General features: G+C 59.0%; 6 protein-coding genes across 9 annotated transcripts; 5 read left to right on the top strand and 1 right to left on the bottom strand.

Annotated features, from left to right (window-relative positions):
* The first annotated feature begins 28,191 nt into the window (after window positions 1-28,191).
* CDC37 (cell division cycle 37, HSP90 cochaperone) lies at window positions 28,192-37,256 on the top strand. Its single transcript, XM_074979648.1, has 8 exons — window positions 28,192-28,377; window positions 32,414-32,695; window positions 32,856-32,961; window positions 33,906-34,021; window positions 34,616-34,738; window positions 35,724-35,906; window positions 36,343-36,414; window positions 36,727-37,256. Exons 1-8 carry the CDS (start codon window positions 28,276-28,278, stop codon window positions 36,880-36,882), a joined length of 1,140 nt encoding a protein of 379 aa, XP_074835749.1. The 5' UTR covers window positions 28,192-28,275; the 3' UTR covers window positions 36,883-37,256.
* Window positions 37,257-41,945: 4,689 nt separating this feature from the next.
* Window positions 41,946-67,661, top strand: TYK2 (tyrosine kinase 2). Of its 2 annotated transcripts, XM_074979599.1 has the most exons (24): window positions 41,946-42,011; window positions 47,372-47,566; window positions 48,531-48,654; window positions 51,032-51,176; window positions 51,737-51,900; window positions 52,295-52,679; window positions 53,621-53,815; window positions 54,213-54,370; window positions 54,449-54,569; window positions 56,167-56,344; window positions 56,504-56,610; window positions 56,842-57,018; window positions 57,303-57,390; window positions 57,594-57,721; window positions 58,353-58,488; window positions 59,512-59,663; window positions 60,176-60,326; window positions 60,687-60,784; window positions 61,319-61,511; window positions 61,982-62,100; window positions 62,477-62,649; window positions 63,192-63,309; window positions 63,417-63,527; window positions 64,175-67,661. In XM_074979599.1, exons 2-24 carry the CDS (start codon window positions 47,386-47,388, stop codon window positions 64,307-64,309), a joined length of 3,537 nt encoding a protein of 1,178 aa, XP_074835700.1. In that variant the 5' UTR covers window positions 41,946-42,011; window positions 47,372-47,385; the 3' UTR covers window positions 64,310-67,661. The 2 variants fall into 2 exon arrangements, 1 of the variants encoding a protein (XP_074835700.1); XR_012642778.1 differs by lacking the exons at window positions 63,417-63,527; window positions 64,175-67,661 and having other exon boundaries at window positions 62,515-62,649.
* A 2,802-nt stretch (window positions 67,662-70,463) lies between these two features.
* Window positions 70,464-98,410, top strand: RAVER1 (ribonucleoprotein, PTB binding 1). 3 transcript variants are annotated; one of them, XM_074979990.1, is made up of 15 exons: window positions 70,464-70,755; window positions 74,400-74,466; window positions 75,636-76,105; window positions 78,319-78,510; window positions 79,994-80,123; window positions 80,760-80,860; window positions 81,580-81,663; window positions 83,705-83,816; window positions 84,264-84,511; window positions 84,687-84,780; window positions 94,250-94,392; window positions 94,573-94,653; window positions 95,407-95,535; window positions 96,669-96,752; window positions 96,835-98,410. In XM_074979990.1, exons 1-15 carry the CDS (start codon window positions 70,540-70,542, stop codon window positions 96,979-96,981), a joined length of 2,298 nt encoding a protein of 765 aa, XP_074836091.1. In that variant the 5' UTR covers window positions 70,464-70,539; the 3' UTR covers window positions 96,982-98,410. The 3 variants fall into 3 exon arrangements, with proteins under 3 accessions (XP_074836091.1, XP_074836090.1, XP_074836092.1); XM_074979989.1 differs by having other exon boundaries at window positions 81,577-81,663; XM_074979991.1 differs by lacking the exon at window positions 81,580-81,663 and having other exon boundaries at window positions 70,494-70,755.
* A 2,177-nt stretch (window positions 98,411-100,587) lies between these two features.
* On the top strand, window positions 100,588-104,503 carry FDX2 (ferredoxin 2). Its single transcript, XM_074979954.1, has 5 exons — window positions 100,588-100,693; window positions 101,599-101,650; window positions 102,442-102,548; window positions 103,118-103,205; window positions 103,742-104,503. The coding sequence occupies exons 1-5, from the start codon at window positions 100,588-100,590 to the stop codon at window positions 103,896-103,898; spliced, it is 510 nt and encodes a 169-aa protein (XP_074836055.1). The 3' UTR covers window positions 103,899-104,503.
* A 2,914-nt stretch (window positions 104,504-107,417) lies between these two features.
* On the top strand, window positions 107,418-115,534 carry ZGLP1 (zinc finger GATA like protein 1). Its single transcript, XM_074980383.1, has 7 exons — window positions 107,418-107,638; window positions 108,019-108,039; window positions 108,072-108,523; window positions 111,598-111,710; window positions 112,985-113,078; window positions 113,864-113,995; window positions 115,486-115,534. Exons 1-7 carry the CDS (start codon window positions 107,501-107,503, stop codon window positions 115,532-115,534), a joined length of 999 nt encoding a protein of 332 aa, XP_074836484.1. The 5' UTR covers window positions 107,418-107,500.
* Window positions 115,535-120,945: 5,411 nt separating this feature from the next.
* Window positions 120,946-130,866, bottom strand: LOC142003423 (intercellular adhesion molecule 5-like). The gene is made up of 10 exons (XM_074980382.1): window positions 130,806-130,866; window positions 130,020-130,292; window positions 129,166-129,483; window positions 127,428-127,709; window positions 126,006-126,281; window positions 124,690-124,932; window positions 123,677-123,916; window positions 122,369-122,611; window positions 121,399-121,662; window positions 120,946-121,148 (listed from the first exon to the last, which is right to left on the bottom strand). Exons 1-10 carry the CDS (start codon window positions 130,864-130,866, stop codon window positions 120,946-120,948), a joined length of 2,403 nt encoding a protein of 800 aa, XP_074836483.1.
* Window positions 130,867-135,481: the final 4,615 nt, after the last annotated feature.

Raw genomic sequence — 135,481 nt, 5'->3', positions numbered from 1 at the left:
CCGCTGCTGAGGCTCCTGCACTAAGCTCCAGAGGTGCCAGGTACACGTCCGCCTGTGAGCAGTAACGCGTGCACGCTTCCAACACTCATGCAAGCTTCCAGCAACACCAGCCATTAGAGCATCCCCCCTTCAGCAGAGGTGGCAGGGAAGAGAGGCCAGTGCGCTGGGGGCCCCGCTCAGCAACCCCAGAGCTGCCTTCTCAGGGGTAAGAGACCCCAGGCCCAGCTGGCTGCAGTGTTAACTGGCTCCTGGTACCCTTGCTGCTCCAAGGATGCTGGGAGTCCCTCCCTGCAGGGGGTCACAGACAGCCTCCCTGAGTGCCTCAGGCCGTCCCTACACCCTCCCTGCTAGCAGGAGAGCCCTGGGAGGCTGCAGCTACTGCCATTTACCTCCCCAGGGGTACCCAGCCCATGGAAGTGCCCACAGCCTGGCCCTTGCACCAGTGGGTTGCTCACTCGCTGGGATGGGGCGGTTCCCTCTAGGGGGTGCCAGCTCCTGGCCAGGGTCTGCAGCCCTGTTCAGGGCCATGGGCTCGTGGGGTCTCAGCCCTGACTTTAGGGGGCAGCTCCCTGCCAGGCTGCACCACCCCATTATAGAGGCCCAGGCCTGAGTGGCCCCCAAAGCTGACCCCCTCCAATGGGGGGCACGTCCCCCAGCAGCAGGGGGGTGAGCGTACCAGCTCTGTAGGACCCTCCGCGCCTCCCAGCCCCAGTTCTCACAACACACAAACAAAAATAAACAGCAAGGAGAGCGCCAGGGATGGCCCACCAGCCTCGCCAGCCCGGGCTCTACGACCACGGCCAACATAGCCCAAAAGAGTAGGTCACGGCCAGTACGGCGGGGGGCGGATGGTGAAGTCGGGGCAGTGGGGCAACGTGGGTGATGAGGTTGTGCTGGAACCGCAGCTGCAGCTCCAGGCGATGGATACGCGGATGCAGCTGTCTGACGAAGGAGGCGCAGGCTTCTTCGCGGCCGCGCTTGATTAGCTCCTTCTCTGTCTCCTCATCGCTGATGGAGCCAGCCGATCCCACGGACTTGCACCGGGTCTCGCCCCTCGTGGCGCGGTACTTGTCAGCCTCGTCGAGGACCAGCTTGTGCCCTTCATCGCTAAGAGAGCAGCCTGCTGGTGCCTTCGAGATGTGGCTGTGGACAGAGTTGAGCTCGCTGCTGGCCAGAACACGGACAGCCTCGTGTTTTGCAGCTTTGGCTGAACAGCGTCGGCTGACGGCAACACCACCAATATCGAGGATTCCGGCAAGCGCGGTCCTACCTTCTAGCACAAGGCCAGGAACCAGCCCGGCGCCAGTAGCTAGGAGAGCAGCCCCGCCTACACCCATGGCTAGGCTGGCCCTGGCAAGACCAGCACACATGCCGTCCAGTGCGTTGACAGCTCTGCAGTAGTTTTTCCGGAGGCGGCTGCGGCCCTCGACCTCAGAGCGAAGGAAGGCTTCGAGCTCGCCGATCTTCTGAAGTCGGAACTGTCGCCCGGCGCTTGTCGTAGTCATTGTTTCAAGTGTAGGACAGAGAGCCACGTCAAAGCCCTCAGTGATGAGTGGCGCGTTCAAATTACTGTCCTTACAGTCGTTCGATGACCAGAGAGAGCTCTACACTCAAATCGATTTTCCGTTCAATCTTTAGAATCAACTCAGTTTCTCTAAATACCCATCTTACTGAAGAGAAGTCAAACTCCGGGGTTGTGGCCGTGCATTGTCTAATGTCTTCCTCGACGGGTGCAGTGGTGGAGAGATAGACATTGAGCGAAGTGCCGTGCCGTTACTGCTAGCTGGAACGCTATGTGCGGCTCTAATTCCGTTGGAGCTACTGCTAGACGCCGGCATAACAGAGCGCTTACCGACCACGAGACATCTACACAGACCAGGCTGTATTGAGACAGATCCAGCAGCCCCCACCGCAGTTACACATGGATTACGCACCTGATGGGGCACTAAGATTGATAGGGCATCTCTGTCTCCTTCAGACAGTGACGTTGCTCTGGAGACGCCGCACGATCTCGGTCAGTTGTTTCAATGCAGGTTTCACACGATTATAGTCCCACTGCGCGATAGTGACTCCCACGTCTTTTTCCCACTGTATTCGAAACTTGCTTGGGTTATCTTCGCCGCGCTGCCGCAGACAGGCTCGTACCCTGTGGCATATATCTGGGTCCATTGTGGTGTATACAACTAAGTATATCGGCCTTTAATTCAGGGTAGCTCAATGTACTGGACAAAATAACTTCTTGTCCACCTGGAGGAAAGATATGACGTGTAGTAGGATATTAACGACATGCCATGATCGCGCGTAAACTTGTGGAAGCCGCCCCAGCTAGCGTTAAAGGTTCCGCAAGATGACGCAAACCATTCGCTGGCCGCACGCTCAACCCGGAGTTCAAGGACAAGCATTTTACCATTTTTGATGGTTTTGCCAGATGGAAACGTAACTAGCCCAGCGTCTGAGTTGACGAGAGCTGGAAGGGTCCCACTGGCTGATTTGAGCGCACCTTTTAATAAGGCCATTGTATCCATGTAGTTCTTGGAGGCAGTGTCCTGGGGATTGGCTGGGTCGGCGAGATTGTTAATATAGTGGGTTCCCATATTAATATTGCCCGTCATTGTACCACCAGCGAGCTGTAGGTTGTCTAGGTCAGTGGTGTCAGCATAGCCCTTCATTGCCGCATCTGTGCTTGCCGTGGGAGCGCCGACGTTCATAAGTCGAAAGCCTCCCATCGACAAGATTCCTAACACAGTATCACCAGTTTTGTGAACGAGGCCGGCTGCCTCCAGCCGTAGCCCCACTGCTTCCGCCAAACTTATCGACAGGCATAGTGAGTATTGCCAAAAAGGGGGAGTGCTCTAATTGTCCTGTTCAGGCAAGTGCGAGGATTATATCTTCAAACCTTCTGCCCGCAGCAAGTTCTCAAAGCACATGGAGGCACAGGTGGCTGCAAATCTCATCATCTTCGCTCTGCAGCTGAAACGTCTGTGTCTGTATGTTTGCAGAGCCACTAGCTAAGTACTCTGCAAGCTCTCTAGGTGGGTCTAGCCCGTAGCTGTCAAGGTATATGGCAGTTGGGTCATCCTTGTAATAGGCGACCCAGTGAGTGCCCCCACCATAGCCACTATCCCGGTTTACCACGCCACACTCCTTATTCCACAGCGTGATCGGCAAACCAGCGCGCATAAACACACCGCGGAAATGCGGAAGCGCCCTGGCTGCCCTCTCGATGGCCAAGTCGCTCAACGGCTCTAGTGTTTTGAAAGGGATAGGCCGCTGCCCTTGCGCATTGGGCAACAGCCACCACGAGCCTCATGTCCAAGGTACAACCCAGAGCCAGAGGTTTCCGCCATTGAATGCCCGCACCTTGCCAGCCATCAGCGCCACAGGGTCCCTTGGCCTGGTCCTGGCACTTATAGGCTATGAGCTTTCTCTGGATGGCCTTGCGGAGCTGCTGCTCGGTGGGTTGCCTGACCTCCTCAGTACCCTCCACTGGTGGACAGGTCACCCGTTCGAGCTGGCGCGTGTACTCGACCCTAGAGACCGCGAGGTAGGTGAGGTTCGACCACTGGAGGTAGTCGTCAATGATCCAGACCTTCTGCGGGTCACTGATTGTGAGGCCCTGGGAGGAGTGGACTGTGAGCGCATAGCCGAGACGCCAGTCGCTGGTTTGCGGGGAAGTAATAGCCTGCTCTGTGGCCTCGATGGTGACCTCAACGATATCATTAAGAACCAGTTCTTCCTTCCGGTCAGTGCCACGGATGGGCACCATGATGTTTTGTTTCCAGCTGTCCTTTGGGTGGTAGAGGAGTGGGACCGCGGTGTCTGGAAACTGCTCCTTGTGCCTCTGGAACAGCAACTCCTGTGCTTTATCCCGGACCTTCTGGCGGCTGGTGAGGATTAGGTCACCAGGACTCCACTGTGCTACAAACTGTTCCCAGACTAGGCATCCTGGCAGCGCCTTTCTCATCTCTTGGCACTGGACCGTATCGGGTTGCAGGTGAATTCGGCACTTGAGGGCCCTCAGCTCTTCCTCCTTGGCTCTACGGTCGACCTCAACCTCTTCGTAGTAGTCGACATGCTCCCAGAGCCAATCGTGGGGCATCTCACCTGCTATTGGTGGGGGCTGGCCTTGGTCGCCGCAGCAGATAACTTGGACCCCACGCTGCTCCAGCCAGGCTAGGAAGGTTTCCAGGATGGGCTTTGGAACGGTGCAAACCTCGTCCCAGATAATGACGTGGGGGAAGAACTTCTGGCCCATTTGGTCTGGCGTCCACTCACTCTAACCACTCCATCGGAAGAAGCTGTGGTAAGTCTGGGCCTTGATGCCTCTGGTCCGCATCTCCTTGGCCAGCCGGTGCGTCGGGGTGAACGCTAGAGGGTCTCTCACCCTGAAGAGCTCGCTCACTCTCGTCGTCTTGCCCGAGCCTCCAACGCCATTCAGGTAGCTCAGCTGGTGGTGGGTGAGGGGGTCATTATAGTGGGGCGCTGTGGAGGGTGGAACGTCTTTTGCCTGTTTTGAGTATTCCGGCCTGGGGAGGTAGGCGGCGTGCTCCTGAGGCAGGTACAGCCGTTCCCCCTTGTTGCACCACTGGGCTGGAGCTACCGGTGGGAGGTACTCTCTGCCAGTGAAACAATAGGCACACCGTTCCTCCTTGCACTCGCAGGCCTTGGGGGCTACGTAAGCCGTGACTCCTTCAAGCTTGTGCGAGGCCGTTTGCTGGACGTAAATGCTGTCGGTGGCCACCCGAACGGCCTCCTCAGGGTCGAAACGCAGCAGCATGGCGCTGAGGTTGATGTGGGCGTAGGCCAGCATACTTGCTCTCAGGTGAGTGTTCTGGGGCTGAGAGCCATCGTAGTATGTAAGTATGTGGCCAAGAGGGCACTTCTGGGGCGCACCAACAAGAGTGCCACTCTGACGTGTGTCCCCCACCAGGAAATCGAGCTCACCTTGGTCTGTGACGAGCCTTCTGGTAAGCCGCTTCCCATCAGCCTTTGATCCTTGACTGAACTTGCCGATGACGCTGCATCCCTGGTCACGGTCCTCGGGAATCCAGACTTCTTTTGGTCTGTCGAAGCCAATGAGGGCCTCTCTGATTTTCAGATGTGTCAGAAAGCCCGACTCTATGAGGAAAGCTAGGAGAGGTGTTGGGGCCCAGCCTTGATCCTCGAAGTGCTTCCCAAACCAAGCGGGGATCACGGGATGGATGCCTGGTTTGAATGTCCACCGTGTTACTTCAGCAAAGCCAGTTGGGTTGTCTTTGGGCAGAGGCCCGTTGATAGCCACTCGGGTCATCCGGTGGGTGGGGTGCCCAAATCTCTAGAAATAGGGTTGAGCCTCACCTTGGCCTTGGAAACTGGCTGGGTAACATGCTTTCATGTCGATGCTGATGACATCTCTCGTGTTGTAGGCCATGGAGTTCCAGAGACCGCCGTGACCGTGCTCCACGCGAGCCTTCTGGATGTCATCTGAGAGAGAGGCAGGCGTAGGCTCCCAGCCGTTGTGCTCTCTGGCAACTATGCTGGCCACGTGGTTCACCCCAACGGCCCTTTCAGCCAATGTTTCATCTCCCAGGGCTTCGCAGGCCTCTCGGAGGGTGGCAAGCTTCTCCTGTGTCCTGTAGGTGCGGCCACTTTGCAATACAAATTGGTTGACGCTGAGCTGCTTGTCTTGCCCACCTAGGAGCCAGACAGCAACTGGTTCACCCTGCGTGGCCTCTCTGATGGCTTCCCAGACGTCACCCTCATATACGTGGACCTGCCCGGAATGGGGGAAGTGGAGGTCTTTGGGCCAGGCGTGGCCGTTGTGGACGATGAGCTCGATAGGTTTCCATCTGCTTGCCTGGTAGTTGGCACTGGTGTAAATGTCCTCGCCAGCAATGTCTTTCAGGATGATCGCCCGCTTAAGGACCTTCTCAAGACCTGCCACGTCGTCGAGCGTGGCGCCCGTGTCATGGACCCGCTCCTCCCACTCCTGGATTTTCTGTCGCCTAGTGGGGGTGAGGCCCTGTCCCCTTAGGGCACCCTCGAAGTGCTCCACTACTCTCTGGCCCACGCAGTTGAGGTCGCCGTCCCTGAGCAGGGCCAGGTTTGCAAGACCTGGGTCTCTGAGAGGGTAGAGGCCGTAGACGACAGTGGTGACAGGATATGCATTTTGGTAGAAGACTTTGTCGATGCCGGTAAAGACCCCTGGGCTGGTCTGTTTTGTAATTTCGATGACGTTCTGGCCCTTCTTTCTCTCAGTCTGGACCGGGTCAAACTTGTCTTCAACTACCCAGTCACCTTCATCCTGCTCACGCAGGAACTTGATTTTTAGGATATATCCATCCTCTGGAAGCGCTTGGAGGAGCTGCGCTGCCCTCTCATCCGTCATATGGGCATCCAGAGCCATGCGGCCCGCCCGGGCTTCAGTGCCATTGGCAATCTCAATGTTGCCAATGTCAAGCGGGTCTTCTGCTTCTACCCTCCACGTAGAGAAGACCGCGGCGGCGCCGTCGACTTTGAACTCATCTTTGGCGTCGTTCAAGATCTCAACCCACGGTTCATTGGGTATCTGGACTGGGGGAGGGGCCTGGATGTCCAGGTCGATAAATTGCTGTCCCTCAGGGACAGGGTCTGGCATTTCGATATATTCCTCCGTCGTCGCCGTGTTGTATGGGTGGGTATAACCGTTATCGTACCTGTCTTTAAACGGGAGTTCAAACCTGCTGTAGCTCAACTAAGACTTTGGCAAAGTTTTTTCTGGCTCTTTTCTCCATGTGAATAAGCCTTTGGGCCACTCGATGACCACCACAGCCTTGACAAAGCCCTGGAGCTGATCTAACGCCAACCCCAGACTTCCGACAGGGTCCAGGCTCAACTCCACCCTTTCTTATTTGGGCACGATGTTGCTCAAACACACCAGACTTTCCACAGACAGTTGCCTGCCCATGCATAAGCCACTTGCGCTGGTTTTCGCCCTTCATCTTGCTCAATGGTGACCTCAGGTACGCCCCTGTCAGACTCAGCTCTAACAGGCAGTTTGTAGCGGAGGGCCCGGGCCGGCGAGGGTGGTGGCAGAATAGATTCACAATTCCTGCAATTCACATGGCCGCGAGGGTGTCCAGCATCTAACCGCAGCAATCGCACTTCGTGTCCGCCTGTTGACGCAGCAATCACGACCTCATTGATGTCGGTGACACCCCATTCTTTGCACAGGTGCACGATCCTAATGTGGCCGCTTTCGGCCGCTCCCTCCATAGCCCAGTTGTAATAGGTGGCGCCCCAGTCTTTGCACAGGTGCACGATCCCAATGTGGCCGCTTTCGGCTGCTCCCTCCATAGCCCAGTTGTAATAGGTGGCGCCCCAGTCTTTGCACAGGTGCACGATCCCAACGTGGCCGCCTTTGGCCGCTCCCTCCATAGCCCGGTCGTAATCAGTGGCGCCCTGTTCTTTGCACACACGCACAACAGCCTCAACACCATCTTTAGTGGCCAACGCAAACGTGGCGTCTCGGTCGAGCGCTCTATCCGAGCAACTGAGGCCGTTCGGGGCCATCTCAAACGCTGCATCTATGCTCGGTTTCGAGCCTCGGATACCTACATATCGTTTCTGTGTGCCCGAGGGCTCTGCTAGATAAGGAACCCGCCCACCCCGCTGTTCCCAATAAAGTTCCAGGGTACGTAGGTGATGCACCTCAAGGTTGTTGAAAGAACCGACTTGCTGTCCCTGGGGCAACAGCACCGCGGTCGCTGCCAACAGCTTAATGAAGGAAGTGCTTTAGTGGCCATTTTGTATTGTACACAGTAATTACCTCAGGTATACCCCTGTCAGGCTTGTCTCTAATGGGTAGTTTGTAGCAGAGGGCCCGGGCCGGCGAGGCTGGTGGGCCGTCCCTGGGGCTCTCCTTGCTCTTTATTTTTGTTTATGTGTTGTGAGAACTGGGGCTGGGAGGCGCAGTGGGTCCTAAAGAGCTGGTGTGCTCCCCACTGCTGCTCCCCCCGTCCCTCTCACCTCGTCCACCGTCACAGCCAGCACGCTCCGGCTCTTCTTCATGTCCTCGTTCAGCCTGGCCGCTGCGGGGCCTCCTCTGCGCTCAGCCGCTCACCGGCCTTGTGGGGCCAGAGCCCGAGCTGGACGGCTGCGACCTGCCTGTGGCCACTCCCCTGTGCCTGAAAGACAGAGACCGGGGCAGGAGGTGTCAGCTCCAGCCTGCTCCGTCCCCCAAGCTCCCCCAGACGGAACCCCCAGGGACCAGTCCCGCAGGGCAGTGCGTTGGCCCATCCCCTCCAATTCCCCAGCCTCACCCACCCCTGGCTAGACCCCCTCCCCTCCCCGCGCTGGGGACAGAGCTCATGAGTCCTGGCCCCCAGCCCCAGCTCAGGGCACAGCCTGCTCTGTCCCCCCTGGTCGAGGTGAGGAGGGCAGAGAGGCTGGGCTGTAAAATTCACCCTAGGACTGCCGTGCGCAGAAAGGGGGGTGTTCACCCTGGGGCGGTGGGGGCTGAATATGAATAACCCCAACCCTGATGCAGAGGATCCAGGGGACGCGCTGTGCAACCCACATGTGGCTGTGTAAGGTGCACACACTGGCCATGTGAACACTGCAGGGCCCCAGCCATGTGCGCACAGGCACAGACCGTGCACGCCTGCCGGGCTCAGGGAACTGCCAGCCCACCTCTGCACCTGGGAACAGCTGCCCACAGGGATCAAGGACCTCCAGCCAGGGAGAGCTGGTGAGGCCACAGCCGCTGAGCTGCCTTTACTGAGCCGGGGTCCCCCAAACCCACCAGAGCCCCAGGGGCCATCGCAGCTAGAGAAACCCTCACCTGCTCCTCCCAGGCCTTCGGAGGAAGGGACAGCCCCTTGGCCTGCCCAGGGATACGGGGCACCAGCTCAGGGGGTCCCTGGGAGTAGCCAGACAGGGCCCAGGAGTGACCCTGGGAGAGCACTGGTGCCCCCAGCTTGTTTCTCCCCCTCCATGGGTGGCCGAGGCCAGGCCTGCACAAGGCCTACGAGCCTGGGGCTAAGGGGGACCAGCCCAGGCCCCTCACTGGGCCAGGTGGGCATCGGTGGCAGGGATACCACGTAGAACAGAGGCCAGGCCTGCCAGGGAGCGCGTCTGCATCCATATCTGCCAGCTCACCTCCAATTCAAGTACCAGAGATAACGGGACGAGCTGGGGCACCTCACAGACCCATTGGCGCCTGAGCTCTCGTGGGCACACTTGGGCAGATGCAATTCGACACGATCTGCGTTTTTAGTGGCCTGCATCTGCCCAAGCGGGTCTCTGCCCGCGAGAGCTCAGGCACCAATGGGTCTGTGAGGTGCCCCAGGACCTCTCGTTGCTGGGGCGGATGCAGACGAACTCGGTGACCCCTCTGGGACTTGTCCTATAGACAGACCTGTTCCGGCATTTGGTCATTTATACTGCAGCACAGTAACGCAGTGTGTTGCTCGACGCCGATACAGGCCCACGCCCTCTCGGGGGTGTCCTCTCTTACGAATGGTCAAACACGGTAACCCCAGTTCAGTGGGGGCACCGCAGTGGGGCAGGGAGCGCCCCCAAGGGACGGGCGGGCGTGCTGGAGCGAGAAAGGTGGGGCAGGGCCTCGGGCAGAAGGGGGCTCAGGCCAGGCCTGCCCAGAGCAGAGCTCCCTTCTCCCTGTGGTCCCCGGTAGCTGCCCCTCTAGCCCCCACCCAGCAGGATACCTGGGAAATCAGCAGGTTTGAGCTGTCAGGCCAGGGCCCCCAAGGTTCCCTGCTGAGCCCCCACCCCTCTGGGATGTCCTGGCTGCCTGCCACCCTGGGGCTGTTGTGCCGTGCCCGAGGGCACGGGGTGGGCAACAGTGTTCCCGGTAAGCTGAGCGCGTGGGCGGTGGCCCAGGAGAGATTCAGGTGCCAGCCAGCTGGTTAGCAGAGCGCCCCCGGCCAGCAGCGCGTGGGTCTGTATCCGTGGTGCTCAGCCGCACACGCCTCGCTGCACAGAACACCAATTATTCTGCACACGGCCAGGAAAAGTTAGAGGAACCCTGGTGGGCAGAAGCCCAGAGAACAAACTTGTCCCCCCACGGCCACGTCTGCGGGAGAAGGGGGCGGGCGGCGCGGAACCCAAACACACCCATACACACGCTCACCCCCCCAACGTACACATGGGAGCGCACACACACACACGCACACCCCCTACTCATCGTCCAGCCATGCAGCTCTCAGCGGCAACCCAAGAGGTAGGGAAGCGGCCCCGGGCCAGGTCCAGGCCAAGGCACCTGCCGGCCCCGGCGCAGCCCCTGCGTTACGCAGCAGCCGACGGCATTCTTTTCTGAATTATTAATTGCTTAATAAGATTGCACAGGTGGTGGAATAAGGGCGGCTCAGCGCAATGGGGCGGCTGTCCCAAGCTGCAGCGGGGGCTCGGAGACGCCGGCGGGGTCTGAGCTTGCACAGAGCACAGCGGGGCAGGGGAGCACCAGGAGGGTCTGAATGCAGGACCTGCCACACCGGGCACCGAGCCGGGGAGCTCAGGAGTCACTCGGCTGGCAGCAGTAGGAGGCTGTTATCCTGCAGTAGCTCAGGAATGCCACAGCACACAGGCGCCCCAGGACCGCCCCGCACACACAGAGCTCTTCCCTTTGAGTCCCCCCGGGGACTGGCAGCAGCGGCAGGAGGTAGTTATCCTGCCCGGGGCCCGGGCTGGAAGGTGACATGGCACAGGAGATGCGCACAACCACGGGTGCACTCTGCTGGGGCCGGCAGCGACACTGACTAATGGAGCCAGAGGCTGAGCGGACCCTGGAGAGCAGAGAGCTCCTCCGAGCACAGCTGGGCCAGGCCAGACACGGCTGCACCCCTCTGCTCCCCAGGACTGGGGCAGGCACCCCCCCAGCCAGCCTGCCCCTGCCGTGGGGCTGGATCAGAGCCAGTGCCCTGTGGAGACGCCCACGGCCCATGCCCTGCCCCCGCCCAGCTTGCCCCCTGCTGTTGTGTGCCCCCTCCGAGGCAGTCCCCTCCCTCTGGGGACCCATTCGTGCCACCCTGCGTCTGGGGGACATCTCCCCACTTGCTGGGAACTAGGCAGAGACCCCATGCAGGTCGCCACGCAGCTGTTGGCTGGGATGGGGTCCTGCCCTGGGGACACCTTCCTGCTGGTGCACTGGGGGGTCCCTCTGCCCCTGCCCCGAGCCGGCCCCTCTGCTCCAGCCGAGTCTCTTACTTCCCCAGCTCCTCCCCTCGCCCACAGTGCCCCATAAATCTGCTGCTGCCTAAATATTTACACTGTGCATGGCAGAACCAGGCTGGGAGGGGCGCAGACTCAGGGGCCTCTGAGACCCAGGTGCGGGGCCCCCTCCCCTGCAAGCTGGGGGTCCACCCTATGGCTCCCCCCATCTGCACCAGTGTAGGCCCAGCCCTGCCTACCTCCACCCCCTCTGCTCTCACAGGGTGGGGCTAACTGGGCTGGGGGTAGACCCTTGGGCACAAACAGGGGTTCCCCTCTCCTCCCACAGCTGAGGCAAGGCTCGGCGCTGAGGCCAGCCCAGCTGCTGCAGAGGACAGGCAGGGGTGCGATCACTTGCCCCACACCTTTGCTCTTAAGCCAGCGCCAGGGAGAGGGCCCAGCCTGCTGGCAGGAGGTCACAGAGCCCTGCCAACCTGCACTGGCAGGAGCTGCTGTCCCACCCGGTGCCTCGTGGCTGGGAGTTCCCCTGTCCTGACCACAGCTCCTGCTCTCCCTTCTCCGTCCAGCCAGGCCACAGCCACAGAGACCAGCGCTCGCCTGCTGTGATGGGGTTCAGGGGTCCCCCTGCACTGCACCCCGTCCGCTGGCAGGAGAGACTCTCACTCAGCAGGTACAACAGAAGGTTTATTAGGCAACAGATGCCCAGTTTCTCACAGAAGCATCAGTACAGCAGTCAGAGACAGTCCTTCCAGCCTGTCCTGGGGAGAAGACCCCGAGGGGTGCCCCTCTGGGGTGTAGCTTCCCCCTCCTCAGGCTGGCTGCCTTCCAGCTCTCCCTTTTCCTAGCCTCTAACTGCCGCCCCCGATTCAAAACCCAGCTCAGCTCCTCCCTCCTCTTTGTTCAGGCAGAGGTGTCACCTGCCAGTTGTAGCCCCAGGGTCATCCTTAGCCACTGGGAGCTGCTGCTTGCCTCAGACGTCCAGCCTGACTCACACATGCACCCCCCCCACTCCATCACACCTGCCCCAGGTGCACGGACTCGAGGCAAGTGGCTCCCTGTACCTCCTGCGCAGACCACCCCTGCGCCGGCCCGCTGGCCTCTGCTCTACCCCGCAGGGACTGGAGAGCCAGCATGGGGGGCCCCTTCTGCTGCGCTGGGCCTGGGGCCAGGCAGGAGAAGGATTGCCAGGGGCAGTGACAGGGGCTGGCACATAGGAAGAGCGCACTCCCCACCAGCCCTAGAAACATCCGCCTGGGGTGCAGCTCAGCTCCTGAGGCCAGGTGGCTGCAAGTCCCTGGGGCGCTGCATGCCCAGTTCCGAAATGCCTGCCTGGCTGTTTCACGGGACAGATCCCCGCCCAAGCGTGGCACAGAGCAGAGGGGAAGGCCCAGTCGCCCCTCCCCACCCCCGCTAGTGTGGTGAGGGCGGGAGACCAGCCAGCTGGGATGGGGGGATGTGAGCTCCACTCCCGGCACTGCCTTGTATATGTCCCTGGGGGGGGCACCCCATCCCTGCAGCTCTCAGCAAGCCAGCACGCGAACAGTGCAGCAGGACAGTCGCACTGAGCGTGGTCCCAGGGCTCACACTTGACGAGGACTGCCTGGGTCAGACCTTGTGGGGCTGTGCCCCATTGGCTGGGAATTACAGCCCTTACGCTCGCTGCCCCAGGCCCTCAAAGGCACGTTGGCGCCACCAAAATCAATAGAAGTGAGCAGCCTAAGCACCATAGGTGGTCTGTGCCTCAGTTTCCCCATCATTACAGTGAGGCTAATAGTACTGCCTGGCCTCCCTGGGGCACTGCAGGGTTCAGTGCATCTGAGCAGTGCCCAGAACATATGGTGATGGGAGCCAGCTCAGTACCAGGGCTTCCCTGGGTAGAGCTACCCAGGAAAATTGCAAGAGGATTAATTAACTCACGTTAGGCCAATGCATGGACACGCTCACTGAGAATTAACGTGGCCTTAATTTGCGTGAGCTTCCAAAGCGACGTGCACCACACCAAGTTCAGACCACGCCAAGGCTGAACGAAAGTGTCCACACAGGATTTCATGGAGCTGCACGAATCCACCTGAAAACCTCCCGGGGGTTAATTTGCCTGCGTGTCGCTGTGTTGGCAAACCCTGAAGCCGGAGAGGAGACATGCCAGAGAGATAGGGAATAATCAAAGCTCAACAGTTTCCACCTGTCCTCATCTACTGCCCTGGGCCCGACATGAGGAGTTCCTACCTGGCATGGGGGCTGGGGCCAGGGAACAGCCGAGGGCGGGAGGGCAGGAGGAGCCGGTGCTGAGGGAATGCAGCGTTTTCTGTGCTGTAAACAGACCGAGATGGGGAGTAATCAATCCACAAACCCTCCTGGGCGCTGGCACTAGCTCTGCCTGGCTGGCATCGTTAGGGAAGGCAACGGATGGTTTCACGTTGCACAGGCCCTCCCCCTCAGTACAAACACAAGGTGGGGGGTTAACAAATTGCCATATAAAGACCTGTGCAGCGTCTCCTGTCCGGCTGCTTGTGCAGATCTGGCTGGCTGCAGAATGCTGTTCCTGGGGGGCTTTCTTCTCTCCTCTAGTGCCCCACAGCCAGCGAGGTGTGTGGCCGGGATGGCACCTGCCTGGGGACAGGGGAGCTGAAAGCTGGGCTCCCCTGGGGTGTGGCCGGGGAGCTCGGCTGCTCCCTCTAGACAACCCAGCCAGGCTGGCCCTGCTGATAGGAAATCCAGCTACGCCTGGATGCAGACGGGCTCTGAAATTCTCCCTGAGGCACAGGCAGCTGCCCAAGACCTAGGCATCCCTTGTGCCCTGTCCACAGGGATGATGCAAGACTTCAGGGAGGCCTAGGCCTCCTGGGGGGAATTCAACCCTTCCATGCACAGAACGACTTGCTCTCATACGACTGCACTTTTCCAAGCATGCGGCTTGTGCGGAGAGATCCCAGAGCTGCCTGCACCAGCACCCCACAAGCGCAGCCTCTTCCAGAGAGTGAGCAGCGACCTGGCACCCCTGCCTGGGCATCAGAGCCTGCCGAAGCCCCATCTCTTTGGCATGCGGTTACGCCCCTTCCATTCGGGGGCGGGGAAGTTTCACACCAGACCCTTCCATGCGACAGACAAAGCGCCGAACGGGACCCGGGGCCGGACGCGGAAGCTGGAGAGGTTCGGGCTGCAAATGAGAGGTTTGATTTTAAGGAAGCGACCCCAGGGACAGCCAGGCTGCCCTGCTGGGCTGATGTAGGCTGCCTTGTGTCATCCCGTGTGGGTGGGCCTCTGCCCTCGGGCGGAGACAAGCAACGCAGTAAAACCTCCTCCCTGAGGACTGACCTCCAGAGGCCAACGTTGTGGTCGCACCAAGGTTGCCATGGCCTGCCCTGCATGGACCCTGAGAGTCCTCCAGCTGCTTTCCCACAATGCCACATTTCCCTGCAGCTGCGAGTGTCTCACTCCTCATTTTAAAGTCCATTGCCCACGGGTCACTGCCAAAACCAGAAGCCCTGTCAAGCCACCCGGGAGTTGTGGACTCTCTTTTTCCCGGCGATGCCCCTCAGCCCCGTGTCACATGCAGCTCCAAGCACTAGACACTCCTCTTGGGGCAGACGGGGCAGGCTGGCTCACCTGGGCCTGGAGGGACGGAGGCGGCACAGTTCCGCTCCAAGCAGATCACCCGGGGACGCTGGCAAAGGGCCAGGGCCGCAAGCAGCAGCAATAGCGTGGGAAGGAACTGAGGCCGGGGAGGGCAACAATGCGTCTGGAGCTGCCTCATCCACGTGCCACTTTTCCAGTGAGCTGCTTGCCGGGCCCTTCCCGCCCCCCGGCATGCTGCCCCCTGGAAGGAGCCCGAAACAGGGACCAGGATCCCGCTCAGTTTTCCCACCCGGGGCAGAATACGTTTTGGTACATGCTGGCACACGTGCAGAAACGCAGGCACTCTGCTGATCGGCTGGGTGACACCCGAGCCTCTCCCAGGCAGCCATCCAGGTGCTCAGCTTGCAGAGAACGCCAACCGGGACCTTGTCCTGAACCCCCAGGAGGAAGGAAAGGAAGAGGCCGGGCAGGGCAGCCGTGTCATGAGCTGAAGACTCGTTGGAGGCTCTGCCAGCCCTGCCAGGTGAGGTGGGTGAGCCTCTGCTGGAGAAGGGGCCCAGCCCAGCCCCACCTTACCCAGCCAACAATGCCGATGACGGCCCAGGGCTTGACCTGTGGCGACGAGGCGCAGGTGCTACAGTTGCCATCTGCTTCTCGTGGTCCTGTGCGACTTGCTGGGGTGGGTGTGTGCTGAGGTGCTCAGGGCGGTCTCTTTTCAGCCCCTGGGATCTCCGGCGTGCTCTCCGGGAGCTACTCTGCACCCCAGAAGTTTCCAGGTAGGGCTGTCTTCCTTACTGCTCCCTCTGCAGTAGGGCACTGCCCCATGCCCCTCTGAGGATGACCCTGGTTGGCTCCCTCACAGCACACTAGCCAGTGGCATCCAGACCTGGGTGCCTTTGGGACTGTCTGTGCCTTTCAGAAGTCAGCTGTGGAAAACAGGCCAATATTCAGTGCCAGGGCAGGGACAGAAACTGAATTACTTCACGCAATAGCAAATCCTTCCCCTGTTGATCCTGGCAAGCCAGACCCCACCGCTGGCTGATGCTGGCTGGCAGGACTGGGTCCGGAAGCGTGTCGTATCACGTGTGCATGGCACGAAGGGACAGGAGTTTGGAAACTTCTCCTCCTTCCAGTTGGTCTTTTTTTACCCCCAGTTTCTGTCACTGTATCCATGCCCGCAGCACGCCTGACCCGGATGAGCAAGGGCAAGGAGAGGATGAGAGGGACAAGCCCAGTCTGCCTCACACCATGAACAAAGGGCCTGGAGCGCCAGTGTCACCAGCAGCCTGGAGAAAGAACAAGAGTGGCCAGAAGAAATGCCCAGGACCTCATGGAGAGGGAGATGCACCAGGACATCCTGTGTCTTCTCAAGCAGCACACACAAAAACTGCAGCACTTGGTTGACTCACAGGTCCAAAACTCCCAGGCTCCCCAGCCTTTGCACTTCTTGAAGAACTCCATGGTCACTGCTCCTACGCCACTCCACAGGGCATCACAGGCCACACCCCTACCCTGTGCCCCACCAATCCACCCAGCGAGAAAAGCCACAGCTTCACGTACACCAGCCATGGTTCCCACAGGCCAGTGCGCATGAAACATGACACTCGTGCATTCAAATGGACAAAAACTCCGGCTTCCTTTCCTGTTTTGAGGTGTCACACCATTGTTTTAGGTTAAAAGACATATAAACATTGCCTGCGGGATTTTGCCCATTGATTTCCTATACTGATTTTCCATTGCTCAATCAAGCTCTATTTTTGGAGAACTGAATTGTCTCTCTTAGTTGACAGCAAATATTGCAGATTACATAGTGGTAGTCAAAGCAAACTGTGCTTTTAAATATATAACAAGCACCTCAGAATGCACGACTTCAAGAAAATACCCTGCTACCCCTATAAACATACAGCTGACACTGCACAAATCTCAACACCACCCAGTATGCCAAGGCCAGAGAACAGCCCCGCTCAAAACATTGCCGTGGCTGACAGCCGAAATGCTCTTTCCAAGCCTCTGTCTCCTGCGCAGCTCCATGCTGGGCTCTCTCATCAGCCCTCCTATCAGGTGCCAGCTTTTCTTCCCTTGCTTCACAGATATTTTGCAGTGTACGCGATGCAGGTACAACTATAGGGATGTCATTCTCATTGAGATCCAAGCCCATGAGTACACATAATCAGCATCCTTTCAGGCTACCAGAAGCACGGTCAACTGCTGTTCTATCCCACTGAGTGAGAAGCTGGATCGTTCCTTGGTGCTGCTGAGTGGCCAGTGATAGGCTTCATGAGCTAGGGGAGTAAGGGCTAGGCTGCGTCCCCCAGGACCATTACCGGAATTTCAGGGGTAATATGCTGCCTGGGAACTCATGGCTCCACTGGCAGCTCTCTGAACGATCCTGTGTTCTTAAAGATGTGAGCGCCAGGTACACACCCAGTGATCCACCCACCCTGGCGTAACCCTAGGAAAGTGTTTGCACCTTTGCAGGTGCACCTTTGCAGGTGCCGATGTGTGTCAGGGTGTGTGTGTGTCCCCCATTGATGGCCCCACCACAGCTCAAAAACGGCCTTGCTGCAAATCCATCCACTACGTCCTGCACCCTGCAGACAGTCATGGCCCTGCTGTGCAGGAGACGTCAGCAGGCCGCTCACTCTTACAGGTGGGGAGTGGCTTTTCCCACTCAAAAGTGATCTGCTGAGCAGGAGCCGTCAGCATTGCAATCTCCCACGGCGCAACCACCGCTTGCTTTTCCGCAGCGGGTGCAGCTCCTATGCTGGTGCCCCCGTGCTGGAGGCCTGGGACAAGCTGGGCACCTCACAAGGACGCAGCCCTTCGAATTCGACAGCTCTGCGGCTGCTGCTCATCCTCCAAGCACCACCGCAGGATCTCACCAGCCTGTGCTCCAGGCGTGGGCTCAGATGTGGCGCTCCACCATTTGCAGCTGCTCCGTCAGTGCCGCCTGCACCTTCGAACGGTGCTTTGCTATTTCCATCAGCACACTCTCCTCAAAGGAGCAGCCCTGTCCCTGCCGCTCCCCGCAGGTCTGCAAACACAGGAGAATTGTGCAGGCTGCATGTGCGACGCTCCGAGAGCAGCACTGAGCTCTCCAACTCCAGGCTTAGGTCAGAGGTGGCGGAGCCGGAAAAGTCCCATGCGGGTTTGTGGGGTTGCTAAGAAAAGGCACAAAAGTACTGGTTGGGGGCAGCACTAGCAGCTGGAGAAAGGTGAATACTGGGAATTTCACCCCAGGCCCCCAGAGATCTCTGCATAATGCCCTGCATGCTGCGAGGGGAGCTGCAGCGACGGGAGAGGCGAGCACAATACGCTCGGCGCGGTGGCGTGATGCTTTCTGCCAGCTGACCCCACGACGTGGCTTTGTGCCAGCAGGGGTTCCAGACCCACCAGAGCAGAGGACCAGCTTCGGGTTGCAATTCTGCTCATGTCTTTCCAGACCCCTGGGCAGAATTACTCTGGGGATTTGCACCCGTGTAATGAGATCAGAGCTCTGGCTTCCCCTGGAGACTTTCTTGCCTGCTGTGGCTCACGTTTGCTGTGCAGCCTGCTGGCACACAGGGAGGCAGGATGCCCTGCCTTGCAGTGGAGACTCCACCGAGCTGCGGAAGGAGGAAAAATATGGGCTTTCCCAGCACCGCAGCAACACCAGCTCCATGGCTGCTGGGCAGGGTGGCAGCAGCGCAGGCCCCAGATCCAGGACTGAGAGCCATGGGGTGTTTGGAGTTCATCAGCTCAGCCGGCCGCTCTCCGGCGCAGCACTACCCGGGGGCAGGGTGGGGGACACACCGTGAATGCAAAGAAAAACACAAGCCCACCTGTGAGAGCCCCTGGGATATGGCTCCCCTCCCCCACACTGCGGCCACAGCAGAGATGCACAATGTGCCCCCAGCCCTATAGCTGGCGGGGTGGTGGGAGAGTGAAGGGCTGTACTGCAGATCCCAAAGCAAAGTCCCGTACAGTCCCTCCGCCTTCTGAGCAGCACTGGAGCATGGGGCCAGAGGCCTGTGGATTGCAAACCCCCAGCCTGGAGCGCAGCCCCCCCAGCTGTCTCACGTGCGCACACTCGCCGATGACCGTCCCTGTTGGTTTCACTCACACACACAACCAGCTATCCCTGTAGAGTCCCACACACACACGCAGACCACCCGCTGATGGTGCCTCTGGATTGCAGCCCTCCCACACGAACACACACATCCCGGCTGCGTGTCCCTCTGGATTTACACACCCCCACACTGACGCTCCCTATAGATTTCTCTCTCTCACACACACCTGAGTGCCCCTATTGATTTCACACACACAGAGCTGAATGTCTCTACAGATCACACACACACTGACAGTCCCTAAGTATCTCACACACACACACACACACACACACACACAGAGACAGTCCCTATGGATCTCACACTCACACACACACAAACACACACTGACAGTCCCTATGGATCTCACACACACACACACAGAGTCCTATGGATCTCTCTCTCTCTGTCTGTCTGTCTCTCTCTCTCTCACACACACACACACTGACAGTCCCTATGGATCTCTCTCTCTCTCTCTCTCTCTCACACACACACACACACACACACACTGACAGTCCCTATGGATCTCACACTCACACTCACACACAAACACACACTGACAGTCCCTATGGATCTCACACACACACACACACAGAGTCCCTATGGATCTCTCTCTCTCTCTCTCTCTCACACACACACACACACACACACACACACACACAGAGTCCCTATGCATCTCTCTCTCTCACACACACACACACACAGAGTCCCTATGGATCTCTCTCTCTCTCTCTCTCTCTCTCTCTCTCACACACACACACACACACACACACAGAGTCCCTATGGATCTCTCTCTCTCTCTCTCTCTCTCTCACACACACTCACGCACACACACACTCACTCACACGCTCTCCCGGCCGGGCACAGCCGCTCTCTCTCCCCTTCTCCCAGGCTCCGGTCCGGCTGGAGGGGCCGAGCGCTGCCCCCGCCCCGGGCCCGGCTCCCGCCCCGCCGCGCCGCGCCGCGCCGCGCCGCGCCCCGCTCCCCACACGCCCGGCCCGGGGGATGCTGCGGCAGGCGGCGGCGCTTACCTGGCTGGCCCGGCGGCTCCCGGCTCCCGGCTGCGCCCGCCCCGGCCGGCCGCGCACCGCTCGCCCTTTGTCTCCGGCCGGGGCCGCGGCCGCGGCGCTGCGGGAGCGGGGCGGATCGGGGCGGGCTGGGCAGCGGCCGCCGGCCGGGGGTAGCGGGGCTGGGGCTGGGGCCGGTCCCGGTCCCTCCTCCCCCGCGCGGCGCAGGGCTGGAGACGGGCGCGCAGAGCCGGCGCGGGAGCAGCGCAGCGAGCGCGGGCGGCGGCCGGGGACCCCGCAGCGGGGGTGGCCCCCGAGCGAGCCAGCGAGGCGCGGGGCCGGCGGGGCGCGGCCAGGGCGGGCTCCGCCACGGAATGCCCCCAAGGATCCCCCCGGAACCCCCCCAAAGATCCCCCAGGCGCCCCCCGGATCCCCCCCCCAGGCTCCTCCCCCACCAAGGCTCTCCCCTAAAAAAGGCCCTTCCCGCCAAGCATCCCCTGCCAAGGATCCAGCGAGGGGCGGGGCGCACGGAGGGCGGGGCGCGGCCAGGGGGGTTCCTCCACAGAATGCCCCCCAAAGATCCCCCCAGGCACCACCTCTGGGATCCCCCCAAGGATCCCCCCCAGGCACCAGCTCTGAAATTGCCCCCAAGGATCCCCCCAGGTGCCCCCCCACCAAGGCTCTCTCCCAAAAAGGGCCCTTCCCACCAAACATCCCCCTGCCAAGGATTCCCCAAGGATCCCCCCAGGCACCACCTCTGGGATCCCCCCAAGGATCCCCCAGGCACCCCCCCAAGGAATCCCCCCAGAGGACCACCACACACTAAGGACCCCCTGAAAAAGGACCCGCCAACAAGCATTCCCCAGGGTGCCTCCCCAAGGATCGCCCCCGGTGGCACCCCCCACCAAACATCTCCTCCAAGAGCCCCCCCGGCCGACAATCCCCCCCAGGCTGGCCCCCTAGTAAGGATCCCCCTGTTGCCCTCCTCCCCCTAGGAATCCCCTGTCAAGCACCCCCCCAGGCTGCCCCCCAAGGATCCCCCCAGGCTGCCCACCTCCACCAAGGGGTCTCCCCTGGCTGGCCGCTCTGGCCCAACAAGCAGGCTGCAAAGCAGTGATGTAGTTCTAACTGCCCCGTCCATCCAGCTGCAGAGGGGAAGGGGCCATGCTCCCCCAACTCGCCTTCCCATTGTGGCAAGGTGGGTGCCCAAACCACTGCTGCCATGGCAATCACGCAAGCACGGGGCAATGGTGAATGAAGCTTGTGGGGTCAGCTGCCCATCCCCATAGCCTCTGGGCTGCACACGTCCTCTGTTGCTTGCTTACAAAATTCACCCCCCAGGGGACACCCCCCACGTTGCACACCCCGGCCTAGAGGGTGCTTGGCCCTGCCATGAGGGCTTGAGGACCTCTGGAGGCCCTTCCCATTCTAGTGTGCTGTGGTTCTGTAGATCTGTGCAACAAGGAAATGCCGTGAAACAATCCCCACTGGGGGACGCACCGTGTCACGCCGAGCCCACTTAACCAGGACAGCACACTGCAGGGTGTGCTGGGGGGGCCACCCCATGTCCTACCGCTAGCCTCAAGAGGCGCGTGCTATCACCGGAAGCTGAGCCCGACGGCATTTGTTGGACGGGTCGTTCTTTAGGTTAACAGACCATGGAGGACAGGCCCACGGACGGCTGGTAGCCAGGTTGGAGAGGGATGTAACCTTCCCACCCATGCTGGAGGGGACCCTGCAGCTCTGGCTCTGCACGTGCCCTGGGAAGCTCTGGGACTGATGGACAGACTGGCCGTTGGGCTGCCCCATTCTCGCAGGTCCTGTGACAAGGTAGCACCTCCCCCCACAGAAAGCAGGAAAGCCCCAGGAAAGCAGGGAGCGACTGCGAGTGACACCCACCTGCTATTTACAAAGTATTACCCCCAGGTCCAAGAAAGTTTTGCAGGTTTTTCTTAAACACCCTGGGAACATTTTTCACAGCAGTCTCCAAAATTCCTGACTTTTCCCAATGAAAAATGGCCCAGAGAGTCTTAATCATTTTCTGTCTATCAAATTTTACATTCTTTTTTCCTGTGGTTGGTTTCTCACCCACACCGCTGTGGTGAAGTGGGAGGTGTGGGAGGCTTTGTTCCCAGTTCGGTTGCAGCATTTCCTACTGTTCTAGGGTAACCCCGGGGGGTGCCTCAGTTTCCCTGGGCACAGCCTCAGTGCACAGGGGTAATGGGAGTTTTGGTGTGATGACTTCTCACACCTAGGTCAGGCCTTCCTTGCTCTTTGTAACGATGGCAAGCAGGTGACCGACTGCCCCTCCCCGCTTCCTTCCCCAGGGAACAGGACAGAGGCAGCGGAGAGGCCTGGCTGGTTGAATGGGAACTGGGCGCTGGGGTGGGGCAGTCTGGTCTGGCCGGAGAGGGGGGAAGGGGGCCAGGGCCCGGCTCGGGGAACCCTCTGGGCCCCTCTCCCCAGGATGGGTGGTACTGGCGGCTTCTGGGCCCTGTGCTGACGAGTCTGTTCTGCGCTGTGTCCCTGTCGCCCCCTAACCCGCCTGTTCCCCCCGCGGATCGAGAGCCGCGTCTGGCTGCAGGTGGGGCAGGGCCCGGGGACTCCCTGCCTACCATTTTGCTGCTGGGAGAGAAGGCCAATGAGCGGAAAGGGAACAAACAAACTCCATCCTGTTTCCCCGTCTCCACATGGGAGGTGTGAGTGACTCTGCCACCAAACCAGAGACGACCGAGAGAAAAATGGTTGGTTCTCAGGAAAACGAGCTATTTGCAAAAGCTTCCAACTGACAAACATCACCAGACTCCCCAGCCTGCTGCTTACCCTGAGCGCTGCTTCCTCAACAGGGTGGGCCAGTGAAGGTGGCCTTGTGCCACTCACATGGCCGGATAGAGGCTCTGGAATGAGTCCTTTAGCTCAGGGGCTGGAATCCAGGGCCCACCGCAGGGAATTTGCTGCACTGTGATGCTTAATGAGCAATTAGATTATGCAAATTATCCGAGGGCAGAGAGTGATTTCCCAGCGCACTGTAACCCGGGGAGCTGTCCCTGGGATTTTCCTGGCAGACTTCCAGGGCTGGGTGGATCACTCCTGCAATTCAGCTCCCATCCCCTCCGGCAGCTGGGACTCACTGCTGGGTGGATAACTGCCTCAATGGCAGAAGAGCTCTCCCCTACCAGTGGTGCCCATAGAGGCAGTTAGAGCCACCCCAGGGCTGCTTTGACCCTTGTGCTGCTCCCTTGCCCCCTCAAAGCAGTGTGCTTCAGCTGGCCTGGGAACAAGGCCATTAATTCAGCTCCTCACTGGCCCACATCATCCCAGCCCCAGCCAAGCTCAGAGCAAGAAACACCAGCCTGCAGATCAGGGAAGGATCCTGCTGCCCTGCACTCTAACCCCATTATAGAGAGAGGAGGGTGCAGCCCGTTGGATCACTGCACAGCCCTCAGCCAGCAGCAGGACCACGCCACGGCTGGTGCCCAGTTCCCTTGGCAGCACGAATCCCCCCTGCCAAAGGAGCACAGCACACAGGGAACCTCCGGGAGAGGCCTGGTGTGACCCCAGCTCCCCTTCTGCCTCCCACCACAGAGTTAGCACAGCAGAGGTCTGCAGGCCCAGAGCCCAAACACGCTCACCGGCACAGTCTGGCAGGGGTGGCAACGCTGGGCCAGGCCGGGCCGGGCTGGGGGCAGGGCTGCTCCCTGCACAGCCCAGCTGCCCTGTTCTGGCCTCTGCGGGGTTCCACCATTCCGACTCAGTCCGGTGCATGGCTGGCTGCCGAGGGGAGCCCTGACAGTGCAGGAATCCCAGTGACTAGCGGCTGCAGACGGAACTTCCCCCAGGCAGCCCAGTCGCGGAGCAGCCGGACTTGGCAGCTGGGGAGTTCATTAGTGAGCGAGGAAAGGGAATATGCAGAATCCGAACAGGCCCAGAGCAGAGGCCAGGGAGCCTTGGGAACAGGGGCCTACCCCAGGGGTACTACACAGGAGTATTCACCCCCAGGAGGCACACCAGATGCCTTGTGGCGCTGGCCTGGGCTGTGGCAGGTCTCTGCCACTGGCTCCTGATGCAGCCATGGGGAAGTCACTTAGTGCCCATGGAACTGAAACAAAACCATGGAGATACACCTATCTATACATCTTTGGCCTCTGCCTCTACGACACAGGTAATCCCCAGCGTGAGTAGGCGTGTCACAGCACATGGATTCCAGGAAGAGCTGGTGTAAAGCACCTCTCTGCTGGCTCTGCAGACACTTACTGGGCCCCCCGCTGGGCTGCATGCTGCATGGGCCCCAGCTAAGTGCAGTGTCTGAGCTGCGTCTGACACTGCCTCGTCCCCACTGAGACCCGGGCACCGGCCCGACTCTGACTGAGCCACCTGCCATGCCCTTACTGCTTATTACTGCACCAGAGACCTCCAGAGTCTCTGTAGCCAGAGGCTGTCACACATCCATGAGTTACATTTCCAGGCCAAACAGAGGCAGCAAGATTTGGAGGGAGGTGGCCAAGGTCACCCAGCCGGGCAGTGGTAGAGGGAAGACTAGACCCGGGTCCCTCCTGCTGCGTCCTATTCACTAGCCTATGGCCTTGCTCGCACCCCAACCCAGGGTGCTCTGAGTTTCCTGAGTCTCCTGTCTGCAAGCAGCAGACACTCAAAAGAAAGCGTCCCACTGGGGACCTGCCTTCCGGTCCCCCAACCCAGCTCCTCAGCAGTTTGCAGAGCAGCCTGTCCCACAGCCACTGCCTCCTTTCCCCACAAGCTCTTGGCCCAGTCACATCTGTAGCCTGCAGATCCGTCCATGGCTGAAACTGACATCTTTCCTATCTGCTGTTACCTCTGCCGGGGTGCCCAGCCCCACTCGCCCAGCTGACATTTACAGAGGCTTAGGGAACCCGCTCACCCACAGCGCTCTGCAAATGGCAAGGGGGCAGGAGAGCTGGTGGGGTGGCGGGGGGAGGCCCTGCGTGAGCCCTAGGGCATCTAGACGCGTGCTCAGTGTGCTCCGGGATGGATTGGCTCGAGGCAAACAGACCGATTTAGCAGATCTCTTGTTTACAGTGAGGGAACCTGGCCCCTGCTCTGGCAAGTGTGTGGGAGTCAATGGGTGGGAGAATCCCCCCACACAAGCGCAGCGAGGGGCTGCTGGGGCAGATCAGTGCAGGCCAGGATAAACTGGGGCTTCCTGGATTCTACTCTGCGACCCTGACGGGCCCCATCTGCTCTGTCTTATGCCAGGGGTTGGTTTTGGCCCACAGCAGCCCAGAGCAAAGGGATCACATGCGGGTTCGCTCTCATTTTTCCACCCACAGGCAGAATAAGTTTTGTTCTGTTCACCGAGGCACGAGTGGATGTGCACCACCCCCAGAAACACTGGCTGCTGGCTGTGGGCACTCTGCCAACCAGCTGGGCAGTGCCCGACTCTCTCTGGGGCAGCTGCCCCCTTGCTCAGTGTCCAGGGACCACTGTGGTGCAGCCAGCTGTGCCTTCTGCACCTCAGCATGGACTCAGACGCCCAAGTGTGGGGCAGAGGGCTTTGTGATAGCGCAGGTGTCCTCTGAGCACTGAGCACCTGCATCCCAGCCTGTCGGCCCTGATCCGTGCAGGACACCTGGGGCCTGATTCTTAGCTGCTCCATGCTTACACGAGGGTAGGCAGCATTGGTGGGGACCTCCTCTGGATAAGATCTGGAGCAGCCTGCTCTGACCCAGCAGCCGCCCTCGCAGCTCTGGGCTCTCCGAGCCACTCACCTGCCCTCTGACTAGCCGTGCAGACACGTCCCAAAGGAGTGCAGCGCTGCAGGAGTGTGCTGTGGGCTCACACAGCTTCACGTGCGATGCTGAGCACTGCCCTGCTTCAGCTTCAACCAGCTTTTTGTCCAGTTTGGGGTGTAGCTGGAGTTAACATCAGCAGGGTAGCCCACCCTAGGAGCTTTCCTGGAAAAGGCTCTGTGTAGTAGTTGCCCCTTGGGGTGGGTCACAATCACACCTCACACGTATGTAGCTCCCAGAGTGCATTACTAAGCTGGCCACTGTCATAATCGCCATTTTACTGATGGGGTAACTGAGGCACAGAGGGGGACGCGACTTGACCAGGGTCACCCAGCAGACCATTGCCAGAGCCAGGAAGAGAAGCCAGCATATTGTCTGCTAGGTCACACAAGGATCACAGACACGCCCTTCAAAGGCAACCACCTCTGGAGTAGCAGCTGTCTATTGGCCTTGCAATTTATGGTCCAGAGGATTGCCAATGCCCAGTGTTCCCTGTCAGCTGAGCACCTGGGTGGCTACCCAGGAGAGAGTCAGGTGCTGCCCAGCTGATTAGCAGAGCGCTGTTTGTATTGGTGGTGCATGTGCTTTGGTGCACACAACAAAATTTATTCCACACTTGGGTGGAAAAAATTAGCAGTAACCCTTTCTGTGGCCCTGTTGGACTTTCCTCACTCTCAAAACTCCAAAACATCAGCAAATTCACTCCACTCTCCCTCCTAACTGCAATTAGCCCAGCTGAGCCCAGCCACGGTCTGTCCCCGCCTCCCGCGGCAGCAGGGGCTGACAGTCGGCAGCAGCACCGGTGCTTGGGAAGCTCTCTCCTGTCACGCACAGAGCAAAGTCTTCGCTCCCAGCACAAGGCCGGAATACCAAACAGCGGCACCGTCCATGCAGAACTGAGGAGGCTGTGACAGCTCCATTGCTCATGGCGCCTCACAAAGCGACTGTGCTCCAGGCGGTGTCTGGTTGGCATCACCGTGACCCAGGGTGCTAAGGGAGTGGATGAGGGAAGGAGATGTCGGGGTGAGGGATGTTTGCCTGCGTAAGGGCAGCCATGTTTGGATCCAGACACTCGGCAGTAAAATATTCTCCTCTGGTTCCGTTCCAGGGCATCAAGCAGGACATGCTGCCAAGCACCCGAGGCAGCCTGCCAGCCACCTGCTCTCTCTGCACCCAGTGCCACGTGGGCCTCGAGACCCTACATCATTGGGTAGCACCTGGCTGGCACTGGTGGCAAAAAACACATGACGCGCAGGGGTGTGTGAACTGCGTCAAAGCTGCAGGCTTTGCTGTTGCCTTTCACTTGGAGCCGGGAAGCTCTCTCTGCTTCGGTGACTTCCTTGGCCAGACAAGCTGTGCAAAGTGCTGCCAAGATGGAAGGAGAAGCCAGCTGTCTCCGGCCTTTGTCCGAGGCGGGACAAACCCACCAGGGCCCAGCTGCACTTGCGGCTCACGCCCCCTAGTCTGTTTCTCATTGCTGCCCATTCCTGACTTGGCAGGAGGCTGCTGCATGGCATGATGCTGTGTGACATCAGACCCATCACTGTCCAACCAGACATCCCGCATGGGATGGCTGGGGCAGGAACAGGGAAACCTCCTCTACCCCTTGAGAGGAAAGGAGTCAGTTGTCAACTGTCCTGGCTCTGGAGACTGCAGAGGGCCAGGAAGGAGAACTACTCTGTGGGCCCTGCCTGAACCCTGCAGCTAAGGTTAGGAGGGGATCTGAACGCTAGTCAGCCAAGGAGAATATTTGCACCCATGTTTCTGCAGTTGGGAGACCCCCAGCAGCTGCAGGGTTAAGGGAAGTTATCTGTTCGTATTGCAGCATGCTGTAGGGCAGTAGTGTCTGATCCTGCTTTGGGGAGAGTCCATTCAATTCTGGCCCCAGTTCCCACGGGGGGTGATACATCTTGTAGCCTCTTGAGACTGGGTGCAGACTCCAGTTGACATAAATGGGTCTCTCGTCCAGGGTCATCTATTTTTTCCCATCCGTGTGTAGAATAAATATTATGTGCACTGTCAAAAGAAACACTGGCTGCTGGCAGAGGACCCCCCGCATCTGGGCTGGGCAGCCCCTGAACCTCTCCTGCAACCCAAGCCAGCCAAGAGGGCCCCACTCCCAGCAGCCCAGCAACAGCCGGCAAAGGAGCACCCCCGTGTCACACGCGGCTGTCCGGAGGACCGGCCCTTCGGGATGCCCTGGCACGCACACCGGACAGCTGCAACACCGGGGGTACGCAGCACCGCCTCTGGGGGGCATGCAGACCCAGGCCAAGCGGGGTGTCCCTTTGCTCCCCCACCCGCAGGCGGCCTGGGGAGGCCGCTCCCCCGCCCAGCCGCGTGGGCGCGAACCCACCCCCGGCCCGGGGGCCCTATGCGCCGCGCGTGGCTCCTTTCTGTACGCGCCATGCTCCGCGCATGCGCAGTGAGCGGACGCAGGACCAGAACTCGCTCCCCGGCACCCCGGGCGGCTCCTCTGACAACCTGCGAGGAGGCCCTCGCCGCTCCTGCGCATGCGTGCCTGCCGCGCCGCGGGCGCCCAGGCTCTGCGCACGCGCAGTCGCGGAGCCGAAGCGCGCTCTTCTTCCCCGCCGCCGGGCACCGGAAGTGAGTCAGGGCGAGGGCGGAAGTGGGTGCGCGGACGCGCCGCGGCTGCTGGAGGGTTCCAGAACGGGGCGGCGCGGCCCGGCCGGCACCATGGTGGATTACAGCGTCTGGGACCACATCGAGGTGTCCGACGATGAGGACGAGACTCACCCCAACATCGACACGGCCAGTCTCTTCCGGTGGCGGCACCAGGTGCGGCGTGTCCCGGGGAGACCGGGCCCGGCCCCCCCCTCGGTCTCTGGTGGGGGCCCTCCGTTCCCATGGAGACCGGGCCCCAGCCCCCTCCCCCGTTTCTGGTGGGGGCCCTCCGTTCCCATGGAGACCGGGCCCGGCCCCCCCCCTCGGTCTCTGGTGGGGGCCCTCCGTTCCCATGGAGACCGGGCCCCCAGAGCGGCCAGCGCAGCTCCCCATTCTAGGTAGACTCCGTTGCTAGGTTGTTCCTGTGGCTCTTAGAAGCAGCTGTGGTGCAGCGGGAGGCGGGTGGAGGTGCTGGGAGGTAACTGGGGAATGTTTTGGAGATCCCAAGGTGTAGGCAGCGCTCGCCCGCACCGTTGGAGATCAGCCCCTGTGTCAAGGTCGAGCTCCAATGAGATCCCTCCCCAACCCCACTCAGTAACATTGTTGCTCCTAAGCCTCTGTCTTTGGGACTTTCGCCTTGAGGAACCTGCACTAGTTGGACTTGGTCCCAACGAAATCACTCTCTCAAGATCCCTCCACCGCATAGGACTCATGCCATTGCAGCGACCAGCCTGCTCCACAGCACTGTTGAGGGAGAAGAGCAGTAACGTAATCCTTCCCTTAGAGCCCCTTCTCAATATTCTTGGTGCTGAAGCCTGTCCTAGTGTGGTGATACCGCCAGTTGGGGCAGAGGATGCGTCCCTGTTCACACTTTGGCAATCCCATAAGAGCCACCTCACTGCATAGTGGTGAGGAAAAGCTGCGGGTGATCTCCAGCAGCCTCGCACTGCAGAGTAGCAGTTAGGAATAGCTAGAAATGACAGGTGGGCTTCAAGTCTCAGTGAGCTAACTTTCTGATCGCGCCAGCCCCCTGCATGGCTCTCAACGGAGGGGGCTCCTCTAGGCCTGAAATCCCCTTGGACTCACCCCATTTCTGTCAGATCAGCCCCACCCTTAGTGGGGTCTCCCTCCTGTCAGCTTGCCAAGGGAAATTTCCCAGCTTCAGGGGACCCTCTACCCAACTTCAAAGTGGATCTTCTGTGAAGAGAGACATTCCCACAGAAAACGAGGGTGTTTTCTAAGGGAGGATTCCTTCTGTCCATGGAGATCCCCCTGGAAACCATCTGCTCAGGTGCTCTGAGGCTTTTTCTCCCTCCTTAAGCAGGCATTCTGCGTAGTAATCATGAGCACATATAGGGTACTTTGATACAGTGGCTTGAACCCCTGGAAAGGTACTGGAACAAGTGATTAAAGAAGGGTTAGAGTGTATAACCAGCATGGATATGTCATGAACAAAGCCAGCTAAATCAAGCTCATTTCCTTTTGTGGCAGGGATACTGGCTTAATAGATAGCGGACAGCAGTAGATGCAATAGAGCCTTCCGACGCAGTCGGATGTGAACTAGGGAAACCTGGGCTAGATGAAAACAAAAAGCAGTCAAGTAGCGCTTTAACGACTAGCAAAATAGTTTATTAGGTGAGGAGCTTTCGTGGGACAGACCCACTTCTTCAGACCAGAGCCAGACCAGAACAGACTCAATATTTAAGACACAGAGAACCAAAAGCAGGAAGCAAGGAGGACAAATCAGAAAAAGATAATCAAGGTGAGCAAATCAGAGAGCGGGGGGGGGGGGAGATCAAGAACCTGGGCTAGATGAGATTACTATAAATAGTAAAAACAAGTAATTGTTAATATGCTCTCAAACTGTAGGGTGAGGGGGCATGTCTAGTGGGGTCCTGAGTCTGATACTGTTACGTAATATCATTCGTAACTGGGATAACCGAGCATAGTGTGTGCTCATAAAATTTGTGGAGAATGTCAAGCAAAAAGGAGGTTGTAGGCACTTTCGATGACAGAATTAGATTTCAAAACAACCTTGACACTTTATACCTCATAGAGCTGGAAGGGACCTCGGGAGGTCATCGAGTCCAGTGCCTGGCTTCTTGACAGGACCAAGCACCCTTCTCCCCCTTTTTTTTTTTAATTAATCTGTTTGGCCCAGATCCCTAAATGGCCCCCTCAAGGATTGAGCTCACAATCCTGGATTTAGCAGGCCAGTGCTCAAACCACTGAGCTCTCCCTCCCCCGGATTAGAGAATTGAGATGTAATCCACAAGATTAAGTTAAAGAGCAGTGCACAGTACTGCATTTAGGAGGGAAATAGGATGGGCACAGCTACAAAATAGGGAATACCTGGCTAGGTGGAAGAAGATGAAAAGGGATTTGGATGTTACGGTGGATCATAAATTGAACATGAGTCGATGTGATCAGTTGCCAAAAGGGCTAATATCAGGCTGGGGTGTTTTAACAGGAGCTCTGCATGTAAGGCAGGGGAGGGAGCTGGCCCTTCCTATGCGGCACTGAACAGGGAACCTTCTCTCCTGCCATCCATCTCCAGCTACTGACATGTATGTGGAATATAACAGCCTGGCCCTGCCTCCCAGCCCCTTGAAAGACTGAGTTCAAATATGAGGTGGAAAGGGCCAGGAGATGCTCCCTGCCAGAGAACCTGCCTCCCCCACCCCGACTCCACCTCCATCATAAAGGCCCTACTGTAGAGGCCCATGAACACACCTACCAGGTTTGCTCCTGTGCAGCACTTCATTTTGGCCTGGTGTCCAGGTTGATCCCTGTTCTACAGGACGAGTTCTGGCCTGGGCCAGGCACGTGCAACACTGGGGAAGTGGAGGAAATGCGGCTGGGGGCTCACTCCAGGAGCTGCACATGGGATGTTCATCAGTGGCAGTGGCCACTGTCCCCTCCCTCAGTTTCTCTCTCTCTCTCTCTGTGAAATGGGGACAATGCAGTTTTGGGGGCTAATTGGGGAATGTTTTGGTAATCTAAAGAACTTCGTAAGTACTTAGCACTGGCCCTGCTTTGAGCGAGCATGGCTAGTGTAATTGTATCTCAGCCAGGTTGTTTTCCCTAAGGTTAGCAGGAGGAAGGAAGGAAGGATTTCTGCTGATTGTGGGGAAGTGGGCTTTTTTTCTCCCCATGGAGAAGAAAATGGGATTCAGCTCTTGTTTTCCAGGCTCAGAGGAGAAAGAGAGAGTTCTCCAGTAGCCACAGCAGGATCCTGTTCTGGTCTACAGCAAACAGAAGCCTAAGCATCTTAGAACCCTCTTGAAAACATGAGCCTGTACGGGAAACCCTGCATAGTGAAACACTGGCAGTGTGTGTTCAATAGTTAGCTGGGTGGGCTCTGGAGGGGAGGCATCACTGGGGTTCCTAGAAGTAGGAGACACAGATTGAAACAGAGCAGAACAAATTTAAGTTGAATATCATGGGGTCCACCAACACTATGAGCCTAAGGTGGGTGATAGAAATTCCATTACTTAAGGCAGTTCCCTATAGATTAGACAGGGCCCTAAGATTGTATGGGAGTAAACAATCGTGTCTTGGCCTGTGAGGATGGGGTGATCCTCCATCTCTTAATTTTCAGTTAGTACAAATGGACATTACAGAGGATAAAAGCATTCCCATAGAGCTCTGCTGCGGTTTCTGGGCTACCACCCATTAGGATCTGTCAAGCTTAATTGAAGTCCATGCATACATGGCAAGCTGTCTGGAAACTCGTGGGCTCCCATTTAGTAGCCTGGGGTGGGTCTGTGTGTGGATGTTAGTGCAGCACAGAAGAGAGACAGCTAAAACAGCTAATTAAACCACAGGCTAGCTGCAATGAGTGAAGGGATGAAAGTTCAGGTCTCTACAGAGGCAAGAAACTAGCCATACATGCAGATACTGAGATGAATCAAAAAGTCAGTGACTTGGGAACACAGTTACCGCCCACTCAGGTTCATGTAAATGACCGTTCTCTGGCATAGCAGGTACCCTGGTGTTGATGTGTGACCAGCTGTTTTGCTACTGCCAGTCAGGGTTAGAATTGGCCCAACAATCATCTCTCGTGTGTGGCATATGAGGGCAGGAGTGGGTTCCCAGTGTTACTCTCACTGGCTGTAGTGTCCTCCTTGTTAGTGAATCAGTTGGCTCATCTGTTCCAAGTGCAAGTGGTGAAGAATATTTTTTAAAAGCTGTAAATTGAAATGTGCAGGCCCGAGTGGAGAGGATGGAGCAGTTCCAGAAGGAGAAAGATGAGCTGGACAAAGGGTGCAGGGAATGCAAACGGAAACTAGCCGAGTGCCAGAAGAAGATGAAGGAGCTGGAGGTGGCGGACACAGAGAGCGGGAAAAGAGAGCTCCAGAGGCTGCAGGCCGAAGCTCAGCAGCTAAAAAAGGAAGAGAAGAGCTGGGAAGAGAAGATCGAAGAGCTGCGGAAGAAGGAGAAGAACATGCCCTGGAACGTGGACACCCTGAGCAAAGATGGCTTCAGTAAGGTGGGTCTAAGGGTGCGGGGCATGAGGAAGAGTCAGCATGGGCATCTGGCTAAGGAAGTGCCTTGCAAACATGGCAATACAGCTATAGTGCTGGAACCAATGCCGGGAATGCGGCAGCCCCCTGACTCAGCTGCCTTTTTCTCTCTCTCTCTCTCTGCAGAGTGTTTTCAATGTCAAACCTGAACAGGAGGAGGAATCGGAGGAACAAAAAGAGAAAAAACACAAAACGTTTGTGGAGAAGTATGAGAAACAGATCAAACACTTCGGTGAGCTAACCAGCTGCAGGCTAGAGGAGGAAAGCTTCACAAGTTCCTCTTGACTTAGAGACGGGCTCTGGGTTAGCGGGGCAATGTGAGACTCTCCCAGCAAAGGGCGGGAGGGAGGTAATCCCAGCATAGCTGGGTTCCCTGCTGTCTGGCTTATGTCTGCAATGCCTGTTGTCTCCCAAGCTGCAGAGCAGGCGGCTGCAGACACCTGTGGTCAGTGTGTTGGGTGAGGGGCTGCGGTGTGTTCTCAGCTGGGGGTCCCTACCTAGGGAATGCCTTTCAGGTCCATGTGTAACAGGCACCCATAAGCCAGTGCTTTCCCAGCGCAGCTCCTGGCACTTGGTTTTATCCTTTACTGAACTCACAGAGCTCCACCACAAGACTACCCACCAGCCCCCTCCCCCAGTAGCACGCAGGCTCCTGCCTAAACGGCTCTTCTCTGGACTTCTGCCCTGACTTTGCTGGACCTTCTTGGCCTCCTAACTTGTCAGTACTTTAACAGTTCTGATTGAAGCTGTTCTCAGGTGCCCTGCACGCTGACTGGGGGGCTTGGACACAAGCATATCTGTCTACCCAGGAGCCCTGCGAGGCAGGGAAGTGTCTTCCCTTTTTACAGACGTGGCTCTGCAATACAGTGACTTGTCCAGGGCTGCATGGAGAGTCTGGCAGAGGCCAGAAATGGCCCTAGGTTTCTTGAGCCTCAAGGCAGTGACTTCCCACACACCTGTCTTTCCCTGTGAGACCGCCTGGTTTGATTGGCGGTCGAGGCAGCAGGTTAGCTCTGTGTTGCTCCCTGAGCAGGGCCTGTCCTGGATTCTTCATTCACAATCCTGGTGCTTGGACACAAAGGTCATATGCCACTAATGAAAACATATGGGAGCAGCAGGTTTGTGGGCAGGCTCTTCTCTTGGGCTGCTGCTAACTCTCTCTCTCCCGTCTGGAAGGCATGCTGCGGCGCTGGGATGACAGCCAGAAGTACCTGTCCGACAACCCGCATCTGGTGTGTGAAGAGACCGCCAACTACCTGGTCATCTGGTGCATTGACCTGGAGGTGGAGGAGGTGCGTTTCCCCAGGAGGTGGGCCTGCCAGCAGCAAGGCCTGAATCCTCTGGGCCGTGCTGAGTTCCATCCCCTTCAGTATGTAGCAGATTGGGCTAGTTTCACGTTCCAGCCCCTTTGCTGATGGACCCCTCGTGGCACAGTGAAGCCAGGCTGGGGGAACAGGACCTTGAAAGCTTGGACCCAACTGGCTCCATGCCACTCTAGTGCATTTGTTTCTCCCAGAAGCTGTTCAGCCGGCCCACTAGCTGCTTGTTCTCTTCCCAAATTGTCTCGTGGTCAGCTGCCCTCCTGGGAGCCAGTGACTCTTTAAAGCCAGCGGTTGCCTCATTGGCTTAAAAGTGGTGCTGAGACTAGAGAGATCCTGGCAGCAGAGTCTGGAAGGAAATGGGCCAACAGGTCAGACTGCAGTGGACTCTTGTCCCAGCCCTCTGCCAGCCAGTGTCCTCCGCCTTCCTGACTGAAGAGCGGAAAGCTGCAGCAGTTGGGGGGGCGGTTGGAATGGGAGCATGCCCTCACCTGGCTGTGCACTGCAGAGCTGAGTGCTCATCTGCTGTTCTTGGAGCCACAGGGGCCTTTCTTTTCTGCCTCCTAGAAACATGCACTGATGGAACAGGTTGCCCACCAGACCATCGTGATGCAGTTCATCCTTGAGCTGGCCAAGAGCCTGAAGGTGGATCCCCGAGCTTGTTTCAGACAGTTCTTCACCAAAATCAAGGTGGGTTCCAAGTCCCCTGGAGCAGGGCTGTTTTCTTCCCATTCCCTCTCCTGACCTTAGCAGGAATGATGTAGAGGGTGGAGAGCTCATTGCCACAGTGCATTGAGGTGAGTGGCTCAGGAGCTTAGCAAAATTCCAAGAGGGACTTAATCACCCGATACCCTGGTTGTAACACTTACTGCTAAGGATACCTGCAGCAGGGTGCGAGACAACCTCTCAGATGTTAGGAGACCTCGTGAGGCAGAGTAGCCCCTGTGTGTACCCTGTGTAGTTTCTCGTACCGTCCTGTGCGGCTTTGGCTTTTGGCCACTGTCAGAGGGAGGCTAGGGGTGTATCCAAATTCCACTCCCTTGGGGTGGCACCCTTCTTCGGGTGCAGTCTGCGCTCACTGCAGAGAGGGGTCCAAGGCCCACGCGGGGTGGGGTTTATATCTTGCCCAGCTTCCCATGCCCACACTCTTGCTCCCTAGTGGGAGTTGTAGCTGGAGGCACTGCCATGGCTAAGAGTTACAGCTGAAGCTCCTTCCTTGCTGCTGGGCCAGCTGACAGATACTACTGGAGCTGCCTCCTGAGAGGTCTGTGTGTGGAGGGCCTGGAGCTCAGAGAAAATACTAGTCTTACGCTTTTTCACTCCTAACAGCTGGACTTTTTCCTGCTACCACCTGACTGTGTCTTGGAGGCACTGTCCTCACTCCCACAGCAACGGGTTGTGGGGCAGCTGCAAGGAGAATGTTTGTGACGAATGCCTCTGAGCCTCCCCTCTCCTGCAGCAAGTGGCTTTTAATGAAGGAGGCATCCCCCTCCTCCCAGCCCTGTGATTTGCCTGGTGGAACGGGGGCCTGCCTGGACTGGCACACGCTAGTCTGAGTGGGCGGGGGTGTGGTCTGGGTTCAGCCACATCTCAAGGGCCTGGCTGGATCCTGTGCCAGCTCGGCTCTTCCTCTGGCCTCTGACTCTCCTGCCCCTCTTGTCGCTGCTCGCTGCAGACAGCTGATCAGCAGTACATGGAGGGGTTCACTGACGAGCTGGAGGCCTTCAAGGAGCGGGTGAGAGGTCGTGCCAAGGTGCGCATCGAGAAAGCCATGAAGGAGTATGAAGAGGAGGAGCGGCAGAAACGGCTGGGCCCGGGTGGGCTGGACCCTGTGGAGGTGTACGAATCCCTCCCACCGGTGAGTAGCCTGTCCCTGAACAGTGGGTCTCAGACTCACATCCTGGCTCCAGCTTAAAGGGCTTTCCTTCCCACTCCCTATCCTGCCTGGAGTATTTGCTCTGTTCCCTCAGCATCCTAGATTGGTTTATTCCCTTTACCCTCAAGTAGGAAAGCTCTGTCCCCAAATGAACCCAGTCTGCCTGGCCTGGCCTGGCCATGGCATTCCCCCCAAGGGAGGTGTGCAAGGTGGCATTCCACAGTGACTTGTCTGTGCGCTGGGGAATGCAGAGGAGCATCTCCAGCTGCCTGAGCCAAGTGCTCAGTCTCCCCTGCAGGCCCGTCTCCGAGCTGCGCAGGAGCACCAGGCGTGAGCTCCTCGGTGCTGTCTATTGCACAGGGCTTTGGAAGGGGCCTTGTCCCAGACTAGCTGACCGCACTCCCCTCTGCTCTCCCAGGAGCTGCAGAAGTGTTTCGATGTGAAAGATGTTCAGATGCTGCAGGATGCAATCAGCAAAATGGAGCCGGCTGTGAGTATCGCTCTGGGGTGCGGGCTGGGGAGCCTAGGGTGCCAGCTCTGAAATGCAGGAGGAGGACTGGCTGCTTTGGCGTTGAATTGCAGCCTGATCCCAGGCACAAAACCATCTGCCTGTGCCAGCCTGTGCGGCTGTTGGCTGCTTCCCCAGTCACTGATCTCCAGCCAACCAAGTGGCTGTGAGTCCTCGGCCAGGAGGCTGCAATGCAGTGTCGTGCAAAGGAGGGAGGAGGGCTTGAGGAGCTCTGAGAAGAAGCGGAGGGTTGTGCGCAGGTCCCTTAGCAGCCATGTGCTGTCTGCCTTCCAGGAAGCTAAGTACCACATGCAGCGCTGCATTGACTCCGGGCTCTGGGTGCCGAATGCCAAGGCGGCCGAGGGAGTGGAAAAGGGAGCTGAGCCCACAGAGGCCATCAATGAGGAGGTCAAGAAGGAGAGCGGCAAGGAGGAGAAAGGAAACCCATGAACTCCTGCTGGCAAGGCCTAAAGCAGACTGTCCCTTCACCTCCCTTTCACACCCTGTTTTCCCTCAGGATATGACATATGCTTTACACACGTAGACACTTTGTGAATGTGTGAGCTGCTTGCTGGCTGGCTGGCTCCGTGTCCAACGCCACGCCATGGGCTGCCCCGGGGAGCAGTCGGAAGCCCCCTGTTAGCACTGGGGAAGTCCTGGGCAGTTACTCCAGCGAGACGGGCGCTCAGGGGGACTTGGCATGGCCGGTTAGGTGTTAGGTCTTGCTCTGGTGTTGCCAGGCAATGGATTAGTTACAGATGTGCTGTTGTCTCTTCTGTTGGTGACCAGCAAGGCTATTACACAAATAAAGAGATTGAAGTAGCTGAGCGTGGCACGGACTTGCTGGGGACAGAAGCTGCTGAGCTTTTCTGTGGCCTCTGAAAAAAGAGAAGTCAACTTAAAAGTCATCCTCAGGGCTGGGAGTCCCAGTGCAGCCCAGCCTGAACCAACCAGCCTTCCATAGTCTGCAGAAGCCCTTGGTGGCTATTAAACCAACTGTGTGGGCCGCTGTGGCACCCGGCAGGCAAACACACCAGCCACCCTGCTCATTGGTTGAGGCCCGCGTCGCCTCGGATGTCTATGGGTGTGTGTGTTGAGGTTCATGGGGAGTGGGCTCTGCTGTGACTGTGCCTGCAGCTTATGCCAAGTGCTGCAGGCCTCTGCTGTGGGTAAGCAGTCTCTTGCTTACCTTACCAGCCCTGGCACTGTCCAGCGTCAAGGGTGATTGTTCCACCAGTAGGGCTGGCAAGGGCACTGGCACAGAGCCTTTGCCAAGTGGCAGAGATTTGGTGTACCTACACCCAACAGTGCTGGCCATGCGTGGCAGAGCCCACATGCATAGCCCTGCAAATCTGGCCATCTCCACTCTGTAGCTGTGGCGATGGATGTGGATGTCTGTCCGTGGCTCATTTTTGCGGATTTTGAGTCCGGGCAGGGCTCGATCCAGGCGTCCTGTCTGCTCCCTGGATAGCTGTGAGAGCGGCGCGTGGCTAGGCTGGCCCTGTGGTGCCCCATGGCTGGTACTTGCGGTGCTGCTGTGCGCATCTGTTGTGCCCAGCTCTGTCTGGTGCAGTGCCCCTCTGCTCAGCAAGGCTGCATTGCAAGGAGGAGCAGTCCTAGGAAATGCCCTGCTAGACTTGGCACAAGGCAAAACAGCTCCGTTTTTAACAAGTAAACCTTGTGTGCGGCTGTGGCAAAGCAGGGACCGGGCAGTAGAGGGCGTCAGCTTGATTCTGCTCCAGCCAGACTCATGCTGGGCCAACTCCCCGCACACACAGACTGCCTTTGCCAAGCCTTACCGATGGGTGGAAGGGTTGGGCTTTAGGTCCAGCTTCCTCTAGTTCTGCCCAATGCATGTTGACTGGGATCCGAGCACAAGAGAGCTCCATGCAGCAGCAAAGACCTATTGGAAGCCATCTGGTCCCCTCCTCCACCCCAGCTGGTGCCAGGGGTCAGGAGACCAAAACACCTCGTGAACGGGGCAGTGCACAACTCTGGGGAGAGAGGAGGTGGTGCTGTTCGTGCGTTGGCACCTCCTTCCCGTGCTGCTGCCAAACAGGTGCCAAGAGCACAATGCGGTTGCACAGGGAAGCTTTGAACCATGGGCATTAACGGGCTGGCAGGGTGGTAGGCAGTGTAAAATGCCCACATATGCCAACAAGTGGTTGTCATTGTGTACTGGCTGGAGAGCTGCTGGTGGGCTAATGGCCCAGGGAGGTGCTGCAGCTGAGAGGGGGACCATGGGTCCCCAGCCGGAGTGCTTCCTTGCCAGCATTTTCAGAAGCTGCCAGGGAGGGAGACGACTCTACTGACTGAATAAAACTGTTAATTATCCAGTTCCCTAACTTCAGCAGGGACCCTGTACCAGGAGGTGCTGCTGCTGTAGTGTCCCCGGAGCTAGTGCAGTGGGCATAGGGAGAAATAATTGTAAAAGGGGTTTTGTGCACAGACACACGTTTCTGAGTGAAATGCTGGAAAAGTGACCGGCTTGTTAAGAGAAGTGCCCCAGTGCATGGGTATGGCAGGTACCTGTGAGTACAGATCCTTGCCCAGGTCTTCCTTCTCCCTGCTTCCATTTCCCCATTTGGAAGATGGAGAGAAAATACTCTGCCCACTTTACTTCTTGGCGTGAAGGCCACATGCTAAGTGTGGCTGGTTACGGCAGGAGACTGATAAACGTGCAATGCTAACAACTAATACAGCATGAGCCCTGCAGCAAGGTCTCTGCCCAAAGATTAAAATCTACTTGTCAAGCTCTCAGGCCCTTTTTGGAACCAGAGGGGTTTTGCCTGTGACGGCCTGAACGCTGGCAGGGCGTGTGAGGTGCCAGCAAGGTCTGGGAGACATTCAAACCCCGCTTTGCACAGCGAGGAAGGCAGGAGGTGGTCTGACAGCAGGTGGCAGTGTGGAGATACCAGAACAGAACTAGCTCCTTGGATGCAGGAAACCCCTGCCTGCCTGCCAGCTGAGAAAAGGCATTGATGGTGGGTTTGGCGCAGGGGTGCCAGACCTAGGCTGAGTAAGGCACTGCTGGGGGCCCCAGTTTGGCATTGCCCCCCAAATACCGTTTGTCTTATAGAACGTGGGCTGCTTTCCTGTGTGCGTAGCAGGTGGTGGTGTGCTGGAGTGGGGAGAAATACCAGATTAGTACTTGGGGAATGAGGTGGAAGGGAGAAGCCAGAAACCCCACTGGCTTAGACCAGCAGTGAGCTAGTGCAGCCTTTCTGTGCATGAGGCCACAGGACCAATGGAGCTGCCTGCCTCTGAAGTGAAGGTAGTTCTGGTGCAAGAGGCCCAGTCTAGCAGTTCTGCTTATACCCAGCAAAGGCAGAACCTGGGCAGCAGCCTGATGCACATAGAGAGGGTGAGGAATTTGGCATAGGAGAGGAACATGCTCTGTTGAGAACTGGGTTGAATCTGTAACCATGCAAGCGGTGGTAAAGCAAGTGACTGGCTGTGGAGTAGAAGGGACAGTCCACGCCCCAGCAGAGAGAGGGGTGTGGATGAAGCATCTGTGATGTTCAAGCAAGTGGTGTTGTGCTGGGTGTTGTACAGTTAGGCATCCGTCACCTTTATCTGAGTGTCTCTGCAGAAATGTGGAGTCACAGTAGGCAAGTCCAAAGTGAGTTCATGGAGTCTGGCTGTGAGCGTCTATAAAGCGCTCTGTGAAATAGGCAGGTTTGGAGGGGGGCAGAAGAAAAGGAGGTGGGTAGGAGCATCGTTCTGAGAATGCTGGAGCATCATAAAGGGAAGGTTTTGTTCTTTCTGCTAGTGCCGTGGGTAGAGGGGGGTGGTCAGATTCTAGGCCCACCCTGAGCACTTTTCTCTGTGTTATTTCTGCCATCAGCCCACTGTCTTGGCAGCACTCAGCTAGAGATGGTCTCAGGCCTTGCTAGAACTGGAGCCATTCTCTTCCTTCATTCCTCCCTCGGCACGTTAAGTGAGACAGCTGCCTACTTTTCCAGGCCCCTTGTGGTCTATTGCTAAGGGCCTGAAGAGAGCTGGGGCCAAGCTTCGTTCTGTGTTGGCTTCATGTGGTGAGATGGTTTCTGCATTGTAATCTGAGCTCCCTCCCAGCCAGCTGCAGTGTCATAAGCAGCATCAAACCAAATCTTCAGTTCCCACCACTGCTTTGTAGTCGCCAAGCGTGCCTTCCCTGCTTTCCCTTGGTTGCATTCCATGGGCTTTTATAATCTCTCCTGCACAAATGACCTCCATCCACTTTCCCAAGCATGCTATCCGTGCTAGGTAGGAAAGCAAAGGCAACTCCTTGCCCTCAGGGTGAGCAGATGTGTGCGTGGTTCTGAGATCCCTTTGCGCTTTTCCGAATGATTCATGGTGCAATTCTTACACAGGAGAAGTTGGTGGCTAGGAGATGCGGGAAGGATCTGAGGTGAAAGGGATGTGAAACCGAGCACCAAGGCCCTTCTGTCACTTGTTAACAGTGTGCAGCCTCTCCTCTAATCCAGCCTTGGGCTCAACTCCAGCCCCTGGGGTGTTGTGGCCTTTTGTACTGGCTTTTAAGAACGTGAATGAATGAGCTCGAGCCTTTACCATATACCAGCTTTGTTTGTTGCTCCTGGTGTGAATAAGGGGATTTTGATTTTTGCAGGATACTTTCGAAAAGGACCCGTGTGGATGACCTGCACATGAGCAACATGTGGTACTTTCAAAGTGCTGTGGCTAGCAGCATGCTAATGAGGTGCTGAATATTCATTTCAGTGCCTCATTAGCATTTTCTGATTTGGCCATCAGCATGGCCATTTGGAAGTTTTGGCCAAGTGAAAACATAGCCCCAGTGGGGTATTGAAAACAGCCCAGGCAATAGCATTACCTTGCAAAGGAGCTGTACCTAGGCTGACTACCAGCCAGCGGTGACCCGAATGAAGCCCCCAGCCTCCCCAGCCTTCGAGAGCTGGACCTGGGTTCTGGAGGGTGGCCCTAGCTCCTGGGAAGCTGGCCCTGGACTGTGCAGCCAGCACAGCTGGGGCCAAAGGTGGAGCTGCTTGGGGCCCCGTTAATTTTTGTGCTTGCGGGAGGGAGAGTATGGAGGGCCCTCAGAGGTTGGGGACATGGGGGGTGCTGCAATCCCCCTGTGTAATCACAGGGCCTTACACCCCATAGATGTAGGGGGGGCCCAGAGGTTGGGAGCAGGGGGGTGCTGCAACCCCCCTGCAGCATGTGCCCCCCTCGCTACCGCACGCCCCTGCACTCCTAGGGTGCGGGGGCCCCAAAGGTGGGGGCACGAGGGGTACTGCACCCCCCTCCCTACCACGCGCCCCTGCACCCCAAGGGTGAGGGCGGGGCCATCAGGCAGCATCCAGCTGCTCGGGGAGGCGGGCCCTCCTGCGCCCGCCAATGAGCGTCGCCTGCGCCGTCCTAGATGGGCGGGGCGTCTCCTCTCTGCGCCCGTCCGAGCCCGGCCGCCGCCAATGGGAAAGCAGGCCGCGAGAACGACCAATGGGAGCGGGCGTCTCTTGCACCCAATGGGAAGCCGTCTGTCGGCGGAGCGGAGGCAGCTGGAGCGGCGGTGGCGGGGCTCGGCCCGCCTGGGTGGGGAGAGCGACCCCCGAGCCACGGTAGGGGGCGCCCGGGGGGGGCGCGCGTGAGGCGCCGCTGCCTGCGGGGCGGGGGGCGCCGTGAAATCCCTCTGCCCCCCCCTTCTCCTGAGGGCCGGGCCGGGCCGGGCCGGGCCGAGGGGTCCGGGCTGGGGCGGGGCGGGGCGGGGCGGCCTCGTGCTCCACAACAGCTGCGTCCGCCAGGCGCCGCGGGACTGCTCGGTGCGCGCGCACGTGCGCTCCCGTCTCGCGGCTGTTAGCGGGGCTCGCGCGCGCCCGTCACTGCGCTGGCCAGGTGAGTTACATGGCGCGGGCTGGAGCCCGGCCGGTGCTGACGAGACGAGCCCGGGGTCCCCGGGCAAGACGCCTCCCTTCGTGGTGTCCTCTCTGTCGTGCGCGCTGACACCAGTTCGCCAGCTCATGCACGTGCGGGGCCGGGGAGCGCAATATTCATGCATATGCATGATCGGGGAGCGCAATATTCATGCATACGCATGATCGGGGAGCGCAATCTCGTGCATATGCATGATCGGGGAGCGCAATATTCATGCATATGCATGATCGGGGAGCGCAATCTCGTGCATATGCATGATCGGGGAGCGCAATATTCATGCATACGCATGATCGGGGAGCGCAATCTCGTGCATATGCATGATCGGGGAGCGCAATATTCATGCATATGCATGATCGGGGAGCGCAATCTCGTGCATATGCATTTGGCACCTTCTTCTGCGTGGCGCTTCCAAAGGCGGCGCTTGCTGGTGGCTCCCAAGGCCTTCGCGTGTCCAGTCTTCCTTCAGCGCGCCCACTGCACAGGCTCCATTGCTCTTCTCATTGGTCTTCGAGCTGCCTTCTCCAACCCGTGCCAGTACCTGGAGGTGCTGGTCTCCCGCCTTCCCATTCACGCCTCATTCACTCAACAGGGCAAAAAAATAAACAGTACGGAGAAGTTTTTCTTTACCTTACCTACTGCTAGGAGCTGTTCTACAAAACCTAAGTAAACTTCTGTGTTACAGGGCTTAGTGTGATACAAAAAATGACTTGATACAATAGTTAAAAACTCCAGTGAGGAGTCAAACTGGCTGTGGTAGGATCCGGGTGCCAGTAGCAGGAGAAGGCGACCTCCCCTCTGCTAGCCTGGAGGGGCAGAGGAAACAGGCATCTGCTGCTGCAGACTTGCTATTCAATGCGGAACAGCTGATTTTTCCAGGGCCGGGGTGCTGCCAGTTGGCCTCTTACGCCAGCTTTGCTGTGGACTCTTTCGGTTGCAGGGCTGTCTGTCTGGCAGAGGGCTTTCTCTGTCAGTGGCCTGGTCCACCCTTCCCAGAGGCGCGCAACACATGTGTTCTCTCTCCTGGTCAGTGCGTCTCTTCCTCTTAATTTTTTCATGGGTGACGCCTCTGGCTCGTGGGAGAACTTGGCTCATCTTAGTTCTGTTTTCATTCTTACTTCCTTAGGAGAGCAGAGTCCGCAAGCAGCGGTTTCCAGTGGTTGCTTGCCCTGAAACCCTTGTGGCCCTACCTTTTGAGAGGCTCCTCTAATTTCCAAAGCAAGGGAGAGTACGAAAGGTTGATCCAGTAGGCCTCATAGCACCACACCATGAATAGTGAGTTCTTGCCTCAAGGGGCTGATGCTCTTTGGGTAGACTGAGATCAGACTAGCTGGTCCTAGTGGCCCCTTCTGGACCAAGGATCTACTGAGCTGACTTGTTAAGCAAAAGCAAAATGGTCAAGTGTGGCTGGTTCAAAGCCTGGAAGAGGCCATTCACACACTCTGTTCTGACATCCTGCAGAGCATAGGCTGTGGGGCTTCTCCAGAGTAACTCCTATATGAACCAGAGCAAAATCCAGTCTTGATTTTAACATTGCATGTGATAGAGAACCCAGCTCAGGCCTCTGCAAATTGTTCCTGTGGCTGATTATCTCCACGGTTAGAACTTTGCCCCTTGTTTCCAGTCTGATTCTGTCTAGTTGGAGCTTCGAGCCATGGGCCTGTTGCCTATGCCAGGAAGGGCTGACAGAGGTTTGCTCCTAGGGAGATGAGATTGTGATTATTTGGTGTAAGCAACTGTATGTCCAGGAGCTTCAGTTTATTAATATGGTAATGTGTAAGTGCTGTGGGGTGGACTCCCAGCAGAGTGTCAGGAGGCCTAGTGACACTGAAGACAGTGGAGCAGCTGTGCCCATTTACACCACATCCTCTTTTGGCCGTACGGTACTGCAGGGCTGAGTCTCTTAGGGATGATCAGGTCAAAACCAGAGTGACATCTTGGTGAATAGAATCCTCCCTGTCTGCCCCAACTGCATGGGTTTGACTTAAACTGGTTTTCGCCCTTTGATGAAGTCAGTGCAGAAGGCTGTATGGAACCTGTTCTGTTGGTTTAAACTGGTCTCCCTTTGGTTTAGCTCTGTGTAACTCGCATCCAAAGGTGCCATTCTTAAACCGAAATGAACACGTCTACGCTGGTAAGCATGGGCTGAACTAATTTGGTTTAAAACCAGTTCAAGTTGAACCAGTGCAACGTGTGTGTAGACGAAGTCCCTGCTCTGGAAGGGTTGCTACTGGAATAAGGGAAGTGCCTCCTTCCTGGCTGCAGTGGTCTGCTCTTCAGCTTGCATGCAGGTCCTTTCCCCAGAAACCTTGAGTTCATGGTCACTTAAGGGTTGTTTGCAAGATTCTGCCCCGTTCCTGTGCCCCTGTCATGTTATGGAACGGAATGAATACAAAGTCAAATGCCAGGCTCCTGGGTTCCCTGTATTTTGCTTCCTTTCGTTGCTGACTTTGCAACTTGTTAGCGGGAGAAATCCATAAGAGTGGATTTCTGGAAATCACCCTCAGCCCCTGCCAGCAGATAACCTGCCATCTGATTGGCCAGGGTGCTGGTTTTATAGACTGTTAGCATCAGTACCCCATGCTCCCTTTAGCACCGCATGCGTACAGCTCCTTAGAGGTCCTGAGCCCCCCTGCAGTTGGGGTGCAGGAGCAAAGTGGACATGGCCTGGTTTATAGAAATGAGGAAGTGAGGTGTTTTGCGAGGAGGAGCAGCTGTTTGTTTCAGATTCTGTTCTGATCATTGCCAGGGGCTGAAGGTGAGAATGTGCTGAGGCTTAGCGTGAGGATGTGTCTGCGGGATCCTGTTACACACTGAGGTTTAAGGCGTTGTTCTCTGAGCAGCAGGGTGGAACACAAAGGAACCCATCTTTCCTCCACCGGGTCCCCTGTCTGAGATCATGTACACCTGAGGACTCCCTGGAAGGCTTCTCAGTGATGTTTTCCTCTCTCTCCTGTTCCTCCCCATTCCCAGAAAAAACAAATCAAACCCAGGCTTCCCACGCTCCAGAGAGTGAGATGCAGGAGGCTACACTACACTTTGCTGAGTCAATAGGCAGAGTGTGGCCTTACAATACTTTCTATGGTGGCGCCTTTTTGTTTAACCTTCCTGGTCCCTGGAACAACTGGCCATATGGCAGTTGCTGTGCCACGAGGGGCAGGGAGGACATCTGGTCACCTCCTTTATTGGGGGAGGGGTGCTCTCAAAGTAGGCGCACTCACTCGAACCCACACCCCACTCCCACCCAGCAGCGCTGTGGCAAGCCAATGACATGTGGCAAGTGCTCCCAGGGAGCTGGGAGACACACAGCAAAGTCTCTCTAGGGTATTTGGTTAAAAACCTAAACAGCTGTGTTGTCTTAAACGGTTTGGCTGACAGCCACCGCCTCCCCCAGACAGCAAAGGATCAGCCAGACTTTATTGTGGGAACCAGTGCTAAGGTTTTGTTTGGTGGCCTGGGGTGGCTACACTGGGAATTCCCGTGCTGCGCTGCCAGTTCCCGTCTCCAGCGCAGGATGCATGCGTGCAGAAGTCTGATTTCTGCACATCTGGGCCCCACGGTGGATCTGTGGCCGTATGTCACGTACGGTCTCCTTTGTCACTGGGACCAGCCCACTCCTCTCAGCAGCTCTCCAGGTGTGTCTGACATCAGACCAAGCCCTGTGCTGTGGCTGTCCATGCCCCATACGAACTGGCATATCGTCTGCTGCAGGGGCAAAACTAGAGAGTCTCCTGAGGTGCTCTGGAGACTAGCCCCTAAATCGGCTGTATGAGTGGGGCCAGCTGTGTGATCTGCTGCTTGGGAGGAAGGGCCTCTGTGGTCCCCTCCTGCCCTGCAGTGTTCGGATTCCTGGGGTGGGATGGCAGGGTATTGCCTGCCCTGTGTGGAAGTTCCCTGCTGAACAGTCTGTTTAGAGCTGGCAGAGGAAGCCAATGGCTGTGCTAAGATCTGTAGTCAGCAAAACATACTTGGCTGCATGTTTGGTTTGGTAGAGAGGCGAAAGCTCACCCTGTTACAAGGCACAGCTCCCACCGGCTTCTCTAGGGGGAAGCACCTGTGTGACTGAAGGCGGAATTGGGCCTGGGTTAAACCAGTGCAAGGGAAGTGTTATCTTGTGATCAGAACAGGAGAAAAGGGAGCCAGGACACCTGGGTTCTCCCCATCTCTGACAGGAGAGTGGGGTCTGGTGGGTTAGATGTGGGGCTGGGAGCCAGGAGCTGTGGGTTCTCCCCAGCTCTGGGAGGGGAGCAGAGTCTGGTGGGCTTGAATGGGGGGCTGGGAGCCGGGACTCCTGGGTTCTGTTCCCATTTTTTGTCACTGACTTGCTGAATGTGTTTCGATAAAGCTCTGTCTTTTGGCTCAATAGAGAAGTGTCCTTGGTCCCTGCTGGGTCACGTGGCATGATCCTCTGGGCAAAGTGCTCATGGGCCCAGACGTGGACCCAGCTGTGTGTTGTTGACGGGGTGGGGGCAGGCCCTACCTGGAAGCTCATGGCTCCCTTGTCAAGTAAGCAGAGCAGTGGAGCCTGGCCAGAGAGAGGAGGGTGGGTGGCTTGCTCTCAGGCCCCAGCGCGCACCCTGTCTTCCCCTCTCATTTGAGTTGGTGTGACAAGCCTGGTGATGCAGAAAAGGGCTGGTGGAGCACAGGCCAGACTATGTCTCTGTTGTTCAAACGCTCTAGGGAGGTGAAGGGCTTTGAGGGGGCTGGTGTTTCTCATCCTGCGGGTGTGCCACGGGGAACTCCTTGCTCAGAGGCAAATGCTGGGAGCCGGCTAAGGCACAGGCATTGTGGTGGGACTTCTCTGCTCTCTAGCCGGCTACTTCTCTCTCCTCCTTGCTGCATTTGCCACTCTGCTGGGGCCCCCCTTGGACACCTCCACGTGGCAGGCTTCTTCCAGCTGGCTGGGCCCGACAGGCGCCTGGGACACGGGCGCACGCAGGATGCAGTGCACCGCAGAGCCAGGGCAGCAGAACCTGCTGCGGCATGGCTCTGGGTTCTGCTGGTGGTTGCCCCGCCGGTTTCTCACCAATGCTTCCCTCCCCGCTTTCAGCCAGGACCGGGGCGATGCCTCTGTGTGAGTGCACGGCGAAGCACAGCGAGTCAGACATGGAGGGCTGCAGCGGCTCGGCGGGCGGCTGCCTCAAGGTCTACCTGCACTGGAGCGGCGAGGAGGAGCGGTGCCAGACCTACGCGCAGGGGACGCTGAGCGCGGAGGAGATCTGCGTCGACATTGCCCAGAAGATCGGTGAGCGCTGGCAGCCTGCAGGGCCTGGCGTGTCTCTGGGCCGCCCCCTTTCCAAACGCTGCTGATGTGACTGCTCTGAGTGTGTGGGGCTGCCCGGCGCTGGGGGTCCCCGCTCGGTGCTGCTGGAGGGCTGGGTGGACTGCTCCCTTGCTCGGGGCTTGAGGGCGAAGGGCCCTGCGCTCCCCAGGCAGCAGCGATGTTATGGGAGCACCAGGATTGTAACTGTTTTCTTCTGCCCTCCCTGTTGTGGCCACGTGGGGAGTGATCCACAGCCCGGTCTGCCCTTTAGCTTCAGGGGGCCACTGGGGCCTGCATCCTGTGGTGGCTCTGGATGCTGGTGTGCAGCCTGCTCTGCTCCGTGCAGTCACATCAGCCCCAGCCACATAAAGCCCTTCATGCTGCTTTGCTTGGACTGAAAGCTGCTGAGGGGCTTGTCAGGCCAGCAGGCTGCCTCTAAGCAGCCAGTCCAGGGTTCCGCACTGTCTTGGGAGGAGGCAGTGTGGCCTAGTGGAGCGAGCCCTGGGGTCAGGGACCAGGGTCCTGTTCCTGGCTTCACCCCTGGCTTGCTGTAGCCTTGGGCAAGGCACTAGCAGATGCTGACTTGCGTTGTAAAACCCTTTGAGATCTGTGGCTAACATGCTTGTCTGAGGATTGCTGTAAAAAGCGGCTACCCAGTAACAAGCACGTCAGCTGTCACATGGTGGCTTCGGGGCTCAGAAAAAGCCAACAGGTCTTGCGTTGTGGAGCTCGGGCCTCGGTGGATCAGGTGCTGTTCTGGCTGGTGGTGCTCAGTGAAGGTGTTTACTACTAACCCTGTCACTGAGAGGAGAGAACCGAGAGCAGGTTCCAGGACAAGACAATGAGAGAGGCAGCTTGGCGACTCCTGCAAACCCCCGCAACATAATGCAGGGGCAGAGGGGACTGCACTCCTGCTGAACCCCCGCAATTCTCTTGTCTCCTGCAGGGATCACGCCGCTCTGTTACAGCCTCTTCGCGCTCTGTGACATGCAGAGCAGAGTGTGGTTCCCTCCCAACTACATGTTTGAAATTGGCAAAGACACCAGCCTGAGTCTGCTCTTCCGCATGAGGTGAGCGTCCTCCCCGGGTGGCTCCTCGCGTGCTCTCTGCTTCCGCCAGCTGCAGTTGCGGGGTGAGGGGCCCCTAGCTGTGGAGTCACAGGCCAGGAACGTTCGTGCTGGCGAGAGGCATGGCTTGGTGGTTTGCCTGCTCGTCTGGGAAGGGAGGCAACAGCAGCAATTAAGAAACCTGGAGAAAAGTTGGTCAGATGGTACCTGGGGAGCAGGAGATGCTGTATGTGTGTTGCTGGGTCTCACCTGCGCCAGCTGTACCACTGACAGCTGGAAATCTGCCAGTCATAGACTCCTTGTGCCCCTCAGTTCCAGCCCACACCCTTTGCTGTGCTAGCTTGTTCTCCCCACGGTCGGCGTGGCTTGTTGTGAGCACAACCGTGTCATTAGGTGGTGCTGGTGCTGTGGGAGATGGACTGAGACCTTCCAGACGCCTTGCTCCTGTGACTTGGGGGCGGGGCTGGAGGGCTCCAGGAGTGGGATGACAGCGCGCAGCGCTCTCACGGCTCTGCTTATGGCTGGCCTCTCTGGGAGGCCTGTAAGTAGCAGGGGAGCGAGCGAAGAAAGAGGCTGATGTCCCGGAGCTTGACACAGCTTTTGCTCCCAGAGTGAGGTCACCTGTGACTATCGCAGCAGGGATCCGCTGCTGAGCCAGAGCGCAGGCAGAAGGGAGCTACCACGCCACAGCAAGGTGCTTTGGTCTGGGACTTTTGTGGGTCCTGACCCTGCTCCTTTGAAGCGGCGCGCTGGTAACCAGAAGGTGGCGTATGGGCTCGTGGACGTCTGGTCTGTAAGCGGCCCGTGCGCAGAGGCTGAGGAGAGCTCTGCCCAGAAACACGCAGACTGGTTAGAGGCGACAGCCTGGAAATCTGCAGTGACCAAAGGCTCTGGGGAGGGGGTGCTTTGGCCACAGATCTCGCCGTGGTCCTGGAATGTGGCGCATTGGAACAGCAGCCAATTGCCAACTTCCTCTTCGGTGCAGACCAGAGTACCCTGGGGTGCCTAGCTCAAGGTGTAGCAAAGCATGATGGGATACCTAGTCCTCCTTGCTCTGACCAGCTTTGCTGTACGGCCCAGTCTCTGTCCCAAAGGAGAGGCGGCGTGCAGGCTGGTGGGTCTCTGGCAGCTGAACCCCTGGGTTGGGCAGAGCCACAGCACGGCCCAGTGATAACAGACAGCCCAATCCAGGGCCATATCCAGCCCTGAGGTTGCGGACAGCTCATGTGATCCCCTGCACTGGTTCCTTCCTTCTCTCCAAGGCACCCTCCGTGGCCAGGCCCCCAGGCCAAGTCTGCAGGCGCATGCTGGCAAGTGCTGTGCGCGTGACCCGCAGATGGCGCTGTGGCTTTGCGGGTACCGGGGAGGCCGTAGGCCCTGGAAACGGAAACTTGCTTTGGCTGGTGTGTTGACAGGAGCAGAGACAGTGACAGTCCCTTGCTCACAGTGTTGACAGCTGCCTGATTCGCTGTTGCTGCTTCATGGCTGTGGAGGGCCCTGGTGTCAGTGCAGGTCTTGCTGCGGAGACGTCGTCTTGGCTCAGCCTCTTATTGATTTCTGCTTGGTTAACTCCCGACAGCCTGTGCTGCACACCAGCAGCTCTGGGTAGCAGTGGCCTATTGGAGCAGGCTTGCTGTGGCTGGTAGCCTGCCCTGGTAGGGTACGCTTGTTTAAAGTGCTCGACAGACACGTTGTAGGCAGGGGACTGAGGCACAGAGCAGCAGCATAGCCTGCCCCAGGGTGGCAGAGCTAGTGGCAGAACCAGACGCAGGCCCCAGCAGCTCTCGGCTCAGAGAGGCACGTCTGCTCTGGCTGAGGACTCTGATCCTGGGAGCCTTTGTAAACAGCAGGTTTTTTAAACCCGTCCCCTCTCTGCTGCGGAGCAAGCTGAGCTTGGTAAATAAGTGGGACTGGCAAGCGAAGTGCATTCCTCTGGCAGATGCCAGCTGCACCTGGAGTGGGAGGCATTCTGGCAGGTTTCCCTGGCCAGAAAACCAGCCTCTCAGACGGCCTGGAAAGCACATGCCAGGAATCGGCATGGGCGGCGCCTGGGCTCAGAGGTGTTTGGCAAGGAGGGGGCAGGTCTGTGATGTACTGACAGCCATTGCCTGGCAGGGTGTAGTGCCTCGTCTCTGCGGAATGAACTCCGGAGTCTGAACTCCACCCCCAGGCAGGGTGGGGTGGAGCCTTGCCAGCAGGTAAAGGCTTGTCCCTGACTCCTGCTGGCTGCTCAGTGCAGCGTGGAGGGGACTGACTCGGGCAGGGGGATTTTGCAGCCCTGGGGCCACCAGCTCTGCGTTGATTGATTGCACCAGGTGGTGCTGGGTGCTCTCCGGTGCTGTGCCTTTCCCGTGGGGCCACCTGGGTCTGTCTCCCACAGGTACTACTTCCGCAACTGGCACGGGATGAGTGACAAGGAGCCGGCTGTTTTCCGCAGCGTTCCCCGGCAGAGCGACTCCCCCGAGGAGAAGCTGCAGGGTGGTGCGCTTCTGGACAAGGCCTCCTTTGAGTATCTCTTCGAGCAGGTGAGCACTGGTCTGTGGGACCCCGCCTGGAGCGGTTCACCTCAGACCCTGGTGCGTAACAGGGACATTTGCCCTGGGCTGGTGGCCCAGCGGCTCCAGTGCCCCTTGGAAAGTGCTTTTTGTTTTAACAGACAGTGGCTTCAGTGGGGACCCGTGTGCTGGGGCGCCGTCTCCTCGGCTTCCCTGTCCCTGGGCGAGCGCTCCCCCAGCTCTGCACCGCTCTGCTGCCGTGCTGGAGGCTTGGAGAAATTGCCAGGCTAGGCCAGAGCAGGGACCCATGTTCCTCTACACCAGTATCCCATCTCGACAGGGCAGCACCAGCTGCCTCTGAGGACGGTGCAGAGTATCTTGCCCCCAAGGGAAATTTCCTCCTGAACCATGAACTCAAGGCCAGGGTTGCAGCCTGCAGTCCTGCTAATGAAAATCATATGAGGCAGAGCTTTAAAGGCCTTCCCAACACGCTACAGGCCACAGAAGCCAGCAGCCGACTTCTTGAAGGAAGACTGCTAAATCTGAGCGCTTGGTTTGAGTCCCTTTTCAGTTCTTGGTTCCCTTTGCAGGGGAAATACGAGTTCATTAATGACGTCGTGTCTCTGAAAGACCTTCAGAACGAGCAGGAGATCCACCGGTTTAAGAACGAGAGCTTGGGCATGGCCGTCCTGCACCTCTCTCACATGGCCATCAAACGAGGAGTCTCTCTTGAAGAAGTGGCCAAAAAAACCAGGTGATTGCTGAGCAGACGGGCATCGGGGCTGCGCTCTCCTCCTCCTCCTCCTCCTCCCCAGACACAGCGGTTCAGCTTGCGTGGGGCTGCCAAAGTGCAGTCTCTCCTGGGGCTCAGCATGCGTCTCACGCCAGCTGTGCACGTAGTGCTGCTTGCTGGCAGGCCGTTTCGGGGCCCCGTGTTAGTACTTGGCTTGGCAGCCAGCGTTGGAGTTGACCCCAGGGCAAAGGCAAGGCACGCTTCTCCAACACGGCTCGTTGCACAGGCCGCTCTGCAGAGGGTTCGAGTGCAGCAGCATCATGTGGCTGCGGCATTCACCCGGTGCGCCTGATTGCGAGCCAGCCTGCTGACCTTCCCGAGGGGCTGTTCCTTCCCTCCCCTGTCTCTCTTGCAGCTTCAAGGGCTGCATCCCGCGCTCCTTCTGCCGGCAGATCCAGCAGAACAACTACCTGACCAAATTCCGCATGAGGACCGTCTTCCGGAAGTTCGTGCAGCGCTTCCAGCGGCACACAGTCAGTGCCGGGAAGCTGACGGAGCAGGATGTCATGTACAAGTATCTGGCCACTTTGGAGAGCCTGGCCCCCCGCTTTGGGAGCGAGCTCTTCCCCATCCTCTCCTTGGAGACCGCCTCTGAGGGCGAGAAGGCGCTGCTCTACGTCAACGGTGGGCACAGGCAGCTGGAGGATGGCTGGGCAGCATCCCCCCAGGGCAGGCCTGCTACACACCAAGTCCTGGTCACTGGCGTGGGCGGGATCCAGTGGCGGGCCGTCCCCATCGAGGTAGGCTTGTACGTGGCTCTCCTGCCATGGGGGACCACTGGCTCCTATGAGAACGTGCCCAGCACTGTGCAGATGGCTTGGTCTCCTCTTTCCTAGGCATTGCAGTTGGCCGGGTTGATCCGTTCTAGCGAGGGCTGTCCATTCAGAGGCTCTGTGGCCCAGTGGATGGAGCACAAGGGTTTTGCTTGGGAGAGCCCCGTTCAGTTCCTGGCTCTGCCTCTGGCCTGATGGGGGCGTTGTGCGCAGATGCGAAACGCCAGCTGTGGGTGCTGTGCTAATCAGCTGGGCAGCACCTGAGTCTCCTGGCAGCTGCCCAGGTGCTCAGCTCCTGTCCTTGCGCCCTGCCTCATTTTCCTGGTCAGTATAAAGAGGGCAAAGGACCTGACATCGGGTGAGAGCTGCTGCTGCCAGGTGCTAGACAAGAGGCAGAGAGTCGCTGTTTAGGGGGCAGCACCCCAGGAGAGACTATGCCAGAATAGCCTGGCCGACAAGGCACAAACAGTGAGGGGCACAGCGGTGACGTCGGTTCAGCATCCAGGGCTTGCTGTGCTCAGTGCCAGGCCAACTCTGCTTGCCCCAGGGACGTGCCCAGCTCTGCAGGTCGTGGGAGATGCTGCGCTTGCACTGGAGATGGCACGCGCTTGCCTCAGCTCGGGCAGGAGCTGCACCTGCTGCCGCTCATCTCTCCAGGGCATGCAGTGTCAGCAGCCTCCCCACTGCGCCTGCTGAGGCCGAGTCAGACCTGAAGTGGGATGGAGCAGGGGGTGTGGTGACGTGCTGCCCTGCGAAGGGCCAGCTGATGTCTCGGAGCCTGGAGGAGTCCTCGGCTGTTCTAGTGCCCCAGTGGCGAGGCTGTGGGAGCAAAGCCGGGGCCCGGCCTGTGATCTACCCGCATGTGAACGCTGCCGGAGCTGTGACCCTGCTTTGCTTTGCTTCCACAGAGTGCAGAAAGCCACTCGCACCGGGGTTATTTTGGGAGGAAGATGAGGGCCAAGGAACTGGACCCCAAAGGGCCGTGTCAGCCAGGGGAGAGGAGTGAGGCCAAGTGGACCAGCTTCTGTGACTTCCAGGAGATCACGCACATTGTCATTAAGGACTGCAAAGTCAGCATCAACCGCCAAGACAACAAGTGCTTGGTGAGGGCTCTGGCCAGGGGGCCGCCTTCCCCAAGCAGAGGCTAGTGGGTTGGAGCCAGGGTGGGCAGGGGCAGGGGAGCCATGACACGGATGTTCTATCCCTGCTTCTGGGAGGGGAGTCGAGTCCTCCCCCGCCCCCCAGCAGCAGGTCAGCCCATTGGAGGTGGGAGGGGTTTAGCATTAGAGAGCTGACTGAGGAACAAGTACCGTCTCCAGCCATCGCCGCGGGTCCACGCCAGCATCTCTGGGCTTGCCCAGTGTGTGTCCCGATTCCCCAGACATGCTGTTGGTGATGTGCTCGAGGGTTGGCCCTGGGCCTGCTGGCTGGCGCGAAGAGCAGGGCAGGGGGCGGCAGAAGGGTTGAGGTGGTGACTCCGTGTGGCCTTTTTCCCCCCAGGAGCTGGTTCTCCCATCGTATGAAATGGCCCTGTCCCTGGTGTCCCTGCTGGATGGCTACTTCAGGCTCACGGCTGACTCCAGCCACTACCTGTGCCACGAGGTGGCCCCACCACGGCTGGTGATGAGTGTCCTGAACGGCATCCATGGGCCCATGCAGTAAGTGATGCCCGCTGCCGAGCAGCGACCGGGGGCGCCGCGTGGCCTGGCCCTGTCTGACCCCTTCCCCTGCTCCAGGGAGGAGTTCGTCTTCGCCAAGCTGAAGCGGGAAGAGCAGGACGGGCTGTACATCATCCGCTGGAGCATCCTCGACTTCAACAGGCTGATCCTGTCGGTGGTGAAAAGGGACCCCAGCCAGGTGAGGCAGGCGGGGAGCGTCTGGCGCTGCGTGGCTGGCGCTGCATGGCAGCTGCTGTGTTCGCTCCTCAGGCTCTTGCACTGCGCTTTCAGGTCCCAGTGCCGTGTGTCGCCACGGGTGGTTTGCTCTTCTCCTCTGTGTGTGTGGGCGGTGCAGTGCCTTGTTTTGCTGGGGTAGGTGAGAGGCAGGTCGGAGCAGTTCCCAATGCCCCTCGAGGCACTCGGGGAGGGGTGGGATTGGCCTCGGTTTCCAGCCCCGTCTCCCACCCAGACTAGCTTGGCCTGGCTCCTGCCGATGGTACACCAGAGCCCTTTCTACTCATGAGACCCGCTAGGCCTAACTAGCGTCAGGCTGGGAGCCAGCTAGCGGCTCTGGGTGCAGCGGCTGGGCATGGTGTGTGCCAGGCTTGCTTGTCACTCTTCCTCAGCTGGGCCGAGGGTGGACTCCGAGCTGCCTGGCCTGGTTGTGACACTGGCACACAGCAGAGCTGGTCTCACTGGCAGGCGTTCACTGCCCTCTGCAGAGAGAGGAGTTAGGCCAGCCTGTGTCTGAGCCACGCAGCTCCAGATGCTCCACGCTGTACTTTGCCCCAGAGCTTTTCAGCCTGACCCCTCACCCCAGCTGCTGACATACGGTGGGTTCTGCTGATGTGCCACCACCTGTGGGCAGGAAGAGGCACAGAACCCAGCCGTGGGGCAAAGGGGGATGGAGAGCACAAACTCTGGGATGAGCCAAAGGAGTTTGCAAGGGCCACGAGGGATGCAACCCCATGGGAATCCAGCTGCAAATCTCCGTAATAGTAGTTCACTCTATCCCCGTGTTCCAGCACGGAGCTGCCAGGAGCACAGGGCCCCCTGGGCTCTGCCCTGCCAGTTGGCATGTGTCTTTCCATAGACACCCTCCCTTAGCCTCGCGTGGCGGGTCACTGGCACAGCCTTCTGCAATCACCTTGGTGAATGTAGACTGGGAGCCTGGGGCTGGCAGGCACTGGGGAGCCTTGAGAGGTAGCTGCAGCTGGTACACAATCTGGACCTGCTGTGTGACCGGACAGCAGTGTACAGGCTGCACCAGTGTCTGGCTTGCTCGAGGGCGACTGCTCTCTGGGCCTGCTGTGTGACCGGATGGCAGTGTACAGGCTGCCCGGTGTTTGGCTGAGCTGACGTTGTTACTGCAGGAAATGCTGGAACAGAGCTACAGCTCCCTGCCGTGGCTGGGCCCTGCTCAAACGACTGGCCTAGGGCAGCAGCAAACAGGCTCAGGCGAGAAGCAGAGACCTCACCCGCCTGCTGGCTGAAATGCAGTGGGGTTCTGGGCAGCGCTGCCAGGCACTTGGGCTGTGTGCAGCCCCAGTGTGAGGGGTGCTGGGCTGACTGCGTGGGTGGATGTGACAAGATCCAGGCAGGCAGAGAGGCGTGGCCTCAGGCCCTGAGCCAGCAAGCAGAGAGGGAAAACTTGCAGGATGTTTTTGGTGATGAGGGCAGGGGCTATGTGCCTGGCATAGGCCTGCTGATGGGGACTGCTGGCAGCCACGGACGTTGGGGTTGCCCTCTCACAGCAAAGTGTCTGTCCCTCTCCCTCCCTCTGCTCCCGGACCCAGGGAACCCCCAAGTATCGGCAGTTCCGAATCCAGAAGAGAGATGGCTCCTTCTTTCTGGAGGGCTGGGAGCGGGAGTTCCCCACTGTGCGGGAGCTGATGGACGTTCTCAAGGGCTGCACGCTCAAGTCAGGGGACGAGAGCTTCACTGTGAGGAGGTGCTGCCCGCCAAAGCCAGGAGGTAGGACCCTGAGCAGCTCCGGCCCCACTGCTGGTTTGGGGCAAGCGATGCTCTGCACCAGCCTAGTGCTTGGAGGTGCGGAGAGCCAAGTCCCCAAAATGGGGTCTCTGACTGTCTCCCCCTGTGGGCCTCTTCTCCATGCTCCCCCCGCCACCGCAGAGATTTCTGACCTGATCATCAGCCGGAGGGTGAAGGACAGCCCCAGGCAGATCCTGAACCTGACCCAGCTCAGCTTCCACCAGATCCGGAAAAACGAGATCACCCAGGTGGGCCAAGGGCTCATGGGGACGTGACAGTGAGTGCGGCGCTGGGGGTGGGTTGGTGCGCTGGAGGAACAAGGGGGAGCTGGGGAGCAGTTACTGGGCTTAGCCCCCCGACCCGGTCAGGAGTGGGAGCTCAGTAGCACGGCACTGTGGGACGGCCACCCCCAGCGGTGCGTGGGGAGCTGGGCTCTCCCTGCAGCTCCAAGCGACCCCTTACTCTGCCCTGCCCTGCAGAGAGCTCACCTGGGCCAGGGCACCCGCACCAACATCTACGACGGCGTGTTGCACGTGTGTGGGGGCGCCGGCGGGGACGACGAGGCCGAGTACTTCTCCACCGAGCAGAACAACAACAGTCGCGAGATGCACGTGGTGCTCAAGGTGCTGGACCCCAGCCACAGGGACATTGCCCTGGTGAGTCGTGCACTGGGCACCGGCTGCCTCTGCAGGGAGGGCTGAGCCCAGCCCACCGGCACCTCGGGGCTGGGGCTCTGCAGTGGGCATATGGGACACTGTGTGGCTGGAGAAGGGGGTGGGGAGGGTAGCACTGGGCCCAGGAGCAAAGGGAGCCTGGGAGGAGGTGAGATGGCCCCACGCTGACCCCATCAGCGATATGCCCACCCACTGTGCTTAGCTGGTCTGTGGCAGCGGCTGTCTCAGGGACTGCGCGCCCCTGACAGCCCCACTTCTCTCCCCAGGCGTTCTTCGAGACGGCCAGCCTCATGAACCAGGTTTCACACATCCATCTGGCCTTCGTGCACGGCATCTGTGTGCGGGGCTCCGAGAGTGAGTAGCCGCCAGCAGTGTCCGGCCTGCGCCCTACCTCCTTACCAACCTGCAGGAGCCTCCCCTCCCCAGCCTGCCTGTGCAGGGGGCTCAGCTCAGCTCAGCTCAGCAGCCGTTGATCAGGCAGGTCTGGCCTGAGTGTCCTCAGCTGGGCCCCGGCCTGCAGCACGGCTCATAAGGAACGGCCTTTTCCACCCTCTCAGATATCCTGGTGGAGGAGTACATCGAGCACGGCCCCCTTGATGTCCTGCTGCGGAAGGAGAAGGGCCGGGTGACCGTCGGCTGGAAGATCACTGTTGCCAAGCAGCTGGCCAGCGCCCTGAGCTACTTGGTGAGAAGCTGTGGTGGGGACTGGGCTGCCCTGCGCAGTGGTGTGTCCCTTTTGAGGCTGCTCTCGAGTGCCAACAGTTTGGGCTGGCTCCTGTCTGCTGCCGCCCCCAGGAGCTCCCTCTGCCAGGATGCTGCAGGCCTTTCGGGTCACCACAGAGTCCCAGCCCCTCTCTGCCTCTAGGAATCACAGGGCTGGGGGCTGACTCGCCTGAGGTGTCACAACCGAATGCTGTACCAGCCCTAGTCCAGCCCCTCACCAAGGTGCACTGCCAGGCGGTGGCTTGTTTTCCTGGTGATACGTGACCCCGCAGCCCTTGTGCTGAGGGAGGCCTGCAGGCAGGGGAGAGCTGGGAGTGGAATGCTGCGTTGCTGGGAATGTTGCCAACAGCTCAGGAGCGTGCCCGTGCCCGTGCCCACGCTCGGTGCTGCTCAGAACAGCTGCAGCTGGCAGGACACAGGCCTGAGGAGAGCTGCACGGCCCCCCCCCCACCCATTTCCCAGCTGGGGGAGTGAGAGCCTGTATGTAGCAGCTGTGAGGAGGACCCAGGAGTCCTAGGATCTGCCTTTAGTCCTCAGAACCACCTTGTCAGCCGGGGCGGGGCTCCTCATGGCTCACGTCGTGTTTTGTGTAGGAGGACAAAAACCTGGTGCATGGCAATGTGTGTGCCAAGAACATCCTGCTGGCCAGGAAGGGGCTGGAGGACGGGTCGCTGCCCTTCGTGAAGCTCAGCGACCCTGGGGTCAGCTTCACAGTGCTCTCGCGAGAAGGTACCTTCTCTTCCAGCCTCCCTGGAGGGGGAAGCCCAGAGTGGCGACCCCTCCCTGTGACGAGTGGCTTGCGGGGTTAGTGGGACTTGGGCCTCGGCCGGGCTGAGTGAGGGCGATTACCAGACACTCTTCATGGCGTGCCAGCCAGGCCCGGTTCCCCTGAGCCGCCTGCTGTGGCCTAGGGCCTGCCAGCTACCAAAAGGTGAGGCCTTTCTCCAGCACCTTCCCGCTCAGGGGCCCTCACGCATGTTGCAAAGGACGTGGCGTCCCTCTGGGGTGTTCTCTGGTGGTCAACGGAGCCCTGCATGGCAGTGCTGCTCACGTGGGGGGCAGGGCAGGGAGAGGTAGTTTCAGCAGAGCCATCTGGGAGAACTGCATGCAGCCGGTGACCCTCTGCACGAGAGTTTGGCCGGGATGCTGGGTACAAGCTGCCGTGATGGCTGTGTCTGCCCCATCCCCTGGGGTGTCTTGAGCTCACACCCGTGACGAGCGCTGCTGAGCCCCAGTCCTGCAGCACAGCCCCCTAGCTACACTGGGGGGTAGGAGTGACTTGGGAGAACACCTCCTAGTGGGCCTCCGTTGGATTTCCTGTAGCACAGCTCCCCCGCTGCCACTGACTGAGCCCCAGCACGCTGCTGCAGCACCCCACGGACAGCCCCAGCTCAAAGGCCAGGCTGCCCCCAGCAGTCCAGCTCTGGTGTGGGAGGAGTGTGGCAGTCTCCAGCCATCGGGCCTGGCCCACAGGACTTCCATTGGGTCGGCCTAGCCAAGAGGGCCCTCCTGCTCTCCTGCAGGCAGGGCTGTCTCTGGGGTCATATGGAGCGTGTTCCCTGGCATCCGCCTGCAGCAGGGTGGGCTGCCTTTGTAGAGCTGGTCACCGTGCCAAGCTCCTTGGGCATCTGTGCCCTAGCCAGCCTTGTTGCCAAGGCCCTGCATCCCCTCTGCAAGGCACTCCCACCCTCCGCTTGGCGGTGTGTGCAGTCCCCATAGCAGCCCCCAGCCCAGCTCTCCTCTCCCCCAAAGAGCGCGTGGACCGGATCCCCTGGATCGCCCCTGAGTGCGTCCAGGACACCAGCAGCCTCAGCACCGTGGCTGACAAGTGGAGCTTCGGCACCACCCTGCTGGAGATCTGCTTCGACGCGGACGTGCCACTGAAGGAGCGCACCCCCTCCGAGGTAATGCCAGGCCCAGGGCTAGAGAGACCGGTAGGGGGCTGGCATGGCAAGGGGGTGCGGTGACTGTGCAGGGCTCTGTGACTGGCCGGTGCTCCCTGGGTGCTGGAGGGTTTCAGGGAGCACACACAGAGGAGGCGTGTGCCCTGCAAGGACCTGGCTAGGGCGACCATATCTCCTTGTTCCAAATATGGGACAGGGAGACATGGGGGGAGGGGTGGATCCTCCTGGCAGCATCAAGCCCTGGGGAGCTGGCATGTGCCTCTCCCTGTCCCCAGCCCTGAAGCGGTGGCTGCAGGTGCTCCCAGCTCTGGAGCCCCGGGGAAGCAGTGGCCATGGGAGCTCTCGCCCCCACCTGCAGTGCACCTCAGTGCAGGACAGCTTGTCTCTTGAAAAAACAAGTGGGGACCGTCCTGCCCAGTACAGGAGGGGCAGTCGCCCCAGGCCTGGCTGGTGGTGCAGAGGGCTGGGGAGGTGCCATGTGGCTCGCTCAGCGGGACCCTCCTTTCCCCCAGAAAGAGCGCTTCTATGAGAAGAAGCACCGCCTGCCGGAGCCGTCCTGCAAGGAGCTGGCTGCCCTGATCAGCCAGTGCCTGAAGTACACGCCCAGCGAGCGGCCCTCCTTCCGCACCATCCTGCGGGACCTCACCCAGCTGCAGCCGCACAGTAAGTGTCCTGCCTGCTGGCTGAGAGCACATGGAGCTGGGAGTAGAAGCAGGGAGATGGCCTGATCCTGGGCGGTGTCTCCGCTGGCTCAGGCCAGGCAGGGAGGGGAAGGAGAGGGCAGCCTGTGGGGAGTGTCAGAGGCGGGACAACCTGGGCAAAACACACCTGCCACCCCTGGAGCTCAGCCAGCTGTGTGCAGCTGCCCTGGGCTCAGCCCATATGCGTGGTGGTGTCTCTGTGCCCTGTGCCAGGTGCTCTGTGCTGTTCTGGCTCTGAGGGAGCTAGCTCCCTGTGTTGCTCCTCAGCTGGCTGATGCCAGTGCCATCAGCCCATGGGACTCTTCTCCCTCTTGCCTTCCAGACCTCGTTGATGTCTCCTCCGTGAGCCCCGACTTCCCCATGTCGGACCCCACGGTCTTTCAGAAACGCTACCTGAAGAAGGTCCGAGAACTGGGGGAGGTAAGTGGTACCCCCAGCAAGCCTCGCCCCGGTTTAGTGACCCTGTGAGCACAGGGCCTAGGGGAGGTCGCGGCTTGGAGAACACGGCAGGTTTCACAAAAGGAGCAGGGCTCTTCTACGGGGGCTGTGGACAGTCCTGTCGCCGTAGCGAGCACAGGCTGTACGGCGGGGTGGCTAATTGCCGCTGTGCTCGGCGCCGAGGACGCGCCCCCGTCCGGCTGGTTTGGGCAGTGCTGTTGTCTGACTGTGAGGTTCCTCGCACAGCTGTTGCACGGAGAGTGCTTGGGTACTTGAGCCACTGGTGTGCTCTAACCTGGGTTGTCCTATAGGCTTCGACCCACTCTGCTGCCCTGCGCCTGGGCAGCCTGGATTCCCCGGCCATTCCTCTTCCTCGTCCAGCTGGGCTCTGCTGCTAACAATCCTCCAGCTCAGCCTGGCTCCCAGCGGCCGTTTCTGTCTGTGCTGCTTTTCTGCCCCAGCCCAGCGGGAGCCCTGCTTTGGTGGGATCTCAAAGCTCCACTTTGTGTCTCCCAGGGACACTTTGGCAAAGTCAGCCTGTATTGCTACGACCCCACCAATGACGGCACCGGGGAGATGGTGGCCGTGAAGTCGCTGAAGTCTGGCTGCAGCCAGCAGCTTGTCGCCAGCTGGGAGAGGGAGATTGAGATCCTCAAGACGCTGTACCACGAGAACATAGTCAAGTACAAGGGCTGCTGCAGTGAGCGAGGTACGGCCCGGCCCGGCCCGGGGGAGGAGTGCAGCAGAGCTTCCTCTCCCAGCCCTGGTGCGCTGTGCTGTACCCGGCTCCCTGCCGGGCTGGCTGGTGCTCTGTCACCCCTCTCTCTGCAGGTGGGGTGTGCTGCAGGGCTCCCCTGCTTTCCCAGGCTGGGGTTAACCCTGTCTCTCACCTCGAGGGTCAAACATTGACTGCAGTCCCCAGGCCAGAGCAGTCGGGCAGCAGGGAGCCCTTGGCACTCCCTGCGGACACTGCAGCCTGGGGAAGGGGGAGGGGTTGGACCAAGGCTGCTGTGAGGGACGGAAGGTGCAAAGCTGCAGCGTCGCAGGAGGGGGCTTGGCCTCTGGGAGGACGCTGGTGGGGACTGGGGCTGTGGTTTCCTTCCCCTCAGCCAGGCCAACCCTCTCTGCCCTGCCGCCGCCCTTTCAGCTGAGCATGTGGCTCACCCCCTCCTCTTCCAGGGGAGCGGATCGTGCAGCTCATCATGGAGTATGTGCCCCTGGGCAGCCTGCGGGATTACCTCCCCAAGCACAACGTCAGCCTGGCCCACATCCTCCTCTTCGCCCAGCAGATCTGTGAGGTAACACCAGGGTCCCGGTCAGGTAGCGCACGGTGGGCTGTGCTCCCGCTGCCACTGCCCGGGGAGCAAGGGCTACACGGTGTCTGGTGGGGCTGAACCAGCAGGGTTGTGCAGTGTGGTGTTCGGGGGCTGGGGGTGTCTAGTGACTAGCAAGGGAGGCAGGGCTCCTGGGTTCTGTCCCCAGCTCGGGGAGGGGAGGGGAGGGGAGGGGTCCTAGTGGCTAGGACAGGGGGCGAATCTGGCTGCTAGGACTCTTGGGTCCTATCCCTAGCTCTGCCACAGACTCCTGGTCAGCTTGGGCCAGGCCGCCCCTCCAGATGCCTCCTGCTCCTGCTCCTGCTGCAGAATGGGGATAATGGCTGTTTGCTCTCCGCAGGGCATGGCTTACCTGCACTCCCTGCACTACATCCACAGGGACCTCGCCGCCAGGAACGTGCTGCTGGAAAACGAGAATGTGGTGAAGATTGGTGACTTTGGACTGGCCAAAGCCATCCCCGAAGGGCATGAATACTACCGGGTCTGCGAGGACGGAGACAGCCCTGTCTTCTGGTGAGTGCTGGGGCCTGCGCGGCAGCGCTGGTCGCTTGCAGCCGTTCCAGTGCCGCAGTGAGTCTGTTGTGCAGTGCTGACTGGCCGGCCCGTGGGAAGAGAGGGAGTTGGCCTGATAAACCTGCAGGGCCCCGCATGGCTCGAGTTGTGTTCTGCCTGCTGGGACTCGTGTTCTCTGTGAGCCAGACCCAAGGGAGTGGTCGGTCTCTGGCTCCGTGGAACGTGCCTTATGTGAGCTGTAGTGCAGGAGCACATTCAGTAAGGCCTGGCTGGCGGCGGTGTTTGTGGGGGATCAAACCCAGAGGACCCATCTGGCCTGCATGCTGGTCTGAAGAGGAGCCAGTGTGGAGGGAGGGGAGTCCCACCTTCTAGCAGGCTCTGGCCTGGGACGCTCTCAGAGGTGCTGTGCTGTGTCATGTGGCGGTGTATCTGTTGGGAGCCCCTTGGCGCTCCCGTGCCATTCTTCCCATGCGCCGGCTGTGGGTCCCTTTTGCTGGCACCCTGTGATGGCAGCAATAGTTTGATAGAGCCCATCTCTGCAGGTACGCCATGGAGTGCCTGAAGGAGTGCAAATTCTACTATGCCTCCGACGTCTGGTCCTTCGGCGTAACGCTCTACGAGCTCCTGACACGCTGTGACTCCAGCCAGAGCCCTCCTGTGGTGAGTGGGGGGACTGACTGAGGCTGTCCTGCCCCTGGTAGCTCCTCGGGCTCCAGTAGCAAGCAAGACCCTCCCGACCAACCAGCCTGGTCCTCCTTCCCTCTTAGAAATTCATTGAGCTGATTGGCGCCACCCAGGGTCAGATGACAGTGCTGAGGCTGATTGAGCTGCTGGACCGGGGGAAGAGGCTCCCCAGCCCCAAGGACTGTCCCTGTGAGGTGAGGCTATTGCCCCGTGGTTGGTGCTTCTGTCACCCCGACAATGCAGCCACCTCTTAGGCAGGACACCATGGCTGCTCTGCTGCTCAGCATCCGGGCACAGGAAGTGAAGCATCCGCTGATGCTGTGGGGAGAGGCACCGGGAGGGGTGGAACTGACTAGCTCTCCCCTCTGATGTCTGGGATAGTGCCACAGCTTTATGGGTGGGGTGGGGCCAGCCCCTTGGAGCAGAAACATTCTGGCCATGGACTGACAGGGAGAAGCAGTTCTCCGCCTGCCCGTGGGGAATAAGGATGCCTTGCAGCAAGCTGGCCGTTCCCCTACGCGGGGCATGCGGCCCCTGCTGAGGTCAGTGAGCGCACTCTCTGGGATGTCACCCGGGCAGGACAAGCTTGAACTCTCCCCAGCCAGCCGTGCGGCCTTGTGCAGGGGCTGCATGCTCCCTCAGCCGTCGGCAGAGATCCCTCAGCTCGTGCCAGAAGGCATCAGTGGTCGTTTCCATTCCTGGGCCTGGTTTTGGTCCGTTTCTGAGCAGGGGAAGGTGTGTGTCAGTTCCTGGCTGCCGGCTGGCTCAGGGGCAGGGGGCGGCTTTGAGCTGTGGGGTTGGTTGGTGCCTGGCTTGCAGTTCCTCGTCTCTCTTCCCACAGATCTACCGCTTAATGAAGAACTGCTGGGAATCTGAAGCCTCCTTCCGCCCAGCATTCCAGAACCTCATCCCCATCCTGAAAACCTTCCACGAGAAGTACAGGGCACAAGCCCCCTCGGTCTTCAGCGTGTGTTGAGGGCGATGCTGGGGAAGGCCTGTGGCCTGGTGAAGCCGGGACTCAGCATCTGGAGACTCCCTGGGGAGAGGCCGCTTGGAGGGCTGGGACTTGCCCTGCCGCCTTGGTGCCGGTGGCTGTGTGGGAGAGTCCGCTTTGAGGAGGGTTTCTGCCGCATGCCATGGAGTCCCAGTGGTCCTGTCCCCTTTAGGCTCTGCGTAAGCAGAGAGGGCTGGCGAAGCTACTGTTGCCTCTCCTGAAGCTGGAGCTGCTGCTTTGGCCTGGATCCACAGGCTCTCGGGTCCTAGAGGTTCTGAAGCAGGGCAGGGGTTTCTGTCTAGGCAGGGCAGCCGGTGGAAGCTGTGGGACGGTCTAGCCAGCTGGGCACACTGCCTGCCTGGCGCATCTCATCCACCTGCCCAGTTCTGGAAACACAGGTCAGAGCTGTGCAACCAGATTGCTGTGTGTGTATTGAAAGTGGCAGATGTATGACTTGGCCTCCTTGCACTTAGGAGCCTAACGTGTCACATGCTGGCTGCCCTGGCGATTGCTAAAGCCTTGGCAGGGAGACTTGGGGTAAGGCAGGAGCTGAGAGTGGGGCCCGCTGGCCTGAATTTTGCCATGAACTGCTGCTTCTGGAGGAAGTGGGGGTGCAGGGTTCAGACTCCTGCCCAGTAAGACGTTTGAACCATCGTTAAAAGGGACAGGCAGGCAGGGCTCTTGCCTGTTCCCTGCCGCAGCCAGCCAGAGGTTCGCCGCCCGTTATGCTTTTGCAGCTCTCTCGAACCCCTCCTTTGCTGCTGCTGATGTGTTTGAGTGGGGAGAGTTCTGACCTATTCCCCAGCTCCTTGGCTCCTGCCTGGCTTGCACCATAAAGCACCGCTGTGCCTGTTCCCACTGGCATCCCACAGGCACCTGAGCACATGGGCAGAGATGCTCGGCCCCTGGGATAGCAGCTGGTTGCCTCTGCTCTCGTCTCTTATTGAGTGGTGAGAAGTTCCCCGCTGACCAGCCCTTGGGCGCTGCTGTCTCCGCACTGCCTGCTGGACCTGGCTTTCGCCAGCACAGGCCCTGTCGCGCTCCACAGCAGCTGGTCATGCGCTGAGGGTTAGCCTGCAGCCTGGGCCGCTGCCCCAGTGGGCAAGTGGGTGAAAAGGGGAGCCCCTGAGCCTGCAGGTCCAGCCGGTGCCGCCAGTATATCATATGCTTTGGGGAGACATGTTTTCTAGCGCCCCTGTGGCTGATGCTGTCCATATGCCAACCAAACGGTTTGTCTGCCTCTTCCCTCCCGGGGCCAGTCACTGTGAGCTAAACCATGTGGCTGGGTGAGGAGGGTGGAGTTTGTTGGCCTTACGCCACGTCCCAGTCAGAAGACCAGAACTGCCTTTAGCCGCTTGCCAAAGGACAGCCTCTCTCCCGTTCTCGGGTAGCGAACAGCTGCCAACATTAGCCAGGCTAGGCCTGGAAAAGCCACTTTGCCCTCCAGCCCTGGTTGTGGGGCTGTGCCTAGAGGAGCAGGGCAAACAGCTTCCAGTCGAATGTCCTCTTCCTAACCGCCGGTACTGCAGCGTGTGCCTGTCCTGGTGTGGGAGTTGCCCTCCGTGCAGTGCAGACGGCTGCTTCGCCAGCTTCAGTTAACTTTCAGAGTCCTGCGCAGAGATGGCTCAAGCCAGGAATGAACAAGGCCTTAGATCCGTGTGTTGGAAACCTCCGCTCAGCAGCTGTGCCTGTAGTCATCAGTGTTAGCTGCTCACTGAAATGCCTGGAGTGAATCCTCCTGGGGAAGGAGTATGCCCAGCCTCTGCGTGGAATCGGGATCTGTTAGCTGTGTCTCCTCGCCAGCCCTGAGCACGCAAACAAGTGTGGCACTTTATGATGAAGGAAACATTAGCAGTTGGGTGTTTCTTCTTCCAGGTGTGATTCGTGGAGTCCCCTCTCCCTCAGTCCTGTGTTACAGCCACAGGTTAGAGCCTGGGGCTCAGCCTCGGAGCCAAACAGGGTCAAGGAGCCAAAGTCAATATGTGGCCAGCCCCAAGGGAAACAGTCACTCAGGAGCCGATCCCCCTGGCCCTGAGGTGTTCGCACTTCAGGCAGGACTTGGGCATTGGAGTAAATGGAGCTGCTTCCAATTCCTCCACTCCGAGTGGGGCTGCACCAAGGAAAGGCCATCAGCAGCTCCTAGGGTGCCTGGCGTATGTCCGTGCTGGTTCTGGGGAGGCAGCTCTCCCTGTGATGCGCCACGGCAAGGGGGCAGCACTTCCAGCCCCTTGAGGCCTACAGAATGGACGCCATTGGTAGGCTACCACATCGGACGGCGCTGGTCACCTGACCTCTCTTGTAAGGCTGCTTTGTGAGGCAGTCTGATTGTAGTCTTTGTCTATGCCTTTGTATCTTGCCCCCCTTTCCACGTGCACACCTCTTTCCCTGAGCGGTTGCTGTGTCTTCAAAGGCTCATTTGCTCCTGGCCTGGACAACTAGTGAGAAATCGTCTCAGCTGACCAGTTTGTTGGTTTGGTTCCAAGTAAACCAAAGGCTTGAGAAGAGCCCTGTGTGTATCAGAAGTGCAATGTGTCTCTAAAGGAAGGAGGACAGCTTTGCCTGACTCAGCAAAGGTCACTTTTATACTGTACAATAGTAGATTTCCCTGCCCCTTATTTATTGCATCTGCTACATAAATGTCATTGAAATAACCTCTGCATTGAGCCATGTGCCCAGAATATGAGAATGCTGCCTGTCTCCTGGAGCCATCCTCCACCATGGTCTGGGTGTAGACCTTTAAAGCAAAAATGGATTCAGCAGTGTGCCTTGCATCTTGCAGTTGTGCTGGAGCTTCCTTATTTCTGGCCAAAGTGGCTGTGTGTACATAGACTTTTTTTCTATGGGGCAGCGGGAGCTGATAATGTGAACGTCATTAGCCCAGAGACCAATCCCCCACTGGCTAGTGTAACCTGTAGCTGGTACCATCCCAGATGTTTTCTTCACATAAACTCCAGTAACATATGGGCTCATTAAAAATACTTCTTGGCATGCACGGGCTGCTACAATGTGTCAGCTTTCAAAGCAGGTTGTTGATGGAGGGTGGGCTCTTGGGAGTGATTTAATGCTCATATTGTGTGGGCACATAGTGGTTTTGGGCCCCTTTGTGCTAGGTGCTGCACATGAACAAAAGGAAGAGACATGCTTTTGTGTGGGATCTGAAACAGGCAAAGCTAGGGCATGTGTTTTGCTGCTTCCCCTCCTAGCAGTGAGCCTGTGTTATGCCCTGCTGTGTCTTGCATAGGGCAGGACAATACTGCAGAATGTTTGGACAGCTCCGGGGTGCCAGCGTTTGAGTCTCTGTTTGGTGCTTTTGGTGGCTGGAGAAATAACTTGGGCCTTATGACACCAGTTTGCTGTCAGACATCCCTAAAACGACTCCACGCTGCCTCGTTTTTACAACAGCTCATTCCTTGCATGGGTGCTTAACCACACACAACCTCTCTAGGGCTGGAAGAAATGGGAGTGAAGCAATTCATAGATTCCAAAGCTGGACGGGACTCATACGATCACTAGTCTGAGCCCTGTAATGAAGGCCAGAGATGTCCCCAACCAATTCCTAGAACCTCACGGTAGGTGGTGGTGGGGGGGGATCTCAACTTGATTTAAAAGTTGCCAATGATGAGGAATCCTCCATGATTGTCACTATTGAAAAGGTGAGAGTTACATCCTGTCTTAAGTTGTCTAACTTCAACTTTCAGCCATTCAAGTGTGTGAGATCTTTCTCTAAGAATGAACTTTTAAACGTGTGTTCTGTAGGTGCAGGGGTCAACAGCCTTTAGTTCTCATCCCATTCAGGTACTCTGCTGGTGGGCTGAGAGAACATTTGCTGACACTGAGCATCTGTAGGCACAGTCCCTCGCAGCTCCCAGTGGCCATGGTTCAGTGTTCCTGGCCAAAGGGAGCTGTGGGAAGCAGCATCAGCAAACTGCCTTAACCCACCAGTGATTACCCTGAGAGGGTAGGAGCCAAAGCTGGCTGATGTGACTACTTAAGAACTATAATCAAGTCACCTCTTACCCTTGCTTTGTTAAAGAGGGTTAGCTCTGTGCTTGTAAGGCAGGTTTCCTAACCTTTAACCCATTCTCATGGCTCTTCTGATTTGGAACAAACAATAAGAATCCAGGGGTGGGGGTGGGGGTGGGGGCAGAAAGAGGAGGGAAAAGTGGGGGTGGGAGAGGTTTGTAACCTGTCATTAATAAGACCTGAGGCAGAAGTAAATTAAGTGGGATGGGGCCAATCCTGCAAATATCAAAGATGGGGAAATTGCCTTTGTAACATGTAAGGTAACCTGTGTCAAACTTGCAAATGAATTCCAGTTCAGCTGCCTCTTAGTAATTGGGTGGTAAAATCCTTTTGGAGAAGAATGGCTGCTTTCCTTTATTGAATGTCCAGGGAGGTTAAAGTGTTCCCCTACATGTTTATATGTATTTCAGTTCCTGCTGTCTGATTTAGGTCCCTTCATGCTTTGGTGCAAAACCTGTCCAGTTTGTCCAAAGTATATGGCAGAGGAGTCTTGCTGGCATATCACATTATGCACACCTGCATATCCATGGAAGTACAAGTATATTGTCAGAGAGGTGGCCGAGTTAGTCTGTATCTTCAAAAACAAGATGACGTCCTATGGCACCTTGTAGACTAACAGTTTGGAGCATAAGCTTTTGTGGGCAAAGACCTGCTTCCTCAGCTGCGACATCTGTTAGTCTATAAGGTGCTACAGGACCGCTTGTTGTTTTTCAAGTATATTACTCTTCATATTTCTATCGACCAATTTGCGATCTGGGCAAGAAGAAAAAAGTCATGAGTCAGAAAGGATCTGTTTTCCCTAAATTCAAGTTGATGTTATCCTTTAATTTTATACTACTTGAGCATGAGCTCAGCCCCTTGGGTATCTTTCTTGGGACTGACGTCTGGCTGAAGCGTTACCATGAGCCAGCTCGGCCTATTTACTCTTTCTAGAGCCTGGCACGCCACTTTCGAGAACTTCTCCAAGGCTGAGTTGAAGCCACTATTGCCGGTCCAGGGTTTTCAAAGGTGTGGGGGCAAGTTACTGGGCTCTGCGGCTTTAAGACGACTTGATACGCGGCACCTGCTCTGAAAACCCTCACCAGGTACTAGCGGAAGGGAAAGTCCTCACTGTCCAATGCGACTAGGTCAGGGTGTTGCCATCACAAGCCAGCGCCCGTGGGTGTCCGCTGCCTCCCCCGGGCGGCGAGGCCGTTTCTGCAGCCGAGCTCCGCCCCAGCCTGCCGCACCGCGCACCCGGGCTGTGCGGGCTCTGCCTCTCCGCTGCCGGCGGTCGCTCGTGCTGACTCGCAGCGGCTGGAACAGCTGCCGGGCCGGCTGCGGCTCCCCCTGCGATTCCTGCCCGGCGGGCGGCTGCATCCGGCCCGTCCTCGGCCGGGACCCTCCGGGAACAGCTCCCGCGCGGCCGCCCCTTTCCGGGCGCTCGGGCCTCCGCCCGGGCTGCGGGAACTTCTCCTCCTCCTCCTCCTCCAGCTGGACCCCGCCCGGGCTGCGGGAACTTCTCCTCCTCCTCCTCCTCCTCCTCCTCCAGCTGGACCCCGCCCGGGCTGCGGGAACTTCTCCTCCTCCTCCTCCTCCTCCTCCAGCTGGACCCCGCCCGGGCTGCGGGAACTTCTCCTCCTCCTCCTCCTCCTCCTCCTCCAGCTGGACCCCGCCCGGGGCTGCGCCGACACCCGACGACGCTCGCGCGGCAGCTGCTGCTGCTGCTGCTGGTCGGGGCCGAGCCCGGCCCGTTTAACCGGCTCCCCGCGGCGGAGGCGGACCCCGCCCCCGGCCCCGCCCCCCGGCTGCGCTGTCGGCCCGTCGCCGCGGTCCCGCCTCAGAGGCCGCGGGAGCAGGTCCCCGTCCGTGCCCGCCCGTCGCCATGGCAGCGGCTCCCCGCCCCGCCCGGCGCGGCGGACTCCGAGGGGCGGGAGGGGGGTCACTCGGAGGCCAGCGCTGAAGCGGCGAGACGAGGGTGTCCGGGCTCTGGCCAATCACGCGGCGCGATGCTCCTGTGGGTGGGATCTATTGACCAATGGGGAGCGAGGGTGTTAGGGGCGGGATATTTTCTTTTTGACCAATAGGTGTGCGGGATGCTCGTGGGCGGGCGGGGTCACCGTGACCCAATAGGGAAGCGGTGTATTGGCGCCTCTCTGTTCAGGCCGTCTCCGTCTCTATGGTCGCAGGGGCGGCGGTGGGTTCCCAAGATGGCGGCGGTGGCGGTTAAGTCAGGCGCCGTGTCGGTCCCCAGCCCGGAGCCCCCCGGGCCGGAGGCCGGACCTGGCCCGGCCCGCGCCCCCGAGGAGGAGCTGCCCGCGCTGGACCCGGCCGAGGTGCTCAGCCGCCTGGAGCGCAGCTCCCGCCAGTTCCGCAACCGCCGCAAGGTCCTGATCCGGGGGCTGCCCGGCGACGTGAGCAACCAGGTAACGGCGGCGCCGGGCCCGTGAGCGGCGGGGGCGGGGACGCCCCCCGCCCCCGGGTCGAGTTGGGGGCCTGGCCCGGCCTAGGAGCGCGCCCCGCGGGGTGGCTGAGAGGGGCCTGGGGGGAGCCGCTCCTGGGCTGCACGTGTGACCATCTGGGACGGCTGCGGGGGGGCCTGGCCTGGGGGGGCGGCGGGGTGTGCGGGCCCCACAGCACAGAGCCCGCGAGGCGCGCCGGCTCCGCAGCTCAGAGCGCAGCTCCTCCGCTGTGACGGGAAGGTCGCTACCGCGCGAAGCGCTCGGGTGTTCGTGGGCTGCCGGGAGCCGAGCCCTGCCCTGCCCTGCCCTAAAAAAGCAACGAGGGGTCCTGTGGCGCCTTATAGGCTAACAGCAACGTGCGGGCGTGAGCTCCGGTGGGCAAAGACCCACTTCGTCCCACGTCGTCAGACGCAGCAGGTGAAGTGGGTCTTTGCCCACCAGAGCTCACGCTCGCACGTTGCTGTTAGCCTGTAAGGTGCCACAGGACCCCTCGTTGCTTTTGCAGATCCAGACTAACAGGGCTGCCCCTCTGATACTTCCCTTCCCTAGTGTTTTCTGGTGCCCAGCTCTGATCTCTGACTTCTAACCAGGGTCGCCTGGATGTTCAGGTGGCTCCCACCTGCTTCCTGGTTGGTTTAGCCTAGAAAACTTCAGTTGCTGTCTCAGATTCTTTCCTGTGAACAGCTCCCCCATGACGGAATGGTGATTTGTACAGGCCGTTTACACTATTCGCCAATCCCATGCTGGTTGGCTTCTCTCTCTGCAATCTTTGCCCCCTGAGGTGTGAGCTGACATCCTGCTTGTTCCACACCCACAAAAATATGGACTTTGCAGCCTCAAAGTACTTTACAAACATCAACTAATTCTCTTGCCTGGCAAATTCACCCTGGGAAAGTTAGACAGCATTCAGACTGAGTCCTTAAATCCATGGTGTCCATTCACTTCTGAAACCACTGTAATGGCTACTGCTATAACAAACTAGCCGCATTATTCTGAAAAATACATTTAGTGTTCAACCCAACTAGCCACATTTAACCAGCCAGATAGCCACATGTGGCTGGCATGTTGGACACCATGGTCTTAAATGTAGCATTGTGGAGAAACAGTTACAGTTGTTTGTTAAGTTAAATAGTTCGCTAGGTTTTGGTTTGGGAGGCACCACGAGAGCAATGGGGTTTTATATTGTGGGTGTAAGTGTTGGTTTCAGATCTGGTGGCAGGCTGCCTCTCTGTAATCCACTCACGTCTCCCCAGAACAAAAAAGCAGTCCAGTAGCACTTTAAAGACTAACAAAATAATTTATTAGGTGAGCTTTTGTGGGACAGACCCACTTCTTCAGACCGTAGCCGTACCCGAACAGACTCAGTATGGCTGTGGTCTGAAGAAGTGGTTCTGCCCCTCAAAAGCTCACCTAATAAATTAGTCTTTGAAGTGCTACTTGACTGCTTTTTGTTTTGATAGTGTATATACTAGCACGGCTTTCTCTCTGTTACATGTCTCTCCAGTAGGCACATTTTCTTCCTCATTAATAGGACAAGAGATTAAATCTCTGTCACAGGCTGTGCCCATGTGTCACAGAGGATTTTTTGTAGACAAGTGAGTTTCTCATAATTTAGTTGCTGCTTAGCTCTGATTTATTTAAGTGGCTGACTCTCAAACTGTGAAGGAGGAGCAGGTCTCCCTTAATCAGACTGATCTCCTCCAATCTTGAGGTGCGTGGGGGGGCAGGAAATCTGATTTTGCTTCTCAGAGTTTGTGTGAACAAATAGATTTCATGGGATTTCAGCACCTAAGTGTCTGGTTCAAGTGAACCCTCAAACGCTGAGAGAGACCGTTTACTGTGGAACTGGAAGAAGTCTTGCATTACTCAAGATACAAAATGATACAATTTCGCTGTCAGAAATCTTGGAGTGGCATTGGTCCGAGTTTCAAGTGGTTACAAAATCCAGAATTCGGTTGCGTCAGTAAAATTTTACATTTGCTCTAAAAATCTAATGCAACTATAATCTCTCTTATTCTTCTGCAGAAGAATTAACTCGACACACTTGCCATGAAAGCACCTTCCTTTCTTGTCCTCTTTAGCATGGCTAACGTTTCTATTCAGCTCCTGCTGGGAGCCTGGGTGAGATGACCAGGCTGTTAGGAAGGACAATGGAAATCCTTGTGAACACATTTCTATTGTCATTCCACAGAATTAGCTCATCAGGCCAGCAGGTAATGGTTTGTTCCTGTGACCTGCCCTCATTGTTCAGCTGGATCACTTGACTTCCTAATGCCGTCCATTGCCTCCAGAGCATGGTGACCTAGCTTTCCAGAGGCAAATGCAATGGGTATCAGAAGAGACTGAGCAAGGATTCCTCCCATAGGCCAAAGGCTTGGGTTGGAAGGGCAGCATGCAGTGCTGCGTCTGGACTGTCTAAGGCAGTGTAGGTCTCCTTTGGGTGGGATGGGATGGGTTGGGTTGGGTCCCTGAAATCCTGTGTCACCTGCTGGGCTGATCAACAGGATCTCACTCATCCAATTCTGTGTGTGGTCTTTCTTGGAGGTAGTCAGACTCCTGGCTGGAGCAGGGAGCCAGGGTCAGGATTTCTGGGTTTTGTTTCTAGCGCTAACAGGGACTTGCCACAGCACCTGGGGCAAGTTAAGTCATCTCTCTCCTTGTGCTTCCACTGCTCTCTGTAAACACAACTGTGAGCACTAGAGTGGGGCAAACATTGTGTAAAGCATTACATGAAGTTGTTGCCTCGGGCAGCAGGGCTAGAGTATTGCTAACTCTCTGGCTGGAGGGGGCTTGTCTAAGGGAGAAGTGTGTGTAACATCAGGGTAGTGTTCAGGCGAGCCCCCCACATTCTTGTTAGGAAATAGTCTGCCTGTTGCTCACGTAGATGCAGTTGTGCTGCTCGGATGGGAGGCACGCCGTATCGTTGGGGTGGGCTGTTCCTTCCAGACAGACAGAATGGCAGCCTCGGTGTGTGCAGTGCAGCTCAGCGCAGGTTAAAAGGGTTGGCATCAGCCGCAAGATCGCCTGCAGTTTTTACATCTTGTTTTCATTTGATGGCTCAGACGGGGTGTTTGGTCCCTCTAAGTAACTTAGGTCCATTGTAGCAACTTGCTGAACAGACATCCTGTAGCCTAGTGCCAGCCCCTCCTCCTGCAACAAAACGGTAACCTGGCCCCCAGGACTCAGACCTTCCACTGTGCTGGGATGTGACACGGATACTTAGCTGTCCCTGGCGGTGCTGTGTGGGTTGAGAGGAAACAGTTGCTCTTTCCCACTCGCTAATCCGGGCCCTGGAGGAAGAATCCTGCCATGAGGAGCACAGTACTGACTGGCTCCTAATATGTTGCCCCTTTGGACGCTGTTGGAACACTTATTCCAAGCCGTATCTCAGTCTGTTCTGGACTGAACTGTGAGGTTTGCCTGGTTAATGCCACGTGGCCAGACAATACTGTGTGTAATATCTTGTTTCCTCTAGTCTTGTGGTAGATTGTCTTCTCCCAGGCTGGAGCTTGCGAATGGAGTGTGGGTGATGCTCCTCCTGGGGGCTGTGAAATCAGGAGGTAATGTCTCTCCTGTCCCTGGGAGCTGATTTCTCTTTGTTTTTGCAGGAGGTTCACGATCTGCTCATCGACTATGAACTTAAATACTGTTTTGTGGACAAGTACAAAGGGACTGGTGAGTAAGCGCCTGCTGCAGAGAGCTAGCCCCGTACGAAGGGGAGGTTGGGTTTAAATGTCGGATCTTCTCAGGAAGCAGCTGTACCTCTCCCCTCAGCCTCCCGGCCCCAGGATTCCATATGAGCAAATGGGTCCCCTGCCCAGCTCCAAGACTTCAGGGCAGCTTCTCTGGTGCCTGGTGTTGGAGAGGGGAATGTGGTGCCTGCGCTTCTTTACAGTGCTCATTTGTCGCAAACAGATGCCATGCCAGGCTGCTCTCCGGCAATGCTGGGAACTGTTGTACTGCATTTAGGTAGGGTCTTCCTTTGGTTGCACAAATGGGGCGCCATTAGTGAAGAGCTAATGTCCTCAGTCAGAAAGCTGGGAGCTGTAGGCTTACAGCCCCAGCAGGCATTGCCCCTCCAATGTGGGGTTGCACAGCATTATGGAACCCGCAGGAATGCTTCTGTGCAGTGCGGCACGGGGGGGTTCAGTCATGTCAGCCCCTTGCATACCCTTCAAGCAGTGCTTGATCGCTGCTGTGCCTCTCTGACAGTAGCACAGCCGGCACGCCTGAAGACTTCCATGGACAGAAGAAGCTTTGGGGGGTGGGGTTGCATGAGGTTACTATGGTGCTGTACCACTCACCAGCCACCTGCGTGTCCATGTGGGACAAGAATGGTTGAGCCTCTCGGTGCCATTACATATTGGACGTCGCTAGTGGTCACCGCAGAGGTGTTTCCAGTCTCCACCCTGTTAGACCACGAGCCCAGCATCTGGAGCAGTGGGGCGCCCTGTGTCTGTACCAGTGCACTGGCAAAAGCCACAGAATTCTCTCAGATCGTCTGTAAATGTTGTTTACGATGTTCTAGTGCTTAACCCAAGACTTCTGCCTTGTCCTGAAGGCTGGTAGAAAATGTGTGTGTGCTGTGTCCTCTAAGCAAGAAATCTCCTGTGCCAGCACATGCTGTTAGCCTGTCAGTGAAGTGACTGCCCCTTGGGGAGTTGAGCCCTTCCTACTCTAGAGCTGCTAACGCTGCAGCTTACCCCTGTCCTGTCAGTGGGTCAGCGCCTGTGGGGGCGTGGTAGTGATGGTGCTGTTTGGGAATGGCACTGAGGGTGCAATGCACGAGCTGGGTGCTTGCTGCTAGGTTGCAGGGCACCTTGTCATAACTCTTCTGCTTGCAGCATTTGTCACCTTGCTGAACGGGGAACAAGCAGAGTCGGCCATCAAGAAATTCCACCTGAGCAAGCTGCGGGACAAGGAGATCTCCGTGCAGCTGCAGCCCACAGACGCCCTCCTGTGCATTGCCAACCTCCCCCAGCTCTATACGCAGCAGCAGTTTGAGGAGCTGGTTCGGCCTTTTGGAAACTTGGAGCGCTGCTTCTTGGTGTACAGCGAGAAAACGGGCCACTCCAAAGGCTACGGCTTTGTCGAGTACATGAAAAAGGATTCCGCAGCCCGAGCAAAGTCTGACTTGCTGGGCAAGCAGCTGGGGACCCGAACTCTGTATGTCCACTGGACCGACGTCAACCAGCTGACTGCAGACCTGGTCCATTCCAAGTGCTTGTGTGTGGACAAGTTACCCCATAATTACAGTGACCTAGAGGAGCTGCGGCAGGTCGTCTCGGCAATCTGTGCCCCAACCTTCTGCCAGGTGAGAGCTGGGCACCAGGTGTGCACTTGTTTTATGTTCATAATCTGAATGGGGTTGAAGGGGGACAGGTCCCTGCAGCAGGGAGCATAGGCTGAGGCCTAAGCTGCACTAGAAACCCTAAGCAGAGGGGTTATTCTGGCAAAGTTTCTTGGTCTAGCTGCAGCTCATGCTGCCGAGGGAGTGTTGGTTTGCAGGTATAGTTCCTGCTGCTTCACTGATTGGAATCGGCTACGGCAGCAAAATCTCTCCTTGTGGTGTAGCTGCGGCTGCACTAGGGCTTTGGCTGGAATAAGTCAGAATTTTACAACACTAGAACTGGGAGAGACCTCGAGAGGTCATCGACTCCAGTCCCTGCCCTCCTGGCAGGACGAGGCACTAGCTGACCATCCCCGACAGATGTCTGTCTAACCTGCTTTTACATATCTCCAGGGCAACTAGAATGATTAGGGGCTTGGAATAGGTCCTGTATGAGGAGAGGCTAAAAAGATTGGGACTTTTCAGTTTAGAAAAGAGGAGACTGAGGGGGGACATGATAGAGGTATATAAAATTGACAGATGGGGAGAGGGTGAATAAGGAGAAGTTATCTACTTGTGCCTGTAATACAAGGACTAGAGGATACCAAATAAAATTAATGGGCAGCAGGTTTAAAACTAATAAAAGAAAGTTCTTCTTCACTCAGCGCATAGTTAGCCTTTTATGGACTTAACCTCCATGAATTTATCTTGCTCTTCTTTAAATTCTGTTAAAGCCCCAGCCTTCAGTCTCTCCTCTGGCGAGGAGTTCCACAGGTTATTAGCCCAAGGGTAGGAATGGTGTCCCTGGCCTCTGATTGTCAGGCTGAAGATGGATGGCAGGAGACAAATCGCTTGATCATTGTCTTTGGTCCAGCCCTCCTGGGGCACCTGGCACTGGCCACTGTTGGCAGACAGGCTACTGGGCTGGATGCACCTTTGGTCTGACCCACTATGGCCGTTCTTATGAAGAGTCCACAACCTCCCCAGGCAGTTTACTCCAGTGTTTAACCACCCTGCCAGTTGGGTGGTTTTTCCTAATGCCCAACCTAAACCTCCCTTGCTGCAGTTTACGCCTGTTGCTCCTTGTCCTGTCCTCAGAGGCCAAAGGGAAGTTTTTCTCCCTCCTCCTCATAACCCTCTTTGAGGTTGAAAACTGCTGTCACGTCTCTCTCAGCTTTCTCTTTTCTAAACCAAACAATCCCAGTTCTTTCAGCTGTCCCTCAGAGCTCATGTTCTCTAGAGCTTTAACTGTTCTTGTTGCTCTTCTCTGGACCTTCTCCAGTTTCTCCATCGTCCTTGAAATGCGGAGCCCAGAACTGGACACAATCTTTTTTAAAAAAAAAAAAAAAAAATCCCACCCCTATTGGACACGAGTGAGGCAGCCCAACCAACCCCTTTCTTTGCAGACCTGGCCAAGATGGGAGGCACGGTCTGTGCCCCAAACACCTTAGTGAAAGGAGCCGGTCTGGGGACTGGCTGGGTGAGCTAGCCAAGCCTACTCAAGGGAGTGAGGTGAGGGGGTTCCCAGCGAGGGACTTTCAGTGATGTGAAGTTCAGGCCCTGTAAATTTGTGTCTGGGTAGGTCCTGCAAGTGACCTGAAGGCTGTCCCCTGGGAAGTGCTGTCTGGCGCTCTCACACCACTGTGGAATTGACTTGCCCAGAATGCAGTTGCTCCCGGCTCCTGGCCTCCAGCTCTTCCCTTCGGCAAAAGGGACGGGAATTATCTGAGGCTCCCTGTGTTAAGGGACAAAAAAAAACCAGTGCAGCAACATGGCAAAGCGTGGCTCTGTGAGGCAGGACTCGGCTCTAAAGCCAGGATTTCCAAACCCGCCCGAAGCGGTTAGGTCCCAAATCCCTTTGAGCAGCCTACCGTACACCACCAAGCTCCTAGATGAGATAGCGGCTCCTGCTGCCTGCAGGTGGTGGTGCTGTGGGCATGCTCCCGGGCTCAGCACAGGGCTTTGAGCTCCACTAGAGTCCACTGTAAGTTCTCAATGCCTAGGCCTGGGATCCAGGCACATTAAGGTTGAAATTGGACTTGTGTGGGTGTGGGCTGGAAAAATTCACAGCCCAGAGGGTCTGAAAGTCCCTTGTCCTGTTGGCCCGGACAGCACACAGTGCCTCTGGCCTTTTGAACGCTAGCAGTCTCTCTCCTTATTGCACTAAACCTCCTTTCCTGTGCCTTGAATTTGTGCAGCTGGCGTATGGTCAGGATGGCCAGCTCAAAGGCTTTGCAGTGCTGGAGTACGAGTCAGCAGAGATGGCAGAAATGGTCCAGCAGGCCACAGATGGCCTGCTTCTCGCCGGAAACCACGTCCGTGTCTCCTTCTGTGCCCCAGGCCCTCCAGGGCGCAGCATGCTGGCTGCACTGATAGCTGCACAGGCAACGGTAAGGCTCCCCTTACACAGCCCCACCCAGACTTCTGTTACCTCCCCTTCCCCTAGCCCAGGGGCTGCTCCTTGCGCCCCCTTCCAAGGCTCGATCTCCAGCCTAGAGTAGGCTCTCTCAGTTCAGACCATGAGCACGGTGCCTGTTCCAACAACTCTTTGCCTGCAGAGCTGCCTTCTGTAGCTACTGCTTGTGAGCAGTGTTCCCTCTCACTTCTTCCATCCGTGTGCGGAATTCAGCTCTGATGTGCACTGAGCCTGTGGGAATGTGCACCACCGATAGAAACGCTCTAGCTGGGGCGCTCTGCTAATCAGCTGGGCGGCATCTGTGGCTGTCCTGAATGGCTGCTGCAGCATACAGGGAGCACTGCCTGTGGGTAACTGCTGTTGGTTGCAAGGCTCTGTTTGCTTGCAAAGTCAGCATGGGTCTTGCCAGCACTCAGCTGGGCCAGAGTGACCAGGACGTGGATTCATCACGTTACCATTTACAGCCGGGAAAGCTGGTGTGGCTGTGTTGTCACTGTAGAAATCCAGCATTTGCGAGCTGCGCTTGTAGGGGACGTGGCATGAAGGCCTGGCCTGGCCTGTGGAGCCTGCTGCGCCCTGGAATTTCAGTTCCTTCCTTTCTAGTAGGCGGAATGATCCACCTTCCTCCAGGCCAGCATTCCGCAGCTTGCGTGTTCTAAGCACTCACTTCCTGTTAAGATACCTGAACCCCTGTAGCCGTGGCGGGGGGGAGGCTGGGTAGCAAAGGCTGATAGCTGCTTGGACTGGAGGGTGTCTGCCTGCACTCAGAATGCTAGTCACAGAGCTTCGTGCTGGGGCTAACGACCCTCTTCCGGTGCTCGCCCAGGCTCTCGCTGATCGGGAGTGGCCAGGGCGGTGAGGAGGGTGCGTGTGTTGGGCTAGTTCAGTGCTGAAGTTAGAGCACATATATGCTGCTCTTTTTGAGAACTGGGGGCACGCTCAGCTTGAGCAGGAAGTGGGGTTTGTGAGGAGCAGGACTGAGCTGGTTGCAGAGGGTCAGGTCTGGGGAGCTGTAGGCTGTATTCTGGCACAGGGCGGTGTTCCATTTGGAGCAGCTGCTGGTTCCCCTGTCGTCAGGTTCAGTTTCATTGTTGAGTGCCGCTGTGAAAGTCAGAATCCGCTTAGCCTCGAGGCTCTTGGTTAGTTGGCCCCACGAATCACATCCCAGAACAAATGTCAAGTGCTCTTGAGCCAGTCTGGCAAAGGTGATGGAGGTGTGGTGGGAGGGTCAGCAGGTGTGAAACCCGCTTGGCAGTGGAAAGTCAGTGGGATTAGGTGCGCGACTGCTCCGGCATGTTGTGAAGGGCTGGATGGAATTTACCTGCATCCTTAGGGGCCTGAACACCTCTGCCAGTCTGTCCCTGTGTACGGCTCATGGCATGGCTGCCTGGGGCTGTGGCAGCTGACACGGCAAGGTGGTGAGAGATTCAGACTCTGATGCCTACGACTTTTTTAAGGCTCTCAATCGTGGAAAAGGTCTCCTTCCAGAGCCGAACATCCTTCAGATTCTTAACAGCCTGGGGAGCCCGGCCTCGATCCAGCTCTTGCTCAACCCCCTGCTTCACGGAGCCATTGGTGGTAAACAGGGTAAGGACGAGTGAGGGGTTTGTGGTGTGGTGCAGCAGCTTCTAGCGAATAGGACCCTGAGTCACTGAGGGACGTCTGAAGCTGCCCGTGCAGCTGCATTCCCTCTGGGCTGACTGTCAGCGGGAAGAAGCAGAGTTCAGTTCCCGGGGTCGGTGGCGGTGTAGCTGGGCGACTGCTCCTCCTGCCTAGTGAGGCAAATGACCGACGGTGGCCAGGAGCAGAGAACAGGATTACGCCTGAGCCTGTTCAGCCAGTTGGTAGCAAGCCCAGGCTTGGACTTTCTGCACTCCAGAGAGGCTCCCAGCAGCCAGCCCTGGGCCTGGTGTGCTCCTGCTGAGCTGCTTGGAACCCAGGCATGTTCCTGGTTTGTCAGCATATTGGGCACAGACTGCCAGGCTCCCATGCTCACTGCTGGCTTCCTGTGTATATTTGCATGGTGCCAGCCCAGGGTCCTGTCGCGTGGAGGAGCCACACAGACCAAGGCAGAGGTCTGAGTGCAGACAGGTTGAGGAGAGAACTAGGTTCTCTGTCCCGCTGTGGACAGGGCCTAGCTAGTAGCAGGCCTGTGGCCCTACCTCCCCCACGTGAGAGGCTGCACAACCAGTATCAAAATGGTCTTTTCCTCTTTCTCCTCAGGAATCCTAGGCGCCCCACCGTCTGTGCCGCTCATGACCAATCCAGCCCTCTCCGCAGCTATTCTTCAGCTAGCTCTGCAGAACCAAACACAAGCACAGCAGGTACTTGGACGCGCCAGTCCTGTAACGGCACCAAAACTCCCCTTGTAGGCATCCCCGGCTGGTGTCTGCCTTTTTCTGCTGCTCCAGTGACTGGAACGATTGAGCACCTCCAAAACATGAGCACGTCTGGCCCTTGCGGCACCCCAGGAGGTCAGATGGGGACCCAAAGGCACCAGTTGTCTCTTTAAGAGCGCACCCTGAATCTGCTGCAGCCAGGAGCAGACCCGCAGTGTTCTGCAGCTGAGCAGTGCTTTAGCCATGATGTGTCCTTCCTCTCTAGCTACTTCCTGCTTCTGCGGAGCGTGGGCCGAAACCTGCCTCCCCCTCCCGCCCTCCACAGCCCAATACAGCCAAGCTCTCAGAAGCGGCTGCTGCGTCCATAAGCTTGCGTTCTTGTGCCCCTGACTGTTCCCCACGCAGAGCACATGTGGACTCCCTCAATGGCCTCTTCCGCAAGGTTTGGCATTGCACCCGTGCCCGCTGCTGGAGCACTGTGCCCGAACTCCGGCCGCATCAGTCCGCAGCACTCAGCGCTGCCCTGTCACACTTCTGTCCTGCTTTGCCCACTGTCTCTCCCACCCTATGTAACTGCCTTTGCTCCTACCTGGGCTCAATGCTGTTTCCAGCTGCTGGGATCTAACCTCTGCCCCTGCCGCATCCCTGGTTCAGGAAGTGATCTGTCTTTCTGGTCTGTCTTGCTTTGCTTTCTGCCCCAGAAGGCATTGCTTGGGAACTCCCTGTTACTGCAGAACCAGGCCTGGATGCAGCTGCTGCAGAACAAGGAGAACCAAGCCGTGTTTCATGTGAGTGGGAGGGGCTGTCGGTGCGACGGTGCAGGGCCGGATGTGCCTCAGGCCGTGTCCGACTCCCACCTGTGTGCTGTGGCTGTGGAGCAGTGTGCGTGCTGTGCCGCCCTGGGGAAGACACCCCCACCTCTTACCTCCTGGCACTTGCTTGTGACCGTGCTGCTGAGGGTGTTTGGTGCCTTACACTGGAGCAGCACCAGATGGCTTCAGCCCTGCCCATGGCTTAGCGGGTAGTGAAGTCTCCGGCCACTGTCTGGGGAGGCCCTCACCTCTTCTAGGTGCCTGGACCTGGGGCCTGTGGCAGGCTGGAAGGGGGTTCTGGGCTGGGCACATAGTAGGTCATAACCAAGGTTCCTGCTGATCTTTTCCATCCATGCGTGGAGTAAATCTTGTGTGCCACGAGATGTGTGATGTGCACCCCCGGGAGGCCCAAAGAACTAGCTGTGTGCGCCCTGCTGGTCAGATCTGAGTCTCCCCTGAGCAGCTGCACAGATTACAGGGACCCAGCCCCTAATGAGCCGGGTGTTGCTTTGGGAGTGGGAGAGCCCCTGCCTGCCTCGTGGGCGAGGCTCACTTAACTGGGTTCCCAGCAGATGCGCTGCTGCTCAAGCCAGCCTCTGCTCACCGGGCCCGTGGCCGCGTGCAGCTGGGCATCGTGAGTTCTGAGCTGTGGAATAAGTAGCACAAGCAGGTGCCATGGCTGGCTGCGCTGGTTCTGTTGGGTTGCTACTTACGCAGGTTGCCCTTGGTGCTAGCAGTGAAGCAGATGGTCTGGACAGAGGCAGAGGGTGCTGCGTGGGCGCAGCTGGCTTCTGTTTTCAGTGGCTTATCTGTTTAAAGAGCTGGGAAACTGCTGCAGCCTATCTCCCTGTCTGCCCCTCCTGGCAGAGCTTTGACATGCCAACAGCGCTCAGTGGCTGAGGGGTGGCCCTCTCCAGGGAAGAGAGGCCCAAGGAGCGAGCGCTTGCCCTGAGCGTACGCTACCGTGCTGTGCCCCAGCGTCCCCCTGCATATGTGCTGTTCGGCTCGCTCCGGGGCCAGCCGAGCTTCTCACCGTTTCTTTGAAGCGTGAGCTAGAACTGCTCTTCAGTGGCACGCTCGCTCCCAGAGCACGCAAAGGTCACCAGCCCTCCATCTTCTCTCTGCTGGGGAGCTCTCACCTCCACCCTCCTATGTCCGGCTGCTCGTTATCGGGGAGGGTGTGTGCAGCATACAGGGTCCCCTGGCAGCAAGCGGCCATCAGCCTCCCCCGCTGCTCTGGAACCACTGCCCCTGCCAGGGAGGGCAAGGGGCTGAGTTTCTGCCCATGTAGCATAGAACCCTGGGGACTTCCCTGCACACCCAGGGCTTTCTGAGAGACATGAGTGGGTGGCAAGTTGGGTGTAACTGCAGGGCACTGCCTGCGGGCCCTTGTCCGGTGCGCCTGGCCAGGCTGTTCTGAAACTGCACGTCAAAGGGCTCTGGAGCAGCAGCACTCCTCCTTCCCAGGCTGCTGTGCCCCTGTCAGGGCTCTGGTTTCACCTCGCTCGCTTACAACGTGAGTGTCGTGGCTGCTCCCGCTGGTGGACGGCTGAACTGCTCACGTTTGTCTTGTAACTACAAATCAACCAGCGTATCTGCCTTGTATGTGCCTTGCGGCATGTGGCCTACAGAGCAGCACACGCGAGCTGCTCTGGGATGATATAGTTTGCACCGGTTGGTGCTTTTTCTGTCGCCCTCTGTAAAGTGAACCGAGTAGCCGGGGAGTCACCGTACCCCTCTGCCTTCCCCAAGGCACGTGCGCTCCTGGCTGAGAACCGCTGCTCTGGGGAGCTCCATGTGTGCTCGCAGGGGGCAAATTCATGGCCGGCTCGTGCGCTGCAGCTCACCCCCTGCTTGTCCGGAGCCCAGAGCTGAGTCCGCTGTTGGCGCTGCTAGGCTTGGCTTGGCTTGGCTTCCTGCACCGCTCTCACCGCGTGGCTGCACCGCTGGCATTTGGTACTAACTGCATTTCCTGCCATGCCTTCTGCCTGGGCTTTAACCTGCCTCTTGTTTGCAGAAACCCGGGATCTTGGGGGACTCTCCTCTCAGTTCGCTACAGCATAGCACCTTGGGGCTGGCAGCTGGCCCGGCTCAGCCTGGAAGCTCGCTGCTGGGAGACCTCGGCTCAGGTAACCCCGGGAGTTTGTGGCATGAGCGGATTGTGCAGGAGTCATGATTCCTGCTGCATGTGCTGGACGCTGGGCGAAGTTGCCTGCAGCCTTGGTGCTCTGTGCAGGGCCCCGGGCCAGACGCTGCGGGCTGTAGTGCCACTGCAGGCCTCTGCCTGCCACCCTGTGGGCTTCCAGTCCTTGTGCCGCCACTGGCATGGGGGAGAGCTCCCATGTGTGTCGCTGGGGATTGGCATCGGGGGCTTAAATCACGGGCATGTTGGGGGTGCTGCAGTGCTGAGGGAAGCTGGTCCTAGGTGGCCCTGGAGGAGCCCGTGGGGTGTTAGAGCCCTTGGCATGGGCCTGCAGAGGCGCGCGCATGCACGCAGCCCCAGGAGTCCGTTCTCTGGCTCCGCTGCCACCCTGCGGGTGAAGGGTGACTAAAGCTGTGCCATCTGCCCGCCCCAGGAGGACCTCTGCCTGCTGAGCTGACCCAGGGGCGCGGGAAGTCCCCGATCCTGCCATCTGGGGGCGTGCCCCTGGCATCCTTCTTGGGGCCCGTGGGGGCAGATCGAGAGAACTCGGCGATGGGGACACAGGTGCCCCCCATGACCACATCTCCTGGGACTTCATCTGCTGTGCCGGGCCTGACCACCTCCATGCTGGGCTCTGTCATCAGTGGACTTCAGAAACCAAAGCAAATGGAGAATAATGGGGTAAGGAAGGGCAGTGTGGCGCCTGCCGGCTTTGCTCCCCACATGCTGCCGCTCTCGGGTGTCTCGTGCTTCCTGTCTCTCCTGCCCTGGCAAAGCAACCGAGTGGCGGGACGCAGGTCCCTGTGCCGCAGGCTGCTCTGAGCTCACGCAAGCCTCTGGGCTGCTTCTCTCCTAGGTCTCGCTGCTGGGAGAGCCACCCAAAGACTTCAAGATTCCTCTCAACCCGTACTTAAACCTGCACAGCCTCCTTCCCGCCAGCAGCCTGGGAGGTGAGTAGGGTGGGGGAGTTGGACCAGGCTGCTCCTGTGTCAGGTCGGGGCCTGGTCTCTCAACGGGTGACGTCAGGAGTCTGCCAGCCAGCCCCCAGTTGGGCATCCCTGGTGCTACCGCCAGGCTAGCCTGGGATCCGGCACTGCTTTGTAGGCGCCGGCTCCAGGGGCTCACCGAAGCTGGGGCACCCAGAGGAAAACGTTAGCCAAGTACTCGGTACCACTCGGCAGCCGGGTTCCCCCATCTGCTGTCCCGCTGCCCTGCTCCCCACCCCAGCTCCCATGGGCTGGATGCTGGCACAGGGAGGGGGAGGAGTGGAGCTGGGGCATGCTCAGGAGAGAAGTGGGTGGGGCAGAAGGGGGCCTGTGCACCCCTCAGCTAGGGAAACTGCAATGCTTGGCTCCTTGAGGTGATGCCGGCTGCCTGCTTGGGGGTGGGACAGGCAGCTCCTTTGATTGGGGTGGGGGCTTTTCCTGGGGGATCCCCACTTGAGATGTGCAGTCACTCGCCCGGGGCAGCCGGTGTCAGAGTGCCATGCATGCACCATGCTGCACTGACTCAGAGCTGGGCCAGCCTCCGCTGTGCCCCCTGCACTTTGGGGTTAAACCCCGAGGCTAGCAGGACCAAGGGGACAGATGGGTCCAGGTTCGCCTGGTGCATGATGTCAGATGCTACCAGCGTGGTGCTCTGCTCTCTCCAATGTTGGTATCACTCGGCTGCGTGCGTGTGTTCCCTCTGTGCGCTGCCCCAGCCCTGCAGATAGCCGACACAGCAGACCCAAAGAGAAGCCCCAATGACCACAGAGTCTAGTAAGGTGCGAAGGCGCGTCGGCCAGGTTTATTGCCGTATTGGGCACAATAGTAGTTCCCTGTAGACTTCTTAGTCTAAGTCAGGGCATGCTACAAATAGGCACCCACGATCAATGGACTCGGCTCAGTCAGTGGCAGGACTTTCCACTGCCCCCTCGGCTGGACCCAGACCACACCCCAGGAGTACATTCTTACACAGATACAAACAATTGACACGTCACTCCTAATGTATTGAGGTACAACCCTTCTACGCAGTCAGGTGCCACCTCTCACCTTATACATGTTGGTTCGAACAAAACAACTCTATGCATCATATTGCCCTTTTGCCCCTGTCATGGGGATGGGTTGGCCTGTTCCTGCTTATCTGTGCGATGTTCCAGGGTAGGGTGTTCCTACTTCACTATGCTAGGTAGAGATGTTTATGCAACATCACTCCTCTTCTTGCCAGCTTCTGTGAGCAATGCATCCCTTCAGCGCACAGCTGCGCTTTGCTTTCTGTTAGCAAAGTCTTGCCCATTACTTTAGTTCAGGCTGAAGGCCTCATACTGGGCCTGTACTTACTACATTCCCCCACTTTTTGTGTGTTTATGGGGAGGATGTTTACCCATCGTCCCGGAAAAGCATAATGTATGGACTAAAGATAACCCAGTGCGCTAAACACTGTTATGTGGTTACCTTATGTTACCATCCATACATTCATGCCCCGTCTGTCTTTTTAGTCTGCACATTCCCTCGTACGACTATTAGGCAGATTTTATTATCCAATTATTTTTTAGTCCCTTATGGTGGGCCTGGGAATGTTAGGCCCAGGACCTTGAGTTCGTTGGGGCGGGGGGGTCAGGCACCTTTTTGTTGCCCTACTGAGGGCTTCGTGGGGATATAGAGACTATCCCAAAGATACAAATGTGTGTTACAGAATAAATGTGCATATGGAATATATAGAATATAGGTCTTATAACTTTGTGATATACCAATGTAGGTTATGGATATATATGGAATATATAGAATATAGGTCTTATAACTTTGTGTTATACCAATGTAGGTTATTGTGCTTTAACTTCTCACTCCATGTGATGACTGTTTGGGTGTACCACAGCAGTGTTGGTTGCCATTTCCATTCCTTTGTTTACTCGACCTTGTAATTTCGCTTTCTTTGTCTGACGGATCATGTAGCAGCACGTTCCTATCAACACAACAACAGTTAGTGCCTGGATCCCCATTAGGAATACGCTTAGAGTGCAGACCACTGGATATAAAGTCACATCCTCTGGAATCGCCCACTAGGGTGTTTCCACCTCTCTGTGCACCGCATCAGTTTCACTTATCTGCTGTTGAATCAGTTGGGCTATTGGTATTAGGGATTCCTTAGTTCTTGCAACCAAGTCATGTATATCTATCTGTAAGAACTTCACCGGGGGAAACAGGTCAATTAACAAGTTTTGTAAGCGTTCACGTGGGATGATCATTTCACTGACAGCATTACCCTTTCCTGTTGGCCAAAAGGCAGGGGCTCCTATTTGAATGGCGCTTGTCACAGGCACACAGAATCCTGCCTCACTTGTGGGGCAGATATTGCCATTTATGGAGAAATTATGAAACCCTATGGCACAAGCCATGTCTTGAATTCGCACCACCTCTGCAACTAATTCCTTTTGTACTAATCATGCCCAGCCCTTTGTAGTGGCATTAATGTCAATTTTGGCATAGCACTCACACAACCACCATCCATTATGTTTCATGCAACACGCTTGATTAACTTCTGAGCCCGTTTCAGTTACCAAGCACACAGTGGGGTAATGTTGCACATATGTCTTATTTACCAACGTCCCTACACTATTCGCGTAGTAAACCTTAACTGGCTCTTGTACCCATCTAGGCACTGCCATCATGAGGTTTATACTCTTGTCCTCCTCATGATTCTGTCTTGGGATTTTTATCAAATTTAGCAAATTGCAGAAAGATAGGCCTCATGTGATTTATGCCCTGTTGTTGTATTTGGTTCATGATGGATGCCTGGTCTAAGGTACGTGGCCAGTTTTGAAGCTGTAACTGTAGCAAACTTTGCTGTACAATCTCTATTACCCTATTGCCATAGGCTGTGCAGGCAACTGCCAGTGAAACGTCATTGTTTTGTATGCTGTTGATAAGAGACAAAATAGTAGCATTTAGGTGTTTAAACCCTTGTGCAATTAAATGCATATTGTCAATAGTGATTGCATGCTGATCCAGTAATAGACTACTAATCCCTCCCCCAGTTTTAACTGCTTTGCCTATTCCATTCACCACGGTGTTGATTTTTAAATTGAGACTTCCAATATCTGCTGAGTTCCATAGGGACATGCCAAGGCTAGACCCTCCCAGGGCTGTTCCCAATATATCCTGTCTGTCTCTGTGTTATTGTGGGGTAATTTGAGAGCCCTTCCAAAGTTGTAGCTGCATTTGCATCTCAGAGTTAAACCAATCCTTATAATGGCTGGGACATTGCCTTGGCATGGCCATACCTGCAAAATCCAGTCTAAGTGGCGTATACAGTCATCCTACGTTCTCCACCATATATTCCGTCATGGGGTGTAGGAAGATTCCTGACGTGGGCCATGGTTGTATAAATGGGCATCCTTCCTTTGGGGTAGTATCAATGTGTGGAGAGGGGATGGTGTTGGGGCTGCTGTAGGACAGGCATGCTCACAGACCTGCACATGGTGAATACATTTACTGGTACTCCGGGTTATAGACCAAGTCCCTGTGTATGTACCTGCGTCCCTTAATTGTATATTGCGAATGCGAATAGATGCACTCCACTTATTTTACACATTTGTAAATTCCACCCTATTTAGCCAATCCCCACATGTTTTTACCTGTCCTTCAATGTAACTGATTACTGGGTTTATTGCTCGAAACCAATCCAGATATACTGTATTGGTTTGAAGCAAGTGTGGTTGTATAATGCATGTTAAAGTAAGATCCTCCCCCACCATACCTGTAAGATATACCTCCATAATTTGCTTTGGCACCACTAGAGCGCGCTCCATATCCGGAGTTGCTCGTTTCCTTTCCTTATTTGTATTATGTTCATGGTGGTGTGGTGTACTACCTGGAAAAACATCCTTGGAAGTTGGATGAGGACGGGCGATAATATCAATGGCTTTACAGTGAAAAACAACATTAACCTTCCAGCAGCATGCATACTCCCCGTGTCTCTTTACTTAAAGTCAGTTCCTTTTCAATTAGTCTTCGTGCATTTTCAAGCTTTGGGATGGGAACGCGTTGAGTTTGGCTGCCGTTTTTAACTGTCCATCCCCACGCCATTGGAATCGGGAAGGGCAAATACCTGAGGATGTCTTTCATTTGTCGCTTTCCTTGAGTTTCACACACCAGCTTTAATACAGTCCCGATAGGGTGCTGCTGACTTGCTGTCTCCCATCCGTCAGGGTTATCTACTGTCTCGACCCGGAAGGTCCTGGTTACCGAATGTGTTCGGTTGGTCTTAATGACATTAACCAGTCCCTTCGAGTCTTGAGCTATCACCAAAACGCCTGCCAAGGTCCATATCCATGTTGGCATCTTAACCTGTAAAAATACAAAACAACACCTTTTATATCTGTAAGGGAGAAGCGAGTGTTCTTTTTTTTTTTTTAAAGCAGCAATACTTCATAGCCATAGTTCCTGATATAGGACCAGTCATATCAGCCGCATCTATTCTTTTTTCACTGGCTTTTCCTGGGTATAATCCCCATTTGACAAAGATAGTATGACCGGATCACTTGGTGGATTTATGAACAGGAATCTTGTTCCCAAGGGAACGGTAGGTACATTATTAATCCACGAGATGCCCGGCCCTACCATCCACAGCGGCTGTTTTAAACACAGGATGCGCCTTAGATTCTCTTTGAGGCTCACATACATGTTCTGTACCAATCACAGTTAATCCCCACATAGATATTTCTGGGTCTTTCAGTGTGACTAACTGAACATTCTCTGACATGAGAGCAAAGACCCACTGAATGGCTTTATCAACTCTCACATGTCATTTAGACAGATTTTCCTGACTAACTTTCCCCGTGCATGGTGACTTTTTACAATCACTTTGCTTGCTCCAATAATTGCCTGGGATTTTTTAACGTCCAGTACTCAGCAAGGGCCGTTTGCTCACACACCCCCAGTTTGTTCTCTGGACTAGTTAATGCTCTGCTGTCATACGCAATGGGTCTTTCCCCAGCACCCGTATCCTGGGTTAGCATACTAACAATACAGAAATTCTTAACACTAGGATACAGTACAAAGGGGAAGTCGTTATTAGGGGCGGCTAAGGTAGGTGCCTCCATTAATCCCTGTTTTAGACTTCCCCATGCCTTAGTTGCCTCTTCTGTCCCGGTCCACTATGGTCTTTTAAGTACCTCATGCAGGGGACCTGCCTTTTCTGCGTATCCTACCATAAATTCTCTGCAAAAGTTAGTGAGTCCCAGAAAGGACTGCAGAGACTTGGTGTCTGCTGGCACGGGCAGGTTAACAATGCACTTTACTCTTTCCTTATCCACAGACCTTCCCCCAGAACTGAGTCGAATTCCCAGATACTGCACTTCTTTCTGTTTAATCTGAGACTTTGAGGGGTTAAGTTTTAAGCCATAAGCTTGGCAGCTGGTCAACAACTGTTTCAGTAACGCTTCATGCTCCTGCTCTGTTTTACTGACTATTAAAATGTCATCTACATACTGAACAATTCTTCCCGTTTGTAATCGCCCCTCTTTCTCCAACATATTTCTCACCACTGTATGGAAAATTGTTGGTGCGTCTCAGTACCCCATTGGCAAAACATTCCAGCAGTATTGCATACCTTGGAATACAAAAGCTGTTCGATACTGAGACTCTGGGTCTAAAGGAAGACTCCAAAAGCCATTTGCCACATCGAGTACTGAGAACCACTTCATGTCAGGGGTGACCACCTCCAACAGTTCGGGGTAAGCTGCCACCATGGGAGCCCCCCGTTTGGCAGTCTTGTTTAACCCCCGATAGTCAATAGTTAATCTCCATGTACCATCAGGTTTTTTGACTGGCCAATTTGGTGCCACGTTAGGCGCTGAACACCTTCTGATTAAATTTCATTTTTCCAATTCTGTTACTTGCCTTAATGAGTCCTTTGCTTCCTGAGGTATTGGGTACTGCTTTATAAACGGGGGTGTATCTCCCTCCAATGTAACAGAGGTCTGCATTTTACCCGTATCTAGGGAGTCCACTGCCCAGACGGTTTGAATTTCAGTCCACCAGCTCTCCCAGCCTTTTAGTGTGGGAGGCGGTTGTTTAGGCTTTATTGCTTTTACCGTCTGTGTAGCCAGTCCCATATGGATTAGATTGATATCAGTTGTACCTTGCATTACAGTGAGCGTTTGTCTAATACACGTTTGGAAAGTCCAAAATTAATCCCAGTCGTTTAATGGTTTCTGCCCCAATTAGATTCTCTCTCCCTGCAATAGCACACTTCTCATGAATGGTATGCATCCCACACCAGAGGGGAAGGGTTTTAACATTATACGTTTGGTTAGTTCCAGATATTCCCTGTACTTGCACTGACTCTCCAACTGGATATGCATCAAAACTGTCTTTTACTATAGGAATTCCAGCCCCCGTATCCAATAGAAAATCTACTAGCCCTTCCCCGACTCGAATGCTTAAATGGGGGCGTCCCCATACATCTACCGTCATGGGTTGCTGAAAGATGCATTCTGAGTCGAGGATAGGGCTGTCCTATGCTACCGTATCAGTAGCGATTGGGTCATTCAGTCCTGATGTCAGGACCGTTGCCCTGGCTACCTTCGTCCCCGTCTTATCTTTTTCCTGTTGAGACTCCTTGCCAATCATGCATGCCTGCAGCTGTGCCTGCAGCCTCTCAATCTCTCCTTTCAGGTTCAAGTTTTCCTGTTTTAGAACTCCAGGAGGTACCCACGAACTCTCTATCACCTCCTCTAATTCTATTTGGTCCACGACCTCTCCAACCCCGGCCACAACCACGGGGAGAGTATCCAGGACCCTCTGTCTTCCATTGTCCTAACTGAGTACTCAGCTCATTAACGGGAGTTCCTTCCTGCTGCTTAATTGCCGTCTCCACCTTTGCAATCCATTCGTCCCAAGGTACCTCTTTACCTCCATTCTTACACCAAGCATTCATCCAGTCTAACACACCGGGAGGCAGCGCCTCCGAAACAATTTGCTTCAAATCTTCCACGTTAGCAGACCCTGCTGTTAATCTGAGATAAGTTTGAATTCTGTCTGCCAGTTTGGCTGGAGCCTCCCCCTGCAGTCTTGCAATTCCTCTGAGAGTAGCTAACTCACTGGACAACTTAAAGCACTTCTGAACCACACGTTTAAGCATCTGTGCAACAACATCATCAAAACCGAGGGTAGGACAGTTCAGGGGTCCCAACAGGGTTTGCACCAAGATTGGTTCCTGCAGCATGTCAATCCCGACTGCTCTGAGTGACTGCGAGAGCCTTTAGGGAGCCGTGCCAGAAACTCACTGAAATGTTCAGAGGGGGGAGGTCCAACAGCTCCAGCTAGCGCAGTTAGTCCATTAATCTTTAAAGCGTCGAGCCTGGCTGCAGAGCCGCTCACGCGTGGGGGATGCGGGGGGGAGGCAGGTTCCTGATCTCTCTCCCTGGCTGCAGAGCCGCTCACGCGTGGGGGATGGGAGGGGGAGCAGGTTCCTGATCTCTCTCCCTGGCTGCATCGTTACGGCGGGGCCAGGGCTTCCTCAAACGCTCAGTTAAGTTTTTTGTTACAGTTTCCACTTCATCCCATAACTTTAATGCAGGGGGCTCTGTGACCGCGGGGTAGCATCGGGGTCAAGGTGGGGAATAGGCTTTTCAGTGGGGCCTTCTGTCCCATTTTCACCCATTTCTCCTGTTTTTACTGGAATTAATCTAGGTTTTGGGGAGGGCTTATCCAGAACCTGGCTTACATCATAAGGTGGCGCTTGCGGTGCGGTAGCCCCTGCCCATGGGTCACGAAAGGAGGTGTTAGCAGCGCCATTCCACAGGTCCCCATTCCAATGCCCATCCCAACTGTCCCAAGTTGCAGCTCTTAATTTGGCAAGAGCCACCTGTTTCCATTTCTGTCCCCATTCCTCAGGCACTGTAACAGCACCTGAATTACGTTGAACACCAGGGGACGGCGCTTTTTGCTTCTGCAGGTTTTCTACAGCTGTCTCCAGTTGTTTATTTTCCTGCTTTACTTGCTCGAGCATATCGTGAGTCTGGACCGCCTGCTGCCCTGCTAAAAGAGCTTGGGCTTTCCAGTGCTCGACTGCCCGGGTTACCTCTTCTGCTTCCCCTGTTTTTTCCATTACTTGTTTGGCCAGCAGGCCAGCATGCTGTCTAAGCCATCTTACGGCCATAGACATAAGTTGCAAAGTTCTTGCTTTTTTACTTCTATTACTATTTTTCAGAGCCTCAGTTTCTACCATTGCTCTACATATGCCAGTCCATGTTTCCCCACTCTCTTTTTTAAATTCATATGGGCCCCCTTTACTGGCAATCCAGAGGGTCCAAGAGTTATCAAACTCCGTGGGGATCATAAGGGAAGGGATCAGGGGGTTCCCTAGCTCGAGGTTTTCTGCCATGTTAGATCGCGATTCCTACAGCGGGCAGCTCGCTTACTTACCAGATCAGTGGTCGGGGTCACCAGTGTTGTCAGATGCTACCAGCGTGGTGCTCTGCTCTCTCCAATGTCGGTATCACTCGGCTGCGTGCGTGTGTTCCCTCTGTGCGCTGCCCCAGCTCTGCAGAGAGCCGACACAGCAGACCCAAAGAGAAGCCCCAATGACCACAGAGTCTAGTAAGGTGCGAAGGCGCGTCGGCCAGGTTTATTGCCGTATTGGGCACAATAGTAGTTCCCTGTAGACTTCTTAGTCTAAGTCAGGGCATGCTACAAATAGGCACCCACGATCAATGGACTCGGCTCAGTCAGTGGCAGAACTTTCCACTGCCCCCTCAGCCGGACCCAGACCGCACCCCAGGAGTACATTCTTACACAGAGGTACAAACAATTTACACATCACTCCTGACGTATTGAGGTACAACCCTTCTATATAGGCAGGTGCCACCTCTCACCTTGTACATGTTGGTTCGAACAAAATAACTCTATCCACCATATTACCCTCTTGCCCCTGTCATGGGGATGGGTCGGCCTGGTCTTTCTTATCTGTGGAATGTTCCAGGGTAGGGTGTTCTGGCACCATGTTCATACTTCAATATGCTAGGTAGAGATGTTTATGCAGCATCAACCCTCTTCTTGCCAACTTCTGTGAGCAATGCATCCCTTCAGCGCACAGCTGCACTTTGCTTTCTGTTAGCAAAGTCTTGCCCATTACTTTAGTTCAGGCCGAAGGCCTCATACTGGGCCTGTACTTACTACACATGATAGGGAGGCAAGGCCATGCTACCTCCAGTGCCCCGCTGGCCCAGCTCCCGCACCTGAAGCCAGGATGGTGATGCTCAGGCCTGGGCTGGCTGGGGGAGGGAATCCGTGGGGCTGTGATTTTCCAGGGACAGCTGCCTCTCCCAGGGGACAAAGGGCTGGGCTGAGTGGGCCAGCCTGCAATGCTTCCCTGGAAAGGGAGCCAGGGCCATCGCCCAGCAGCCTGGCGCTAACAAGGAACACTCTTCTGCAGGTGGGGCCAACAAAGCCTTTAATCTGAAGGCTGGAGTGCTTGGTAACGTTTCCAATCCCAGAATCCCCCAGCCTACCATGGCCGACCCGCCCCTGCCCTCTGCTGGGCTGGCAGGAGACGGCTACGCCTTCGACTATCAGCCGGTAAGAACCTCTGGGCAGGCCTGAGTACCCTCCTGGGCTCCAGCCCTTGGGGTATGGGAGCCCAGGCATCCAGCCTGCTGTTCTTCCTCCCACCCCGTCTCACACCCTGCACTCCCTGACCTTGTTCAGTCACCTTGGCATGCCGGTGTCAGTCTTGTTCACTCTTCTCTCTCCTGGAAGGACTTGGGACCCCGAATGTATGTCCAAGCGAGGGACCACGCCGGGCCCCTCCTGGGCGGGTTTGGACACAGCAGGCACAAGGTAATGTCGCTGGCGCTGTGTGCAGCTAAGCAGCAAGGAAGGAGCTGATCCATGGGCCTGTTCAGAGTGCCACCAGCTGGGTTCGGGGCCTCTCCCGTTCCAGGCAGAGCCCGGCATCAGAAATCTGCTAGTCCAGTGCGTGGTCACTTGGAGACTTCTCCCAGCCCCCAACACACTGCTTCTGTCACTGCCTTCCCAGTTCTCCTGCCCTTCATCCCCTGGCTTAGGGGGCTGACTCCTCTGTCAGGGGAGTGGGCTGTGGCACTGGGGTTCCCTGGATTGGCTGGTTTTAGGTGTGCCGGGGGTTGGGGGGGGAGCATTCTGCTGTAAGCTCCTGCACAGGGAGCCCACAGACACCCCCCCACCGCTGCCCCCACCCAAGTGTTGTGCATCAGGTTGTGGGAGCCTGCACAGGCTTCTTCTCCAGCACCAGCACACAGCTGAGCTTCACCCCATGCTGCAGAGGCATCGGAGGCTGCCTGTCCTGGCCTGCGTGCCAAGGCTGAGCAAGTGGGGCATCGTATCCTTTGGCCTCACTGGGTGCAGCTAAACTGCAGTAAAACACTGGCTCCGAGTCTGAGTCGGGTCGGTTCACTCAGGCTGTGGGTCTGAAAACGTCTCAGCCACCTCCACTGCCATTCTCAGTTCCGCAGCTCAAGGGCAGGCCTGCCCGGGTAGACAGAGCACAGACGCAGCCTTCAGTCCTGCCTGGGGGGCTGTGCCGAGCCGAGCCTCTGTCCATTTCTCTTCCAGATGTCTTCGTCTCCTGGACTGGAGCGAACCAGCTTGGGGCCACCCCTGCCTCCCTTCTACTCAGGATCCCCAACCTCCTACTTCACAAGTGGCCTTCAAGCTGGGCTGAAACAAAGCCACCTGAACAAAGTGAGGGGTCGCTTGTGTGTGTGCTGGGAAGGGGGCAGACGGGCCTGTATCCGCTCGCTTGGGCGTGGGCGGGGAGGGGGTGAAGACCCAGCTGGAGAAGGCAGGTTCCAGCCTGGTGCCACACACACACTCTGTCTCTGGAGCCAGGCCTGCCCCCCACCTCTAGTGCCTGCCCCAGCCAGCGTTCCCTGTGAGCTGAGCGCCAGGGCGGCCGGAGCCCCGCGGCTGCCTGCCGAGCGCCCCCAGCCAGCAGCGTCTGTTGCTGCTGGTGGTGCACATCCGCACTTGCCTTGGTGCACATGACAACATTTACTCTGCTCATGGTTGGGAGAAATTAGGGGGCCCCCTCAGTGTCCCCTGTCCCCATGAGTGACGTGGCCTGGCCCTTTCCGGCCAGCCACAGCGCCTGGTGTCTGGGCGGCTGTGCTGCAGCCCCAGCCCTCCCTACGTGGCAGAGGACAGGCAGCTCTGGGAAGACATTGCCTTTCCTTGTCTCTTACCCACCCCCTCGGGCGTCCGCTAGCTGGGAGTGGCTGAAGGAGCCAGCCAGCCAAGCTTGTTGATTCCTAGTCGGGAAGGGGGCTGGGAGGCCGGCCCCAGTCCCGTCCCGTCCCGCGGCCCTGGCACAGCCGGGTTGGAGTAGGGCCTCAGCTCTTACTGGCACAGCAGGGCCTAGCTCTGCCCTGGCACTGCCATGAAATGGGGCCCTCCGCCCACTGGGCAGCCAGCCAGTTGGCTGCTCCAAGAGTCAGCGCTGGGAGAAGCTGGCAGAGCGATAACCCAGGTCAAGCACCGAGTGTGCTGCTGGCAGACAGGCCAATCCCAACTGCCGGGTCAGCCACTGGTGGTTTGACATGGCCTGGTACCTGGCGCCCTGCCCTTGAGTGAGAGTCACGGGGCCGGCTCCCGCAGGAGGAGGAGGATGAGCACGTTCCCGGCACTCTCCACACGCAGCTCTTAGTGCTCCAGAGCAGCGCTAGATCCCCCTGGGGGGAGGGCGAGATGGTGCAATCCGAGTGCTAGCCCCCTCGGGTGGGCCAGGGCCTTCGCTGGGTGCCTTGAGTGGGGGCAGTGGAACCACATTGCTCTCGTGGGCCAGGAGCAGTGCTGTGAAATGTCCTCTTTTTTTCCAGGCCGTGGGCCTGCCCCCCATGGGCCCTGGAGACGCGATCCTGGGCTTGGGACCAAACAGCCACTCCCATGGCTCCCACTCCAAGGTGAGTAGCTGTGCTATGGCTCTGCCAGCCGCCTGGCTGCTCGGCCAGTCCCCTGACGCTCAACTCCCCCTGTCTCTTCCAGACTCCCATCGGGGGCCAGAAGCGGGCCTTCTCCCACCTGCTGCCCAGCCCGGAGCCCAGCCCGGAGGGCGGCTACGTCGGACAGCATTCTCAGGGCCTGGGGGGGCACTATGCAGACTCCTACCTGAAGCGGAAGAGGATATTTTAAAACCCTCACCCCCTCCTGAAGCACTGGCGTCCCTTCCGCCTGTAAATCTTGTACAAACTTTTTTAATGTTAATCTTGATGTGGAGGTTTTGTGTGTGAAGGAGGGCGGGCCTGCCGGCATGCTTCCCGGTCCAGGGCCAGCCCCTGCATGGCGCAGGAGCAGAGCCGAGCGCTGGGAAAAGGTACCTTGCAGGGTGAGGACAGAGCTTCCCCTGCGGCCCCCGTCTCTGCTGCTGCCGGGCCCGCAGTTCAGACCCTGCTGGAGCCGGGCCGGGTTCTGATTGCAGTAACTGGGAACCATGTGTCCTGCCTACAGCCAGTCCTGAGTGAGGGCAGGAGTGCGAGGGAGGTGCATGTTCCCTGCCTTAACCTGCTGCTTCAGAGAGGAATGGAACGGACTCCAGCAGGTGCTTGCTGGAATGAAGCAGGGAAGCTCCTGGCAGCACAGCGGTGGCGACCCCAGGGGAGCAATTTCGATAGACCCACGGAGCTCTAGTAATGGGGGGCAGGAGGGGAGAGGGCTTGGATGTGCCTCCCTCCCAGCCCCACCCTGCTTGCAGCCTTCAGAGCTGCTTCTGGGTCGCAGCTCACACTTGGCCCTGCCTGCCTCGAGCTGCCTGGTTTTTTTAACCCTCCCATGCTGACATTTTACACTTCTGTTTGGTAATGAGATTTGTAAGTTGCCTTTTTACTTCATGCTTAGGGTTTTATTTCCTTTTTTACCTAGCTAGGAGCAGGAATCTTGGTCCCTTGTAAAGTCGCTGAGCCTGGTCGTTCCTTTTTTAGTTTCTCCCACCTGGGCATGAACGCTTTGTTTTAGGTTTTCTGAGAGTGTCGAATGTTTTCCTTGATTTTCCATTTTGCTGAATCTTGCGTTAGGAGCCAGCCGCAGCACAGCAAACAGACCTGCCAGCCAGGCAGCCCCCGGGCTCTGCTTCCTAAGAAGCAGGTCTGCATCTCCCTCTTGGGAGCTTGGCTGTGGTTTACGAGGCCGGCATTGCTTGGGGTGGCCCTAGACATTCCACCACTCTGAACCTCTCTGCGGCTGCATTTTTAATATAGCCTTAAATTCAGCTGAGCTGCTATGGGCCTCAAGCCCTTATCTCTGTGCCGCTGAGAACAGGATGGTTGAAAGCCTGAGTGAGCTACCCAGCTGGGGCAGTTGCTTTGCGGCTCTGCATCCTGCTCAAGCTGGTGGGGTCCAGCGATGGAAAACAGTGCTGTGCTGGTGCCCCAAGGGGGTAACGAGCTGGTTCTCTGGAAGGGTTTGCGGGTCTGTTTGTATAGCTGACCCCTTCTCCATTTGAGGTTTTTATAAAGTTGCTACCCTGTTTCTACTGTAGCTGCTGTCTGGCTTGATGTAGTGTGGGCCTTCCGAGCCCACGCCAGCTGGGCATTGCCTTCCCAAAGTAAAGCTATATTTATATCGAGCCTGCTCCCCTTGGGGTACTTGCTGTAAGAATCTGTCTTTTTCTGAATGCTCACACCATCAGCCAGGTTCCCGTGGCAGCTGCACCACAGCTGGGGTCTGGGGCCCTGGCGGAAGAGGGCGGCCTAGCAGCCCCCGGCAGGCCAGGTTTAATAGCATCTCCTGGGGCCTTGGCTGAAGTCTCTAGACACCAGTCTCTAGCAGGACACTGGGCTGTGCATCCCTCGGGCAACAGCTTCGCCCCTTAGCTTTGTCTCCATGGACCCTGACTCCAGAGGCCCCATCACTCCAGCACTGCATCCTGCATCTTCAAAGCAGCATGCCAGCTGTCAGACACCCGCTTTGCTACGTGGATATGTGCACCTCTGAATTCCACTCACAGTCCTGGGGCCAAGCCCTCGCTCCTGTCCAGGGTGATGACTGACCCAGTTCCCTTGCTGCCACCTGGCTTGGGCTATGGTGTCTACTGTGCCTGGCTTCCACAGCGGCTTCCCCATGGTCACTTCATCCCTGCCCTCCACTTTGCTTGCTGGAGGGGAGAGAGCAGCTCCTGTGCTCTGGCCCAAGCCAGGTTAGAGTTGGGAACTCGGCAACAGGCCTGTTTTGTACTGACCTCCTTGTGCCTGGCTTTATCCTTATGGGTGGTGGTTAGGGTGGGACAGGCCCAGCCTGAGCCAGCTGGCTCCTGTCTCGAAAGTGAGAGCTTGCATGCTGCAGAGACTGGAGGAGAGTAAGGGGCAGGTGTTTAACCAACACGCAGAGTGCCCCGGGGCACTAGCAGAAGCATCTGTGAAAAGCCAAGGTGAGAGTAGCAGCCTGCAGGGGTGGAGATGAGTGATCTCCCTCCTGCAAGGGAAGGGAAGGGAAGACAGCTCAGAGGGTTCACGCTGCTGCCTCGACCTGGGGCAGAGTACCAGTAAGACCCATTTCACCTTCACAGCCAGGTGCTTAGAGGCCTGGGGGGTTGTGTCCACTCGCAGCTGCTAGCAGGAGCAGGGTCTATGAGCTGAGGAGCTGGCTGCCATCTGTGTGTTTCAGCTGAGCTCGGCTCTGCCCAGCACCACGCAGGGTGTGAGGCAGCAGCCGCTTTGGCCTGGACTATCCTCGTGGTCCCAGAGGAGTAGCAGCAGCACAGCTGCAAATCTGCCTAGAGCCTGAACCTGGGGCTGGGCCAGCTTAGAAACCTGAGTCCGAGCCGTCAGCTCCCTTCCCAGCTGGGTCCCTGCTCTGTTTGTAGCCTCTCGGTCTAGTTGCTTGTTTTTCAGTGGGGTAGGGCCAGGCCTGGCTCCTTGCAGGCCCTTTTCAGCGTAGTAGGCAGGAGCCTGGTCCTCTGGGGGTGAGGGTGAGAGTGGGGCTGGGCAGGGCCTGAGGTCAGGCACCAAACATGCTCTGCTGAGTCCTGAGCCCTCTCCTGAGCGATGCTCAGGTCCTGGGCGCAGAGGGAGCCTTGGCCTCACTCCACTGAGATGGAACAGATGAGGGCTGGGGGCCGTCCCCGGTGCAGCTACGGGAGTGGGTGAAGGAAGCTGAACACACAGGAGCAGAGCTGGCGCCGGGTGGAGACCCTGCCCCCTCCTCGCCTGGGCCTCTGCGGGGCTTGGGCAGTGGCCATCAGTGCTGGAGCAGGGGGTGCACAGCAGGGCCCCAGCCCCTGCCAGCTGCCCCCCCCAACAAGGGCCCCAGCCCCTGCCAGCTGCCCCCAGCCCCCCCCCCAACAAGGGCCCCAGCCCCTGCCAGCTGCCCCCCAACAAGGGCCCCAGCCCCTGCCAGCTGCCCCCAGCCCCCCCCAACAAGGGCCCCTGCCAGCTGCCCCCAGCCCCCCCCAACAAGGGCCCCAGCCCCTGCCAGCTGCCCCCAGCCCCCCCCCAACAAGGGCCCCAGCCCCTGCCAGCTGCCCCCCAACAAGGGCCCCAGCCCCCCCCCCAACAAGGGCCCCTGCCAGCTGCCCCCGGCCCCTGCCAGCTGCCCCCAGCCCCCCCCCCAACAAGGGCCCCTGCCAGCTGCCCCCCCCAACAAGGGCCCCAGCCCCTGCCAGCTGCCCCCCCCCCAACAAGGGCCCCAGCCCCATAACAAGCCCCTCCCCGCCCCCGGCCGCCCCAACCCCCCTGCCTCGCTCGTCCCTTAAATGCCGCCGCCTCCTGTGACCTCTGACCTGGCCCGGATCACGTGACGCCTGTCATGGCGGCCTCCATGGCTGCCGGGGGCGCGCCTGTGGCTCGGCGGCTGCTGCTGGGGGCGGCCGGGGGGCTGCGGCTCCGCCCGGCGCGGGGCTTCCGCGCGGCAGGTGGGGCGGGGCGGGGCGGGGCGGGGCGGGGCCCTTGCAGTGGGGCCTCGGCCGCTGCGGGAGAGGAGGAGCCGCGGGGGGCCGGGGCCGGGGCCGGGGCCGGGCGGGTGGGAAGGCGGCAGCCCCCCGCCCTCGCCGTGGTTCCCAGCCCCGGGCAGGCGGAGCCCTGCGCGGCCCCGCCCGGGGGAGGACCTGGCTGGGTTTCTGCCCTGCTCCGCCCCAGGCCCCCTGGCCCTGCCGGGCGGGGGTTGGACCCCTGTGAACGGGGTTAAGGTCCCTTCTGCCCCCGGGGGAGGGGTCAAATGAAAGCAAGTTCTCATCTTCACCCCCTGCGCTGTGACTGTGACCAGGTGTGATCCCCCTCCGTGCGAGTCGCACCACCCTGGTGCGCGAGGGGCGTGCACTGGGGCAGCAGCACCGCAGGGGGGGGTGCCTAGCAGCGGACAAGGCTGCAGTTTCCGGATGGACTCCTCAGTGAGAGGCATTGGGTGTTGGTCACCTACTGGATGCAGCCCACTGCCTGCTGCCTTTCACTGTGAATTGGACTCCTAATTCTCTTAGGCACCTTCCCACTGCCAGTCCGGCTGGATAAAGGTCCCAGGTGTATGGGTTTGAGCCAGAGGCTCAAGACGTTCTCTGCCTAGCCTAGCCTGGTCTATCAATCCCTGCCCGCCATGTCCCCTGCCCCACTAGAAGCATCTGCAGCAGGTCTCTGCTGGCTGCAGCTCCAGGAGCCTGGCCTGGGTGGGAATGAGGATGAGCCCTGGACCCCCTTCTCTCCCCATTCCCAGGAGCTGTCCCACTGCACTGTTTGCCCCTGTGCTTACAAGCTCCTGCCCCACTCAGGCTGGCTGAAAGCCCTGGGGCAGGGAGACGCTAGCTGAGTTGCAATGTGTTTTTCCCAGTGGTGTTCCGAGCAGAAGAGGAGAGCAGCAGAGCAGAGCCCGTGGGCGACGTGTGAGTACCAGGATCCCCTGATGGAACTGCTCTTGGGCCCCCTTCTCTGCCATTACGCTGGGGGATTTTGGCTCCTCTGCAACCGTTGCCAGGACGCGCTCCGTTTTCTGAGGCTGCTGGACATGGGCCAAAGGATGCAGGGTGGTAGTGGGGTGCAGGGTGCCTGGGTTCTAATCCCAGGACTGACACCAACTCCTGAGGTGACCCCGGGCAAGTCCCTCCCCCAGTTTGTCTCTGGTCAGCACAAGGAGGGGTGTATCTGCCTCCCTCACCAGGCGGACTTGAGCACTGGTGTGTGCCAGTGGAACTGCCAGCACCTGCCCCTCAGAGAATCGGGCACTGAAGTGTGTGGGAGTGGCAGCACAGCCAAGTGTCTGCAGCACTGGGCTGGGATTCAGGAGAACGTGGGTCCCTGGCTCTGTGGCAGAGCTTGGGTGAGTCTCTGGCTTGCTCCTTGCCTCAGTTTCCCCATCTGTCACATGACTGAGATGGCCTGGACCTTCCTCTGTGTCTGGGAGGTGCTGTGTCCGGCATGGGGCTCACATCTGGCTGTCAGTGGCCTGGCTGAAGGGATGTGCAGCAGGCCTGCCATGTGCGTGGTTCCAGCTGGTCTGCAGGCAGCTCTGATGTGGGGAGCTGATCCCCTCCCCCACCCCCATCAGTAGCCCTGGCTCTGCTCAGTCTGTAGCACTGGGCTCAGCATCCACCTGAGCCCCTAAACCCTCTTCCAAGGGCTGCAGATCCCAAGCGGCCTCCAGATCTGATTGTGTTTTCCCAACACCTCCCACCAGGGTGAATGTGGTTTTCATTGACCGTGCCGGGCGCCGGATCCCTGTGCAGGGGCACGTGGGGGAGGACGCTCTGCGCCTGGCCCAGAGGCATGACATCGAACTGGAAGGTCTGTGTTGCTCTGTAGCACCCCCACTTCTGCTCCTCCCTTGCCACTGATCAGTGCTGTAGACAGCCAGAGAGTCCCTGCTTCCCTGCTGCTGCCAGCCTCTGATCCAGCCACGGGAGCACCTGGGATCTCTTCATGGTGGACCCCCACTTCCCTCTGACCTCCCCGTGTTCTGGGAGATTGGCCGAGTCCCCTGGCAGATTTCCAGGGGTCATGCTGAAGGAAGGAGGGCAGGGGTAGGGCTGGGCTGCAGCTTGTCTCTCTTCATCCCATGGTTCCCCCAGTTATTGGTCCCCATGCACCCCTCCCTGCAGCTGGACTCCCCTTCTCTGCAAGCTGGCTGGAGTTGAGGCTCAAGAATCCAGAGTGGGGCCATGTGGAGCAGGGGCGCCAAGGCAGCAGGCTGCCAAAGGCTGCCCGAGCTGGGCAGGAGGAGCCAGCGGGAGCCATTGGAAGTGAGGGATGCACAGAGGACACCCTCAGTTTACAGAGACAAGGCTGGCGCCCCGGTCTCCTTCCCCCGGCAGGGCCCTGCCCACACCCTGACCTTCCACTCTTGGTGTTCCCAGGGGCCTGCGAAGCCTCCCTGGCTTGCTCCACCTGCCACCTCTACGTGAGCCAGGAGTTCGTGGACAAGCTGCCTGCCCCGGACGAAAGGTAACAGCCCCTGGGTGCCTGGGCCCGGCTGCCCTGCTCCAAAGGGTGGGGCTCCGTGAAAGCCTACCGCTGCATTCCTGTCCCTATTATGCTGGGTGCTGCACGTACCCTGAGCAAGGATGCACAAGCGTACAGCTGCAGCATCCGGTCCCTCACCCTCTAAACAGAGCAGTGAAGAACTAGCCCCATTTTACAGGTGATGGAAACAGGTCTCGGGGGCTGCAGGTTCCAGGCGCTCTCTGGATCTGATCGTGTTTTTCCCATGTGCTCCCCGTCCCTCCTGTGGGGTGAACATGGTTTTCATTGAGCATCCCAGGCGCTGGATTGTCATGCGGGGGACGTGGGGAGGACAGGCCACTCCCAGCCCTTCTGGGTCACTGCAGGCTTCGCCAGCACTAGGACTCCAGCCCGGGGCAGCTGAGGCCCGTTCGTTCTTCTTGCGCTAATGTGGGGTGGCCGCCTGTCCGTGGGACGATAGCTGTGCCCAGCTCCCTGCCCTGGCTGCATGGAGTCACCTGGCTCTGGGGCTTCCCTAGGGAGGAAGACATGCTGGACCTGGCTCCACAGCTGCAGGAGAACTCCCGGCTCGGCTGCCAGATCATCCTCACCAAGGAGCTGGAGGGGGCAGAGTTCACCCTGCCCAAAATCACCAGGAACTTCTATGTGGATGGCCACGTGCCCAAGCCCCACTGATGGCTGGAGCAGGCTCTGAGCTGCCCGGGAGTCTGGGCTGGGCCTTAATAGAGCCCCCGGCAAGGGGGCAGGTTGGAGAAGGTTCCCACGGGTTGCTGTGCTGCTGGTGGCCTGGAGAGCTCAGGGGAAGGGCTCTTAGTTTTCCAGCCCGCGGCGGCAGCGCTGAAGGCGCGACTGGAGTTGGGGGGGAATGACCGCAGCAAGGAAACTGGAACAGCCTCCCCACAGCAGCAGCGTGAGACGGAATGGGGCGGCAGTGCAGCAGCTGGACTGTTTTCCCCACAGCCCCAAGGGGAGGTTGCTGGGGGGCTCTGCGTGCACTGTGCCTGGAGCTGACGGTTTCTCCTGGTGCGCTGTCGTGTCTTTAGTGCCCAGGCCTGTTCTCTGGGCCATTTGATGTTGGGAGGCTAGTGAGGGGGGCTCTGCGCGCGCTGTGCCTGGAGCCAGCGGTTTCTCCTGGTGCGCTGTCGTGTCTTTAGTGCCCAGGTGTGTTCTCTTGGCCGTTTTGATGGCAGGGACCAAAGCAGGACATGTGCTGGGCTTGCCCTGTGCCATGCAGGGCCACCTTCCCCTCCCCCGTTTATTATTAAAGCTCCCTTTCGACATCAACAAGGACCTGGCCCTGTGCCTGTCTCCGGGGGCAGGAGGGTGCTGGGAGCTGTGGAATGGGGTACACGGGAGCAGCGGGCAGCAGGGTGCCCCTCACTTTCTGGCTGCAGTCAGACACTGGGGAGAACTGGAGCAAAGATCAACGCTTCTCCCGTCCCCCTTGCTGGTGTCAGCACCACTGGCTGAGGGGCGTCAGTGCTTCTCTCCCCTGTCCTGCAGCCTCAGCCCCCCACAGAGGCACAAGGGGACCTAGCAGAACATCAGCCGGGGAGACAAGGGATTGCCAGACTGTTATCGTGCTCCGACATGCAGCCCCCAGACAGACACAGGAGCCGCCTGTCCGGGCAGGGCAAGCCCCAGGACGCCCTCTGGCTCGGTGCCAGACTCCGCAGGAGGCTTAAAGGGAGCTGCCCTGCCAAGCATCCTGGTTTCCTGGGGCCAAGCGTCAGCAAAAGCCAGTGTCCAGCTGCTCAACAGGGTTACCCTCCTCTAATGAAAGCAAAAAGCAGTCAAGTAGCACTTCAAAGACTAGCAAAATGGTTTATTAGGTGAGGAGCTTTCGTGGGACAGACCCGCTTCTTCAGACCAGAGCCAGACCAGACAGTACCAGTCTGATGGGCTGAAGAAGTGGGTCTGTCCCACGAAAGCTCCTCACCTAATAAACCATTTTGCTAGTCTTTGAAGTGCTACTTGACTGCTTTTTGCTTTGATAGTGTATAGACTAGCGCAGCTCCCTCTCTGTTACTATTCCTCTAATGAGAGAGAGAGACACTGCATCTCACGCCCCCTCTGCTCACCGGTGCTGTCTGGTGGACCAGCTGCCATGGTCCACACCAGCAGTGGCGCTGTGCCCCTGCCCTGCAGAATGCCCCCTTCCCCCCCATGAGATGTGCACAACTGGTCGAGTTGGGTTCTTCTGCCACCCCCTCTGGTCCCAGCACGGGCTGCACAGCAGGGAGCTGCGTAAAGCCACGGCAGCAGCTTGGCAAGTGGCTGGGGGGTGGCGTTTGCTTGGAAGTGTTTTGGCTTTGGGGGAATTTGCAGTGTCATTTTGCTCTGCCTGGGGACAGCAGGAAATGCTGGGCCCTGAACCGGAGGCAGCCTGCCTATGCGGTGACGGCCCTGCTCACTTGTGGGGCAGAGCCGAGGCGGGGAGTCGGAGATGCTTGAGCCCAAGGGGTCCACCCAGCAAGAACCAAACCAAGTCCCTGTGACTGTCACAGGAGCTGCTCCACCTCCAGCCCAGGACGTGGGCACAGCTGCTGGGCCGGGCTGCTAGGGTTAAGGTGAACCCAGTAGATGAGGGCTGATGAGGCCTCTGGAGATGGAGTCCAAGCCCCTGCTCCATCCAGGACTGGCCCCACCTCGATTCCCCCAGCCAGGGCTTTGTCAAGCTGGAGTTAAACCCTCCAGGGATGGAGATTCCACCACCGCTCTAGGTAACATCCCAGAGCTTCACCACCCTCCTGGGGAAGGAGTTTTTCCTAATATCTGACCTCACTGCACCTTCAGGCCATCGGTCCCTGTTCTGCCATCGTCAGCACTGAGAACAGCCTCTCTGGACCCGCTGGAGGCTGCTGTCAGTTCTCCTCACTCTTCCCTTCTGCAGACTAAAGATGCCCAGTTCCCTCAGCCTCTCCTCAAGTGACATGCTGCAGCCCATTGATCTGGGGGCTACGCTGCTCTTGTGACCTCCCCCCAGCCCTGCTAGCTCCACCCCACCTCTTCCTGCCACTGATGTGCAGCCAGGGGATGAGCAGGGCTGGGGGAAGCCCTGCACTCGCCGGCTGTGGGGGAAGAATGAGGCGTCCCCAGCTTGCCCTGCTTCCTGTGGGCAAGTGCAGGTTGGGTCCAACCCCCTCCCACGGGATGCAGCTAGGAGCACCACTGCTGAGTGTAGGGAGGGCTGCAGGGCCCAGGCCCCCTGCCGGCAGAGGACTGGCCCTTCTGACTGCTGGGCGGCCCCTTGCTCTTCCAGCCCAGTGCCAGGGAGCACATGCCCAACCCGTCCTGTAATGGGGGCCCCAAACTGGACAATACTCCAGAGGTGGCTTCCCCGACCATCCCTCCACTCGAGCCACTGGCTGAGCTTGCTGGGAGCCTCCCAGGTGACCAGGGCCTGCTGCTGGCTGCTGTCCAGCTTCTCTGCCGCAGCCCTCCCCAGGGCCTTTTCTGCAGAACAGCTTCTGGCCCAACCTCCAGCCTGCCAGGCTCACTCTGGCCCTTGCCAGCTCTGCTGCAGATGGCTCCTGGGACCCCCACAGGCCTGGGCAGAGGCTGGGCACAGCTAAGACCAGAAACCCACAGCCAGGGATAGAGGCCCAGGGCCATACAAGGCATCACTGATACAGCCTCTGGACCACCCTGCTCTGATTGCTCCTGGAATAACCTCTGCCATGTGCAGCGCCCTGCACCAGAAGGCTCCCAGCCCGCCCCAGGGTCCTGGCTGCAAGCTCAGCTCCCCGGGCTGGCAGGGACCAGCGCTGAGTCCGACCCTAGCCTAGCAGAGGCGCAGACCTGCCCCCCCAGCAGCAGCAGGAGGGGGAGTCAGAAATTCACCCTTTGCCCCACAGCAGTGCCAGGAGCACGCAGGGAGCCCCGCCCCCACCAGCCCACAGCTGTGGGCACAGCACTGGCTGCCGGCCCTCCCACAGGCTGGGGGCGGGGCAGCATCACCCCCCAACTGGCACCCACCAGCCAGGGCAAGAGGGAGACTTGCTCTGGACACTCCCGGCCCGGGATGAGCCCCCTCGCCATTGGGGGTGCAGCTGTGGGGCCTCCGCTCCTCAGCGGCTGCAAACCCCTGGTCACCCCACGCCCCAGCGCGGGCGGCCCCCAACTGCTGGGCCAGATGGCCCTGGAGCCAGTCCAAGCAGGTGATTGACGCCCCCGCCCCCGGGCTGCTATAGGGCGAGGCCCAGGGCAGCCCAGCTGCGCCCTGTTAAGGCTCCTCCGCCCGGCAGGGCCGCGTCCTTGCCCGGCCTGCTCGGCCCATGGAGGGGGAGCTGTTCCTGGACGGGCACCCCCCGGACTTCTCCCTCCTGCAGCAGCTGCTCTTCCCGCCCTGCCTGGAGCCGGAGCCCGGCAGCCCCGCCCGGGCCCCAGCTAGCCCGGCCCGGGGAGCCAGGTCAGCCCGGGGAGGGGCAGATCCGCGCCGTGGGTCTGCCCGCCCCCCCGGGAGATCGGAGTCACCCCCAGGCGCCGGCCCGTGGGGAGGGTCCGGATCGGTCCCGCGCGCCTGGCCCGGACAGGGGGGTCCGGATCGGCTGTCCCGGGAGCTGCCCGCGGGCCGGGCGCGAGGCGCAACCTCCCGCTGCCATTGGTCGGGTCGCGGGCGGGATCCCGGCGGGCGCAGCCGGCGGGGGAGGGGCCGGGGAGGGTCCTGAGGGGGCGATGGGGCGCTGCTGAGGGGCTCCCAGGCCGGCGGGCGTGGATCAGGCCGGGGGGGGCAGCGCCCCGGGGGGGGCGAGGATCAGGCCGGGGGGGGGCAGCGCCCCGGGGCGTGGGGGAGAGCCCCCGGCCCCGGCCCGACGCGCCCCCGCTGTCGTCCGCAGCCCCGCGGAGCCCCCGCCCAGCCCGGCCGGCTGCCCCCCGCCCCTCGACCGCGGCGCCCTGAGCTTCCTGCAGGAGTCCGCCCAGCAGCTGCCCCAGGCGCCGCGGGGCGCGCCGGAGCCGAGCCGTGCGCCCTGGGCGCAGCAGCAGACAGCGGGGCCGGGCGCGCAGCGCCCCCTCGGGGCCGCTTCCCCGCGCGCCCGCAGCCCCATGGACGCGCTGAGCCTCATCAGCCTGCACTGCTCGCACCTGGCGGCGGGGGCGGCGCCCCACGCCCTGCGCCCCGGCCTCCTGCCCCCCGAGCCGGGCTGCGGGCGGAGGAAGCCCCGCAAGCAGGCCGCCCCGCGCCGGAGCGCCGAGCCCCGGGACCCCGCTTTCCAGGGAGTGACCCTCCGCATGCACCTGCGCCTTTGCCAAGGCAGCCCCGACGGGTACCAGCTCCTCATCCGCCCCCGCTACAGCAGGTACAGGGTCCTCCGGCAGCCTGGCCGGGCTCTGCTCAGGGCGCCCGTCTGAGCCACCCAGTGACCGGCTGGTCCCACCCCCCCGCGTGTCACGGGTGACCCCAGGGTGCCCGTCCACCTATGGGACCTCAGGAGGCCTGGCAGTGCAGTGCAGCCCCACAGCAGGACCGGCCCCAACCTCCATGTACCCTCTCCATCCATCTATCCATCCCTATGCGGCCCGCCCCTCTCTCTCCGCACCCCTATTATTAACCTTCCATCCCCACGCACAGCTCTCCCCTTTCCCCACCAGCTCGCTGGCCGGTCACCTTGGCTGTGCCCCAGTCTCTGGGAGAGCCACCAGGCGCACAAGGCAAACCCAGGAGAGCATCTTCCTTGGGCTATGGGGATTATCCCGTATGAGTCTGTGTCTTCTCCAGATCCTGCCACCTCCCCTGGCCACTGGCAGAGACTGGACCCTGGGTTCGGTGAGGGCTGGGGCTGAGCTGGTCTGGCAATGGCTCAGTCCCTGACCCAGTTTCACTGGGCTGGAGTGTAAAGTACCAGGCAAGAGCATCTCCCCCTGCCCGAAATCAGGCCCCCCCCCCCAGCTCTTTCTGAGGAAGGCGTAAGAGATTTGCAGGGGCATGTGGGTTACTCTGTCCCCCGCTTTTTCTTAGAGCGACTGGTTTAAGCCCTGGAGCAGGAGGTTCCCTGTCTCGTCCAACACTCTCTCGTATTACTGTACAGTCTAGTCGCCCGCTTGTGAACATGTCCGTCCGCAGACGGTTCCTTTTCAAGTTAGACAGAGACTTCTCTTTGGTTCTGTGCTCTGCCTTCCACCGCCGGGAGAGATGCAGCCAAATGCTGGAATTTCACATTCTCATATGCACATGGGGGGGGGAGGTTTTTTTTAACCACCTAAGTGGTTTAAGAGCACAAGTTCCATTGACTTTTGAAAGAACTTTTGTGCCTAAATCACTGCAGGTGCTTTTGAGAAACTTCCCCTCAGTCCTTAGATGGTGGGGCCTGATTTGCTGTTGCCATGTTAAAGGAAAACCCAAGCTGGCAATGTCAAAACAGAGAATACTTTTTAAAACGCACTCTGGAGGTCGGCCATGGGCTGCAGCTGGAGGCCACAGACCCCAAGAACTGAGCAGGATTCCAGGAGGGATTGAATGACAGGGAGATTGGTGACATTATCTGATTTAAATGTGACCACATAGATGGTTGTTCCAACCACTCTTCTATGTTTGCAGCATATTTTGTCCGGCCGGAGTGGGCCAAGCGAGGTGTCTAGGAGAAGCTTGTAATTCGCTGGCTGTGGCTGTCGTACATGTGTATCACTTTCGTACTTTGAGGATTGGTTCTGTCCTGGTATTTCAAATATCTGCTTCTGAGAGACACGGACGGGAGGTCTGGCAGCCTCTTCAAGTGGACTAGAATGACTGGAATGACAATGGGCCTTGGGATGTGCTAGTCCAGGGCTGATGAGCCTTCCTGGGGATGTTCAGCCCAGCATGGGAGCAACGGCAAAGAACAGAGTCAGGCATGGACAGGTGGTTTGATACCCTCTGGCAGCTCTGTTTTTCCACAGCAAGAGCGATGGGAATGTCCCCACATGGCAGGGGATATATGAGGCTCCGGAAACTCCACCCTTTGGTCTTCACTCCAGTGTCTTACCTCTGGGGGAGCCTTGCCGCGGCAGGAGACTCTGACAGGGCGGAGTGACCCAGCCAGACCAGATGTAGCAGGAGACACGATTTAAACCAACAGTTTGTTCCAGCACAGCCACGAGCCTGACCAAGAGCTCAGTATCTTTCTTTTCCGCCCCGTCCCTTTCAGACCCCCGGGCCAGGGGTCAGCAACCCACAGCACGTGAGCCGATTCTCATGGGCATGGGAGGCGGGAGCTCAGCCCTGCCCCTCCTCCCCCTGCAGCTGGGAGCTTGCTGGAGCCAGGCCGCCTGTGGATGAGCAAAAGGCCCTGCTGATGCTGCCAGCCACCCCCTCCATGGGACAGCGCTGCACCTTCCCTGATTTATTAACAACGCTGTTGTGAGTGGGACCGCGAATGACTTTAGGGAAGATCTCCAGCACTCGGCCCATACGGAGAGGTCAAAAGGTCAAATTTCGGCACTGCCTGCAAAGGGCTGCTGCCCCTGGCTCTGGACTCTAATTTCCAGAGGACTGGCACAGGGAGCTCTGGGGGGAGACTCTGACTCGTAAATCAAGCTGGGAATGCGGCTGGTCCTGTGGGATCTCTGTGTTTGGTGAGACTGGTTTCCGTAACCTTCCCTCTGTACTGGGTGAGGTACTGGTGGGGGGGCTGTAGTGTCTGGGGAGGACTGGACTTCTCATAGCCAAAGTGGGAAACAGAAGTGCTCTTTGTGGCTGGTTTGACACTCCTCATGGAGGAGGAGCCCCCCAGCCTAGGGCATTGAGCAGCCTGGTTTCTAAACAATTTGCCTTGAGGACGTGTTCTCAGCAGTGTCCTCCGAAGAACCCCTTGGATCTCCAGAGCTATAACTGCCAGGGCTGCTAATAACTTTGGGAGGGACACTAAACTTCCTGCCTTAGGCCTTAAGTCAGTCCCTAACTACTGGGGGTTAGGAAGAGACCTTCATGGGTGGTTGCTCACCCCTCGTCTGCCTACTGTCATTGCTTGCGCCTTGCTCTGAAACAGCTGGTGATTTGGAAAGTCCTAGGGCCTGGCTCCCCTGGGCGGTTAGACTAGAGGATGACAACTGTCCTGCCTGGCTTTAGAACCAGTGAATCTGTTGGGCTGTCCCTGGACTAGGTCAGCTGTCGCTCAGATGCCTCGTGGCAGTTCCTCTGTCCTGCACCTTGGACAGTCCTTGGCACCAGTGGAAAGAGTTTGTAAAGTACCGCGTGCCGATCTGGGAGTGTTCGGTGCCCACTGCGCTGGGAGCTGTGATTGCCCAACAAGCTCAACAAGATGGGAAAGCTGAGCCTTGGTGCCAAATTTGTTGGTTTGGGAGGAAGATTTTTTTTAACGCTGTTCCCCTGGCTTTCCCTCCTTGTGTGAAAGTGGTCTCAGAACCTGGTAAGTGTTTTGCTCTCCTCTGTCTGCAGTGCGAGGCGCTGGAGGAGCAGTGATTGCCCAAACCAGAGTCAGACCTCTTTAGCGAGGGAGCTGTGCGGAGCCAGCAGTTCTGAGGAGGAGCAGGACGCCCTCTCTGGCCAGAGTACGTTGCTGTGCAGAAACAAAAGCTTTGCTAATTAAAGGGGAATGCTCAGAAACAACTGGTGCACCTATAAATGTAACTACGTACACACACATTGGGCCTCAGTTTCTTGTTGCTGGGAGAAATACAGTCTGCTGTGGAGCCCACATAAGATCTATATGCCACTTAATTCCCTCTCCAGCCAGATCCCGGCTGGTGGAAATCGGGTATAACTCCCAGGAGCAGCTGTAGAACCCTAGAACGGCAGGGTTAGAAGGGTTGTGCTGCCAGGGTGAGTCTGACTCCTGCCCATGCCCCGATGCAGGACTTGCCCTCTCTCTAACCTCTAAGATGGCTTAGTTTGAAAACCTTCAAGGAAGGAGCTTCCATGACCTCCCAGGGCATCTGCTGCCCATTTAAACCAACTGAGGAGCCGTGTTGCTGTAATTTAAGGCTCTCCTCTCACATGTACTTATTGCCAGGTCAGTGCGGGGCCTACTACTGTGAGCATTTCCTTTAACTTCAGCAGCAAATTCTCTTGGCTAACAGCACCCTCGTTACTTGTGGGATGGGCCCCTCATTTTGCGTTGTGCTGCTTGATTCATTTTGGAGGTGCAGTTGGTATGAAAAGATTTGACCAAATAAAGTTGCGACAGTGCCGGACCTGTTGGATCTTTTTCTTTTTTCTTCCTCTACATCACAAAGAGGTGGGTCTGTCCCACGAAAGCTCATCACCTAATGAATTATTTTTGTTAGTCTGTATTCGAGCAAAACAAAAAAGCAGGCGTGTTGCACTTTACAGGCTACCGCAGCTTCCTCGCTGTCGCAAACTGAGAACATTTATCCACCCAAAAGCAGATGGAGATCTAAGCTCTTTGCCCTTGTTTTAGAATCCCTGGAGGGTGTGGGTTTTATTAGATGTCAGAGCTGGTGGTTCATCCCCTTGTGACATCGTGCTCATCAGAAACTGGGCACGGTGGTTAACTGTGAGGATGAACACAAGATACCAAGGGAAGATGTGGCTTCTTCTCAGGGCTTCGTGTGCAGACTGGAGGCCTTCCTGGAAGCTGGTTTAGCTGCCAAGCTCACGTTCCGGGGTTCGGCAGTGGGCTAACTGGGTGAAATGTAATGGTTGATGATCTAATTGTAGACAAGTGCATAGGGAGCCTATGGCAATAGATCTTCCTGTCCAGGGCCCTGCACTCAGTGCATGCTGCCTTGTAACCTCACGTGCCAGGAAACTGTGCCATGAAGCCACCGTGTAGCCCACGTTTGAGGCTTTGTCATTTCCTTAGGCAATAAGTGTTGCGCCTCCTGCCAGACGAAGAAGACTCCCCTGTGGAGGGTTGCTGAGGACGGAACCCCCCTCTGCAATGCCTGTGGCATCAGGTACCTATGTCAATACCTATGCCCAATTAAACACCCAGGGAAGTGTTTGCCTACTCAGGCACCTAAAAGAGTGGCTTGTTTTCAAGTTCTGAGCTCCCAGCAGTTCCCACAGATGCAGCAGCTTTGAGAAAAGAGGCTCTGTTTGTGCGGAAACTGGCTCAGTTCCTCATCTCTATTTAGGTACTTAAGTCAGTGTTGCCAGCTCTGGTGATCTGTTTGAGAATCTTGCCATAATTGGCATTTTTCTACAAGCTCCAGCTCCTGGAGTCATGGGATGGCCCCAAACACTCAGCTGTAATTTTTGAAAAATGTTTCAGAAAAAAGCTGGAAACTTTGCGAGAGGGTAACAGGGCAAAGCTTGAGAGCCCAGCCCTGATCTGCCTTGAAAGGTGATGAAGCCAGAAAGCAATTACAGAAAAATCAACATTGGTTTCTCTTTTTTGGCAGGGGGGTTGATTTCTAAGCTAAACCCTTGATGTTCTTTGAGCTCCTGACTCATGTTTTTTGAATGTTTGTGGCTGGCAGCACCAGGCCACTAAACATGGAGCTAGGCACTGAACCAAAAGGCAGATTCTCAGAGGCACCGAACTCCTCTTGATTTCAGGTGCCCAAAAGCCTTTGACACTCTGGGCCTCATTTCCAAAAATCTCGGCTCATGGCATTTTCCTAAATATCCACCTTTGGGGCAAAGGGAACAACGGTTCAAATGCCGAAGGGGAAATAAAAGGGGATTCCACCTTTGGCTCAAGATGTGATGAACCCAGCTCATTCCCTCTCTCCCCCAGGTACAAGAAGTACAGGGTGCGCTGTTTCCGCTGCTGGAATATCCCTAGGAAAAGTGGGAAGTCGTACTCGCGCTGCTCTAACTGTGGAGACAGACTGCGCATGGCCGTGGCCCAGCAGAGAATGGAGAGAAGGTACCACTTCTTTTGTGTGTCTGTCTGAACGTCTCCACAGCCTTACTTTAAAATCCAACAGACTCTTTGGCAACTAAGCTCGGTCGAAGCGGGTCGTTGCCCACGAAAGCTTATGCGCCAAAAAAACCTGTCAGTCTAAAAGGTGCCATGGGACTTCTCGTTTTTGCGGATACAGACTAACGCGGCTACCCCTCTGATGCTTAAAATCCAACATCCTCCAGCCCCTTTCAGCACCTCCACTCAGGCAGGTCGGCAGCGGAAGCCACTGATTCAATACAGTGAAATTGTTTGTATTGTGAAAGGAAATGAGAGGTGTGAATTGTTTTATTGTTCCAGTGGGGCGGATTCTCTTGGCTACAGGGAAGCTTGAGCTCAGAGGGTGGAATGTACCCCTTTGCAGGGAATCAGAACACAATCTAGGGACTCTTCTTCCATGTAAACCAGACTCTCCCCATGTGGGTGAGTTTCACCCACTGAAGATTTTCCCCCTGGAAAAGATAGAAAATGATTTTGCTGCAAGAGGTCACTCAGCAGTAGAAACATTCTCCTCTGCTGCATTCCAGGAGTGTGAGCGTTCATGCGCCCATCCTTCCTCGGCCATGCCGGAGGAGACAAACCCTGCCCTGTCCACATGCTGTGAGACAGGAGTGAAGTACTTTCACGTAAAAACTGACCACACACCTGACATGGTTGGATGTGTCTGCAGCCAGAAGTTGGTTTGTGCATCGGGTAAATGCACGTTACCAGCCTCATTTCGTTGTCACTTGGCTGTCAAGCACCGTTCCGTTTGATGGGGTGAGTTGAAGGGAGATGGGCTGGGGGAATTCCAACCTGCACTTCAATATCTCCAGTGAGGGAGATTCCATGAACTCCCCAGGCAATTTAGTCCAGTGTTTGACCACCCTGACAGTTGGGAAGTTTTCCTAATGTTCAACTTAACCCTCCCTTGCTGCAGTTTAAGCCCATTGCTCCTTGTCCTGTCCTCCAAGGCCAAGGAGAACAAACTTTCTCCCTCCTCCTTGTAACCCTCTTTGAGGTACTTGAAAACCACTGTCATGTCCCCTCTCGGCCTTCTCTTTTCTAAACCAAACAAGCTCAGTTCTTTCTGTCTCCCCTCACAGCTCCTGTTCCCTAGGCCCGTTCTGGAGTGAAGTTCTGCTCCCTGCTCTGGCCTGGTCTCACATGTTCTGGAGGTTGAACATCCTGAGACTCCCCACCCTGCAGCTTTGTCTTGCCACCTGCACTCTCTGTGCCTCTTTAACGAGGGCCAACCCGGGGCTCTGTGGGTGCAGGGACAGCGTCTGGCTGGAGAGGCAGAGTCCTGGGTTCTGTGCTGATGTGTTCCCTGGATGCTCAGTGCTTGGCAGCTGTCCGGGGAGATTCAGCTGGTCAGCGGCACAGCTGGCAGTGTGTGTGTCTGATGGTGCTCACCGCACACGCCTAGATGAAAGCACGTCACTGAACTGGGCTCCTCTTGTTTGATCTTCCAGAAAATGTGACGACTTCCTGAAGTCTCAGGCAAGGACTTTTTGCTCTTAAGCAGACAGCGGGCCGCACAGAAGCGGGCACTGGTGTCGGGCAGCGTGAGTGCGAGCAGGATGCCGGCACTGAACTGCAGACTGAGCAAAGGTGTGCGAGAAACATAGGCTCAGTCCTGTTCCCTTTAGGTCCTGTCGTTGCGTTTTCCCTTCCTCTCGTGCTGGTGTGTAAAAGGGCGGCTCATCCTGCTCTTGGTGTGTGCGAGCGACTCGGGAGGTGGACGAGCAAATGAACCCACAAAGCTGTTGCAAAGCTGGAAGGAGGGTGGGAAAATAAGAGTTGGAATCTTAAACTTGCTCCTACCTCCCCTGGCTAGAGCTTGTAAAGCAAGCTTGTAAACATGCAGGGCTCAGGCTCCACAGCTTTTGTACTGCTTCATTTAAGAAGACCAAATACCCACAAATTAGTTGGGGATAATTAAGACGGAACCACGCATGTTTTGCTGCACTCAGCCGAGTGAGGGTTGCACTTTTTGAATGGAGACGTTCTCTCTTTACCTTGTTATGAATTTCAGAAACGCATGTCACTTCTCAATGAGCTGGTTAGGTTACTTAAAAGAGCACTTCTGGGGCATTCTTGTATAGGACTGTTAGCGAGAGCTATTTCTATGTGTAAATTTATCTAGTTAGTTTTGCCATGTGGTGCTCTGACCTCGCGCACATAAATGAAAACCTTGGTGCCAAGCTGTAGACTTTGCAAGAAAGTGCCGCCTTTCCTCCTTCCTGGCACAAGTTTTCAAACACTTTAGTGTGGTGACAATGCCAGGAAGCGATTCACTCTAAGGCGCTTGGACGTGGTCGGGGTCCTGGCTGTTCTTTAGGAGTATAACGGTTGCACCGTCGAATTAAACTGGGTTCTTGTAGGTGCACATTCCTTTGGGCTTTCGCTGTGATATGTTGGTTCCTTGGCCCGGCCCCACTGCCCCATCCACAGCTGCTTCTATCCATTTGAGGTGCTGGCCAAGTACTCTGCAAGTGGCAACGAGAGTCTTGAAGTCAGTGAGTGTTAAGAGATTAAAGCCCTGAGAGGAGCGAGGCCTGAGAGATTTCCAGGCTCATCCAGGACCAGTCCCATCCCTACTCAACATGGTGCTTAACGGTGTGCTTGAAAGTTAAGATCTGTGTCGTGTCGGGGCCTGATAGGAAGTGAGTTCAGCTGAGCTGGGGGGCTGGCTGTGCTAGTCAGGGCTAGAGCAGCTCATCTGAGGGGCAGTCCCTGGGCAGCGACCAGTTCCTTCTGCTGAGGAGCTGTCTGCAGAATTCGCTGCCTCTGGACGTCCTTGAAGGCAGAACAATTGGGCAGATTCGAAGGGGCCTTGCCCACATGGCAGGTGGCCGGAGTCAGCAGAGATCTGCCGAGTTACACGGGGCTGGGGAGGGATTCTGAACCTTGTACCGCAGCCTGGGGCCAATCTAAGCAGCAGCTACCAGGACGTGGCCTTGCATGGTGCAGGCAAATTAGCTCTGATTCTACGTCCTTACACCTCCCTGTGCAGCCGATCGGGGACGAGACACTGGTCTGGATGCGCCTGAGTCCCCAGACTGGATCTGGCCCCTGGTCAGGGGGTCTTATTTGAACCCCCAGGTGGTGCTGCTCCTGCTGATATTAAGGCTCCAGTTCAGCGAAACGTTTGGGCTTGTGGCTTGACTGCAGGGAAGTCAGGCCGCCTGCCCAAGGAGCGCCAAAGTGCGGGGCTGAATCGCTCGGGAGGGCTCCGGTGTGCAGGGCGTGGAGCCGGTGCTGGCCCATGAGTCCAGGGCTGCAGGACTTATTAGGGGATGATGATGATCAACGTACCATAACTCCCAGGCCAAGGCCTGTCACAGGTCCCCCTCTGCCAAGCCCAGGTCCCTGTCAGCTGAGCGCTACCGTGGCTGCCCAGGAGAGCATCAGATGCCACCCAGCTGGTTAGCAGAGCGCCCAGCAGCTGGCAGCATTTCTAGGGGTGGCGCACAGCCGCACAGGCTCCGGTCATGCTCTAGCAGCTGGTGCTTAGTCCTGCAGGGCCGGTGCCCGGCACGCTGGCCTTGCCCTTGGCACAGTGGCGGGCACAGGTGTCGTGGTATCGGAACCCACCTTGGGAGCCGTGAGCTAGCAAGTAATTCATCCTAACCCCGTGTGGCGGGTTGGACTAAACCTCCCGCCTCTTCCCCTCCGTCTCGCGATTCCATCTCGCTGTCGGTTCTGCGCCAGTTGCTCTGGCTCCGGCCGCCCGGCTTCCCCTTCGCGCTGAGGTTGCTGGTGTTCCCCAGGAGCTCGGCGAGGCTGCGCTGGGGGAGTGAAGTTTGCAGTGCTTGGGCCCGGCCAGGCAGCTGCCACCGTTGCTAGTCAGGCACTGGGATGAGCTGCCCCGGGGGCTGTGGAAGGAGCAGGCTGGACAGATGCTCGGCAGGGTTGGAGCTAGACGGTGCTGGGCCCTGCCAGGAGTGGAGGGGAGGGGACTAGACAACCTCTCGTGGCCCCTTGCAGGCCCTGAGGTTATGATGAGCAGCCCTGTGGGCGGGGGGCCCAGGCCCCGAGCTGGGCAGGAACGAGTTGGGGGCTGGCTGATGGTGTCCTCAGGTGCTCCTCCCCCAGACTGCTCCATCACGCAGCCCCTGCTTGGGGACCCCCGGCGGGGCGGGGGCGTTGCTGCTGCCTGGGATTGGTGCTGGTGCAGGGTGCAGGGTAGGACGAGCTCATTGCATGTGCTTAGAGGCTGCTCCTGCTCCCTGCTGCTCGCTTCTAGCGCAGCCCGAGCGCTGGGTGCCGACGGAGGGCCACGCTGGGCGGGCGGCGAAGGCAGCTGGTCAATAGTGCGGTCCCTGCTCAGCCAGCCCTGCGACCTGCTGCTGGGATCGCTGCCACGGCACAGGCCCCTGCTGGGTACCAGCCCCGCCCCCAACGCCCCCTTGCCCGGCAGGAACCCTGCAGCCATCCGCGGGGGTGGGGGACACGGCCATGGCTCTCAGGGGGTGGCCACAGCCCTGTAGGAGCCCCTGGGGGCAGGACCGTCCCCTGGCTGTTGGGAGGGCACAACAAGCGTGCCATGATGTGCACCAGCCTCCCTGCCCGCGTGGCTCTGCCCACTTGCTGATACCACCCCCCGGAACAGCTCCTGCAGCTTCAGGCTGTGTTGGGGGGTGACCCCTTCTGCTGACCCCAGCCTGCCCAGGGGCCCACCAGCCTGTCTGTAAGACACAGGGGGCAGCTGCTGCGGGGCCCAGGGGGGCCAGGCCGTGTGGTCTCTATGGCTGGGCAGCTCTGCACTCACCTCCCCCAGGACACAGGCACGTGATGCAGCCTCTAACTCCCCCGGTGTGCCCTGGTGGTGGTGCAGAAACCCCCCAGGGGCGTGGGGGGAGCAGTGCATGCAGGGGCAGGGCCCGCCCATGGTGAGCTCCCCCTGCAGAGCCCTGCCAGGAAGGGTTTGCCTGTGAGCCTACTGGCAATGGCCTCTGTGCACAGGCTGGAAACAGGCTGGGGTTGCACCTGCCCCTAAATCTTCCAGGTTCAAGGCAGGAGCCAGACGCCAACCCAGAGGGGCAGGAGAGCCGTCCCTGTACCCGCAGCAGAACAACCCGGCCTGGCTCCTGCTGCCTGGGGCTCCCCCACCTTGGCTGAAGGAGCTGGGACGGGCAGGAGAGCGCCTCTCCCCCACCTCCTCCAGCCTGAGCTGCCCTAGCCAGCCCCACAAAGCCCCAACCGTTCCTCTCGTTAACAGTAAGAAAAATTAGGTGCCGGTGCCTCGAAACCCTAGAACCCGCTCAGCGCCGGCCTGAGCCAGGCACGAGCCGCTGAAGGGGTGGGCAGCTGGGAGCATTTGGGGCCGGATCCTGCACGGCTGCAAAGCAGGGTGATGCCCCCAAGTAACGTGAGGGGGCCGTGGCTGGGTGGTGCTTAGTGCAGGGGGTCCTGGCCCATGGGGGCGGTACCGTAATACACTCAGTCGCTACTGTCCTGCACTCTGCACAGCTGGGTTTGGCCCAGGCTGGGCTCTCAGGGGGTATCTGTGGTGTGCACAGCCCCATGGGTGCCAGGAGCAGGGCTGGCCCCGGCGTGTCAGGCTGCAGTCCTGAGCAGATTAGCCAGCAGCCCCCATCTCTGTCCTGCGCGGCAGCCTGCTGGTCCCACCTGCTCCGTGACGTTCTCGGCAGGCTCGTGCGGCGGAGGAGTTGTTTTTCCCGGTGGCTCAGCCATCAGGCTGTCACGCACGTGCTAAATTTGGCAGCTGCTAGAGAACAACGGTGGTGGTGGTAATTAAAACGCTACTGGGAGAGCAGCTCAGGGAAGAGCCCCAGCTGCCGTTCCGGGCCGTCGTGCACAGCCCCTGCAGGCGGCGAGGCGTTCAGCCTGGCCTGCCTGGGCCTTTCTGCCCTGGGCATGGGTCGGGAGGCTGCTGCGACCTGCCAAGCCAACTCGCGGGGTGCTCCTTTGCCTGCCACGGGCAGGGCGGCAGGCCCCCGAATGTTGCTGCAACGGCCATGCTGCACACTCGACTCCTGCCACAGCTCTTCCACACCTGGGGCGCGGGGGCGCAAAGCTGTTGTCCACCAGCTGAGGGCCTGGCCCGAAACAGCCGGCCAGCCCAGGGCTAGAGTCCCCACGGGGGGTGGGGGCAGCCGGGGGGGGCCCTGTTTGCCCTGGCGCCGGGAAGCGACGCGTGGTGGGGGTTGGCTGTTGTCCCTGGAGCAGCCTGGGTGAGCGCTCCCAGCCGGGGCCTGCCAGGGCACTCAGCCCATAGCCGAAGCGGGTCTGTGCCCACAAAAACTTGCTCCAAACTGTTAGTCTATAAGGGGCTACAGGACTTGTGGATGTTTTCCCATAGACGCGGTGCCCTGCAATGAAACGAGTGTGCTGGGGCTCAGCGCTGTCCCTTGCAGGACATCCGACCTGCTCTGGGCTCCGGGTGTTTGGCCTGAGGACGGACTGACCCATCCCTGCTAGAAGGGGGCTGCAGCCCCAGCCCCTTCGTTTCCTCCCGGGCCCCAAGTCACCAAAACAGGGCAGTGCAAGTGGGGGCTGCTGCTGCCCACAGGGCTGGAACCCAGGACCTAGCTGCTCAGATCCCAGCAGGCCACATGCTCCACTCCTCCCCGTCCATCCAGGGCCGGGGCCAGCTCACGCGGGCCAGGTTCCCACAGCCAGGGGACAGCTGCTGCAGACGCGACCCCAGCGGCCCTGGGTGGAGGTGGGGAAGGGGAAGGGGAAGGGAGCAGAACCCGGCCCAGGAGCGGCAGGCGGAGGTTAGTTTCTGGAGGGGGTCGGGTCCGAGAACAGGGCTCAGCAGTAAGTACTGACGGGGGGCTGGACGTGTTCTGCACCAGACGCCAGCCGAGCCGCCCGGCCGCAGTGCCCGCCAAGAGGGGCAGAGCCAGCCCGGCGATGGGCTTCCCCCAGCAGCGCCAGGCGGCAGTGACGGCGGCAGCAGCTCAGGTCTGGGCGAGCTGGATCCCGTAGATGCCGTCGTGCGGGGGGGCGAGGCTGCCGGCTTTGCAGGCGCTCTCGGCATCCTGAACGTTGTACTCCCCTTTTTTGCAGGCGGTGGACTTGAGGTAGTAGACGAGTCCGGCTGTGCTGCCCAGCAGCACCATGGCCGCCACCGCAGTCACAGTCCCGACCACCAGGCTGTTATCTGGCAGGGAGGAGACACATGGGTCAGGCTCCAGGAGCAGAGACACCCCCTGCCCCCAACAGCTTCCCAGCCAGAGCCGGCTGGGGGGAGGGAAACAGCCCTGGCGAGGGGCCGCTGGGGGGCGGGGGGGCGGCGCAGGGAAGAGGCTGCAGGCAGCGCAAAGCCCCGGGGCCTCAGAGCCCCAAGTGAGGGAACCCCAGGGGGCGTTGGTGGGAGATGGGGGTCTGGTCACCCCCTTCCCCAGCCGTACCTGTCACCTGGACTCGGACCTGGGCCAGGTGCTGCCCGTGTGTGTTGGAGGCCACGCACTTGTACACGCCACTGTTGTGCTGGCCAGCACCAGACACGGTCACGGTGCTGTTATCAGCTGAGTAGTGGACGTTGGGGGCAGAGGGTAGGGCCCAGCGGTAGGCGGGTGCCGGGGAGCCTTCGGCACGGCAGCTAACACTGAAGTTGGTGCGGTGTGCCACGGCAGCCGAAGGGCTGACAGCCAGGAACGTGATGACAGGCCTGTCTGGAGATCAAAGGCACTACCATAATTCACCTCATCAATAATGTGCAGCACCTAGCGCAACAGAGCTCTGGGTGCTACCATAAATCACCTAATAAATAACATGCATTGCCTAGGACAACAGGGCCTGCTGTGCTACCGTAATTCATGTGATAAATAATGTACAGTGCCTAGCACAGCAAAGCCCTGGCATGCCCATAGGTCACCTAATAAATAATACACAGCTCCCAGCACACAGAGGTCCTGCTCCGTGGCTGGTGCCCACAGGTTCTACAGTAACAGTGTCGTAAGAGCATCAGGAAAGGTGGCTTCAAGCCAGTTGTGTTGCCTGTCTTCTGGGGTCACCCGGGGCTCTGTCCTAGCCCACAGGGTGACTCAGAGCAGCCCGGAGCCTCTCTACATTCTGTGGCCACCCCCGGGGAGCAGCAAGCTGTGCGGCCGTCTGTTCCGGCCATGCACCAGGTTCACAGCTTCCAAGGCCCCTGGGATCACCTCGTCTGGCCTGCAGAGGCCTGCCCCGGTTCCAGCCACCTGGGGCAGGGGCAGGGCCTTCGTGCCAGCTCAGTTCGGGTCTGGGCGGGAGCCCAGGGGCTGTTCCCCCCACCCTCCCCCGTCTGCTGCCAGCACAGTCTGCGCGTCGCATGCCGGGCGAGCCGGGCTCGGGCAGCTGCAGCGCTCCCCTGGCAGCGTGGCGCATGCTGGGACTCACATTCCACCCGCACGGTGACGGCCCTCCGTGCCGAGCCGTGGCTGTTGCTGGCCGTGCACCAGTAGGTGCCGGAGTCGTTCCGGCTCACGTTGCGCTCGCCAGCGAATGCCTGTGCAGCTCCCTCCTTGGTGCAGGGGACGTGGGGCACAGGGATCCCGTCTGCCTCACAGGCCAGCGTGCGCAGCGTCCCCTCCAGCCACGTCTGGTTACTGGGGCAGCCGGCTTCGCTCAGGTCGGGCTTGTCTGCACGGCAGAGAGCAGGGGCCCACTGCTTACCAGGCCCCAGCACCCCTGCGGCTCCCCCAGGCCACGTGACCCCAGCTGAGCGCTCGGCCTGAGTGGCCTGTCTCCCAGCCCGGCAGCAGCAGCGGCTCCCTGGCCACAGCCGCACTGCAGCGCATGGAGCTGAGGCAGGGCCTGGCCCTCAGGCAGAGAGGGCCCAGCCTCGCGGCCGCTCCGGGCCACGCGTGAGCACCCACAGCACAAGGCACGTGGCCAAACGCCTGCAGCTCCGGGGAGGCAGGAGCCGCTGCGGCGGGGGGGTCCGGGCAGAGCAGGAACTCACCGTTTGCCCAGGCTGCACTACCGTGCACACGACGGGACTGGGAACGTCACACTCGTCGGACTGGCAGGGGACCCGAGAGGCTGCTGAGTTCAGCCCCTGCCCTCCTGACAGGCCCAAGCACCTCCCCGGCCAGCCCCGGCAGGTGTGTGTTTGACCTGCACTTTGCTATCCCCAGGGATGGAGCCCCCCCAGCCTGCCCAGGCAGTTTACTTCAGTGCGTAACCGCCCTGACAGCCGGGTGGCTTTTCCTAATGTCCAATCTAACCCGCCCTTGCTGCAGTTTGAGCCTGTTCCTCCTTCTCCTGTCCTCGGAGGCGAAGGGGACCAGTTTTTCTCCCGCCTCCTCGTAACCCTCTTGGAGGCCCTTGCAAACCGCTGTCACGTCCCCTCTCAGCCTTCTCGTTTCCAAGCTAAACAAGCCCAGGTCTTCCAGCCGCCCCTCAGAGCTCATGTTCTCTAGAGCTTTAACCGTTCTTGTTGCTCTTCTCTGGCCCTTCCCCAGTTTCTCCGCACCCTTCCTGCGCGGCGACCCGGGCAAAAGGCTGCAAAGAGCAGCTCCCAGCAAGGCCCCGGGAGCGGTCCAGGTAAGAGGAAGACAGAGACTGGCCTGCTGGGGGTGTGCCAGCAGCATGGAGCCTGCTCCAGCCCTGGGTGGAGGTTGGGGGCAGCCCAGGGGCTGGAGCCTGCTGCAGGGACCAGCCTGGCCTGGCAGGGCAGCTCCACCCATCCGTCTGGGAACTCACACTCCAGGGAGATGGTGACGGTCTTCGTGGCTGAGCCGTGGGGATTGGTGGCGTTGCACTGGTAGATGCCTGTGGGGTCTGTGAGGCCCAGCCCCTGGCCCAGGTGGTACAAGCCCCCGTCCTTCACGCACACGACCTCCGGAGCCGGGACGCCGCTGGCGCGACAGGTGAACGTCTGCGGCATCCCCTTGACCCAGGTCCAGGTGCTGGGGCAGCTGCTCTCGTCCAGGGCCGGCTTGTCTGCAATAGACAGGAGGGGGCTGGCTGCCGACGGCTGCGCCCTCCCTGCGCTGTGCGAGCCACCTGGCCAGGCACCCCCTGGCTAGCCAAGGCGGGGGCTCAGGGGTGGCACAGCAGGGGGTGCCAGTGTGCTCTCATGCCGCCTGCTCTGCGCCCCCCGGCTGTGGGGCCCCCCGTCTGTCATGCGCACCACACAGACCAGGGTTTGCTCCATCCCCTCTACCCATGGCCAAGTGCTGGCACAGCTGGCATCACCCAGCTACAGAACCAGGACCCCAAGGGCCAGCACCTGAGCAGGGCTGAGCCCCCTACCACATACCTCAGCCCCGGAGCAGGGGACCCACCCACAACGTCTCCTCTGGTGAGGCTATCGCTGGGGGGCAGCTGGGCCCAGGGCTTTGGGGAGCAGGCACTAGGCAGCAAGCGGGAGGGCTGAGATCCGGCAAACTCACCTCATGGAGGGCCCAGGGAGAAGCTGGCAGGGGCCGGGGGTGGGGGGCGTTCTACAGCCACTGTCAGTCAAACTCCACTTCTCCCTCCAAACACCCCACTCAGTTCCCCCTCACCTGGGGCTGGAGCGGAGCTGGGCCCTCGCTGGGGACAGGCCCTTGTCCCAGCCCCCCGCCCCTGAGCCGTGCAGTTCCCCAAGCAAGGAGCTATGTTGGCAAACCCCCTCTGGGCTGCCCCCACCCCGGCACTGCCTGGCACCGTGTTCCTTCCACCCCCTGCAGACTCTGGCGCCCGGCTCGTGGGTCCCTGCCCCCCCCACTCACATTCCACACGGACGGTCACGTTCCTGCTGCCTGTCCCATGTGCATTGGTGGCACGGCAGAGATAGACCCCTGCATGGCCCCTCGTGACGCGCTGTGGGGTGCCGGCCTCATACCCCCGGCCATCCTTGCTGCAGGAGACCCTCGCTGGGGGGTTTCCATCTGCCTCACAGACCAGCTGCTGCAGGGTTCCTTCCAGCCACGTCTGCTGGGTCGGGCAGCCGGACTCGGCCAGCGTGGGCTTGTCTGCAGGATAGAGCGCACGGCTGGCGTGGAGAGGGTTAAATCACCTGTCCCAGCCTTCGCCCCCCTCAAGGTGGGGCAGCAAGGCCTGGAGGGGCGCAGCCAAGTGTCCCAGCCCCCCGCCCCCCGGTGCACAGCACAGCTGGTGCTGGCCACTTCTGGTGCCTCAGGCACCAGACACGTCCAGTCCAGGCCTCCTGCGCTGCTCGTCCCGGGCAGGGGCTGGGGGCACCAGCCTGGAGCGGCTGCGGTCGGAGGAGGGCGGAATGAGGCCGGGACGGAGGTGGCGAAGGGGGAGAGGAGCGAGGGCCATAGAAGTGGGTGTGGCAAATGGGACTGGGTGGGGGGGGGCGTTATTCCTGTTCCCCACAGCATGTGAACTGGGGGCCATTACCAGCGGCAGCTTTACAACCGGGCCAGGCCGGGTCCTGCACAAAGCGCGGTCGGCTGTGGAACTCCCCACCCGCGGACGGCGCAAAGCCCAGACCACACCAGGGCTCAGACGAGAGCTACAGCTAGAGAACTGTGGCGGTTCGGTCCCTCAATGGCTGTTGGTCCAGCTGGGCAGGGAGGGCGTCCCGGCCTTGGTTTGTCGGGAGCTGGGAACGGGCCACGGGGAGGGGTCCCACCGTAGTTCTCTGCTCTGTTCACCCCCTCTGGGGCACCCAGAGCTGGCCACTGTCGGCAGATGGGCCCCTGGGCTGGAGGGACCGTTGGTCTTATGCCCCTGCACCATTTGCACCCCGAGCGCCCCAGCCACGGGAGGGTAGAGAGGTGGGAGCTCCCCCTGCAGCCCCAGCCCAGCCCCAGAGCACACACCGGCCATAGGGAAAGTGACGCACTCTACGCAGGGCCAATGTTAGCGCACGCCTGCCCGTCCTGGCCTCGGCCCCTGGCGCCCAGCCTGCTCCAGGGACCTCGAAAGTCAGCCAAGGTATCAAGCCATTTTATCTCTGCATCCCACCCGAGTGACGTGCACCCCGTTGATCTGGGGTAGGTGAAACCCCCCATTGCTAGTGAGGGGCCTTTGAGCGGCTGCCCCAGCGCCCAGCACACAGGGACCCACCCCCACTCACAGAGGACAGAGAGCCGGGCCGACGTGGTTTTCACGAGGGAATGGCTGCCGAGGCTGAGGTTCCCCTCGCATGTGAACTGCCTCCCGTTGTCCGCCTTGCGGGCCGGCAGCGCGAGCTGCAGGAGGGGCTGCTGCCCGGCAGCCAGCGCTCGCTCGGCGTCTCTGAGCTGCAGCGTGATGCCGGGCGGCTGAGTGGCAGGGGATCGGCATGTGAGGCTCACGTTAGTATCCACGAGGGCCTGGGGCTGGTCGATCTCCAGGACAGGTGGAGGGAAACCTGCAGGAGACCAAGGCAGAGGGGCCGTGACACAATCCTGGTGACCTGTTCAACGTAGCTGACTACGAGACTCACACGAAACACAAGTCCCACCAGTCTGGGGGAACTGGCGTGAGCAGGGGCTGGAACCCGGACTCCTGGGTTCCTTCCCCAGCTCCAGCCAAGGGAGAAGGGTCCAGTGGGCTGGAGGGGATGCTGGGAATCTGGGCCACTGGACTCACTCTGGACGCCAGGGGCAGGGCTGGGCCTTCGCCGCTCACCAGCAGGTGGCGGGGAGCTGCGTCTGCGCTGGGAGTGATGCTGCTGCCTTTGTGACCACAGGCTGGTGGTGTGGGTTGGAGCCAGGGTTCCCGCTCGTCCTTCCCATCCGTGGGAAGAATAAACAGTCGTGTGCACCGAGGCGTGTGCGGCTGCGCACCACCACTGGAACCAGGCTGCCGGCTGCGGGCGCTCTGCTAACCAGCCAGGCGGCTCCTGACTCTGCCCCCCCCCCACAGTGTTCAGCTCACAGGAATGCTGGTTGGAGCCTTAGCTGGAGCCCAAGGCTTGGCTTTGCCCTCACTTTGCGCGTCCAGGCACCAGGCAGGTCCCAGCCAGCGTTCCCTGTGAGCTGAGCGCTTGGGCGGCCGCCCAGGGGAGAGTCAGGAGCTGCCCAGCTCCTTGGCGCAGCGCCTGCAGCTGACAGCCCACGTGCCATTGGTGGTGCACAGCCGCACACGCCCCGGTAAACACGACAAAATTTATTCCGCCTGCAAATGGAAAACATTAGAGGGAAGCTGGTCCCAGCAAGAGGTGGCACCCGCTGGCTCTAGTGCCATGGGGCCTGCTTCGGGGGCCAGGCAGCCTGGGACCACCAGCATGGTCCTTGGGAGCTGGGGACAGCCAGGCCATCCTAAGGCCCAGCGAGCCTGCCCAGGAGAAGTCGCAGGCAGGGGGCCAGGGAGAACGACTGCCCCCTCCACAGGGCAGAGCCCAGACCAGAGCAGCTCAGCTGTGCCTCCGCCTTGGCACTGGACGAGGGCACTCGTGGGGGAAGGGCACAGGAGGGCTGCCCAGGATGCTTTCACCCCTGCCAGCAGACGAGCCCTTTGCAGGCTGGTGCCAGCACTGCCCACGTCCCTGGGCGATTAATCCCCCGACACTCACTGTAAACGTGAACGCTCTGGGCTGTGGCTCGAGACACAGGCCCCACGGACACGCGGCAGCTCAGCTGGTGCTCTCCCAGGGACAGGGACCGAACCTCGGCCTGGGCGGTGGCCGTGTCCCCCGACGCGCTGAGGGTGGAGTTCAGCTGCTTGACCCCAAAGGACAGGCTGATCCGGGCCTCTGCAGCACAGGGGACAACCCCGGCCACACTACAGTGGATGGTCATGGTGGTGCCCACCTCGATGTATGGTGAGGCCTGGAGCTGGGGAGCCGCCAGGAGACCTGTGGCAGGAGAGAAACCACAGGGGGCACTAGGGGAGCGCTCAGTGGCCCTGTTGCCCGGGGGTGAAGCAGCAAGCTGGGACTCAGCAAAAACCTGGCTCCTCGTCCTGGCTTTGCCACTGGCCATGGGCAGCTCCTGTCTGGTACATGAACTCCCTGGGGCAGGGGCTGTGTGGTGGGACCTGGTCTCAGTCTGGGGCTGGGCTGTGCCCCCCGCGAAGGCTCGGATCACGGCCAGGCACCACTGCAATGCAGCCGGTACAGCGTGGCCAACGTCCATCGTGAGCGGTTCCTGTCCTCCTGGCGCCTCTCCCGGTTTACACACCGCCAGCCCTTCGGGGGCTTGGTGTTGTGGGCCTCCTAACACTGCTGGGGGAGGCAGGGGCCAAACTGGAGGTCCTGCCAAGGGAGACGACCTACCCTGGACACGCAGTGAGTGAACTGCAGACAAAGGACCTGAACCCAGGAGTCCTGGTGCCCAGGTCCTGCCCTGCGTAACCTACTGGACCCCAGTCCTGGCTCCCAGCCTCCTGCTCTGACCACCAGCCCCCCACTGCCCCCCCCAATGCCCAGGAGAGAACCCAGGAGTCCAGGCTCGCAGGCCCCACTGCTGTCTCACTTTCACACTTTATGGTCAAACTACCGGTTGCAATTCTGGGGACCCAATGTGGGAGACCAGCTGGGGGCCCGACAGGCCCAGAATGGTGGGGGGACTGGCCCTGAGACCCTCACTGCCACTGGGACAAGAGTCCAGGAGCGTCTCATTCCAGCAGTGTCCTGAGGACAGAACCAACCTCTCCTCCAGTGCCGGCTGTCTCGAGCGCTGCCAGCCCCTCACACGACTCACTGGCCACCCCAGAGATCCCAGCACACCCCAATCCCCTGCCCTGCACCCCTCAGCCCTTCCCTGAGCCCCCTGCACTGCACCCATGCTTCCGTTTCTTACGGATCCAGTCCGAGCGCACTGCCCCCGGCCCCCTGCACTGCACCCCTGGGGGTCTGCAACCTGGCAGTGCCGAGCGAGCATCGACGTCACTGCGTAATAATGCCCTGCCCTGCCCCTGGCTGGGGCTGCCTTTCCTCTCTCTGGCCGGAGCAGATTGCAAATACCCAGGTGATCTTGGGGATGGGGGAAGTGTTGAGTCAAGCAGCGAGCGCATCTCCCCCGGAGCCTGGAGTGCAGAGACAAAGGCAGGAGCCAGCTGGGGGATTCGTCACAGCGTTATTCATAAACTCCGGCTAAGGGGATTGTCGTTCCTGCAGGCCCAGTAGCACAGCGAGGGGCTCCCCGAGCTGTTGGAGCGCAAATGGGGGCTCAGAGGGGAGGCCGGTCCCCTGCCTCCGGGTTTCCCGGTGGTACGGGCCCAATTCCTGACCAGAGTGTCCGCCGCGCTGGCACCGGCTCTGCATCAGTGGACAGGCCGTTGGGGCCGTGGGAGAGTGAACCAGTTCTCACCGTGAACCCGGAGCTCGGCCGCAGCAGAGCTGTTCCGGATGAGGGGCCCGTGCGGAGTCAGGTCCAGGGCCGTGAGGCAGGTGACCTGCTGCCCGTGGTCCCATCGCTGGGGGGTTATCTCGTGGGTCACTGTGACGTTGTCGGGTCCGGCCCCAGTGCGGTTGTGGAAGGTCTCCGTGTGCAGGGTCTGGTTCCCCTGGCGCAGGCTCACGGTGAGGTGTCTGACGGGCGCCACACCCCAAACCCGGCACGTCAGGGTGTGGGTCTGGCCCAGCACCAATGCAGGGAGCGGCTCCAGCACCACCTGCTCCGGCGCCCCTGGAGGGACAGACGCAGGCAGGCTGAGGGCAGGGACCCAGCCCAGGGACAGACCCTCCCCAGGGACCAGGGCTCTGCTCCCCGCCCCTGGAGGGACAGACGCAGGCAGGGAGCTGCAAGTGGGATTGGTTGGGGCATGGCCCCTGCCTGTCACAAGGACAACTCCCTGCAGCTGCCCGCACGCCCCAGCCCAATCATCCCCCCGTGCCAGCTGATGGACACGGCTCCTTGTGGGGCACTGTGTGGATTCCCACCTGAACTGGCCCCACAGCCCAAACCATCTCATGGGGCCACCTCTGCAGAGGCCAAGGCCAGCAGAAGCCTCGGGGACCAAGCCCCCGTGGGGCTGGGGTTCCCACCTGTGCAGGGCAAGCCCCAGGGCAGGAGCCAAGCTACTAGGAGACAAACGGAGTCTGGAGAAGCCAGAGCAGCTCCTGTCCCCAGAGCTCCACAGCAATCCCTGTCATCCAAAGGCTCAGCTCCTGGCTCCCCGGGGAGGGATCTGGGGTGGCCCAGCAGGCCCAGGGGACGCTCACGGTACGTGGTGATCCGTGCAGAGGCTCGTGATATGTTTCCGTAGCAGAAGAAATAGCACTGAGGGACGGACACCCACTGCCGGATGTTGACCAGCTCCTTGGCCTCCCATCCGGGCCCCCTTTCCTCCCGGGCTGTGGGGAGCGACGTCTCCAGGCTGCCCTGAACCGCTGGGTCCTGGCAGGTGGTGCTGCAGTTCAACCAGACAGACCCCCCTGGAGCCACCATGGAGGCTTCTGGCCTAATGCTCACGGGAAAGGGTTCCTCCCAGGCCCCTGAAACAGCAAACACGTGTGCCGGCCTGCTGAGCCAGGGTGTGGCCGGGGTCAGGGCAGCGCCTCCTGGCCTTCCACATCCACACCCGGGGCTGCAGCTTTCAAATGCCCTGTGCTCGAGGCTCCCGTGTTCCCGGTTCTCTGCCAGGGAAACTGAGGCACAGAGGGGGGTGGGGCTGGGCTTAGCTTCTACCGTAGCTCCCAAAGCAAAGATGGGAATAGGATGCAGGAGTCCTTACTCCCCTCCCCCGCCCCCGGCAGAGAACCCAGGAGTCCACTGCCCGGCCCCTCCCCCACTCTAGCCTCTGGTCCGCTCCCAGTCCTGGCTCCAGCCTCCCCTCACCTCCCCGCGCCGGGCAGAGAACCCAGGAGTCCTGGCTCCCTCCCCCGCCGCTTAGTCACCGACCGGCCGCGCCTCGCCGCGCCCCGCACCGGCTCCCTCTGGCCCGGCCGCGACCGGGGAGGGGCGCACGTGGGTGCGGAGCGGCGGGCCCCGATCCGCGGGGCACGTACCTGGGAGCGCCAGCAGCAGCGGCAGCAGGGGCAGGGGCAGGGGCAGGCAGCGGAGCCGCATGGCGGAGCGGAGCGCTGGGACCCGGCAGCCGGCGCGGAGGAGGAGGGAGCGCGCAGCGCAGGAGCAGCCGGGCGCCCGCCCACCGGCTAAGAACCGGCCCCGCCGCCGAGAGCCCGGGACGGGCGGCGGCGGAGCCCGAGGATGCTGCGCTGCCCAGGCCGGGTCCCTGCCTGGCCCAGCCGGCCCGGAGCCGCCCCGCTGCTCGGCCCTGGGCGTCCAGGGACCGGCCCTGGTACGGCGGGTGAAAGAGAGCGCGGGGCGAGCGCTGCCCAGACCCCGGCCCGGATCAGGGCCCCCTGGTGCCAGGCGCTGCCCAGACCCCGGCCCGGATCAGGGCCCCCTGGTGCCAGGCGCTGCCCAGATCCCGGCCCGGATCAGGGCCCCCTGGTGCCAGGCGCTGCCCAGATCCCGGCCCGGATCAGGGCCGCCTGGTGCCAGGCGGTGCCCAGACCCCGGTCTGGATCAGGGCCCCCTGGTGCCAGGCGCTGCCCAGACCCCGGCCCGGATCAGGGCCGCCTGGTGCCAGGCGGTGCCCAGATGCCAGCCTGGATCAGGGCCCCCTGGTGCCAGGCGCTGCCCAGACCCTGGCTCGAATCAGGGCCCCCTGGTGCCAGGCGCTGCCCAGATCCCGGCCCGGATCAGGGCCGCCTGGTGCCAGGCGGTGCCCAGATGCCAGCCTGGATCAGGGCCCCCTGGTGCCAGGCGCTGCCCAGACCCCGGCTGAGATCAGGGTCCCCTGGTGCCAGGCGCTGCTCAGACCCTGGTCCGGATCAGGGCCCCCTGGTGCCAGGTGCTGCCCAGACCCCGGTCCAGATCAGGGCCCCCTGGTGCCAGGCGCTGCCCAGACCCCGGCTGAGATCAGGGCCCCCTGGTGCCAGGCGCTGCCCAGACCCCGGCTGAGATCAGGGTCCCCTCGTGCCAGGCGCTGCCCAGACCCCGGCCTGAATCGGGGCCCCCTGGTGCCAGGCGCTGCCCAGATCCCAGCCTGGATCAGGGCCCCCTGGTGCCAGGCGCTGCCCAGACCCTGGCCCGAATCAGGGCTCCCTGGTGCCAGGCGCTGCCCAGACCCCGGCCCGGATCAGGGTCCCCTGGTGCCAGGCGCTGCCCAGACCCCGGCCCGGATCAGGGCCCCCTCGTGCCAGGCGCTGCCCAGACCCCGGCCCGGATCAGAGCCCCCTGGTGCCAGGCGCTGCCCAGACCCTGGCCCGGATCAGGGCCCCCTCGTGCCAGACGCTGCCCAGCTCCCGGCCTGGATCAGGGCCCCCTCGTGCCAGATGCTGCCCAGATCCCGGCCCGGATCAGGACCCCCTGGTGCCAGGCGCTGCCCACACCCCGGCTGAGATCAGGGTCCCCTCATGCCAGGCGCTGCCCAGACCCCGGCCCGGATCAGAGCCCCCTGGTGCCAGGCGCTGCCCAGACCCTGGCCCGGATCAGGGCCCCCTCGTGCCAGACGCTGCCCAGCTCCCAGCCTGGATCAGGGCCCCCTCGTGCCAGATGCTGCCCAGATCCCGGCCCAGATCAGGACCCCCTGGTGCCAGGCGCTGCCCAGACCCCGGCTGAGATCAGGGTCCCCTCATGCCAGGCGCTGCCCAGACCCCGGCCCGGATCAGGGTCCCCTCGTGCCAGGCGCTGCCCAGACCCCAGCCTGGATCAGGACCCCCTCGTGCCAGATGCTGCCCAGATCCCGGCCCAGATCAGGACCCCCTGGTGCCAGGCGCTGCCCAGACCCCGGCTGAGATCAGGGTCCCCTCATGCCAGGCGCTGCCCAGACCCCGGCCCGGATCAGGGTCCCCTCGTGCCAGGCGCTGCCCAGACCCCAGCCCGGATCAGGGCCCCCTGGTGCCAGGCGCTGCCCAGACCCCGGCCCGGATCAGGGCCCCCTCGTGCCAGACGCTGCCCAGATCCCGGCCCGGATCAGGGCCCCCTGGTGCCAGGTGCTGCCCAGATCCCGGCCCGGATCAGGGCCCCCTGGTGCCAGGTGCTGCCCAGACCCTGGCCCGGATCAGGGCCCCCTGGTGCCAGGCGCTGCCCAGACCCTGGCCCGGATCAGGGCCCCCTGGTGCCAGGTGCTGCCCAGACCCTGGCCCGGATCAGGGCCCCCTGGTGCCAGGCACACCCCACTGAGTGACTGATGCTTTTGGGCTCATGGATGGGAGTCTCACATTCCTAGCTGATTCCCTATGGCCCCCTCTGTGTTGCCCCAATTGGCCCTCGAGTCTGGGGAAGGGGGTCAGCCCCTTCCCCCTGGATTGCCCAAGGAGGCTGGCTCCCACTCCTGTCTGACCCCACATGCAGGCTGGGGCAATGCTGCCTGCCCCTGGGTGAGCCCCTAGGGCCAGGCCTGGTGGGGCATGGGGCATATCTGCTTTGGTCCTTGTTATCTGGACCCCAACCAGGGGCCTGGATGGAGAGAAATTCCCCCCATGACACCAGCATGAAGCCTATCAGCAAACCTGGCTCCCCAGGCCACTGCCATGGGAGCCCTGGGCCCTCTCGACACAGCCAGAACTAGCCACCAGGCCATCCCCGGGGAATCCTGGCCTGGCGCCCCCAGGGCCCTGCCTGATAGAGGCTCCGGGCTGGTGCGGTGGACAGGCTGGCAGGGGCAGGCTCCCGCTGGGCACTGCTGTTCCCACGCCCAGTGGCCAGGCGCAGCAGGAAGAGGGTTGCTCTGGGACAGAGGTTTCTGCGGGCGATCAGCAGGGAGGAAAGCGGAAGGGGGTGCGGGTATCGCTGTGCAGCACTCAGAGCCAAGCCTTGCTGCCTGTCCATCCACACCCGCCTCTGTGCGCTTCTCCCCGGGCTGCTGTGCTGGAGTGGGGGATACGTGTGTGGCTCACAGAGGGCGGGGGGCTCCTGCTGAGGGTAACCTGGCGACCAGGTGACACCTCTGGACTGCAGGCAAAGGGGGAGGTGCAGCCTGAGGGGTTTGAATTGGACCTGGGAGTTGGGAAGCAGTTGGTCTGGTCTGGGAGAGGGAGGAAGAACAAGGAGGGGGCAAGGCCTGGCTTGGGGCAGAGCCCTGGCTTGGGGATCCCCTTGGGGCCTCTGCTCCTGAATGTGGATTGGACTGGCTGTCTCTGCCAGCTGCACTGATTCCTCTTTACGACGCTGTGTCCTGTCAGCTCATAAACCTGCTGTTCTCCTGCTGAGTGAGAGTCACTCCTGCCTGCAGAAGGGGTGCAGTGCCCAGGGACCCGGAAGAACCCTGTTACATTGGTGGCAGTGGTGGGATGTACTGCACCTTGTGGCTGGAGCATCCGGAAGTAAGTGACTGGGGCGCAGGAGGAAGAAGTGGGGCCAGCAAGACTCAGGTGTGCTGACGGGCAGTGCAGTTGCGGTTTCCTAAGGTGGAGGGGCCTGCGGCTGAGCAAAAGAGAGTGGTCGTGATCCTCAAGAGGGGGTATCATGCTTGAGGTGGGGTTACTCCTGGGAGTCTGTTGGTGTCGGGCCCAGAAGGCAGAGGGGCCTGCGGCCTAACCCTGGGACCGAGTGACCCGCAAGGAGCCTGGCACACTGAAGGGATTCTTCCATTAATCGTGGGGTGCAGAGGGCATCAGCCTGTGACTCTGCAAACCACTCAGCAACTCCACTGTGAAATGGCAGCACCCAAAAACTGAATCAAGATTAAAGGAGCGGGACAAGGCAGCGTGGATGTGCAATGGCAGAGCTGAGGGTTAAGGAAACTCCTGCAGAGGTGAGCCCAGATCGGGGCAGGGAACCCTGGACTGCCTGGAGCTCTGAACCGAGTGGCCTGCCACAGCTCAAGGAGGGAAGGAGCAACTCCAACCCATCACCTACTAGTGGCCAGGGCAGGCCTGGGAAGAGTTTTCCAGGCCTGGGCCGAGGAAGGTGCCTGTATGTCTGTGCAGGAAAGCAGCTGGTCCACTGGGAATGGCAAGTTGTCTGTGAGAGAAGCTGCCTCACCTTCTGGGTGTGTGTGGAGACCAGCCAGGAGGGCTGGGACAAAGGAGAGAGTGTCTCCCATTGTCTGTCTGTGTTGAACAGCAGCAGCAGCCTGGGGGAAGAGCAGAGCCTGCATTTGGAAAAGGTGCCAGCGAGGAAACTAGCCCATTGTCTGAGGATGATTCCCCAGCCTGGAGTGGCTGGAGAGAGAAACAGGAAAGAGCCTTCCAGGTGTGACTCTGAATCCAGCCACGGGGGCTGGAACAGAGGGAATGGCTCTGGGATGGGCAGTGGCATCCCTGATAAGGACTCTCGTCCTTGGTGCAAGGAAGATGCTTCTACTTCTGGGGAAGCTGGTTCTTTGCCTGAGCCTAGGGTGGCTCAAAAGGTGGTAAGATCCCAGAGTTGGATCTGAGTGCAGCTGAAGCCCAGAAGGAATTGGCTGTGGCTCAAGGGAGCTGGGCCCCTGTAAAGCCAGGTGGAGGTCAGTTGTTGCTTGCGAGAACTCCTGAGGAAGAGATTCCCCCTGGAAGTTTCCCTGAGCTGTCTGTGGTAACTGCAGGGAAGGGAGCAAGGGAAGAGAGTGATCAGGAAAGTTGCTTGTCTGTAGAAGGCAGCAGTTTGTTTGGAGAGAAGTTTGCCTCAGTTGCTGATGGCCAGGACCTGCCTGAGTGTGAAACCACCAGCTGTGCTCTGGAGGGGTCTGGAG

Source organism: Carettochelys insculpta, chromosome 29, assembly GCF_033958435.1.
Source record: "Carettochelys insculpta isolate YL-2023 chromosome 29, ASM3395843v1, whole genome shotgun sequence".
In the NCBI taxonomy this organism is placed as follows: domain Eukaryota; kingdom Metazoa; phylum Chordata; order Testudines; family Carettochelyidae; genus Carettochelys; species Carettochelys insculpta.
This window is presented reverse-complemented; position numbering and strand designations above follow the sequence as displayed.

Excerpts from the sequence above, each read along its gene's own strand:
- CDC37 (XM_074979648.1), top strand. The coding sequence starts at position 28,276 with ATGGTGGATTACAGCGTCTGGGACCACATCGAGGTGTCCGACGATGAG. Across the intron at positions 28,378-32,413 it reads TCTTCCGGTGGCGGCACCAG|GCCCGAGTGGAGAGGATGGA; the intron begins GTGCGGCGTGTC and ends TGAAATGTGCAG. Across the intron at positions 32,696-32,855 it reads GCAAAGATGGCTTCAGTAAG|AGTGTTTTCAATGTCAAACC; the intron begins GTGGGTCTAAGG and ends CTCTCTCTGCAG.
- TYK2 (XM_074979599.1), top strand. The coding sequence starts at position 47,386 with ATGCCTCTGTGTGAGTGCACGGCGAAGCACAGCGAGTCAGACATGGAG. Across the intron at positions 48,655-51,031 it reads AGTCTGCTCTTCCGCATGAG|GTACTACTTCCGCAACTGGC; the intron begins GTGAGCGTCCTC and ends TGTCTCCCACAG. Across the intron at positions 63,310-63,416 it reads CCAGCCAGAGCCCTCCTGTG|AAATTCATTGAGCTGATTGG; the intron begins GTGAGTGGGGGG and ends CTTCCCTCTTAG.
- RAVER1 (XM_074979989.1), top strand. The coding sequence starts at position 70,540 with ATGGCGGCGGTGGCGGTTAAGTCAGGCGCCGTGTCGGTCCCCAGCCCG. Across the intron at positions 78,511-79,993 it reads TGATAGCTGCACAGGCAACG|GCTCTCAATCGTGGAAAAGG; the intron begins GTAAGGCTCCCC and ends GACTTTTTTAAG. Across the intron at positions 83,817-84,263 it reads GCTGGGAGACCTCGGCTCAG|GAGGACCTCTGCCTGCTGAG; the intron begins GTAACCCCGGGA and ends TGCCCGCCCCAG.
- FDX2 (XM_074979954.1), top strand. The coding sequence starts at position 100,588 with ATGGCGGCCTCCATGGCTGCCGGGGGCGCGCCTGTGGCTCGGCGGCTG. Across the intron at positions 100,694-101,598 it reads GCGGGGCTTCCGCGCGGCAG|TGGTGTTCCGAGCAGAAGAG; the intron begins GTGGGGCGGGGC and ends TGTTTTTCCCAG. Across the intron at positions 103,206-103,741 it reads CTGCCTGCCCCGGACGAAAG|GGAGGAAGACATGCTGGACC; the intron begins GTAACAGCCCCT and ends GGGCTTCCCTAG.
- ZGLP1 (XM_074980383.1), top strand. The coding sequence starts at position 107,501 with ATGGAGGGGGAGCTGTTCCTGGACGGGCACCCCCCGGACTTCTCCCTC. Across the intron at positions 107,639-108,018 it reads CGGCCCGGGGAGCCAGGTCA|AGCCCCCGGCCCCGGCCCGA; the intron begins GCCCGGGGAGGG and ends GGCGTGGGGGAG. Across the intron at positions 113,996-115,485 it reads CAGCAGAGAATGGAGAGAAG|AAAATGTGACGACTTCCTGA; the intron begins GTACCACTTCTT and ends TTGATCTTCCAG.
- LOC142003423 (XM_074980382.1), bottom strand. The coding sequence starts at position 130,866 with ATGCGGCTCCGCTGCCTGCCCCTGCCCCTGCCCCTGCTGCCGCTGCTG. Across the intron at positions 129,484-130,019 it reads TGCACGGATCACCACGTACC|GGGCGCCGGAGCAGGTGGTG; the intron begins GTGAGCGTCCCC and ends CTGTCCCTCCAG. Across the intron at positions 127,710-129,165 it reads GGCCGAGCTCCGGGTTCACG|GTCTCCTGGCGGCTCCCCAG; the intron begins GTGAGAACTGGT and ends CTCCTGCCACAG.